We start from the raw sequence: 144,179 nt of genomic DNA, 5'->3' as shown, positions 1-144,179 counted from the left end.
CCACCAGCAGCACTTGTATTTACAAGCCCTGGGCACTCCTGGTGCACTTTACTGGGGTCTGACAGTAAATATACATTTTAAATAGGGAGCACTTGCACTGTGGCACTGGTTGGCAGTGGCACAGTGCTCTGAGCAGCTAACACCAGCAAAACACATGAGGCACAGCGACAAAAAGTGGAAGGGAGACTCACACCAAGGTGCCAGGTCTAACAATTGGGCATTGGTTGCACCCATTAGTACCACTTTAACACCCAAATTTAGCAGTGGGCACAGAAAGTTGACTATTCCAGCTTTTCAAAGGGCCTTCCCACATGCTGCAAGATGTGTCGCTGCATTTCTAATAACTTTTGAACAGTTTGAGAGGGAAAGCAATTTTGTTGTTAAAATCTGTAGATTTTGCAGCAGATGATGGATTATATTGTAGCAGATGATGGATTATGTGGTAAATGTGGCAAATGCATAATTATGCAGGAATCGCCGCCACCGCACAATCGGACAATTCCTGTGGCCCTGCCTAACATGCAGCATCAGACTGGGACAGAAATTAGGCCATGTACCAAAATAAAAGTGTCCCCCATTAGTGAGTTAGTTAGCTAGAAAAGTGTCCCATGTTTGCAAACTAGGGCAGTTTTCAACTTGTAAAGACATGCGGTATAAGTTTTTTGTAAGGTATGGAAGACTGCACTGATTTGAGTTTGCTGCCGGCAATGCTTTAATATCATAAAAATCAACAGTAAAACCAGCTCACCTGACAATAAAGCAGGTTAACAACTAGCCAATAAAATGGCCTACATACTGACCTGTCAGCAGGGCTTTAAGTGGGATGAAAAAACTGTGGGGGGGGGGTCTTTCAAAGGGGCATGGCTGATGTAATTAAGTGCATAGCAGACTGTGCCGCCTGACTGGTTTTTTGCTGCGTCATTCATTGCCTCCAGATAAATAATACAACAAGTATCATTACACCTACAAGAAGCCAGGACTATTGGCTTTGCCAGTGGTTATTAGTTGCATATGATGAATAAGCAACATCTACAGCTTCCTAGTATTTAATGTTGAAAATGCTTCCGTTCTGAATTGATGAGACTGAAAGAACTATAATGAGTCGCGTTGAAGTTACATTAAAGGGAGCAAAGGGTGGCACTGCTGCAGAGTTAAGATTTGTTTTTTTACTCTGAGGGTAAGGGCAAAAATGGAGAGCGGGCCCGTCTCATCACCTGCTTTTCAGAACTTTCATTCATTGTGCAGACACTGGATTAATGTTGTTACAGACAAAGTAAAGGACATGAATATAGGGCCCCTTTTCAATGTCCATTTTAATTTACTACCGGGTCTAAGACTCGAGTGAACCAGCACACTTTAAACCCTGCTCCATCCACTTTTACATGCTGATTCTGCTACTCTGCATGCACCTCTTGTCTGGCTGCCGTACTCACACCTATCTGCTCCCCCCCACATTATTCCGTTTGTCTTGCCCCTCTTATTCACCTTTCTGCTCCCTTTCCACTTGTCCTCTGTGAACAGTTTACATTGTGATGCGCCGCCATCACCACTCTGTCCTTTGCCGTGCCCCTGCAGGATATTCTGCTTTATTATTGATACATGGACAGGGCCACTTCACACGCAGGGGCACTTTAATTAACTGTCTAATTGCTGTCATCAACATGCAGATGCAGCCATTAGGCCCAGAGAGAGGGGCCAGCAGGGGAGATTGATTAAAAGAAAGAAACACTATAAACTCTCAGGGGGCCCCCTGGGCCTCGAAACTCTGGAGTCTTTAAAGGTGTGAGGCCCCATTGCTGTGAGCAGGTTCGGGGCCCTGGGCAGCTGCCCATGCTTCCCATGCTTAGCGCCATCCCCGCCCTTCCTGCACAAAAACAATCTGAAATGCCATTTTTCAACTTCTAGGTGTGCTGCATTAGCACACATAGAAGTTGAAAAACGTCAGTGTTTCAATGATTGTTTATGTGCAGGAAGTGAACCCTTCCTGTACATAAACAATCATTAGAGGTGATTTCTACTTGTGTGCTGCAGAATGCAGCACACATATAAAGAGGAAAACTTGTTGCGCCTCCCTACACCTCCCCTGGGGAGGCATAGCATTCGCATGCATTTCCAGATTTACGATTCCTCGTAAATCTGGAAATGTGTCTGGTTCCATGGGTGTTGCGTAGGAACACCCACAGCAACACCCACGGAACACCCCTTTCACGCAAAGTGCTGCATGTAAAGGGGCCATATTTCCAAGGACAGGAAAAGTCATGCAGGGTGGCTTTTCCTGTCCTTGTAAATATGGAGCAGTAACATGCGCCACCGGTACGGCACAAAAAGTGACGAACCGGTGGCACAAGGGGCTTGTAAAGCTGCCCCATAGTTTGTGAGTTTTTTGCATTCCCTCCAACTTCTCCCTTGCAAATATTTTCACTGCCAGGGAGGGACTGGCTGTAGCGGGCACCGCGCGTTTTCCCAGTGGGACGGTTTTGTCACTGGGGGCCAGTTTTGCAGCAATGCTGCAATATCGGCCCCCAGTAACAAAAGTGAGGGTGGTGCTTTTTACTGGCCCCCCTAAGACGCTCCCAGGGCCAGTCGTGCAGCAATCTGCGAGAGCTTGTTGCTGTTCCCAGTCCGGCCCTGCTCTAACTAATAGTAGCCAAAACTGCTTCTAATTGGCACGGCATGTGCATCCATTTTTGAAGTCCAGACTTGCAGAACATTTTTGTAAGAAATTGGGATATTAGTTGAGGAGGGTGAGAACCCACATCAAACAATAATTGCAGTCCTTGTCAAGGTGACACCATTTGATGCTGAACGCAAGAAAGCACAGGTCAGACACCAATCAGGTTTGTCCTGTCAAAGACTTTACCATCTTACTTTAATTCTTTAAGTCCCAGTCCATCAAATGAGTAGATTTCTAAAGGCCCCTCAGGACCTCAGGAGAGGCAGTTAGGGCCCAATTATGATCTGGCAGTCCGATGCCGTGCAGGAACTGTTTTTGGCGTTCCCATTGCGATGCCTGTTTTTAAAGCCACCGCCGTGGGAATATAAAAAAAAAGTCCGCCAGACACGAGAAACACTTGTAATCTGGTGGGCGGCCTCACCACGGGTATGGCAGGGCAGCAGTGTGGCAGACCCGGTGCTGCTCCGCCAAACTCTCGGGCCCTTAGAGACTCACAAGGAGGCAAGTAGAGGCCACAGCATGGTCCAGTCCTGATCAGCTGAGCAGTTGCAGGAAAAGGCCTCTGTCTCTGTAGCTTTAACTGGAGGTCAACCTTATGGCCCTTGGAATCCATTTCTTTGTACAGGGTATATTAAGGAGAACAGGTTCAGTCTTCAGGGCTCTTCTCAGGTCATAGATAACTGGACAGTCTCCTTCTGTTCTTCTCAGGTCCAGTTTAGTGTTCTGATAAGAGGTTCTGGTGTTTCCATTTTTATACGAAAATAGAAAAGACACCACATAAGATACATATGGAACAAAAAGCAAATAATCACAGTAGAAAACGACAACAAGTACTCTACAGATTGATGAAACATACAGGAAGAATCACTCCCAAAATGGGACAGAAACCCATAAAACAGACTATAAAAGGCACTGGAACCCAACACCGATTACATGAGTAAATGGGAAAAAAAACAACACTAAAACGTAGGTGGGACTATAACCCCCTAAACCCTGAGTATATGGGACTAACACCCATTAACAATGACCTAGGTGGGACTAACACCCCCTAAACGCTAAGTATATGGGACTAACACCCATTAACAATTTAATAGGTGGGACTATCACCCCCTAAACCCTGAGTATATGGGACTAACACCCATTGACAATAACACAGGTGGGACTAACACCCCCTAAACACTAAGTATATGGGACTAACACCCATTACCAATGTAATAGGTGGGACTAACACCCCCTATACACCAAGTGAGTCACAGCATGACCAACACACAAAATAATAAACAACGTGAAGTATAAAGTGACTGATACACGCTACACGACCAATACCAGAATGAAAGTGGTACTAAATCAGAACACCTACATAAGTATGCAAAAACATTCTCTCTAGTGGTGCAGTAATAAACTGTGACCAAAACCATTCTCACTAGTAGTGCGATAACAAACTGTGACCCGCCGGTGAGCGATATCTCACCCCAGTAGTGTGACACTGGGTACACTCACATATCTTTAAATAATTAAAACCATAACATGTTAAATAACGATAGTCATTGGTGTGCATCACCGTAGTAATGATGGACATGCACTAAAATGACACAACCAGTAACACTTAAAGATGAACCAGCTCCAGGAGACTTGCTAGAAGATAGCACCATGCAGCAGAGACAAGAAGACAATACTTTGCGGTGGATACATTGCCCAGTGAAAATATGAAGGCACCAAGTCTTGTTAAAATCCAATAACTCACCAATGGAATTGGAGGCAAAGACCAAAATTCAGTGTGTAGTAAGTTGACACTCGAACAAACAGCCCCAACAAAGAGACTGTCATAATGCTCTCTTGAAAAACGGTGCGGCGAACTTCTTACCACGACGCTGGTGAAGACTTTTACCATCCAAATGACTTTAATCATTGAAACTCGAATACAAGTTGGTTGGCACATAATAGAACTCCTCCAACTCAAAAATGACTGCACGTACAGGAGACGTACCCCGGGAGACTTCCGGCACGCTCCTGCATAAAGGCATTCAACATTAATCAGAACTTTATCGAATGAACAATGGTTGGCAGCGTACTGGCAGGCACTTTAAATAACCAGGGCTGCAGAAAACGTGGATCCGCCAACTCCAAGATTGCAGCACGCAGCGGCGACTCGCGCAGGGTGGCTCCCGGCGCGTACATGCTGCAAAGCGTCCATAAGCAGAGCTCCAGATTCCCTAGCAACGAAGACCTCGGAACAAAGACCTCGAGGTAATGGTTCTGCGAGACTGAAGAATGCAGGTAGGTGTGCGCGAGCTACCAGCGACTCGGGACTTGATTTTAATTAAAATGCAATGACTTAACTGACATATATGCCAGGGGGCCTCAAAAGACAATTAACAATGAAAGACGCTAAATGTCTCAGAAGAAAAAAAATGTCCGCTCCAAGTGCTCTTGTTTCGGAGCAGGTTTCTAAACAAGCCAAGGCCGATGACTTCAAATAGAGTGTAATTTATCAACTTAAAAAAAAATAACCGTACAAACCCCGTAACGCTGTCTCCACAACTCGAGCCATTCGCTCAAGCACACACCTCCTCGCTCTTTGTCCTCACTCGAGATTATTCAAAGCAGCAATGAGCCCGATTCTTGCCCCGATCTCCACATCCAAAGGTGTACAACATCCTTGAGAACACTAACAGTCAACACTAGGGCCCAATCTACAGCCCTGAAGAACGTGATGTGCTCTTTTCATGGTGTATAACGTCCCTGTAAAACACCAAAATTTAACACCGGGGCCCGATCTTTGCCCCCGAACATATTTTCCCAAAACAAAATCACCCATTTCTTGAGCCATTTCAGTTGTGGGTCCTCTGGGGAACTCCTCTCGATGGAGACACTCTCCCAAGACAGCAAAACAACACAGGCAGCCATCAATTACCTTGAATACAGAGGCGCATTGTCCTTTATAGCTGGAGCCTTGAAGTTGGTTGTTGTACTGGCCCTCCACAGACCAGCAGGTACATCTCCTACACGACTGTCACACAGAGGCCAGCAGCCGTCATAAGACACCCAACTTGGTCGCGAAGACATCCACAAGACGGCTCAGGGACACAACACCTCGAAGTAGACACTGGACTGAGGCAAACCTCTGTGCTGCACTAGGGAACAACTTGCAGCTCCAGTCCTCACTCCAACTGGCACACGGAGGTTTGGGCGACCGGTGTTGTGGTCACTGGTGGGGCTCACGGTGCCAGGTAGTTCCGTCAAATGAGGAGTTTCTTTTCTTTAAGTCCAGTTTCTTCAAGTCACGCCAGTTTAGTTACACACCAGTCTATTCAGGTTACACGCATAGTTTCTTTAGTCCAAATCGTCGCCAATTGAAGTGACCTGGTTCCATAGGTTGATGTGACACAGCAGACGTAGCCAGGATAGATCTTAAGCATATTTATTAAGTTAGTAAAGTCCATAGATTAGCCCCACCAGGAGCAGCCTGCTAGCTGCTCAGCCCATCCTCTCAACTGTCTCACACCACACCAACCTCCAACATTCCAGTCACGTCAACATTCCACATGGAACTCTCACACTGGCTGAGCAGCTAGTTACAAGATACAGAAGAACAGTAATAACCTTACATGAAGATACTACAATATGAAGTGACCTGGTTCCATAGGTTGATGTGACACAGCAGACGTAGCCAGGATAGATCTTAAGCGTATTATCTCTTTGAACTTTTGCTCTTTCCATCTGCATGAACTTCCTTGCACCATCTTCCCTTCACTGTACCCTCTCTCTCACACACAAACTCTCTCCCTCTCCTCACTTGTAAACACAACATTTTCTTTTTCTTTTGGAACTGACAATATTTCAACAGCTGTGTACCACTTTCACACACTTTCACATAAAATGGTAACTACACACATTCATGGTAAGTGGCAAATGTGACAATCATTCTCTGTGCTATGCAGAGAGGCCAAACAATTGGATGGGCAGGTTGTCTAAACATCTTATGACCCTGTGACACTGTGAGGAACGTGCACTGACTTCAGACTCAACTCCAGAGCTCTCAATCATGCCCTGTCATGCATACACACCTACAATATCAACTCACCCAGACACCTACTGGTGACTCAGTTTACATCGCACACAATAAAAAAAAAATCAATACAGAAACACAACATCTTTAAAAAGCAAATACTCTGAGGGACAACAGGATGAAGTAAAATGTGAACCACCAACAGGCACTGCATCACTGACATAGATTAACTTAAGGGTTTTTTATAGCCATTGTTGACAATATTTTTGCCTGTAAAGTACAAGAATATAGGGCCAGCAGGGACCTGCTTCAAAGTCAGATTTTACTTGGTGCTAGGACTAAGAGCTGGCAATTAAACCTTGGTTGTACATTAATTGCAGCGGTCATATGTCCTCCGAGTAGTCCAGCTATGAAGTGTTACCTTCATTCACCAGTATGACGTGATAAAGAATTGAACCCCAATTCAGAAACCTAAAGGTACCAGTGGGGGAGTCACCACCTGATCTGACCTGCTTAGTTTAGGAAAAGGTGAATTTGAGAGGATCTGGATGGCTTGCCCCAAGTCTTAAAAAACGTAATGACTAGTAACTGCAGAACACATACTTGCAAAAACAAATAAATCGGATCACATACAACTCCGGTGAAAAACATCCAGTTATAAACAGTACATAATAACATCTCTCTTTCTAATACAAATCATTCAATTACAGACTAGTAATAGTGATTTCATGACATTGTAATAAAACAGACTTCATCAGCCCTAGCCTGAGATAGACCAGAGGAGGAGAGAGGCACAGACTGTGAAGGTGTGATGGTGCTGGAAATTTCAATTCAGCATTTTAGTTTTAGGGCTTTTTCAGTTTGTTTGTGTAAGGCCTCAGTTTTCACGCATGAGGTGCCCACAGGACAAATCATCAGAGGTGGTCAGGGCCGGACAGGCCTTTTATTCCACCAGGCATTTCGCCAGTGGGCTGAAGCCCTTGGAGGCTGGTTTTGAAACACTGAGCTGCTCCTGGAGCCTCTGTAACTTTGCCCAACTCCATGATATTAATTGCAGTAGGCAGGAGAGACTGCAAAAGAGGAGAAAGAGAGAATGAGGTGGTGGTAAAGAGAAAGAGATTGGACACTAAGATGAGAGAGAGAAAATGGATGGACGGAAAGAGAGAGATCAAGGGAGCGGGCTGGTTTGAGCATTTTTGCCAGAGCAGCTTTTGGCTTCAAAGTTCTGCCCTGGAGGGGGTAAGACTATCGATAGAGTCTAAGGTAGATATGATTATTGCTGAATATCACTAGCATTGTGTATGACCCTAAGCAACACTACTTGATCATACATAACTAGGATGACCACCTCCCTCCAGGTTGTTACTGACATTTTACACTACTTAGTTGAATAGATGCAAAATTAGAGTACAACTCCTAGAATGCATTAGGAGGTAATATAATTGTTTAGGACTGGAAACAGTGTCCGTAATTACCTGGAAGGTGGTGGTCACCCTATATACAACATGAGTGTTGTAGAGCTTACATTTAGCCTCCATTTTTATCTCTCCTTTTTAACTTAGCATCTTTTTCTAATAGTGGTTGGCACGTTTTCTCCTAATACAAGATTGTGACACACACACATTTATTCCTGGTAGGCATTACAGCCTTGTAGTCTGCATAATTGGTTCAAGGGTCAGACAATTAGAACACTATGCCCTTGTTTTATTTTTGCTTGTAGGAGACAACTCTTTTTCACCCGACTAATTAAAGACATTGGGCTTGATTCACAAATGTAAACGTACACTTTTGTGTACATTTACGATCTTTTTCTATTCACAAAGTGATTTACGAGTAGTATCTTTACGAGTGCGGAGTCTCACAAAAAAAGAGAGAACAGTCCTATCTTTTTATATGCGAAGACTCCACATTCGTAAATATACCACTCATAAATCCCTCTGTGACTACCAAACAATCGCAAACTTGCACAAAAGTGTAAGTTTACTTTTGTGAATCGGGCCCAGAGTTCTGCTTCTTTAGCAGAGTATAATAAGATTCCTGCTTTATTATTTAAACAGCGTCCATGCTAAGGTCAGTGAGAGGTGCTTCACTTCACACTGGAGTTATTATGGAAGCTGCTGTGAGCTGTGACTGAGATGCGGCCGTGCTGACTCTGAGCATGATTATGAGAAGGAAGATCGCTGCGCAAGAGACGTGTGCAGGCCTTAAGGTATTTGTTAATACACTGAGGCCGGCTTCCTGACACACACTTCCAAGGTATGGGGTTAGATCAGTCCAACAGGTCTGGCAGATGGGTACTTCCAACATGCTCTCTTTAGCATAGAGAAAGTAGTCATAGATAGGAGTAACCTTAGTAACATTATGAACAATTAACATGGCTGAATGTTTTGTGTTATTCACCATTCTAATTATGCTTGCAACAATGATGTGTTTTCTCTGTCTAATAATCGCAGTTCACATTTTTAATAAGCATTAGAGCAGGGGTCTCCAACGAGTAGCTCGGGAGCTACTGGTAGCTCGCAAGTACCTTCAAAGTAGCTCTCAGAGGTGAAGTCAAGCCCAGTATAAAATTTAGAGAGCAGGTGCCTATTAAAGAAGGCAGCACTGCTCATCTCAAGACCCTTAGAGTGACAGTCACCAAAACCTATGGCAGTAACTCATACTTACACTCAAACACACACTGTATCGGCGTATAGGGCCTGCCACTTGACACTCTGTATCCAATCTCAATATATCTAAGCCACAAGGAGATTGACCATGTACTAGTCCCTGCTTTATCAATCACAACATGTGTGTGAAAAGTGGACCATGAAAGAAGTAGGCAGCAGTAGCATGTGCAGTAATCAGTGCTGGCCCACCAAAGTGTGGGACTGCAGGAGTCAGAGTGAAAATGTGACAGTTGGGTGCATGATCAGCTCAAGACCTGAGGAGAACAGGGCATGATCCAGACCAGAGAAAATTAAGAGACTCATCAGCATTTATGTGAGTTCATAATAAACACTATTGTTTCCTGAAAGCTACGCCTGGTGTCAAGCCCCAGCAAATGTGTACGCTAGCCCCCATTATAAGGGTGTTAGCTCTAATATAATTGTGTCAGTTTCTGGCATAATAGTGCCAATGGCATAATAATGGTCATCCTTTACTATTTCGGGTATTTTTGGTCAAGTTGTGGTATACTGGCAGCCATCATTACATACTAGGAGCATGACTGGCCTACATTTACCTATTCCTGGAATATTAATGGTCATGACTGATATATGGTTTCTGGCTTTCCTTCTGGAAAATTGAGTTTGTTTGCCCAAAGTGGAAAGTGGTATTTGATAGAAAAATGTACATTTTCAGAAACTAAACTGATGAATGATAATTCATGTTAAGCTGGGGAGACCTACTGTTGTACTTATGTCTTTAGTGCCGTAGGGCATGTCAAGATTTGAATGTTACTTCATAAGTCAGGTGGAGGCATTTTATGTTGATGGAACGTTTTCCTGGCATTTCTGATGGCAACCGCACCTGGAGTACTTGGGTGATAACTACTGATAATCCTGCTTAGGGTGGTCATAGTGCAGTCACTGTTTTACAGTTCTAAAATTGGGTAGTAGCTCAGGAAGACTTTCTTTGAGTAGAAGTAGCTCTCACTTCATAAAAGGTTGGAGACCCCTGCATTAGAGCTTTTCAATAAACATTTGAAAATGCAGTATCGTAGGTTTCCTTGTAACACCTTGGGCATGCAAAAGTGACAAATGAAAGGGTTATATCTGTTTCCACGAATTCCTTGGGAAGCAGAGTGTCATGTTTGAGTTACTAGTAACATCTACAACTCTGAAAGGTTAGGAGTTTTGATGTGGTACTGTCAGCTAACCAAACAAACCAACATTTACTGTGTATATAAGAAGACTCAGTCTTTCTATTATGAAATCTTGTTGACCTAATGCACAGTTCTACTAAATTAGTACGAATCGTATAATATTAGAAGCAATTTAGAACCCAGGAGGACTCAGCATTCCGATTCAGGGTGGCAGGCATTCACGACCACAGTTTGCTGTTGATATTTACGGAACAATGAGGTTCATGCCAGGCTGATATCTAGTGAGTCTCTCTTGTACACCAAGATGTCACATGATATGAAGGGGTTGACCAACCTGATGCCCCTTCTTGTTCCACTATACCATAGAAATTTTCCTGGAGGCACATCATAGTCACCTTGCTGCAGGGTAAACTTCCTATAAACCTCTTTGTAGTGCTCTGCTGCTGCAGTACCTCTTCTGAGTGCCCATACCATGATACCCTGTCCAATCGCATATCGTATAGGAAGGTACCAGTGGCATAGCAACGGCATCATCAACCCTAATGCATGCATGGAAATTGGGCCTCCCACTTCCTAGTTTAATAGTGAAAAATAGACACTAATTGGGGTGGAGTGGGCCTCCTGCATCCCTGTGCCCCATGTCACTGCACCTCGTGGGCAATTGATAGGTACTCCCCTGGACAGCACATATGCTTCTTCCAAAATGTATAAAGAGATACAATCTGGCCAATGAAATATGTGTTGTCATCATACAGCTTTTTCCGGGCCTTGTGTTTTCAGGGTGGTTTTTGGCCAGTCCTCTTTCACGCTAAGCATATTGGGAGTAGTAAGCTCATATTTCGTACAAAAGACCCTAAAAAAAGTTTAAGGGTTGAGGGAATGAGAGACCACATGTAGTTCATTGGCGGGTGGAAGGTGACACAGGAATAGGTACCTTCAGTAGGGCGAGACATTTACGAATGTTTGACTACAAGGCTCCCCTCGTCCCATTCCTCCATGAAGAATTCTTGTCCTAAAATTTGAGGCTATAGCATATACTTTGACCAACAATTAAGAACTGGTACAGTATGATTGCGTGTACACTGAGTGAGCGTTGACACTATCCTTAGGGAATTCAAAAGTGGAGATACAGGATCCTTGCCCTGAAGAAAGCCCTGGACCCTTGAGTGGGCCCTTGTTGGGCTGAAGGATGTCGACCTGAATTGGACACAGGCAAACTAATGATGCCTCAAGTGTCCCATTGTTGTTTTTAGCCACCCCTACACCACTTATTAATAAATAATGAAATTCAAAAAGGCAGGCGTACTGGTTTTTTAAAAAGTTATCCTGTTAATGAATGAAATGGTGGATGTTTGGTTTTCATAATTTGAGAGCCTTGCTTGGGGTACGTTTGCTTTTTGTGATTTTGAGTAGTAAGGTCATAATCATGATGAGAAAAGAGAAACTACAAATATTTGCATGCTTGGAAAAAAAACAGGACAAGCCATGTTCATCCACGGGAGATGGGGACCATCTGAAAGTTATGTCAGCTTCTTAGTTGGTGGTCAATGGCTTAGCAGGTGTGCAGCAAGCCTACCCTGGAGTCGTGTGCTAGAGATTGAAAAGTATTTTTTTTATAGATTGGTTAGTCGTCCATGCAACCCAGGTGTGCGTTTGCTCATAAAATGTTGATCTGCTATTCTATGCAAGGTTCCTATATCCCACCTTATATGGTTTTCAATAACAATATTTGGATGCTAAAATTAAGAACTTTTTGCTAATCTTTTTAATTAGCAAAAATAACAAAAAGTAATCTCTAGCAGGGGTATATTTTGTTGATAACCCCTTATCTTCTTCATTTTTAACCCTGTCCCAGGACACCGCACAATAAAGTTATAGGGTCCCCTGGAGACAGTTTTAACATCTTCACATAATAATTTCATTGCCTGCACTCTGCTCCTCACCCATCGAATCCTTCGGTCCCCTCTACACAAAACACCTCAGCGCCTCTTCCATTTTTGAAGAGTTGAAGACCACACTTAGGACCTTGCGGCCCCAGTGTGAGGAGGGAGCCCTATGATGAAACATGTCACCCTCAGGTGAGTGAGGGTTCTCGTCCTTAAAAACGTTTTTTCATTATCCTCAACAAGACACTTAACCTTCTGATCCATGAATTCTGACCGTAGTTTTAGGATCTTTCCTGATATATTGTTCCCTATGACACTAATTATGTCACATCTTTTTTGAGAACGTACTATTTGTGAGTTGCAACCCCTCTAACTATTCCAATGGCAATGTGAACATTGTGTTCAAATTCCCAGTGGCCTCAAAGTTACTGCTCAATGATGACATGCTTACTGTGCAGCCCGGATATCTTCAGGGGTCCCAGTGTTCTCATAGGGTCTAACGCTGCTTCGTGTCATCTTAAGGAGTTTGGGACCCCGGGTATGGCATATTGTGGGGTCCCCTGTTCAAAGAAACATGTAATTTTAATACCCATTTTCCCCTACTTCAAGCCTACATAATGCCAACTGATATTTAAAATTATACATTCAACTTTCAACTGTGTGTCATACAAAAATAGCTGCAATGTGCCTTGCTCAGGGCTGCAGAAATCCATAAGATGACACAGCGTAAAGAGAGACAGAGTGAGAGGTAGAGATGATCAGAGAGATGGATGAAGGCCAAGACAGAGAAATCGACAGAGGTGCGATTGAGAGCGAGGAAGATCACTTTCTCAGGGGCAGTGGGGTCCATGGATGGTAGAGGCCCTGGACAAAAGCCAACTCTGCCCATGTGTGACAGTGCGGGACAGGAGGAGGCCTATGACTGTAACGAGTGGTGGACTCCGATACCGGTCTCACCCCCTCTTGTAACCCCACAGCAGGAAGAATGGCTCCCCTTCGAGGAACAGAAGCACTGGTCAGGCCCAGGAGAAGCTGGGCCCTTTAAGTGGAGCGGCTACGAGACACTGAGCCCGCCCTCCCATGTCGTCACCAACTGGGAGCAGCCAAAACAGGAAGAACCTCGCAGAGCGTCGGACGGCGTTTCCCGGAGGAGTGTTGGTGCAGAGGGAGAAGGAGGACGAGGAGAGGAGCGGATCGAAGGAGGACGAGGAGAGGAGCGGATCGAAGGAGGACAAGGAGAGGGCCGGAGCAAGGGAGGAGGAGGCGAGACGGACTTCGGACGGCCAGGAGGCCCGGGATCCCGTGTATCGCCCAGCCACGTTCCCCGGGGAGGAGCGTGGCTCGGTCAGGTACGTGACCGAGTAGCGGGCTGGTTAGGCAGAGAAGGGAGACCACCTGTGTAGGAGAGATTTTCCCGTGTCCCCTTCCTTTAGTAGGCACACTGCAAGTCACGACGTGGGGAGCGCTAAGGGGTCAAAGCACTGGTGATATATTTAGGGGAGTTCCTCACACCCGGTCCTGGAGTTAGGGAGAGAATAAAGTAAACGGTCACCTGACATCGCCTTTCTCTTTGTTTCTTCCGGCTGGGGACCACCTTTTCCCGGGGAGAGCCTACCCACGAGACGCCTTGGGGAGATCAAGAGCCGGGACTGTCCAGAGAGGGAAAGGAGAAAAGAGAGCGCCAGCGAAGGAAGCCACACGAACCGTAACAGACCAAGAACTCTGGCTGAACATAGAACGAGAAAGCGATACTTATCAATAAAACCCAGTTTAAAACACCGTTGTGTCCCGCCTGTCCCTGACACCCCGTTACACTGGTGTCAGAAGTGGGATTCTCCATCATACTCTATCTGCCACAAGATGGAGGCCCTTATTCAGCACTTGGTGCAGGGACAAGAAAAGCTAGGTTGGGCCGTGGAACGCCAGATGACGTCGGCCCAGGCGGACAGGGAAATGTTCCAGAACACCATGGCTGCGCAGCTAGAAACGCTACAAAAACCCTCTCCCGATGTAGGGAGGTCAATGGCATCGGAACCCAGACCACACGTGCCCCATCCGCCCGGCATCTCACTACAAAAATATGTGCCAGGGGAAGACCCGGATGCCTTTCTGACTAATTTCGAAAGGGTAGCCCGAGCCTGTGGCTGGACCGAAGACAAGTGGCCTTTTTTTCTCGCTCCCCTATTGTCGGCGGAAGCCCAGTCGGCATATCAAGTGGCTAATCCCACAGGAGCCACTCCTTATGCGGTTATCAAGGATATCATTCTTGAGCATCTAGGGCTGGATGCCGAGGCCTATCGTCTGAGGTTCAGGAGGGAAAAAGGGCGGGTAGGAGAAAATCCCAAGACTCTATATTTTCGATTGAAGATGGCTGCGGACAAGTGGTTAAAACCAGAGTCCAGTTCCAAGGAAGAAATCATGACACGAATATACTTAGAGCAGTTCTTGGACACCTTGCCATACGGGACACAGAGATGGCTGAGACAACATTCTAACCTGTCCGTAGCCCAAACCATTGAGATGGCGACGCAATTCGGGCGAGCCCAACCCCGATACTTCACTGGGGACAAAGAAAAGCCCACCAAAGGCGGTCCTCGGCCTCGGGCGGAGCGAAAAGGCCAACGCGCGATTGAAGGGGGGCGTCCCAAACCCGGCCGCATGGACCCACCTGTGTTCCAAGGACCACAATGTTATGACTGTGGAGAGTGGGGCCACATTGCCCGTCTATGCCCCCGGAGACGCACAGAGGAGCCCATGGAGGTCGGGTACTTACCAAAGGCCGTGCTGTACTCGCCGGAGTTGGGGACCTCCTTTCATGTATGGGTAACAATAAACGGGGCCATGGTACAAGCCCTGTTAGATTCGGGCTGTAGACAGTCAGTAGTAAGGAAAACTCTAGTGCTTCCCCAACAATATCTCCCACATAAATCCGTCCACATTAGGTGTATCCATGGGGACGTGAAGCCCTACCCACTGGCTTTGGTCCCGATAACGCCCGTGCAACATCCAACACAAAAGGTAAAGGTAGGGGTGGTCGATACATTACCTGAGGAGGTTATACTGGGGGTAGACAATCCGGGATTCTTATCCCTCTTTAGGGATGAAATAAGGGGAAGAGACGAGGCTAACACCCCGGCTTCGGCTATGGTCAGTCCCGATCCCTGGATTACGGACCGGAGTTTCCGTTTTGCTCAGTCCAATGACCGTACCCTTTTTAATGCGTGGGAACAGGCACATCAGAACCAAACCCAGGAAGAAGACAGGTTTCCCCGGTTTACCATCCGCAATGACTTGTTATATAGGGAAGGAAAAGAAGGGGACCCACCCCAGCTATTGGTTCCCCAGCCCTTCAGGGACCAAGTTCTGTTCTTTTCGCACAGTCACCTGACCGCCGGCCATGTAGGAAAGGAAAAAGCCACCTCTAGTGTTTTAAGACACTTCTATTGGCCGGGTGTTTATAGAGACATAGAACAATATTGCAACACCTGCGAAACCTGTCAAAAGAAAAGCGACTACCGCCCGCCTCCGGCACCCCTGAAGCCGATGCCCATCATAGGGGTCCCGTTCGAAAGAGTGGGCATGGATCTAATAGGCCCCCTTCCTCGTACCCGTAAAGGACACGTCCACGCCCTAGTGATAGTGGACTATGCCACTAGGTTCGTTGAGGCCTTCCCGTTACAAACCCCGAATACGAAAACCATTGCTGACAAGCTAATGGAACTGTTCGCCAGAGTCGGATTCCCCAAAAGAAGTCATTACAGACCAAGGAACGCCATTTACTTCCAGATTGATGAAGGAGGTATGTCGCACCCTCGATATTGGCCAACTGCGCACCTCAGTCTATCACCCACAGACAGACGGACTCGTGGAGCGATATAACCGGACGTTGAAAAATACGTTGAAAAAAATGTTAACCGTTGAGGGAAGAGATTGGGACAAATTGCTTCCCCTAGCGCTGTATGTCATTCGGTCCCAAGTACAAAGCAGCCTCGGTTGCTCGGCCTTCGAACTCCTGTACGGCCGCCAACCAAGATCCCTAATGGAAATGACCAAAGATGCCTGGGAGACCGAAGAAAGACAAGACCATTGTACGTTATTGGAGTATACCAGTCAGTTGAAATCCAAAATTGGCAACCTACGGGATCTGGCTTTCCTAAATTTAGAAAGAAACCAGGAGAGACAGAGGAAGTATTACGACAAGGGAACAAAACTACGGAGACTACAGTCAGGAGACTGGGCGCTGATCCTACTACCCTCCTCTAGTAGCAAATTCAAAAAGGAGTGGCAGGGACCCTTTCCAGTGAGGTATAAAATCGGGGACACCACTTACGGCATACAAGTCTCTCCAAAGAAGATTCAAAGCTACCACATAAACATGCTAAAAAAATGGATCGGCCCACCACCCCGAGCAGCACACTTTTTAGTACCCACCAACAACACGCCGCAGACGACAATAGAAGGATTAGTGGTGAATCCGGAGCTCACCGAGGATCAGAAAAAGGACTTGACGGAGACCCTGACGCCTTTCTCTGCCGTGTTCTCCAATAACCCCGGAAGGACTAATGTGATAGAGCATGGGATTGAAACGTTACCAGGCCGAATCATCCGCCAGAAACCATATCGGATTCCTGCGGCTAGAAGACAGGCCATTCAAAAAGAAGTCACCGAGATGTTACAGTTAGGGGTGATAAGACCCTCCACCAGCGACTGGATGTCGCCAATCGTGATGATTCCCAAACCCGATGGATCCACACGCTTCTGTATGGATTTCCGAGCCTTAAACGAGATATCCACCTTCGACGCATACCCCATTCCGAGGGTGGATGAACTCATAGAGAAGATAGGAGATGCCAGATATATCACGACCTTTGACTTGACCAAAGGCTACTGGCAAGTACCTTTGAAAGAAGCCGACCGTAAAAAGACCGCCTTTTCCACGGAGATAGGGTTGTTCGAATTCACGGTCTTGCCCTTTGGCCTACATGGGGCTCCCGCGACTTTTCAGCGATTGATGAACACCATCCTTAACCCGTATCCCGCCTTTAGTTCAGCATATCTGGACGACATCGTGGTTTTCAGCTCAACATGGACAGAGCATTTACACCACGTGTCAATCATCCTAAACGTCTTACAACAGGCCGGCCTCCATGTGAACGCAAAAAAATCCAGGGTAGGGTTCCAACGGGTCCGGTATCTGGGGTATGTCCTAGGCGACGGCGCCATTGCCCCCCAGGTCAAAAAGATCAAGGCCATCACCGAGACCCCTTTTCCCTCTACAAAAAAACAACTGAGAGGCTTCTTAGGCCTAATCGGTTATTACCGAAGGTTCCTGCCCCGATTCGCAGAAATCGCCTCTCCCTTAACAGACCTACTCAGAAAAGAAAGTCCCAACAAATGGTTAACTCGCCCCAGCGAAGAGGCACTACAGGCATTTCAGCAGTTAAAAACAGCCATAACCACCTCTCCTGTGCTGGTCTCCCCTGATTTCACCAAACCCTTTATTGTAGCCACAGATGCCTCGGATACGGGGATTGGGGCGGTATTGTCACAACTAGGGGAGGATGGGTCTGAACATCCCTTATTGTATGTGAGCAGAAAGCTGTTCCCCCGAGAGGTCAAATACCCCACCATAGAGCGCGAGTGTTTGGCCATGAAGTGGGCGATTGAGAAGCTCCATTACTACCTTGAAGGTAAACCCTTCGTCCTGTACACGGACCATGCCCCCCTTAGGTGGATGTACAGGAACAAGAACCAGAATCCCAGGATTCTGCGATGGTTTTTGTCCCTACAACCCTTCTCCTTTACGGTGCAACACAGGAAAGGCAGGGAAAATGGAAATGCGGACTTTCTGTCGCGCTCCTTTTGTCTCCCCGAACGGGAGAAACCAGGGGGGGAGGTATGTGACAGTGCGGGACAGGAGGAGGCCTATGACTGTAACGAGTGGTGGACTCCGATACCGGTCTCACCCCCTCTTGTAACCCCACAGCAGGAAGAATGGCTCCCCTTCGAGGAACAGAAGCACTGGTCAGGCCCAGGAGGAGCTGGGCCCTTTAAGTGGAGCGGCTACGAGACACTGAGCCCGCCCTCCCATGTCGTCACCAACTGGGAGCAGCCAAAACAGGAAGAACCTCGCAGAGCGTCGGACGGCGTTTCCCGGAGGAGTGTTGGTGCAGAGGGAGAAGGAGGACGTGGAGAGGAGCGGATCGAAGGAGGACGAGGAGAGGAGCGGATCGAAGGAGGACAAGGAGAGGGCCGGAGCAAGGGAGGAGGAGGCGAGACGGACTTCGGACGGCCAGGAGGCCCGGGATCCCGTGTATCGCCCAGCCACGTTCCCCGGGGAGGAGCGTGGCTCGGTCAGGTACGTGACCGAGTAGCGGGCTGGTTAGGCAGAGAAGGGAGACCGCCTGTGTAGGAGAGGTTTTCCCGTGTCCCCTTCCTTTAGTAGGCACACTGCAAGTCACGACGTGGGGAGCGCTAAGGGGTCAAAGCACTGGTGATATATTTAGGGGAGTTCCTCACACCCGGTCCTGGAGTTAGGGAGAGAATAAAGTAAACGGTCACCTGACATCGCCTTTCTCTTTGTTTCTTCCGGCTGGGGACCACCTTTTCCCGAGGAGAGCCTACCCACGAGACGCCTTGGGGAGATCAAGAGCCGGGACTGTCCAGAGAGGGAAAGGAGAAAAGAGAGCGCCAGCGAAGGAAGCCACACGAACCGTAACAGACCAAGAACTCTGGCTGAACATAGAACGAGAAAGCGATACTTATCAATAAAACCCAGTTTAAAACACCGTTGTGTCCCGCCTGTCCCTGACACCCCGTTACGCCATGTTTCAAAAAATATATGAGGGTGCAGCTTTTTCTCACTGTATTGGTCATCATCCGTAACTCCTCAATTATTTTCTGCCTCAAGGGGAGCTCAACCTCGAAAAGCAAAGTAGAGAAATGAATAAGGGTTTCTTTAATGTTGAGGTACAAATCCTCAGCACAAGGAAGAAGTGAAAGGAGTGCTACATGTTTTGATCATATATCTCCCCCCATCAAGAGTCAATGACTTTCATCAGGACTATAAGATCCCTATTTCAACGTTGCTGTCAATGTCAGTCTGTCAGTCATGTCAGTAAAGAGCAAAGTGTGAAATATTCCACCATGCAAGTACCTTGCTTTTCATAGAAGTATTTTGATGAAAGGAGTTTTCGCCAGACATCTGGTTAGTAACTCCTAATCCAGGGTTGGAACGGGAGTGCCACCCTGTAATCACACATTCGTCAAGAGCCCAGCGGAGGGTCTGGAGCGGTAAATTAAGCAGCATCATTCTTTGGATAACATTGGGATGCGTTTAGTGAGATCTGTCAGGTTCGGTTACGGGCTGAAGTTGCTGTAAATGGTGGTGATTTTGTTGCTGAAGAATAGTGCTGTCAGGGACTATCCGGGACCATGTTGGTAAAACAGTTTGGGACTTGAGCAAGTCTGGGTAGAAAACGTACAGTGCACAGAAAGAGTAGTACAGAGCTGCCCAGGATCACACAAGGAGTTAGAGGAGAAAAAGGGATCCAAAGGGGAAGCCTGTACAAGAAGGCTAAGACTCAGAAAGGAAGGGCACTCACAAGGCAATTTAGCATTCAGACTAACTACACCCAGGACGGACGTGCAAGATATATATTATACTACATTAACAATAAAGGGGATGTGGGATAAAGCACTCAGGAGCTCCATACGTTAAGACTGAAGCTCAGTAAGTTTCTCACTCACACTTGCTGTTACAGATACTGACTGAAAATACCCACATATAGGATATGTATTGAAAGGCAGGGTCTGTGGAGCTTATACCTACGGAAATGTTATAACTGAAACTCAAAGACAATACTCACAGTGAACAAGAAACACCACCTAGGTAGTCAGCTGTGACCATGGATCCTAGTGATCAAACAGGAACACGCAAGGCAGTAACAGCAAAGGAGTAGAACTAAACACAAGCACAATAGACAAGGAGCTAGCAAGGAGGAGTGCTTAATGGGAAAGGAAGGAAATCACAGGGCACACTTGGCAGAAAACAGGCAACAAACATACAAGGCAACAGAAGCAAGATATCAGAATAGAAAGACAGCAAACTAGAACTGGAACCAAGGACATTGGAAGAAAGGCAGGGACTGGAAAAGGATATACAGAAGGGGAGGCTACAAAGGTATACTAGAATAGTGCACGTTCAGGAATCAAGAAAACAAAGTAGCATAGAAGGCAGTGCTGGGGCAGGAACAAGAATTGAGCTAAGGCTCAGGAGTCAAGGTAGCACTGCGGGCAGTGCTAGTTCAGGAACAGGGAAATTACTATAGCTCAGGAGCCAAGGTAGCACTGCAGGCATTGCTAGTTCAGGAACGGGGAAATTACTATAGCTCAGGAGTCAATGTAGCACTGCAGACAGTGCTAGTTTAAGGAAACAGGAAACAGCTACAGCTCAGGAAACAAGGACTCAAGAGAGCACTGCAAGCAGTGCAAATCAGGAACAAGAAATAGCTGAAGTTCAGGAACTGGAGCAAATAATAACTACAGCTTAAGAACTCAGGAAACAAGGTAGCACTGCAGGCAGTGCTAGTTCAGGAACAGGGAAATTACTACAGCTCATGAGTCAATGTAGCACTGCAGACAGTGCTAGTTTAAGGAAACAGGAAATAGCTACAGCTTAGGAAACAAGGACTCAAGAGAGCACTGCAAGCAGTGCAAATCAGGAACAAGAAATAGCTGAAGTTCAGGAACTGGAGCAAATAATAACTACAGCTTAAGAACTCAGGAGTCAAGGTAGCACTGCAGGCAGTACTAGTTCAGGAACAGGGAAATTACTACAGCTCATGAGTCAATGTAGCACTGCAGACAGTGCTAGTTTAAGGAAACAGGAAATAGCTACAGCTTAGGAAACAAGGACTCAAGAGAGCACTGCAAGCAGTGCAAATCAGGAACAAGAAATAGCTGAAGTTCAGGAACTGGAGCAAATAATAACTACAGCTTAAGAACTCAGGAGTCAAGGTAGCACTGCAGGCAGTGCTAGTTCAGGAACAGGGAAATTACTACAGCTCATGAGTCAATGTAGCACTGCAGACAGTGCTAGTTTAAGGAAACAGGAAATAGCTACAGCTTAGGAAACAAGGACTCAAGAGAGCACTGCAAGCAGTGCAAATCAGGAACAAGAAATAGCTGAAGTTCAGGAACTGGAGCAAATAATAACTACAGTTTAAGAACTCAGGAAACAAGGTAGCACTGCAGGCAGTGCTAGTTCAGGAACAGGGAAATTACTACAGCTCATGAGTCAATGTAGCACTGCAGACAGTGCTAGTTTAAGGAAACAGGAAATAGCTACAGCTTAGGAAACAAGGACTCAAGAGAGCACTGCAAGCAGTGCAAATCAGGAACAAGAAATAGCTGAAGTTCAGGAACTGGAGCAAATAATAACTACAGCTTAAGAACTCAGGAGTCAAGGTAGCACTGCAGGCAGTGCTAGTTCAGGAACAGGGAAATTACTACAGCTCATGAGTCAATGTAGCACTGCAGACAGTGCTAGTTTAAGGAAACAGGAAATAGCTACAGCTTAGGAAACAAGGACTCAAGAGAGCACTGCAAGCAGTGCAAATCAGGAACAAGAAATACCTGAAGTTCAGGAACTGGAGCAAATAATAACTACAGCTTAAGAACTCAGGAGTCAAGGTAGCACTGCAGGCAGTGCTAGTTCAGGAACAGGGAAATTACTACAGCTCATGAGTCAATGTAGCACTGCAGACAGTGCTAGTTTAAGGAAACAGGAAATAGCTACAGCTTAGGAAACAAGGACTCAAGAGAGCACTGCAAGCAGTGCAAATCAGGAACAAGAAATAGCTGAAGTTCAGGAACTGGAGCAAATAATAACTACAGCTTAAGAACTCAGGAGTCAAGGTAGCACTGCAGGCAGTGCTAGTTCAGGAACAGGGAAATTACTACAGCTCATGAGTCAATGTAGCACTGCAGACAGTGCTAGTTTAAGGAAACAGGAAATAGCTACAGCTTAGGAAACAAGGACTCAAGAGAGCACTGCAAGCAGTGCAAATCAGGAACAAGAAATAGCTGAAGTTCAGGAACTGGAGCAAATAATAACTACAGCTTAAGAACTCAGGAGTCAAGGTAGCACTGCAGGCAGTGCTAGTTCAGGAACAGGGAAATTACTACAGCTCATGAGTCAATGTAGCACTGCAGACAGTGCTAGTTTAAGGAAACAGGAAATAGCTACAGCTTAGGAAACAAGGACTCAAGAGAGCACTGCAAGCAGTGCAAATCAGGAACAAGAAATAGCTGAAGTTCAGGAACTGGAGCAAATAATAACTACAGTTTAAGAACTCAGGAAACAAGGTAGCACTGCAGGCAGTGCTAGTTCAGGAACAGGGAAATTACTACAGCTCATGAGTCAATGTAGCACTGCAGACAGTGCTAGTTTAAGGAAACAGGAAATAGCTACAGCTTAGGAAACAAGGACTCAAGAGAGCACTGCAAGCAGTGCAAATCAGGAACAAGAAATAGCTGAAGTTCAGGAACTGGAGCAAATAATAACTACAGCTTAAGAACTCAGGAGTCAAGGTAGCACTGCAGGCAGTGCTAGTTCAGGAACAGGGAAATTACTACAGCTCATGAGTCAATGTAGCACTGCAGACAGTGCTAGTTTAAGGAAACAGGAAATAGCTACAGCTTAGGAAACAAGGACTCAAGAGAGCACTGCAAGCAGTGCAAATCAGGAACAAGAAATAGCTGAAGTTCAGGAACTGGAGCAAATAATAACTACAGCTTAAGAACTCAGGAGTCAAGGTAGCACTGCAGGCAGTGCTAGTTCAGGAACAGGGAAATTACTACAGCTCATGAGTCAATGTAGCACTGCAGACAGTGCTAGTTTAAGGAAACAGGAAATAGCTACAGCTTAGGAAACAAGGACTCAAGAGAGCACTGCAAGCAGTGCAAATCAGGAACAAGAAATAGCTGAAGTTCAGGAACTGGAGCAAATAATAACTACAGTTTAAGAACTCAGGAAACAAGGTAGCACTGCAGGCAGTGCTAGTTCAGGAACAGGGAAATTACTACAGCTCATGAGTCAATGTAGCACTGCAGACAGTGCTAGTTTAAGGAAACAGGAAATAGCTACAGCTTAGGAAACAAGGACTCAAGAGAGCACTGCAAGCAGTGCAAATCAGGAACAAGAAATAGCTGAAGTTCAGGAACTGGAGCAAATAATAACTACAGTTTAAGAACTCAGGAAACAAGGTAGCACTGCAGGCAGTGCTAATTCAGGCACAAGGAATAGCTATAGCTCAGGAATCAAGGAACAAGGATTAACTAAATCTCAGGAATCACTGGAAACAAGGATATCAAAGGCTCATGAAATACTGGAAACAAGGATCAGTTTCACCGGTATACAGCTACAATGGCCAACTTTGGCTGGAAGGGAGCTGGGGCTTAAAAGAGTTCATATTAATGACATGCAGCAGGTGTGAGCAGGCTAGCAGCAGCCAGCCACAGGTGAGCTGAATTCCTCCACCCATCCTTGGCCTGCAGGGGTGGAGACGAAACAGTGAGCAGGGAATTCTAGGTAGTGGAGTTCCAAACATGAGCAGGCTGGCTTCAAGTATCAGCAGGCTGGCTTTCACAAAACCCGGCATGGATTGGGAATGGATGTCAATTCCTAAATGATGTCCAAATGCCTGGAAGTCAGGATATGCATACAGGGGAGTGTCTGGAGGCATATTAGAACACCGGAAAGCCCCACAATTCAGCCTCCTGGTGGTGGGCACGAGAGCACAGGGAGTGAATCATGACAATTGCAGAGGTTCAGCAAGAGGGTCATCAAATTGGAGGTGGCCGATAGTGAGGTGAAATCTTTCACAATGACAAAGATTGCTTTGAATCTGCTGGTGCTGGCATTAATGAGGTCCACCAGAGTGGTGTGTTTGGTGGTCCAAATCATTTGCTGGTAGCGTCTTTGGGTGGATTTGACTGTACTCCCATCTGCATTGTACTGGCTCATTCTCCTTCTGTGCTCCAGTTGTTTGTAGTGGCCTTTAATCGGGTGGATTGATTTGGGTTGGCAAGGCCGTACACAACACTTCCGCCATTACCAAAATGGGCATCAGGCATTAACCTCCTATTAAGTGTGTTGTCACAAGGCACACCACACCCTGAGAACGGAAACAGTAATCTGAGCAGAGCGTCTGAAAAAAATATCTGTGCCTGCTGGCAAATGAACACACATTTGTCTATTTCTGACTATAGCACTTCACAAAAGGTGGCCCATGGCGGTTTAATGAGCTTTTCCAAGGCCTATTCAACTCTATACCCCGGCAGGGAATTTGTATTCACCCGGATGACTGAAATGAAATACAGTTGTTCACCCCTTAATAAAATTATGCTCTCGAACAAGTATTCATCAAAAAAATTTGAAGAGTTTTATATCAAAGTCTATGCACCTTCCATAAATGGTTTATGTAGCTGCTACCAGCAGGCTTGCAGTGGCCTGTGGGCTCTCCGTGCACCATGTCCTGGAAAGCCCCCCCTGAAGACAGTTAAAGCGGATGAAAAGAAATACCCATTTCTTGCCGTGCCTACTTTAAAAGTAGAACGGTGTTCTTCAGGGGCTTCTGTCCAAATGCACCTGGACCTTTTATGTGCACTATTAATGCAGCTGGTATGCCCATGTACATACCAATTGGCCTGCCCCGTGCCATGCCACACTCATGTTACCAGTGGCCATGTGGTGTGAAGGTTAAGGTTGGCCAAAGTTTCACACATTGCCTGCACCGTTTGAAAACTGTAGATAACCACATGCTTGTCACAGGTTGGCGACGTTTCCCAACTTTGCCAGCTTTGCCCTATGTGAAGTTACCTCCAGCCAGCACGCCCGCAGGTGAGGGTTTCCCACTGTAAGATGTTACTTTAGTGTTTATCAAAAATAGTGTATTTATTTAGTTATTTACGATTTTTTTATATAGCTCAATTCTACCTGTGGGTGTCATGACCCTTTACACATAACAAGAACATGATATAGGGATCTCTTTTTTTTTGTTAAATAATAAGTCTAGGGGGAACTGTATGAGTAAAGTTAGTATTCTACTTGAATAGAGGATAAACTGAATTTGGGGATTGGAATTGGAAATTACTTTTAGAAGGGATCTGTACGAGTGCGTATGAAATATAACACATATGTAATCTTTTTTTATTTTTTACTGCTGCAACGAAAATAAAGGTTATAAAAAAACAAACAAAAAAACATGATCTAGAGTTCTCAGTAAATATACAGATTAAGAGAAAGGCAGCATCAATGCATGTATACTTAGCAAGTGCATGGACAGCCGTGAGAGTGAGGGGAGTGGGAAAAGGAGAGCAAGACAAAGGGAAGATGGAATCTCAGTCAGAAACAAAGGAGCATATTATCAAGACCGGCGATAAAATTATCACCGCTTTAGCGGCAGAAAACTGAATTGAAGCTCAGGTTAGAGGTCCTTCACATTTAACATGGGCTTCAATTGGAATTCCATAGAGCATATTATCAAGCCCATTATCGCCGTTTTAGCTGCCTTTGACACGGTCCATCATGGGGTATTGATGGATCGTTTATGGGGTTGCGGAGTGAGAGATAAAGCTTGGTCTCTCCTTAAATCCTTCCCCTCAGACAGATGCCAGACTGTCTCATTGGGTGAGTTTGTTTCCAAACCTTTCTCCCTTCCTTGTGGGGTGCCTCAGGGGTCCTCCCTGAGCCCTACGCTTTTTAATATATACGTCTCCTCTTTGGCCCCCTTGATTGAATCCTTCGGCTTTGGTTTAACATCTTATGCCGATGACACTTAAATTGTCATCTCCTTGCAACCAGGTCAGGAGGAGGCAACGGGTGAGAGGCTTCATGATTGTATGGGGGCAGTGGGAGACTGGATGTTGCAAAACTGTCTAAAATTGAATGCTGGCAAAACAGAGGTGATTCGGTTTGGGAACAATGTTAATCTCTGGACCCCTAGCTGGTGGCCTGAGGCCATGGGGACTCTTCCAGTACCCTCCAGAAAAGTTAAGAACCTGGGGGTGGTGCTGGATGAACACCTTGACATGCGTGATCAAGTAAATGCCGTGGTCTCTGCTACCTCTTACACCCTCAGGACCATGAGGAAAATTCTGCCCCTTCTGCCGGCTGACTGCAAGCGTACAGTGGTTACGGCCTTGATTATGTCAAGACTTGACTATTGTAACAGCCTTTACTTAAGTATTCATGAGCGCAGCTTACAAAAACTTCAGATGCTCCAGAATGCAGCTGCCAGGTTGCTTACGGGAACTCCGAAATTTGCTTCCATCTCGAGTTCAATAAAAAAACTTCACTGGCTGCCAGTAAAAAAAATGCGAATACTTTTTAAATCACTTTGTTTGGTTTTTTGAGCTCTTCACGATACAGGCCCATTCTATCTGAAGCAACAATTTCAGTGGTATGTGCCTGGAAGATCTTTACGTTCATCAGGAGCTAAACTTACTGTAGTGCCCACCTCTAAGAGAGTTAGATGGGGAGGCAGAAGCTTTTCTGTGGGGGCAGCCAAGGCCTGGAATAAACTTCCTGTTGGCTTAAGAAACTGCAACAATGTATTTGCTTTTAGGAAGGCGCTCAAAACATGGTTGTTTTAATTTCCCCTGGCCAAACCTTAGGAGGACTGTAGAAAGCGCCGGGACACCTTCGGGTAGCTGTGCGCTATATAAGTTTTTCTAACATAACATAACATTGGGGGATTGAAGGGGGCAGGTAATTGAGGCAGAATTGCAGAGTGTTGTCAAGAATTCCTGTCATGCGTGGGGAGGAAAACGGTAACCAGCGACAACGGACTACATCTCCCAGGATGCTTAGCGGTTGAGAGGTTATGAAAACAGGAGAGCTGTTACAGAACTCAAGGAAAACACGCCCTTATGTAAACAGGAGAGCTGTTACATAACTCAAGGAAAACACGCCCTTATGTAAACAGGAGAGCTGTTACATAACTCAAGGAAACACGCCCTTATGTAAACAGGAGAGCTGTTACATAACTCAAGGAAAACACGCCCTTATGTAAACAGGAGAGCTGTTACATAACTCAAGGAAACACGCCCTTATGTAAACAGGAGAGCTGTTACATAACTCAAGGAAAACACGCCCTATAAAGGGAGGAACCGGGAGGTACAACGCTGTCGGATATTGTGTTTACACCGACGTACCTGCTTCGTGAAGAGCAGTGTTCCGGAGTGGTGCTCCAGTAAGGCAAGAACGGAGGTAGGTCGAGTCGTTACTCCCTGGGCCGTGTCTTGCCCCATCGTCACCTGTGAAGGACCCGGAAGCTCTACCGGTCAACCATTGAGCTTCGCTTTTTAACTCGGCTGAGTCAAAGCGCAGTGGCGCTTTTGCTGGTTGGAGTCGTAACTCCCAGCCCGACCAGAGATACAGGGACTGCCAGCTGTCACGCACACCAGGAGGTGTTTGCCGCGTTACAGACTCGGAAGTCCACAGGATCGATCGAGCGGCTGCTCTCGGTTCAGTCTTCTTACTTTTGATTGGGGTATCGGTGACGCATCACCAGGAGGTGACTCCGCGTCCCGGTGCAGTCTGAGGAAGAGGTTGAGCGGCTGCTCCCTTCAGGTAGAGACCCCGGCTGGGTGTTTCCCTGACTCCTCGATTCTCCCCAACACTCTTCGTGCCCCTCACAGCCTACCGATTGGCATTGTCGGCCATTTCATTTCTGCCCTCTGTTGGCATACGCCGGGACCGGCGTATATGCAGAGGACGGTTAGGACCATCCGTGCGGTGGGCTGGTAACGTACATAGCCTGGAGGATTCCAGTGACTATAACTTTTGTTTATTCTTTGTGTTATTTGTGCCTTCATTAAAATAACTTACCCTTCACAAGTGGTTGCGTTCTCATTATCGTGTCTGTTAAACGATCCTGAGACGTCAGGGCGTTACAAGTGTAAAATTTCAGAGATTAGAGGGTCTGTCACAATGTAAAGATTTTCAAAATATATAACAGCACTACTATTTAATAAGGTTTCTATTGGTTTGATGGGAGGTTTGCATTAAAGAGCAAAAACACAGGCCCTGGAACACTTTGCATCACAAGCATTATGTACATAATTGCTGAAGCTCTTTCTCTGTCTGACCATCACCCAGGCACTCATCCTCTATGTTTTTTTAAAGCTCTCCTGTGGTCAGTCTTATTCTGACACGCACTATCTGCTCCCCCTGCCTGTTTCACTCATTCTCTCTCTCGCTTCCTCTATCTCTCTCTCAAGCACATACACAATTTCTTGCTCTTTCTCTCTCTCTCTCTCTCTCTCTCTCGCTCTCTCTCTCTGTTTCTCTTTCTCTATCACCCTTTGTCCTTCCTCTGGGTATCATTCTTTCTATTCTATTGCTGTCCTCTCATACTAACTAACTCAGTCTGTCTTTCTCACATGTTTATTTCTACCCCTACACACACCCTCTTACCTCCATGTTTCATTCTCTTTCTCTGACTTCAATGCTTCTATATATATATATCTTATACTGATTTCTGACGCCGTCCACACAGTTTCTAATGAGCTCCATTGCCATAAGTGCAGTCTGCCATCGGAATTTGGCGTCTGTGGATTCTTCACTAGTGTCCGTCCACTGCTCCTGTTGTAATTCAGGTACTATTTCCCAACCTACACCCTCCCATTGTTTATGTCCACGCCCCATACAAAAAAAGGCTATAACAGGCAAAAAGAAGTTGCCAGCATTGCAAGGACAAAAAAACTAGAAGAAACATGTTATGTTAATTCTTTTTTTGATAGGGTAGTTCAAGTTGTACATAATGTCTTAAGGACCCAAATGCGAGACCTATTGGCTATGCCAATGCTTGTTTGAGAGCCCCAAGCAGTATTTCCATTGTGTATCTCAGAGATCCCAGTGGCTTGAATAAATATGTGCAAGTCTGATTGTTTTAAAATAGGTTTGTACCTTTTAGGTGATACTCTAGCTGAGTTCACTGAGTTGTCAAAGTGTGTTCTAACGGTGAAGTTCCAGTCAATCCAAAATTAATGGGATTCGACTTATGTCAGTTGAAAAAAATTCTATTTTTAGCTTCTCAGTGCATTTAGTGTTTAATGTTTTCTGGGTGGTGGGAATACATTCTGTTTTTTTGTATTTAATTTGAGGAAGTTCAATGACAGTTATTTTTTAAGTGTGATAATTTCGTAGTTAATTTGTTTAAGTGTGATAATGTTGGCAATTGACGCAGTTTTCTTATAAAGTTGTGTGTCTTTCCATATTGGTAGATGAACACGTCTGTCTGTTTCATTTAGATTCCCCATGTAGCCCTGGGAATTCCTCAAGTGCCTGACCGGATCCAAGCAGGTATTTCCCATCTTCATCAGCTGTTTGCGATTAAGGTGTACCAAATTAGAATATGCAAGTATATCCTGTGCGAGTCTCCAGGATTTCTGGGAACCTCCGATGGTCAATTTTCTGAAAGCTGCTGAGAGGTCAAGAAGGACCAGAAGGTGGGCCTGCAACCCTCTCCATACGGTGAGGTCTGCGTCCCTCCGAGTATGGTGGCCTGCAACCCTCGCTGAGCCAGTGTGATATGTAGGGTGGATAGGGGAGGCGAGGGTGTGATGTCATGGCAGGGGTACAGATCAGGTGTTTGGTGGGGCTGTAAAGGACAAACACTGGACATTGATGGAAGCGGGACTCAGACTTTCCATGGGATGGAGGTTTGGAGCAGGGACACAGCACTGTTGCTCAGTGGAGGCAGACCCCCTGGAAGCAACAGTGCTCTCACGGATGGTCTACTTAATAAACAGTATGGTACTCTGTGCTCGGTGCATTTGATATTCCTTAAGGGAGCTTTAAAATCAGCCTTTTCTTAGTGTGTTTGGATATTTATGTGTGTTTATTGAGTCTATAAACCCACCAGTCTCCAAGCATCTTGTAGCAGGAAGTAAGTGGATTAAAAAAATGAACGAGGTCTGTTTTTTCCAATTCCACAATTTTTGAGCTTCTGATTCCTAAGATTCCCAGCTCAGGTTTTTAAACTTCTGACCACCCATGATCATCATTTAAGAGATATTGATCAGAGAGTGTTGAGAGGCAGATGCAGGTCGATTTGTTGTTTCCAAATTCAGAAAAATTATATAAAAGGAATGCTGTGCTCACCGCAATCCTAAGAGTAGAAATGAACAACCTGTGTTTGGGGTAAAACAATTATTGCATTTTTACTAACATTTCATGCAGCACAGGGCAGCAAGTGAAGTTGCTGTGTTGTGTGAAAGCGAGGGGGCAGAACTGTGCCATATTTTAAAACTTATGACACAATTCTGCTCCCTCCTAGCACTGGCACAATTGTGGCTGCCTAGGATCCATCCAGGCACCCTTGCGTCATATTGCAAGGTTGCCTGCGAAAGGGTTCCTTTCTTGCACAAAATCTATCCTTTTAGGCTGTTTGTTCCTTGCATGTGTGCTGCAGATAACTTCCTTCAAAAACACATGAATTATAAGAGTTTGCATAATATACATAACTATCTGCTCTCTTTATTAAATGATGAAGGTGTTGATTCAGAAGACCAAACCGAAACAGCCACACAAATCTTGTTACGGGAATGAACAAGCATTTCCACCACTGAACAAACTTGTTAAGAATACAGTGTTCCTACATAGGGTTGCATGTGGTAGGTTATTGTGAAACATTAAGTAATGTAAGCTGGGCCAGCCTTTGTGGGCATTCCCCCACAATATTGACTACCGATATATTGTGGGGCCAAAATATTGTGGGAAAAGTTTTGATAACCAAAATATTTTGCAGGTAAGATTATATAGGTAAGCATAGCTTTACTATACTTAACTCCACAGATATGTATGATGACGATTTGTATAACTTTATGGTACATAGCTAAGAAGTTAAGAATAGTAAATCTATATTTACCTTCTAGATGCATTTACTTTCTCAATTATTTGGTCCTTGATATTTAGGCCTCAATACTATCGCCCCCACAATATTTGTTTCCTCGATATTCTGTCATACAACCCATTTCTGACCACTCGGGAGCATGATAAGCTCCCATGTGTGTATTAGTATGCACTATTAACATAATACATACAGTATATTAAATAATAATGCTATCGAAAATGATAAAATAAGGACAAATTATATTTGGTTAAAGAAAGTCAGTTTATTAACATTCAGTGCTCGAATCATTTTTGGAAGAAAAGAAAAAAAATTCTCTAGAAGCCTTTCAAGCAGGAACTCTCCTGATATAGGTCTTCAGGGATGTCCACGTGTAAAACTCAACCCTCTGAAATTAGCTCTACTTGCCTTATGATCCAGGTAGTTCCAGCTGGGCACTCAACTATCTCTATTCTCCTCCCTCGATTAACTCGTAACTCTTGCCACTCTTACGGCATCACTGTACTGGTCAGACTGTATCTACACATGTGAACAGTCAATGTATCTTGATTGCGGTGTGCACTGTTCACGTCAATTCATAGTAAATATATTACACTTTAAACCATATTTTGCTTCTATTTGCTTTCTTCAGGCATTTATTTTTGATCATCATGTAATCAATTCATAATGCTTAGTACCATAATAATGTACATAATGCATATTGTTTCCAACAGAAATTATTCTTCATCAAAACTTTCCTCTAGTTGGCGGCTTGGCAAGCCAGCATGGTGGACGTGTGCTGAGCGAGCTCCGTCCAGCCCGCCATTAATCCTGTAATTATCCTGGTCCTCTGCTGCTAATCCGACCTTCACAGAGTACCTGCAGCCCCGCGATATTGGGTACGCCATCCTGAGCCGTCTTCTGGCATCTGTGGGGGCTTGTAGCAGTGCAGCGGAGCCTTCCGAGGGCGTGGCCTGGCTGCCCGAAGCGAGACCATGACATCGCGCTGGAGGCTGACCGGGCCCGCGGACCGAGAGAGCACGATCGCCTGGGTGTGATACGGCTGCCGGGGTGAAGAGGGGGGCGCCTTGAGGCTGGCCCGGTGGACAGGAGCAGCTGGAGTAGAGTCAGCTACCGCTCCGTGGTGCAGCTCGATGCGGAGGACGGTTGGGCGGCTCGGCGGCTGGATCGGGCCATGGAGGTGAGGAGCGGTGATTAGGGGCGGCGGGCCTCGAGCCGCGCTCTGTGCTGAGAGTGGGCCGGCGGTCCCCCAACCCCACGAGGTGAACGCGCCTATCTGCACATCTGACGCCCCCATGCCCAGCGATGGAGGCTTGGAGAGCGTGCTGCCCTCGGGCCCTGTGGAGCGCGGGGCCTAGACTGGTGTCCCTGAGTTTTCCTCAATTTTTCCACCGAACACACATAGCGGTGCCATCAGACCATGAGGAAAGTGGGTGGGGAGGCCGTGGGGGGCTGGCGTGATTACCGTCAAGTCGCTGGGCTGGCCTGAGCCCCTTTCTGCGCAGACTTCCCTTTTCCCCCCCTCCCGGCTGCAAGGGACACTCACACCCACCACGTACGACACTGTTGCTGGTTGGGACCTGTGCAGGCTGGTGAGGGGGTGAGGCCTGGGGGTGCATTGTCTGGGGCAGCTGCAGTGAAGCAGGAGGCCCGAGCGGAGGCGGCAGCTGAGGGCCCTCTGCCTTTGTTTCTGGGCGCCTTTGCATCAGCGGTCGGTCAGGCTGCGCGAACACCATTGGGGGCCCCTGGCCAGATCCGGGCCTGCGTGGGCCTTTGGTATTACTCGCCAGCCTCAGCCCTAGGGCAATTCTGTACGCGCCCCTGCTCGGCGGCCGATTAGGGCTGCGACAGGCCGCTGTTGAGGGTTCCTCTTTCTGGGTCCCCCCCCTGCGCTCTCTGGGCTTGTGTAGGGAGCCCCAAAGACGGCCATGACGCAAGACAAGGGTGGCGGGGTCACATCCAAGCAAGGCCCTATCGACAAGTTCACTGGCCCGGGTGCAGCAGCTGGGGTGTCTGGAGGACAGCAAGGGACTATGCCAGATAACGCAGCGATCATGGCCGTCATTACTTAGTCCAGGGATATGTTAGATGCAAAAATTGGGGCAGTTGGCTCTGATGTCGTGCTCCTGCAGCAGGACCTGAGCAATGCGGCATCATGTATTACTGAGGCTGAGGCCCGCATCTCCGGAGTGGAAGACGATGTAACCACACTCAAGAAAAAGATGGCCGCCATGGAGACTGCTCATAGGGGGCTTGCACTGCGAGTGGAGAATGCAGAGGGATGGGCCCTGCGCAATAATCTCCGCTTTGTTGGGTTCCCGGTGGAATGCCAAGGAGGCAACATGGAACGCTTCCTCACGCAGTGGCTCGAGAGTTGGCTTCCTCCGGAGGCCTGGTCCCGTTGTTTTGTAGTGGAGCGGGCTAACAGGACGCTCATGCAGAAGCCCCCGCCTGGGGCTCGCCCACGGCCAGTTATAGCGAAGCTATTGAACTACCTTGATCGAGATGTGATATTGATACAGGCCCGGATCAAGGAGCCCCTACTCTACGACAATGTACGCATCCTCATTTTCCCTGATTACACATGACTGGTGCAGCAACAGCGGCAATCGTTCCTGGCAGCGAAGGCCCGTCTAAGAGACCTCAAGCTCCCATACGCTCTCCTGTTTCCTGCCCGACTACGAGTTGTATATCGCTCCCACACCCACTTCTTTGACTTACCGGAAGAGGTCTTCAAATGGACCGATGAGACAGTACGGGTACGAGCACATACGCTGCCTGGGAGGGAATCCGACTCCTCATCGGGTGAAGCGGCCCGGAAGGGACCACGGTGGCAGCAGAAGGGTATCAGACGGTCGCGGTCCTGGCGCCTCCTCCCGGACGGGTTCAGTCTCTGAGCAGCAGAGATCGGTGGCCTGATTGATGGGTCAGCGAGGGACTGCAGGGTCCTAGTATACTTCCTTCTGATCGGAGAGACTCTAACATGGGCTGGGATCTCCGCTAGGCTCTTGCTAGTGGGAAACGTGCCCAGTAGACTAGGGCAGTAAGTTGGAGATCCATTGGTCGGGGTGGCCTGCACCCCCCTCCATTGGGGGTTCTGGGTCAGTCCCGCCGCGATAGATGCTTCAGTGTTATTGAGGTATAGGGTGGGGGTTTGTTGGGTGGGGTTTTTTCATGTTTACAGATCGCACTTTCATTCATTTTCCGTTGTTATTCACGCATGCACCGAAACGTCTTTCTCCTTGTTATGGTTGCTGATACAGTCCCAGATGGCCAGTATATCCACTAGAGGGCAGGCGACTCCAGGTACTCTCCACATCATTAGTTGGAACATTCACGGTGCCCTGGACAAGATTAAACATGGGGCCGAGCTCCAGCAGGCTAAACGGGCTGGGGTGGATATCCTTATGCTACAGGAAAAACACCTCATGGGAACGAAGGCCCTCTGCTTTCAGCGCTATGGGTTTCAGCAGGTTTTCCATGCTGGCTTTGTGAGGGGTTCACGGGGGTGGCAATTTTGATCCACCGCAGGGTCCCCTATACACATGTCAAACAGTGGACGGACACACAGGGGCGCTATTTATTTCTCCAGGGCAAAATTGGGGAGGATCCTCTGGTGCTGGATAGTGTCTATGCTCCCCCCGTTGCAATGGAATCTAGTGGAGCGGCTCATGACCCTTTTGACAGACATGCCAGATGCCCTATCTGTAGTTGGCGGGGACTGGAATGATGTTATGGACTGGCCAGGGATCGCTGGAGGGCTGGGGCGGTCCGGAGGGTGGTCGTCCCACGAGGCTATACTCCTTAGCGACAGGGCTAGACTGGATAGATGTGTGGCGGCACCTCCACAGAGTTGGCCGGGAATAAACTTATCTATCTGCGGTCCACGATTCATACTCCAGAATTGACTATCTCTTTGTTTCCCGGTTGGCGATTGGTAGGGTGGTGTCGGCAGAGATTTTTCCACGGGGCCTGTCGGATCACTCCCCAGTAGCCCTCACGCTCCAAATCGGGCAGATGAAACAACCGTTCAGATGGCGCCTTTCAGTTTGGCACCTACAAAACGATGACTATAGGGAACACATGAGTGACGCTATCGATCAATACCTGACTGTCAATGTGGGGTCGGTTCCTAGGTCCGAGATGGTATGTGAGGCACTGAAACCCACACTGAGGGGGGCAGACATTTCCTGGTGCACAGCAGCGCGTAGGGTGCGTAAAGTAGAGCTGCTGCAGGCGGAGGCAGGCATGGAGGCTCTCGAATGCTGGAGTCGGGAGGCAGGAGGCGGCCAGGCTAGGAGACAACTGCTGTTGGCTCAACAGAACGATGCTGCCCTCCTGATGGTTGAGGCCCGCCAGGCCTTGCTGGTGACGCGCAGCAGGGTATATCAGTGGGGGGACAAATCCAGCAAGATGCTGCATCGCCTATGTCAGGGGACGTTTCATTCTCAGGCCCTACCGGGAGTCTTGGGCCCGGCTGGTGAACCACTTACTGACCCTCTGGCCCGTGCAGAAAGTTTTGCCATATACTATGCAAATCTGTATGCCCATAGGGAATGCTTTCATGCTACCACCATAGATAAATTCATAGCCAATCTTCCGCCAAAGGCCCTATCAGATGAGGTACGTGATCTGCTGGAGTTGCCCCTGACGGATGAAGAGCTGGGCACAGCCTTGGGTGAACTTAATCCCGGGAAGGCGCCGGGGCCTAACGGGTTCCCTAGTGAATTTTTAAAAACGTTACTTGTTGCAGCTGGGCCCTCATTACCAACCTGTGGTGGAGGAGGCATGGGAGAGGGGCTCACTCCCTCCAGACTGGACACACGCGGAGGTGGTGGTGTTCCATAAGCCGGGCAGGCCCCTGGAGCAACATGCATTCTACCATTCCATTTCCCTCCTGAATGTGGAGGCAAACATTTTGGCTAAGGCCTTGGCCAATCCCCTTTTGCCACACATTGCCACCCTGCTCCATCCTGACCAGGCGGGCTTTATCCCCCAGTGGGCGACCAGACACAACATCAGGCGGGAACATGTGGTGGTGGCGGCTATTCGGCAGATGGGGAAACCGGCGGCGCTCTTATTGGCCGATATGGACAGGGCGTTTGATTCCCTGAGCTGGGTGTACTTATTCGCTTTGCTATGAAGACTCAACCTTGGACCGCGATTTCTTTCCTACCTAACACTCCTCTACACTGATCTGACAGCGTCGGTGCGGGTGGCCGGAGCAATCTCATCCACGTTCTCTATCAGGCGGGGTACGCAACAGGGGTGTCCCCTCATTTGTTTGCCCTGGCCATGGAGCCGATGGCTGCATGAGTGCAAATGGATGCACAGGTGCATGGATTTGAATGGGCTCCGGGACTGTCGGATAGGATTGCATTATATGCGGATGTCCTTTTCTTTCTCACGGACGTGGACAGGACGGGACCGCAGCTACTGCGTATTATGCAGATTTTTGGGGAGACATCTGGTCTCTATATGAATCCCCGTAAGTCCACGTTGTGGATTCTGTGGGATCGGACGGTCGTGGGCTCGTGGGTCTCCTCGGTTCAGCTGGCAGTGGGGGGGCTGAAATACCTAGGCGTGTTCCTGTCGGACGTGCCCGCGGTCTCCTGGGAACATAATCTGGTTCCGGTGTGGGAACAAGTACGTGCAGACCTCAAGTCCTGCTCCCGTATGCCTCTGTCAATATATGGCAGGTGGCTATTTTTAAGATGGTGGATGCAGCACTAGGGCAGTTCTTATGGGAGGGGGGAAGGGTGAGGGTAGGCCTGCAAACGTGTTTTTTATCCACTTATTGCGTGGGGCTAGCGTCCTCTGACATTCACTCGTACTATCAAGCCTCGCATCTGCTGGTACTCAATGAGTGGTGGTACGGTAATAGGGCAGACCCAGCATATGCAGTCGAGCGGCAACTTATGGGACATCACTCGCTACACACGATTCTCTATTCTGCACCGCTGCGGGGTTCACTGCCATAGGCTACAAGGGTCGTATTTCAGATTTGGCGGCAGGCGCTGCGTCGAACGGGGTGGTGGACCACATTGACTCGGGAGACTCCCCTTTGGAATAATGGGCACCTACCACAGCTGGCGGCCCTGCAGGGCTTCCGGGGGTGGGATAACATAGATATCTCGGTCCTGGGTGATGTTATGAGGGGGCTGACGCTCAAATCCTTCCAGGACCTCCAGAAAGAATTCCTCATGCGTCAGTCCCAGTTCTATCGATACCTTCAATTCAGACACGCCCTGTCCCCTAGCCTGGAGGGTTTGGAGTCCCTGCCGGAATTTAGCCCGCTGGAGGCGAAAGTTTTTATGGGGGTTCTTAAGGACCGCAAAATCTCCCATATTTATCAATCCCTAGTTACCCATTGCTCTCCCATGCTACTGAAACTCCGGGGGGATTGGGAGGGAGATGTAGGTCCATTGGAGGAGGAGGACTGGACCAACACCCTAGCTGCTCCGCGGGGGCGGCCATAGCGGTACAACTTCGCCTCATCCAGTTTAAGTACCTACACGGGGTTTACTTTACACGAGTGCGCCTGTGGAGGGCGGGGCTGATAGCTTCTCCTTTGTGTCTCTGGTGTGGCCGGGAGGAGGGTATCCTTATCCACACTTTTTGGCACTGTCTTTCCCTGGACCGGATTTGGAGAGGGGTATTTACCTGTCTCTCGGAGGTACTGAGGTGGGAGCTCCCCTGCACACCGCGGACGGCTCTGCTTCATATTATGGAGGGGATAGGGGGCAATAGCTGTAAGCGACACCTGATGCAATTGAGCTTTACTCTAGCAAAGAGGGACATCACCAGGGCATGGAAGGCGCCGAGGGTCCCCTCTGTGGCTGCAGGGAAGAATGGCCTAGACATTTGTATGGGTCTGGAGTAACCCATTTTTGTCGCTAGGGGGTGCCCACACAAATGCAACAAGATTTGGAAATGATGGGCGGATTATCGGGGTCTGCTGCTAGAGCCAGTGTCATCACCAGGTGCTCACCCTCTGGGATAACTTATATTTACATGTTCAAAGTGAGGAGGTGCTGTGTGGGGGTGTAACACGGGGCCCCGGACTGACCCTGAAACCGGGCTCCCTGATGACAATATGCGCTGTCCCTTTTCCCCTCTTTCCCCTCAGCAACCTGGACGGTCACTGCGGAGATCGGATGTCGGGACGGTGACAAGCGAGGAGGAGGCCTGTTACATTAAATTGGGATGAACTTGGCCTACGACACGCCCCCAGCGATGACGACGTGGAAGGAGGACCTTCAAAACACGGAAGCGGCTGGACGGAGGTGTGCGCGAACACCGTTGGAGAGGAGAGAGGGACGCGAGCACTTGGAGAGGAGAGAACAGAGGAATACCGACCGGACGAGAGCAGCCGCCAGGACGAGGACGGAGGCAGCTGAGCCAGGAGGCCAACGATTCGGTGACTCGCCCCGCCACGTTTCTGGAGAAGCGTGGCACCAGCAGGTACGGGCTCGTATCCTGGGCTGGGCGGCATAACATAGAGAAACCTTAGTGAGATTTCCTATCCCGGTACCCGTACCCTCACTTCCCTGACACATTTAGCAGGAAACAGGCACGGTGTATGTCCTCACTTCCCCTCCCATCACGATCGTATGACACGAGAACCACCTACTGACACCGTCTCCCTTCTTTTTCTTACACGCACCACGGGGACTGATTCCTACCACCCGCAGTCCTAACCCGACATCCTGGACCAGAGAAGCGGCAGAAGGAACCACCAGCACCCGCGAACAGCTCCGGAACCCACAGACGACGATCCCCTTCCCTTCTACCGACCTTATGTGCAAAAGAAAAGAGTGTACAAAACAATAAAATCACCGTCCTCCGATACCTTGGTCTCCGACCCTTCTTATATCCCGCTACAAGTGGTGGAGAATGCGGGCAGTCTGAACCCCATCTGTGAAACAAATATGGACGAGTTACTACAACACATCATAAAAGGACAGGAACAACTGGGATGGGTCGAGTCAACTCGTGTCAGCCCAAGCCGACCGGGATACCTTTAAGACTACCATCGCGGCCCAGTTGGATGGTTTACAGTCCGTTATAAAAGACCCCGTAGCCGGCCCTCCCCAAAGCAGCAGACCCCTCCATATGGGTCCTTCGGGGGTGTCCTTACAGAAATATGTGGCGGGGGAGGACCCCGACGCGTTCCTCCTAAACTTCGAAAGAGCAGCCTTGGCATGCGGCTGGCCGGTAGAGAAGTGGCCTTACTTTTTGGCCCCTTTACTCACCAGTGAGGCCCAGGCAGCTTATCAGGTGGCGAATGCCACCGGAACTGTGCCTTATACGACCATTAAGGCCATCATATTGGATTACCTAGGGCTGGATGCCGAAGCATATAGGGCGAGATTTAGAAAGGAGAGGGGGTTACCAGGAGAGAACCCGAAGACTTTGTTTTTCCGCCTCAAAACCGCTGCGGACAAGTGGCTAACTCCTATCTCCAGCACCAAAGAAGAAATAATGGACAAGATTTACTTGAAGCAATATCTGGAGGCTCTACCGCTTGCTACGCAACGATGGTTGCGACAACACCCCAAATTAACCACCCCCCAAGCCATAGAGATGGCCTCCTCCTATGCACGGGCTCAACCCCGGTATACCCCTGGGGAACTAGAGAAGCAGGGCAGACCGTTCCCTGGGAAAGTAGACAGGAAACCTTGCCCACAGGGGGAAAGCCAGCCTCCCCGACCCTTGAGACCAGAAGCCATCTCCTTCAAAGGGCCTCAATGTTTTGAGTGCGGGAACTGGGGACACATTGCCCGACTCTGTCCCCAACGGAGAAGCCAAGAGGAACCCATGGAGGTGGGCTACGTTCCCAGAGCCGGCATGTATACGGCGGAACTAGGAAGCTCCTTTTACGTAAGTGTGAGGGTGAATGGGAGCGCAATACGGGCCCTCCTAGATTCCGGATGTCGACAGTCCGTGATACGGGGGAAGTATGTGGAAAAATCCCAGGTGGCGCCCCACTCCTTAGTCAACATCAAATGTGTGCATGGGGATGTGAAGCCGTACCCAGTCGCCCATCTACCACTGGAAGTCCCTGGGGGAAGGCAACACATAGTAAAGCTAGGAGTCCTAGACACTCTGCCAGAGGACCCAATAATAGGGACCGACAATCCCCATTTCCTAGAGCTATTCACTTCCTCAACCCTTATTCAGCCCCGCTCCCTCCCCAGTCCACAACAGGGTAGAGGCCACCCGGCATACATCACTCCCGAACCCTGGGTAGGGGACAGAAGTTTTAGGTTTGCCCAGACCAGCGATCCCACCCTCTCTAACGCTTGGGAACAGGCTCACGCAGAGCAAGGGGAACCCAGTGTCAGGTTCCCTCGGTTCCATATGCAGAACGGATTACTATATAGATAAGGGAACCCCGAAGAACCCCTACAGTTGCTGGTGCCTCTCTCCTTCAGAGAACAGATTATGTTTTATGCCCATACTCATCTCCTAGCGGGGCACATCGGTAGCGAAAAGACGACTCAGAATGTCTTACGACAATTTTTCTGGCCAGGGATCTATAAGGATATTAAACAACACTGTACTGCCTGTGAAGTGTGTCAGAAAAGAAACATACACCGCCCACCCAGAGTACCGTTACAACCACTACCCATTATAGGAAGCCCCTTTGAGAGGGTAGGCCTAGATTTAATAGGTCCTTTGCCTAAAACGCCGCGAGGGAACCAACACGTGTTAGTGATAGTCGATTACGCCACTAGATTCCCGGAAGCGTTTCCCTTAAGAGTCCCCACTTCTAGAGTGATAGCAGAAAAGATGATCGAACTCTTCTCCAGAGTGGGGTTTCCAAAAGAGATTTTAACAGATCAGGGGTCTCCGTTCGTTTCCCGTCTCATGAAAGAAGTGTGTCAGATGGTGGATTTGCGACAGATACGGACGTCTGTATATCACCCGCAAACCGATGGTCTCGTCGAACGCTACAATGGGACCCTCAAGACCACGTTGAAGAAGATGTTGGCTGTCAGCGGTAAGGAGTGGGATACCCTCTTACCCCTGGCCCTATACGTCATCCGAGGACAGACACAGAGCAGCTTAGGGTGTTCGGCGTTTGAAATGCTGTATGGTCGTCAGCCCCGGACACTACTCGAGATGACCAAGGAAGCGTGGGAGAAAGAGGAAGGAGAAAGCAAGGGGCTGTTGGAATACACACAAGACCTGAAATCCAAACTAGGGAAATTGAGAGATCTGGCGTACGTAAATCTGGAACGCAGCCAAAACCGACAAAAACATTTCTATGACAAAGGAAAGAAATGGAGAAAGTTGGAGGAAGGGGACTGGGCCCTAGTGCTACTCCCTTCACCGACCCGACGGTTCCAAACAGAGTGGATGGGACCGTATAAAGTGGTCGCCTCTATTGGTAACACCAGCTACAAGTTACAGGTCTCGCCTCGGAAGACACAGGTGTACCACATCAACCTATTAAAGAAGTGGATAGGGCCCCCCCCCCAAAGCAGTACAGATCGCACTATCACCGACTGATCGCACCCTCTCCACGCTGGACCAATTGGTTATCAATGAAGACCTTAGACAACAAGAAAGAGAGAGTCTATGCGAGACCCTAGGCCCGTTCTCTTCGATATTCTCGAATATACCCGGGAAAACTACCTTGATTGAACACCGGATCGAGACAGCACCAGGCACCGTCGTAAAAAAACGGCCCTACAGGATACCGGCAGCCAAAAGACCCGCCATACAAAAGGAAGTCAGAGAGATGTTACGTCTTGGTATAATCAGACCATCGAGGAGCGAGTGGTCATCCCCCATAGTGACGGTCCCGAAGCCCGACGGCAGCACAAGATTTTGCATGGACTTCCGAGCACTGAACCAAGTGTCCTCCTTTGACGCATACCCGATCCCCCGGATAGATGAGTTGATCGAACGGCTCGGGGAAGCAAAATATATCAGCACACTCGACTTGACAAAGGGCTATTGGCAAGTGCCATTACGAGAAGCAGACCGTAAGAAGACGGCATTTGTCACCCCCGATGGTCTGTTCGAGTTCAACGTACTACCGTTCGGCCTACATGGAGCCCCCGCAACTTTTCAAAGACTCATGACCGAAATCCTACGAAACTACACCTCCTTTACCTCAGCGTACCTGGATGATATCATCATCTTCAGCCCCAGCTGGGAACAACATATGGAACACCTCGAGCAGGTCCTGACGGCGTTACAGAAAGCGGGCTTGCATATCAACGCCGCTAAATCCAGGGTAGGCTATCAGAAAGTCAAGTACCTAGGTTATGTCCTGGGTCATGGGATCATTGAACCACAAATAAAAAAAGTGAGGGCTATTTCCGATACCCCTTTCCCCGCTTCAAAAAAAGAAATGAGAGCGTTCTTAGGGCTCATTGGCTATTATAGGAGGTTCATCCCCGCCTTTTCGGAGATAGCGGCCCCATTGACCGACACCTTAAAGAAAGAATACCGTGCCCAGGGTTTGCTTTCCCCAACCCCCTCCATGTGGAAAGCCTTCACCTCCCTGAAAGGGATCATCACCACGAACCCCGTGTTAGCCTCCCCCGATTTTAACAGGCCTTTCATCTTGCACACAGACGCCTCCGACTATGGGGTGGGGGCGGTGTTGTCACAAACGTCTGAAAATGGGGTCGAGCACCCGATTCTGTATATCAGCCGAAAGCTGTTCCCCAGAGAGGTAAAATATGCCACCATAGAGAAGGAGTGCTTGGCAATTAAGTGGGCTGTCGAAAAACTACGTTACTATCTGGAGGGCCACCCATTCACCCTATACACCGACCATGCCCCACTTCAGTGGATGAGCCAGAACATATCTCACAATCCCAGGGTTTTACGATGGTTCTTGGCTCTCCAACCCTTCTCCTTTGCTGTGCACCATCGGAAGGGGACGGAGAACGGTAGCGCTGACTTCCTCTCCCGGTTTCCTCTCCCCGATCGGGAGATTCCAGGGGGGGTGGTGTGTAACACGGGGCCCCGGACTGACCCTGAAACCGGGCTCCCTTATGACGATATGCGCTGTCCCTTTTCCCCTCTTTCCCCTCAGCAACCTGAACGGTCACTGCGGAGATCTGATGTCGGGACGGTGACAAGCGAGGAGGAGGCCTGTTACTTTAACTGGGATGAACTTGGCCTACGACACGCTCCCAGCGATGACGACGTGGAAGGAGGACCTTCAAAACACGGAAGCGGCAGGACGGAGGTGTGCGCGAACACCATTGGAGAGGAGAGAGGGACGCGAGCACTTGGAGAGGAGAGAACAGAGGAATACCGACCGGACGAGAGAGCAGCCGCCAGGACGAGGACGGAGGCAGCAGAGCCAGGAGGCCAATGATTCGGTGACTCGCCCCGCCACGTTTCTGGAGAAGCGTGCACCAGCAGGTACGGGCTCGTATCCTGGGCTGGGCTGGGCGGCATAACGTAGAGAAACCTTAGGGAGATTTCCTATCCCGGTACCCGTACCCTCACTTCCCTGACACATTTAGCAGGAAACAGGCACGGTGTATGTCCTCACTTCCCCCCCCTCACGATCGTATGACACGAGAACCACCTACTGACACCGTCTCCCTTCTTTTTCTTACACGCACCACGGGGACGGATTCCTACCACCCGCAGTCCTAACCCGACATCCTGGACCGGAGAAGCGGCAGAAGGAACCACCAGCACCCGCGAACAGCTCCGGAACCCACAGACGACGATCCCCTTCCCTTCTACCGACCTTATGTGCAAAAGAAAAGAGTGTACAAAACAATAAAATCACCGTCCTCCGATACCTTGGTCTCTGACCCTTCTTATATCCCGCTACAAGTGGTGGAGAATGCGGGCAGTCTGAACCCCATCTGTGAAACAAAGATGGACGAGTTACTACAACACATCATAAAAGGACAGGAACAACTGGGATGGGTCGAGTCAACTCGTGTCAGCCCAAGCCGACCGGGATACCTTTAAGACTACCATCGCGGCCCAGTTGGATGGTTTACAGTCCGTTATAAAAGACCCCATAGCCGGCCCTCCCCAAAGCAGCAGACCCCTCCATATGGGTCCTTCGGGGGTGTCCTTACAGAAATATGTGGCGGGGGAGGACCCCGACGCGTTCCTCCTAAACTTCGAAAGAGCAGCCTTGGCATGCGGCTGGCCGGTAGAGAAGTGGCCTTACTTTTTGGCCCCTTTACTCACCAGTGAGGCCCAGGCAGCTTATCAGGTGGCGAATGCCACCGGAACTGTGCCTTATACGACCATTAAGGCCATCATATTGGATCACCTAGGGCTGGATGCCGAAGCATATAGGGCGAGATTTAGAAAGGAGAGGGGGTTACCAGGAGAGAACCCGAAGACTTTGTTTTTGCGCCTCAAAACCGCTGCAGACAAGTGGCTAACTCCTACCTCCAGCACCAAAGAAGAAATAATGGACAAGATTTACTTGGAGCAATATCTGGAGGCTCTACCGCTTGCTACGCAACGATGGTTGCGACAACACCCCAAATTAACCACCCCCCAAGCCATAGAGATGGCCTCCTCCTATGCACGGGCTCAACCCCGGTATACCCCTGGGGAACTAGAGAAGCAGGGCAGACCGTTCCCTGGGAAAGTAGAAAGGAAACCTCGCCCACAGGGGGAAAGCCAGCCTCCCCGACCCTTGAGACCAGAAGCCATCTCCTTCAAAGGGCCTCAATGTTTTGAGTGCGGGAACTGGGGACACATTGCCCGACTTTGTCCCCAACGGAGAAGCCAAGAGGAACCCATGGAGGTGGGCTACGTTCCCAGAGCCGGCATGTATACGGCGGAACTAGGAAGCTCCTTTTACGTAAGTGTGAGGGTGAATGGGAGCGCAATACGGGCCCTCCTAGATTCCGGATGTCGACAGTCCGTGATACGGGGGAAGTATGTGGAAAAATCCCAGGTGGCGCCCCACTCCTTAGTCAACATCAAATGTGTGCATGGGGACGTGAAGCCGTACCCAGTCGCCCATCTACCACTGGAAGTCCCTGGGGGAAGGCAACACATAGTAAAGCTAGGAGTACTAGACACTCTGCCAGAGGACCTAATAATAGGGACCGACAATCCCCATTTCCTAGAGCTATTCACTTCCTCAACCCTTATTCAGCCCTGCTCCCTCCCCAGTCCACAACGGGGTAGAGGCCACCCGGCATACATCACTCCCGAACCCTGGGTAGGGGACAGAAGTTTTAGGTTCGCCCAGACCAGCAATCCCACCCTCTCTAACGCTTGGGAACAGGCTCACGCAGAGCAAGGGGAACCCAGTGTCAGGTTCCCTCGGTTCCATATGCAGAACGGATTACTATATAGACAAGGGAACCCCGAAGAACCCCTACAGTTGCTGGTGCCTCTCTCCTTCAGAGAACAGATTATGTTTTATGCCCATACTCATCTCCTAGCGGGGCACATCGGTAGCGAAAAGACGACTCAGAATGTCTTACGACACTTTTTCTGGCCAAGGATCTATAAGGATATTAAACAACACTGTACTGCCTGTGAAGTGTGTCAGAAAAGAAACATACACCGCCCACCCAGAGTACCGTTACAACCACTACCCATTATAGGAAGCCCCTTTGAGAGGGTAGGCCTACTTTTAATAGGTCCTTTGCCTAAAACTCCGCGAGGGAACCAACACGTGTTAGTGATAGTCGATTACGCCACTAGATTCCCGGAAGCGTTTCCCTTAAGAGTCCCCACTTCTAGAGTGATAGCAGAAAAGATGATCGAACTCTTCTCCAGAGTGGGGTTTCCAAAAGAGATTTTAACAGATCAGGGGTCTCCGTTCGTTTCCCGTCTCATGAAAGAAGTTTGTCAGATGGTGGATTTGCGACAGATACGGACGTCTGTATATCACCCGCAAACCGATGGTCTCGTCGAACGCTACAATGGGACCCTCAAGACCACATTGAAGAAGATGTTGGCTGTCAGCAGCAAGGAGTGGGATACCCTCTTACCCCTGGCCCTATACGTCATCCGAGGACAGACACAGAGCAGCTTAGGGTGTTCGGCGTTTGAAATGCTGTATGGTCGTCAGCCCCGGACACTACTCGAGATGACCAAGGAAGCGTGGGAGAAAGAGGAAGGAGAAAGCAAGGGGCTGTTGGAATACACACAAGACCTGAAATCCAAACTAGGGAAATTGAGAGATCTGGCGTACGTAAATCTGGAACGCAGCCAAAACCGACAAAAACATTTCTATGACAAAGGAAAGAAATGGAGAAAGTTGGAGGAATGGGACTGGGCCCTAGTGCTACTCCCTTCACCGACCCGACGGTTCCAAACAGAGTGGATGGGACCGTATAAAGTGGTCGCCTCTATTGGTAACACCAGCTACAAGTTACAGGTCTCGCCTCGGAAGACACAGGTGTACCACATCAACCTATTAAAGAAGTGGATAGGGCCCCCCCCCCAAATCAGTACAGATCGCACTATCACCGACTGATCGCACCCTCTCCACGCTGGACCAATTGGTTATCAACGAAGACCTTAGACAACAAGAAAGAGAGAGTCTATGCGAGACCCTAGGCCGGTTCTCTTCGATATTCTCGAATATACCCGGGAAAACTACCTTGATTGAACACCGGATCGAGACAGCACCAGGCACCGTCGTAACAAAACGGCCCTACAGGATACCGGCAGCCAATAGACCCGCCATACAAAAGGAAGTCAGAGAGATGTTACGTCTTGGTATAATCAGACCATCGAGGAGCGAGTGGTCATCCCCCATAGTGACGGTCCCGAAGCCCGACGGCAGCACAAGATTTTGCATGGACTTCCGAGCACTGAACCAAGTGTCCTCCTTTGACGCATACCCGATCCCCCGGATAGATGAGTTGATCGAACGGCTCGGGGAAGCAAAATATATCAGCACACTCGACTTGACAAAGGGCTATTGGCAAGTGCCGTTACGAGAAGCAGACCGTAAGAAGACGGCATTTGTCACCCCCGATGGTCTGTTCGAGTTCAACGTACTACCGTTCGGCCTACATGGAGCCCCCGCAACTTTTCAAAGACTCATGACCGAAATCCTACGAAACTACACCAAACTCAGCGTACCTGGATGATATCATCATCTTCAGCCCCAGCTGGGAACAACATATGGAACACCTCGAGCAGGTCCTGACGGCGTTACAGAAAGCGGGCTTGCATATCAACGCCGCTAAATCCAGGGTAGGCTATCAGAAAGTCAAGTACCTAGGTTATGTCCTGGGTCATGGGATCATTGAACCACAAATAGAAAAAGTGAGGGCTATTTCCGAGACCCCTTTCCCCGCTTCAAAAAAAGAAATGAGAGCGTTCTTAGGGCTCATTGGCTATTATAGGAGGTTCATCCCCGCCTTTTCGGAGATAGCGGCCCCGTTGACCGACACCTTAAAGAAAGAATACCGTGCCCAGGGTTTGCTTTCCCCAACCCCCTCCATGTGGAAAGCCTTCACCTCCCTGAAAGAGATCATCACCACGAACCCCGTGTTAGCCTCCCCCGATTTTAACAGGCCTTTCATCTTGCACACAGACGCCTCCGACTATGGGGTGGGGGCGGTGTTGTCACAAACGTCTGAAAATGGGGTCGAGCACCCGATTCTGTATATCAGCCGAAAGCTGATCCCCAGAGAGGTAAAATAAGCCACCATAGAGAAGGAGTGCTTGGCAATTAAGTGGGCTGTCGAAAAACTACGTTACTATCTGGAGGGCCACCCATTCACCCTATACACCGACCATGCCCCACTTCAGTGGATGAGCCAGAACATATCTCACAATCCCAGGGTTTTACGATGGTTCTTGGCTCTCCAACCCTTCTCCTTTGCTGTGCACCATCGGAAGGGGACGGAGAACGGTAGCGCTGACTTCCTCTCCCGGTTTCCTCTCCCCGATCGGGAGATTCCAGGGGGGGTGGTGTGTAACACGGGGCCCCGGACTGACCCTGAAACCGGGCTCCCTGATGATGATATGCGCTGTCCCTTTTCCCCTCTTTCCCCTCAGCAACCTGAACGGTCACTGCGGAGATCGGATGTCGGGACGGTGACAAGCGAGGAGGAGGCCTGTTACTTTAACTGGGATGAACTTGGCCTACGACACGCCCCCAGCGATGACGACGTGGAAGGAGGACCTTCAAAACACGGAAGCGGCAGGACGGAGGTGTGCGCGAACACCGTTGGAGAGGAGAGAGGGACGCGAGCACTTGGAGAGGAGAGAACAGAGGAATACCGACCGGACGAGAGAGCAGCCGCCAGGACGAGGACGGAGGCAGCAGAGCCAGGAGGCCAACGATTCGGTGACTCGCCCCGCCACGTTTCTGGAGAAGCGTGGCACCAGCAGGTACGGGCTCGTATCCTGGGCTGGGCTGGGCGGCATAACGTAGAGAAACCTTAGGGAGATTTCCTATCCCGGTACCCGTACCCTCACTTCCCTGACACATTTAGCAGGAAACAGGCATGGTGTATGTCCTCACTTCCCCTCCCCTCACGATCGTATGACACGAGAACCACCTACTGACACCGTCTCCCTTCTTTTTCTTACACGCACCACGGGGACGGATTCCTACCACCCGCAGTCCTAACCCGACATCCTGGACCAGAGAAGCGGCAGAAGGAACCACCAGCACCCGCGAACAGCTCCGGAACCCACGGACGACGACCCCCTTCCCTTCTACCGACCTTATGTGCAAAAGAAAAGAGTGTACAAAACAATAAAATCACCGTCCTCCGATACCTTGGTCTCCGACCCTTCTTATATCCCGCTACAGGGGGGTGCCCGGAGGGGTGGAGCCTTTGCTTTACTCATAGGCATTGGCAAGGTTATGAAGACTTAGTGTGCTCTGGGGGGGGGGGGGGTTGGGGGCGGGAGGGAGCTGGGGCAACCTTTATATTGTTATTTATGTTTTTGTTATTTCCAATTGAAAATGTCAGTCTTTTTTGTGATTTGATTGTGCAGATGCCTCTGGAGTGCAGAGCCCTGCAATATTTGTGCATTTTGACAAATAAAAATAGTTTAAAAAATAAAACTTTCCTCTAGTACAAAACACAACATATAATGAACATATGAAAATATCTCATTTTGTACAAAAACAAATTTTTTCAGTTCATTTGTTATGCCCGATACATTTCGGGACTAAAAGGCCCCTTCTTCAGGGGAATATATGAAATCCAAACAAAATATACAAATATTAGACACTTATAATCAACTTGAAGTTTTATATACAACCAACATCCCTTCGTGCACTGTGGGTTCTAAGCATACAATTACTGGTAATATGCCACTTCATCGTGCAATCTATATTCAATAAATTCCAAGAGGTTTTTGTGAAGTCATTTGTGAATTGTACATGCCATATGCCATAGTGACTGCATTTGTAATTATCCCGCCAAGTGTATACCACCCTAAAGGCTGAAGTGAAGTGGTTTCCTAATGAATATAGGCTTTGAGACATATTCTGAAATACAATACAGTAAAAACGCAGAGTCAGAGTTGGGGATCTTTAAATACTGGTCAGTGCAGTGTACTACTCAAGCCCATAGATAAATCGTGACATCGCTCACCTCTGATTCATCAGAATTCCTCAAACGAGTATGCCGTGTGCCCTGTGCTAGATTCCTGCAAGGGACCAGCAAGTACAAAATTTCAAGCTGTCCAATCATAAATACAACTCAACTCGTGAAAGCTTCATGATAAACCTGCTGTGACGCTAAAAGTCCGCTTACTGGTGTCGATGTTATTGGTGCTATCCGATCCTACTCCTGGAGTCTTCTGTGAAAAGTGCACAGAGTGCCGCTATATATTTAGAAAGAACCGCGGGAGTACCTACAGAGTAAACACTGAAGACAGACCACTGTGAAGAAAGCATTTGAAATCCATGAAAAATGACCAGTTTTCAGGAGTAGAAAAAAATATTTTAATTGTGGGACCGAAAAAACCGACATTTGGAAATATTTTTCTGACTTATGGAAATGTGGCCAGAGTGGGGTTTGTGTTAGTATAAAGTTATCAGGTATTGGGAATGAGGCCATAAAGGATGTCAACTGTGATCGTGATCTCCAAAAGAGGCTGTGAGGTCCAGGGAAGTGTATGATGAGCGCGAGATCTCGGCGAGCGCGATCTTAGGGCCCGGCCCCCCGGACCCGCACCACATCCCCATAGTCTGGTCCATTAGCCCGATTGGCTACTGGGGGGAGGAAGTACTTCTGGGTCACCCGTGACGTGTGTCCGGCCAGAGCAGGGAGCATTAGGGGTGGAACCAGGGGGGGGGGCTATTTAGGCCCTGGGTCCACTTCCACACTTCCACTTTTTCCCGCTCTTGACCCCTGGATCAGTGGAGCAAATTGATCTTTGACCTTTGAATCGCGGTTGGCGGCGGTGTCTTGTGTGTCGAACTGATCCCCTTGGAACTCAGGATTGCGGTTGGCTGTGGAGTCTTGCGGCATGGTTGCGGTGTGGGAGCGGGCTATGTTAGAAGCGTCTCGGGCATCGCGGATTTCTGAGGTGAGGTGTCGGGGCTGTGGGGAGCGCTGAGCAGCCGTTGGGGCACTGTGGGTGGCCATAGATGAGTGTACGAAGGGCCCTTGGCCCCCTGGACTCCGGTTGCTGCACGGTGTCTCCCCTTTGTTAGTAAGCGCGCTTGTTTTGTAATCTTTTGATTAGACGTCCCCCCCTTGGTCCCGGGGCCCGTGTGCGGTGTACAGGCTAGGGCGCCATAAGTGTAGGGGCGAGAGTTGTTTAGGCAGGAACACGGTGGTATCCGTCGCGCGCTGTTGTATATCTTGGAATCGAATAGCGAGTATGCATTTGCAGGATTAAAAGTTCAGTCTGGGTAATACACTGTATCCGTTGGAGGTGCGTGTGTTAGCGTGCGTCAGCACTGTGTTTTCTGTCTCGCGACGGTAAATCCGGTTTTTAGTTCTATTGTGGCGGGGCATTGCACTAGGTATTAGAATAGCGTGTCATTGAGCGCTCATTGCCCGGTTTTGCAAGGTAGCTGTGCCGGTATTTACGGGTCACGGCAGTAGCGCTGTTAGAATTTGCGCGTCCTCTGTTGTAGCGCGTTGGGAGGTTCTGGGGTAGCGCGTCTTATGCACATGGCAACGGTCAATGCCCGGTATTGAAGAGTAGATGTGCCAGTATTTACAGGTCTTGGCAGCAGCGCTTTTATAATTCACACGTTTTCAGTTCAGGTAGCAGCGCATTGTGAGGAGCTGGGGCAGCGCGTCTTACGCACGCGGTGGCTGGCGATTTAATTTCTGAGTTCTTGCTGTGGTGTATAGAGGCAGATTTACTTTGTCCATTGTTGTCCCGTGCAGTTATTAACGCGGGGAGATCTCAGTTTAACGCGCGTGCTGCATCGGTGTGTAGAGGCAGCATTTCTTTTGCCATTGGTTGTCCCGTGCGGTTGTTAACGCCAAGAGTGGGGGGTTCTGGCATCACAAATTGTTGCACGAGCTGGTCAGAAAGCTCAGAATGCCCCCTAAGCGCAACCAGAAGAGGAAAGAAGGCGAGTCAGAAATAGCACAGCTATTGAAGCTAGTGCTAGCAAAATTGGGCCGAGATGAGGATAGCGAAGAGGAACACGGGGGGGAGGATCCGGTGTCAGATAGTGAGGAGGTCTCTGAGCCAGTAGCTGGGTTCGCCCTCGTAGAACCATAGTCCCGCCAAAGGCGGCATTTCCTCCGCTAGTAAAGAAGCCCAGGGTGAGTAAGAAGGGAAGGGGGAGCAGGGAACCAGATGACCAACCTCCTGCACCTGCTCCCCCCCGTAACGCCCCTGCAGCCGGTACTTCCGCTGCCTAGTGGCCCCCCAGTGCCAATCCCCTTCTTGCCAGAACCAGTGCTTCCAGTGCCTCCAGGGCCCCCAGCGCCATTACCTATTGTTCCCATACCCAATGTACCTTCAGTACCAGTGCCATCCCTTGCCCCGCAACCTCCTCCCAATGTCCCCCACAGTCAGTCAGTGTGCAACCTGTAGAGGGACGGGATGATGTGGGCACAATATTGGCCAAGATTAGAGGGGTTTTGAAGGCCTTGACACCGGCCCCCAATCCCGCTATCCCCATAGTGCCGGAGGTGGTGCCAGTGGAACACCAATCCCGCAGGGGGGACACTGAGTGGGGTGGTTCCCACCACTCCAGGACAACCGGGAGCAGCGTCAGAGGGAGGGCAAGCTGCTACTGCTACTATATTGGCTACAGTGGCAACTCTTTTGGCACAATAGGGTGCACCCGCAGTAGGGAACCCGATTGGCGGCGCGACGGTAGCGCCATGGGCTTCACAAGCGGGCACAGGTGCTGTGCTCGGCAAGTTAAGTAAACATGTGGCCCTCTTGGGCAAAGTGCAGGAAAAGGATGTGAACACGCCCCTCCAGGTGGCGGGTCAAGCGGCCCCCGCTCCACCTGTGACGACAGGGTCCGCTGCAGGTAAGGCAGTGCTCAGGCAAAGAGGTAGATAGCGGGGCTAAAGCAGTTGGTAGTCATGATTCTGTGTTATCCAAGTGGGGTAAGTTGGCAGCGCATGTTACGCTGGACACAAGAGAGAAGATTTGGAAGGGGGAATTTTTGATATTTTCTCCTTAATTAGGCCAAAGAAGAGGGAGGTGGAGTCTAGAGAGAAGGACAGGAAAGAAGGTTCCTTCAGAGATAGGAAACCAAGGGTGGAAGAATCAATCACTAACTGGTTGTTTGGTTTCAATGTTTTCTCCATTGTAATGTTGGAAAAAAAGCCAGATTTGGCAATACCCCTGATATGCTATGCAAATAAGATTTTAAAGGCACAGACAATGTATGGGGGGGGGGCAGCTTGGCTGGATTATGATAGGGACTTTAGATGGGCCAAGGTAGATGACCCTGACATGGGCTGGGATCAAACAGAGGTAAATGTATGGTTAGAGAGCGTCAATAACAAAGCTCCCATGAAACAGCCCTTTCGGACTTCCCAAGGGGGTGCAGGGGAGAAAAAAGGAACGTGTTGGGCTTTTAACTCAAAAACGTGTACCTGGCCCACCGGGGCATGTAAGTTCAAACACGCATGTGCATACTGCGGTCACCCTTCCCATCCTGAGTTTAAGTGTATTAAGAAGTCCAAAGAAAAAGGGAGGGAGTCTAAGCCACCACCTCAACAGTAAGCTACCCACGCCAGTGGATATAGGGAGGCTGATTTTCTGGCTGAATCAGTACCCTGACAGGAAGGCAGCCAAGACATTGTATCAAGGGTTCTCCACAGGCTTCCGCATTCCAGCACAAGGGGTGCCCCAAGTGGGATATTGCAAAAATCTATTGTCAGCGCGCATGCACCCTACGGTGGTGTCACAGAAGGTCAATAAGGAAAGGGTGCTGGGGCGGGTGGCTGGCCCATTCACTGCTCCTCCATTGCCAGGATTTATGTGTTCATCTCTGGGTGTGGTTCCTAAAAAGGAACCAGGCCAGTTCAGGATGATTCATAACTTATCAGCGCCAAGGGGGCATCGGTGAACGATGCCATAGATCCGTCCCTGTGCTCAGTGACGTATTCTTCCATTGACACGGCCCTTCAGAGGCTGTGCGACTTAGGGCCCAACGCCTTCATGGCAAAGACTGACATTGACAGCTTTCCGGCTCTTGCCGGTGCACCCTGAGGATTATCATTTGCTAGGTTTTCAGCTGAATTACCACTTTTTTTATTATGACAAGTGTATGCCAATGGGTTGTGCAGTGTCATGCAAATACTTTGAGATGTTCAGCTCTATGCTTCAGTGGTTGTTTGTCTCCAGAACAGGGCACATGGACATAGTACACTACTTAGATGACTTTATGATCATGGGCCCTCCAGCATCAGGAAAGTGTGGCCAGGCCTTGAGCGAGCTAGTAGCTATGTTTGAAGAGCTGGGGGTGCCATTGGCCCCCGGTAAGACGGTGGGTCCAGTCACTAGTATGTCTTTCTCGGGCATTGAGATAGACACAGCAGTGGGGGAATGCAGGTTGCCAATGGACTAGGTACAGGCTTTCTCACAAGTAATAGATTCTGCTCTGGCGTGTTCCAAAGTCACGCTACATCAGCTTCAGGTTTTAGTGGGCCAGTTGAATTTTGCCTTAAGGATCATCCCGATGGGACGCCCCTTCTCAAGGTCAATCGCATGGGCAATGGCAGGGTTGATGCAAAAGCATCATCATGTGCGACTGCAGGCTGATGTGAGGGAGGAACTGAGGGTATGGCGTAGTTTCCTGAGTGACTTCAATGGTAAGGTAATCTGGCCAGAGCCGGCAGTATCCAGCACGGACTTGGGCTTGCTCACAGACTCAGCAGGTAGCATTGGTTTTGGTGCAGTGTTGGGGTCCCACTGGTGCAGGGGCGATTGGCCGGCATCCTGGCATGAAAGCGACTTGACTTAGAACATAGCCTTTTTGGAACTGTTTCCAATTATAGAGGCAGTTGACATTTGGGCTGGATTCTTTAAGAACAAATCAGTAATTTTTTGGTCAGAAAACATGGCGGTGGTAGAAGCTATCAATAGGCATGGAGCTACTTGTAAACATGTTTTGAGGCTCTTAAAACATTTAGTTTTGGCTTGCTTAAAGCTCAATCTGCTTTTCAAAGTGGCACATATTCCAGGTGTGGAGAATCAGGCTGCTGATGGTTTGTCTCACTCCAAGTTGCAGGATTTCCGAAGGTATCACCCTCAGGCAGAGGAGCAGATGACTGTGTTCCCGACATCTCTGTGGAGGATTGGAGCCCCGGCCTAGCAGGGCTGGTGGGAGCTTCATTGAGCGAACGCACTAGAAGGACTTAATAACAACAGTTCAAAGCATACAGGATATTTGATAAACGCACAGGCCGGGTGGCCCTTTTTTCCACAGGGCGCTCTGCGAATTTTTACTAGCTCTAAAAGATCAGGGAAGGCCAGCGTCTTACGCTAGGGCGCACGTGACGGCGATAGGATTCTTTGCTAAATTAGCAGGGGCAACGTGACCCCGGCACAGCTTTTGTAGTGAGGAAAGCACTGTCAGGCTGGGCTAGGCTAGAAGGGGCCAAAAAAGATAGCAGAAGGCCATTGGGTGACATTCTGGGGGTACTAGAGGCGGTATGCTCCTCTTATTACGAGAGCATCATATTTGGGGCTGCCTTTACCTTAGCCTTTTATGGTGCTTTTCGACTGAGTGAATTGGTGGGGACCTCCAAATTAGATCACGCGGGGAGGCTCCAGTGGCAGGACACAAATTTAGTCCAAGGGGGCCTTGTGGTGGCCCTGAGGAAATCCAAGACAGATCTGTTGGGGAAGGGGGCCACGATTCGCTTGTCCCCCGCGCCTGGGGAGGAGATTTGCCCGGTAGCCAGGATGGAAACTTGGCGATTCATCCATCAAGGGTTGGACAGGCCCTGTTCATACATGAACAGGGCGAATGCCTGTCGCAGTACCAATTCAGGGGGATGTATGACGTTACAACGCACACTTTTACAACGCATGCACTTACAACGTATTTTTTACAACGCAAAATCCATTACAACGCACTACACTTACAACGCATGACACTACAACGCATTTTTAAAAACAACCTTTACAACGCATACCATTACAACGCATAATATAAAATTGCATTTAAGGTAAGTATTAGATAGTATAGGGGTAAAAATTACTATTCTAACTCCAGGGGGTGCAACAGTAGGGTAAGTGTTGGATAGTATAGGGGTAAAAATTACTATTCTAACTCCAGGGGGTGCAACAGTAGGGTAAGTGTTGGATAGTATAGGGGTAAAAATTAGTATTCTAACTCCAGGGGGTGCAACAGTAGGGTAAGTGTTGGATAGTATAGGGGTAAAAATTGCTATTCTAACTCCAGGGGGTGCAACAGTAGGGTAAGTGTTGGATAGTATAGGGGTAAAAATTGCTGTTCTAACTCCAGGGGGTGCAACAGTAGGGTAAGTGTTGGATAGTATAGGGGTAACAATTACTATTCTAACTCCAGGGGGTGCAACAGTAGGGTAAGTGTTGGATAGTATAGGGGTAAAAATTACTATTCTAACTCCAGGGGGTGCAACAGTAGGGTAAGTGTTGGATAGTATAGGGGTAAAAATTACTATTCTAACTCCAGGGGGTGCAACAGTAGGGTAAGTGTTGGATAGTATAGGGGTAAAAATTACTATTCTAACTCCAGGGGGTGCAACAGTAGGGTAAGTGTTGGATAGTATAGGGGTAAAAATTACTATTCTAACTCCAGGGGGTGCAACAGTAGGGTAAGTGTTGGATAGTATAGGGGTAAAAATTACTATTCTAACTCCAGGGGGTGCAACAGTAGGGTAAGTGTTGGATAGTATAGGGGTAAAAATTACTATTCTAACTCCAGGGGGTGCAACAGTAGGGTAAGTGTTGGATAGTGTAGTGTAATATTATGCGTTGTAATGGTAGGCGTTGTAATGGAATGCGTTGTAAAGGTAGTTTTTAAAAATGCGTTGTAGTGTCATGCGTTGTAAGTGTAGTGCGTTGTAATGGATTTTGTGTTGTAAAAAATGTGTTGTAAGTGTAGTGCGTTGTAAAAGTTGCGTTGTAAAGGTTGTTCCCCATTCAGGGCCATGTTAGGTGGGCGCTGGTGTGTCTGGGTCTGTATTGTAGAGGGTATTTGTCACACTCGTTCAGAATTGGGGCAGCAACGCTTACCAGCTGAGGCGGTCAAAAAAGTGGGGAGCTGGTCATCGGCCTGTTTTAAGCGCTATGTGCGGCCCGAATTACTGTAGGACAATGGACCGATATATTGGTATGACCATGCTGACTTTTCCATTTCTCTTCCTGCTACTAGTATGTCCTCAAAGGTGATATGGGTGTTGGGACACTCGTTCGAGCGGCGTGACACAGTTCGGCTACGGCAGAAGCGAGTGTCGAAACCACCTGGTTTGAAGAGAACGTCATTCCTATGGCGAGGCGTCGGCGGCCTGCGAATTCGGCAGTTGCGCAGCTGATTGAGGAGATGAGGGAACACGAGGGACATCAGTCCCCGGATTTAGTTATCCTGCATTTGGGCAGAAACGACATGGTGGAGTTGGGGCACATGGCAGTCAGGGAAGCCTTATTGACCGAATTCGCCTGGCTAGGGAGAGCATTTTCTCGTGCTCGGATTGCATGGCCTTGCATGATACCTCGCGGGACAAGGGCCACTGAAGTCAGATCTTGAGCTTTGAACGTGTCAGTGAGGCGCCTCAACTGTGAATTGGCCAAGTTGTGCTCAGGTCCGTGCCGCTTGTGTCATATTCCACATAGACTAATCACAGGGGAACTGATGTTTCATCAAGACGGCATGCATTTGTCGGACATTGGCACAGACGTGTGGATCAACAGGATCGGGTCTTTTGTTCAGAACTTGTTTGCAGGTGGGGAGGGTGAAGGACCTGTGGGCCCTGGTCACCCTAGTGGCAGAAAAGAGGCCACAGAACATTGATTTTCAGGGGAGGCCTGCTTACATACTCCTGAGGCCAGCACTGAGGGGAGGGACGGTAAGCTCTCCGCAGGGAGAATGGGGACACCAGCTGGGGAGGCAAGGGCGCCAGGTCACACAGGCCTCCTATGATCAGTGATAATACTTGTAAATATTAAAAGTGTGAATTTTGAATTTTAAATGTGAATTTTATAAATGCTTTTGTCATGTTTATGAATGTTTTTGATGGTTATTAAACATGGCCGTTTTACCCACACTCTTGGACTGGCCAGTTTTGATTGTGAGATAGCATGAGGTTGGGGCGGGGGACATCCTGGGGGGCCCGGGCTCTATGATGAGCATGAGATCTCGGCGAACGCGCCCTTAGGGCCTTCCCCCCCGGACCCGCGCCTCACCCCCATAGTCTGGTCCAGTAGCCCGATTGGCTACTGGCCGGAGGAAGTACTTCCGGGTCACCCATGGCGTGTGTCCGGCCAGAGCAGGGAGCATTAGGGCTGGAGCCAGGGGGGAGCTATTTAGGCCCTGGGTCCACTTCCACACTTCCTCTTTTTCCCGCTTTTGACCCCTGGATCAGTGGAGCAAATCGATCTCCCACCCACCCGTCCCTGAGATTAGTGGTTTGGGGGTTAGGTTAAGGAGGGGTCTGGCGGAAAAGAGGCCACAGAACATTGATTTTCAGGGTTATTGGGAGGCCTGCTTACATACTACCGAGGCCAGCACTGAGGGGAGAGACGGTAAGCTCTACGCAGGGAGAATGGGGACACCGGCTGGGGAGGCAAGGCCGCCAGGTCACACGAGCCTCCTTGGCAGCCGGGTGGTAGAGGGGTGGGCCCCCGGAAATGACAGACAAGGACCGAGGGCTGGTGGCTCACCGCTCAAGGATGCAGGTGGGTTGCGCCTTGCGTGGTTCTCAGATAGGGGATGAGAGCCAGAGGGCCCCTTGGTTTTGGAGTAAGTAGATATTGCATAACCGGTGGTTATGATCAGTGATAATACTTGTAAATATTAAAAGTGTAAATATTGAATTTTAAATGTGAATTTTATAAATGCTTTTGTCATGTTTATGAATGTTTTTGATGGTTATTAAACATGGCCGTTTTACCCACACTCATGGACTGGCTAGTTTTGATTGTGGGATAGCATGAGGTTGGGGCGGGGGACATCCTGGGGGGTCCGGGCTCTATGGTGTCATTGAGGCCCAACTGCAAAAACAATCAGGGGATGAGGGCAGTGCAGCCAAAAGATCTTGTTAATGTATTCATATTGGGCAGAGCAGCATACAAATTAAGAGTTAATAGCTTGCTGTTTAGAGCTCATTTGAAAGGCGACAGGGATGAGGATCAAGAAATTATGAGATCTGTCCATTTATGAAGAGCCCATCCATTCCAGGTCTTTCGATGCATTGTGGTTCTTGTAGTCGTGAACTACTAATAGCGAATACTAGGTCTGGGAGAACATTTTACTATATTCGAGAAAATCATGAAATTCACAAACTTATGTTAATTTTGCAGATGTAAATTTTTGCACAACTTGGTTCTAGCAGTAAATGTTGGGAAGGAGCAAACCCCGTCTTTTCGGGAGCGCTTTTTTTCCTGGACTAGTCCCTAGGGTGACCAACCGTCTGTAAATTTCAAGGACAGTCCGTAATTTCGGCCGTCTGTCCGTTGTCCGTGAAGGATTCTTTAACGGACGCCGTTTGTCTGTAATTTTAACCGGGCACCGGTCGCACCACCCTAAGCCGGCACAGCTTCCACCCACCTCCCTTCTTGACTCGGATGCTGTTGAGGTCGGGTGTAACAGGCTCCGATGCAGTACCAAAGCTCAGATACCCAGCAGCATTGGAGAGGCACAGCGTGATGGCAACCCTCACACCTTCAGCCGTTGATGAGCTGTTAAGAGGTGTTTGAAGGTGACTGAGAGGGAGGGGCTGCAGCTTCAGGAACAGGGGAATCTATTCAGATGCAAACAGCCCTGAAGGCGTCATGTCTCTGCAATTTAGAGGAGCCTCACACATTCCCTTTTTCCCTGATTACACCGAGGCAGCACGTGGTTCTCTTCACAGAGCTTACTTACGGTTACTAAATTGTAAGCAAACCTCGGTTCTTCAAACATGCAGTCTATAATGTAATAAAATAAAGAAATGGCACAATCGCACCAACACTGATTAACAAAGTATGGAGGACAATCAGTTAAATCAGTTCTCTTGGAGTATCTCCTTTAAGTACTGTACATCACAGTGGGGGATGCCAAAACTAACATTTTAGAAAGAGAGCCTGTTGTCTCGTTGTCTTGTCCAGGAGGGGGCGAGGAGCCCTACCCCACCCTGGAAGAGACCAAGATGATACTAGAATACTGCATGCCCACCCCAGTGCCCACCCTGGTGGATCCTGTTCGCCCTCCTGTGATGGCTCCTGCCCCCCCCCCCCAGTGATGGCTTCTGTCCCCCCATGTGGTGGCTCCTGTACCCCCCCGCCTGTTATGACTCCTGTTCTGACCCCCCCCCCCCCGTGGTGGATCCTGTCTCCGCCCTGGGTGGCTTCTGTCCCAGTCCTGGAATGGCTCCTGCAGTGAGGGTGAAGTTCTTGATGGGCCTCTTCTCAAAAAGGCTCAGCTCAAAATTAATATGAAAAGGTGAGCGAGTGAGTAAGTGAAGGGATGGGTGGATGGCTGGGTGAATTAGTGAAAGGGTGAATGGATGAATGAGAGATTGAATACATGGATAATGAGAGAGGATGGATGGATTGATGAGTGAGTGGAAGGATGGAGGAGAGAAAAGGTAAATAGCTGAATGCATGGGTGGAAGGGTAGCTGTATGGGTAAAACTGTGGATGGATGAGTGAAAGGATGGATGAGTGAAAAGGTGGATGATGAGTGAGTGGGTGGATGGATGAGTGAAATGATGGATGGATTGATGAATTGATAAGTGCAAGGGTGAATGGATGGACAGATGAGTGAAAGGGTGGTTGTAAGGATGGATGAGTGAGTGAAAGGGAGGGTAGGTGGACAAAAGGATGAATGGATGAGTGAAGGAGTGAAAGAATAAATGGATGAGAGAAAGGATGGATGAGTGATAGAGTCAATGGATGGATTCATGAGTGGATGAGTAGATGGATGGGTGGGTGGATGGATGGAAGGAAGGATGGCTAAGTGAAAGGGTCAATGGAGAGAGAAAGGGAGGATGGATGGATGACTGAAAGGGTGGATGGGTGGAATGATGAGTGACTGGGTGGATGGATGAGTAAGTGAAAGGATGGCTGGATGGGTGAAAGGGTAAATGGCTGGATGGATGAGGGAATGGATGGATGGGTAGAAGAGTGGATGGATGAGTGTACAGATGGATAGGGTGAAAGGGTGGATGGATGGATAATGGATGGATGAGTGAAAGGATGGATGAAGGGATGGATGAGCGAAATGATAGATGGAAGGATACATGATGGATAGGTTTGCAAATGGTTGAATATGTTTGGATATGGCTGGGCTTACTTATATACTATTGTGCGACCTCCTCTGATGTGTCTGTAAAACTTACCTATTGCCCTGAAGTTTTGTCCAGAATTTTGACCTCCTGTCCTGAATTTGTGTCCTGAATTTTGACCCTTTGTCCTGAATTTTTACACTCACCGTCCTGAATTTGCACCAATGCCAGTTGGTCACCCTACTTGTCCCCTTCATGGGTCCTTGTATGACCTTTGAACACGAGGCTTGCCCTTGGGTTAAATTTTCAGATATTATACATCAAATTTTGGTTTCAGGAAATTCCACATAATTTCCACACTCTTTCACATGCCTGGTGTAAATAGGAATGCACGTGCCACATCGCAAAGATAAAACGTGGACTGGATGAACCACTCGCACATGGAGCTGGGAAACTTAAGAGTTCTGGCTTCCCACTTCTCCAAGTCAATATCTATCGCATGTCCTTCCTGATCTGCAATCTCACACCGCCGAGCCTTTGGAAGCTGAGATCTCTTCACCTCGTCAGCTTCCATCTCCCTCCCACCATCAGACAGGCTGCCAGCTCTTTCCTCAGGGCCTTAATAATTTATCAGGGAACTTGTAAAAATGAGTGTGAAATATTAATAAAGGCCTGCTCCTGCGCGTTAATGCGGAGCTTTACACCGTAGAGAGCGGGTGACATCCAGCCCCCCGCCCCGCTCTGTGTCAGACCCTCTCTGGAGGTGGGGGGTGAGGGGAGGGAAGTCAAAGATTTAAATACTCCGTCCGCAGAGACTGCAGCTCAAGTCAAGCGTGGTGTGACTCAGAGCCTGGCAGGCCTGTAGGGACATGGATTCCACACAGGCTGTTCCCTCTGGAAGGTCGTATGTCACTGTATCGAGGACAAAAGCATCAACCTACACATATAGTGCATATACTCCATGTCCCACCACTACATTTCAAGGTAGAAGTAATAAAGAGTTACTAGTCTAAGCTTCCCTTATACTTAGCTGCGATGAAGTCGATGTATAGGATGAGACACTATTGTCATTCGACAAAAGGCTTACCTTATAGGTCTTCATTATGAGTTGCTATCTTAAATTGCGACACCCCTACAAACCTGTCTGCATTTTTTTGTTGTTGATAGTTTAATATATAGCGCGAACTCGACCCACAGGTATCCGAGCGCTTTACATGAGCACCAGTTGCGTTACTGACGGACACATTCATTTTGTCAGGCAGAAAAAGATTAAGGGCCAAATTACAAGCCTTTGGCAGAGCGGCAGTGCAAACCGTTGTGCCACCGCTCCGCCACAGCTCGGGCTGCCCACCCGCCAGATTATGATTTATTCCTAGTCTGGTGGGTGGGCGGCGTGGCGGTTCCCCCTGCGGTGCCCTTTAAAAGGCGGCACCACAAAGTGAACACCTCACAAGATTCCTGCACGGCATGGACTCATAAATCTATGCAGTGCAGTAACCTATGTGCATGTACACAGGGGGGGCACATGACCGCGGTTCCCTGGCAGAGCCAGCAGTCCTACTGCGATCTGACAGCCCGAGTGGTGGGTGCGGCGATGGCTGGTTCCACCACCACTGCGCCACCACGAGTCTGGCAGTCCGAGGACCGGTAGACCCGTAATCTGTCCCTAAGTGATTTGCCCAGAACCACAGTATGTTGAGCGTCCCTGCCGAGACTCGAACCCGGTGTAGTGTCCATGCATGGACACGTTCTAGTGTTCTAACCTGCTGTACTACACTGTACACCCACCCACCACAGACGTCACTGTGTCAGGTGACGCTGTCAATAAAAGGGCCGAGCGCACGTGCTCGTGGCCATTCCCACTATCCCCAACTATGTGTGCAGTGTCCTTCTTTACCTAGCATGTGGGCCTAGGGCCCATCATTACACTGGCGACGAGGCGGGTACGTTACCCCGCGAGTGAAGCCCCCGATCGGCGCACCATCGATAACAATGAGGGAGAGGACTGCCCGGTGAGCACACCCCCCCCCGTGTGGCGACGCGAGAAGCCGGCAGGGCGAATCATAGCCCGCAGCGTGACTGGTGGCGACCGGGAGCCCACCCCGCGCCTCAGGCACCGGCCGCCGTGACCCTGGTGGAGGGGAAGCGCCCCGAAGACACGCGGACTGATCGGAGCCCACCCGCATCGGCCGCGACGCCGGAAGTCTGCAGGCGGGGCCGGGTGCCCACCCCGACCCTGCCGCTGTGCCTGGAGGTGCCCGGAAGTACTGGCAAGCCGAGCGGTGCCCACCCGCATCGGCGGCGACCCCCGCACGAGGTGTGGCCCACGTGGTGCCCACCCGCGTCACAAGGGAGCCCAGCCGGGCAGAAGGTGAGCCCGAGAAGTGAGGAGGTCGCAGCGGGTGCCCACCCCGCGCTGAAGAACCAAGGAAGCTCCCGGCCCGCAGGGCAAGAAGATAGCGGCGACAGCACATTACACCCGGTTCGCCATTTTCGTGGTCGACCGCTCGAGCTGTTAGGCCAAACACTGCATTGGTGCTGCAATTACGAGCACTTCATAGTTTTCCAACCCGCTGGGATTTTCCTCTGGTAGATGTCAGCATGTCAAGTCTGCCGATATTTAATATGGGAAATTTCTTGGAAATTACCAGGGTATGTGGACAGCACCAAAATCTGCATGTTGTGTTCCACTATCATGGGAAAACTCGTAAATGTCGCTGTTCATCGCAGTCGATTAACAACGGCGCCAGAGTAATGCTATTTATCGTGTGCAATAAATATCATACCAATCCAGAGTGTGGTATATCTAATTCAAGTCTCTTAACCCAGGAGCAGAGTCAAGCTATAGCCAATTTATTGCAGTGCTGTGAGCTTGGCATGGTGGTTTGGATTTGACATGCTGGAGTGGTGGATTTCCATGTTCCGTTTGGCACAGTGCTGTGCAGTTTCCCCCATGTAATGCAGGGGATTTGCACACCTGTAATGCATGTCTTAAAGTAGCTACAAAATAGTGCACTACGGCTTTGTTATTGTTGTTGATTTGTGAATTTGCTACAGTATTATTCTTCATAAAGTTATGAAATGGAAAAACCGTTGTGCTGTAAAAAAAAAATCATATTTCCCAAAACGCATCAAGAGCTGGAGCATAGTAGAACTATTAACACCTTCTGGGAAGATCTCTTAAGTTTTTATTGTTTCAGTAGAAATTATTCATCATTTCATTATTCTTCAGTCCTGGTTTGGTCAAACTATAGTCTTCCAGTATTGTTTTATTAATAATAAAATGACACACTGAAGTGCACTGTTTGTGCTGTAATGTTCTTAATTTGGCTCACTGTAACCGTGCCACTGAAATAATGCAGCAGTGCAGGAAAAAATAATGTGAAAAGTTGGACGCCACAAGGGAAAATGCAAATTAAGAAACCTGTCATGAAGTTAAAGGCATGTATGTATTTTGTTGTTTTGTATAGTGCTGGCATAGCCAAATGTTGCCTTAAAGCGCTTTTCGGGGAGACGAAAAATTGGGGACACAAACTTCAGAATGGATGAATAGGAAACACAAAGGGGCAGATTTATGTTGGACTTGCGCCACTTTTACGTCGCCGTTGCGTCACTTTTGTGACGCAGCGGCGGCGTAAACCCTGCGCCACATTGCGCCCTATTAACATCGTGACGCATCTATGGAGATGCGTCACGGTGTAAAGCCCTGCGCCACATGAAACCTGCGTCAGGTTTCATGTGGGCGTGTCTACGCAGGGGGGGGGGGGCGTTCTGTCGCAGGAACGCCCCTGAAAAGTGACTCAGTGAAATCTACAAGATTTCACTGAGTCACTTTTCCAACGCTGATGCGTCAAAACCCTGCGCCTGCTTGAAGCAGGCGTAAGGCTTGACGCACCATGTTACAGATAGAGCAAGTTGGAAGAGTGCTTGAGTTGTGTGTCGCACGCAACACTACTCCAGCACTGCGCCAACTTTACGCCCCAGATGCGACACGCATCTGTTTATTCCTGCGCCATGATGCGCCGCATTGTAAATGCGGCGCATCATGGGTGGCGCAAGGGTAAACTTGTGTGTCGCATCTTTCCTGGCGCATCCCTGCTGATTTGCAGAGATGCGCCAGGCAACATAAATCTGCCCCAAAGATGTGGTGGAATTCCAACACGGTTTTCAGTGGTTAGCAAGGGTTAAGTTCACTCGGTTGCATCCACCAGTTTAGTCCTCAGGTCTTTCAAAATTTAAGAAAATGGACTTTCCTGGGAAGAGCAAGTGAGTTGCAAAATATGCAGCCCATTCTGAGCATTAAGACATATTAAAACAGCTATCTGCTTCAACAAAAGGGGTCCCAATACTTAAAAAAATTGAGAGCTTCAGCAAGAAAAAAATATTAATCACATTAAGAATATATTATTCTTAATGTAATTTGACAACAAATAGTGGTTTTATCCTTCATTAAGGCATATCAACACCGTTTTATTTCTGCTATGAGCTATATATTCCCAGGATGAAATAGTTTCTAAAAAATCTGCAATGTTACACTCGGGAGGTTAGAGTAGTTCAACTATCTCCTTCTTGTAATAAAAGCTGTGTCTCTTTTATTCTGTGCATGCCAAGTTTCGTTTAAAGCCTCCTTCCTGGAGCTGAGAGTCTGAATAATTATGGCCCTCATTTTGATGTTGGGTGGACCGCTACTGACAGGCCGTCGGTGGCTCTCCGCCCGACATCCAGGGTATCGGTCCGACTGCCGCATTACAAAACAGGCGGTCGGAGTGATTCTGTCAGGGAGGAAGACCGACGCCACCGACAGACAAAAGGAGCCCGTCAGGGTGGCTGTCAGACCCTAATCCCTACAATGGCGGCGGTGCCTGCGAAGGCACCACCGCAGGGATTAGGATGTTCATTTCCCACAGCCGTCCGCCATGAAAAGGCTGTCGGAAAGTGACATTGGAGGCCCCAAGCAGAGCCCCCATACCGTGTTGGCCACTGCTACTTGGCCAGGGAGGCATATGTGGTGCTCCCCCAAACATCCATGCACCATGTGTGCCTGGCACACGGTGCATGGATGTTTGAAAAGTGCCTTTTTCTACTGTGGCTTGTGCTGCAAGCCTTTTTGGGGCTGCAGCAGAAGCCATAGTGGAAAAAGGCATTTTACTACCGTCTGCACGACTGTCGTATCTTAATAGGGTGGGCAGAACTGCGGCATCATGTCGTATTGTCCCCTGCTCGTTACGATGGTGGTCTGATGCTTGTCCGACCCCCATTGGAATCAGGCCCTATTTTCTCTTGTCCTAGGGGGGGAGTCTTTAAGTTTCTATTTTAAGAAGAAATATTCATGCAGAACAATTTGTACAAGCATATTTGATATGTATGCATTTTATTGGTAAAAAGAAACTTTGAAAAAAGGGGGTGCGAAATTTGTGTAATTACTCAAAATTTGGGGACATTTTAATGAAATGAATTGTAATTCCACCAAATGAAAATAAGGCATTTAGGGCCAGATGTACCACCCACCAATTTGCGACTCACAAATTAGAATGTCTCAGACACTGTTTGCGGTTCCAAATGAGGTTGCAATTTGAATGCCTCATTAATATTAATGATACAGGCGCAATTTGCGACCCCATTAGGCTAACACTCACAGGGATGGTGCCTGCTGGGGTCATCAGACCACCATGTCTGTGACTGCTTTTTAAATAAAGCAGTTTTCTTTTTAGAATGCAGACCGTTTCTCTAAAGGAAAACGGGATGCATTTAAAAAAAAGAAAAATGAAACTTTTCAGTTTCATTTTTTGAGTGCAGGCAGTGGTCCCTGTACACAATCCCGCAAGCAACAGCTGCCCGGGTTCAGGTCATTCACATTGTTTCTGTGCTCCCATGCTCTCATTTGCAAGTGAAGGCTCAGTAATTGTGCAATTAGGCATAAATCTTGGAATTTCGCGTAACACGCATACGTAAAAAAAAAATCCTGAAATTACGCAATCACAAGCAAAATTGAAATTCCGCTTGAGCCTACTTCCAAAGAGATGCAAAGAAAAAACGCTCCTCTCAGAACATCTCTGTTGGTTTGAACAGTAAAAAAAAACATTTTCATGCAAACGAATCCTTCATTCCTCACGCCCTGTTTGAAATACATATAAATATGTTGAGTGTTAATTTCTTGACATAGACAACACAAACAATATATTTAAAAATGCATTGAGAGTTAGGGTATTATGGAACTATTAACACCTTCTGGGAGGAATTCTCAAGTTTTCATCGTTTCAGTAGATAAATCATGCGGTGAACGGGAACTGATTACTTTTGCAAAGTTTCAGGAATTCAACTGCACTGCATATTCAGTGTTTAGCAACTCTGTCCATTTGATATAGAAATAAAATGTTGTAATTAAAATCGGCTGATTATGCAGCAAATGATGGATTACGTGGCAATGGCTGTAAATCTATAATTATTTTACTGCTGCGGCGTAATTGAAAAATTCTAGTGCCCCTCAATATAGTCTAGTATCCCAAATTCCGTCTGTCTGCCACATTTTAGTGCACTTCCAATTGTAATAGTCTGGGTTTAGCTTACTGTGCTGCAGGATTCCAATAATAATGATTTGTATTTGGCTCACTTTCATGAAGTATCCCAAGAATGTAGAGCAAGGCTGTGGCCCTCTCTAAACTACAAGATGGAGGAGGACCTAGTCCTCTTGCTTAAATCACAAAAATAAATACATTCATATAGGTTTAACAATAATGTAAGCACTAAAGTCCAGGGTGGCAAAAAAACGGTAAGGAAAGTAGTATTGAATGATTGAGATCCCTGCTTTAGGGGTGTGTGCCAGCAGTGTAGGTCCTCACAGCTGGACTGTCCCCTTCCTGGATGTGCCATTTCTACTCTGGTCCACTGTAGGCATATAAATGCCCTAATGCAGAGTTGTTTCATTTTGTCTAGGAACTGGCTGAAACACACACATCTTACTTACTGCAAAACATGGTTCATCCAGAGCCTGGGAAAATGGTTTCTTGTATGACCGACTAGAGACCACAAAATTAAAAGAAAAAAACATTTCTTTTGGCATTGTCCAGCTCCCCAAAACAGTGCTAGGACTGGACCACTCCAGCCAATTCTGTGGCTCAGCCTGAAGTCCTCTGTAGTCAAGCTGAGGGATTTCCAGTACAAGGTCCAGTGTGGCATATGTTCCCTTCCGTAAGGGAGCAAAGGAAGAAAATTGTTTTTTGGTCCCTCTCAGCCTGACCAAAGTGATAGCAATCATGTACCCCATAAACGTAGACCAAAAGTTCAATGCCGCAGCCAGTCTGCTATCAATCTCTCCTTCAAGGCATGGTTGAGCCACAGGCAGGACTCCACCAGGATCAAAATCATCAATGAATAGCTCCAGTGAAAAATAGCAATGAATAGCTTCAGTGGAAAAAAACGAGTGGCACCCCACTTTGGCGGGAAAACTACTCATCAATGCACCCTGCAAACCTCCTTTGGGGCTTCCATGAGAGTTCATGATCTCAATCTGCTATAGATGGTGCCTTCCCATCCTCCATGCACCACACATCATCTGTCTTGGTGGCAATGTTCATGGCTGAGGATCACTCATCCGAGTCCTACGGTATGCAGCCCTCCACACAGTGGTGTTGAGGATCATGGCAGGTTGTGCTTTTTAATGATCCACAAATGCGTGAACAGTTACATGCTCCGCACAGGTGACATACAACCATGGTTCATGAATACACACTTGTGAGCTGCATTAAATGCCGAGATGCACAATTTTTCCTCCTTTGGCTTCCACCCAGTGGTACTGAGGTTTATTGCAGGTGGCCATTTGCAATGAGACAAGTATTTGTGAACACCTGAATGCAGTTGAGAAATTCTCTGAGGTCCTTAGCCCCGGAGGAAGAGAGAAGTGCCACTGAGGCATGCAGGTGTTTGGGGCAGCAGGTTCTGCAGAGTATGCTGCCCTACCCTATATTGTTTTCCTTCTTGGGCAATCACTGGCCTTCGGTGAGGCTACCCAGGTCTTTGTTAGTTTGGGAACCTGCATTGAAACATTCTCTTCTCCCAGAGTTTCCTCTTTTGTTGTTTGTCATCTGTTTCCCCTGCAAGAGTACTCAAAGGTCTGGCCCTGATTTACAGTTTGACGGGTGGGATGCTCCATCATAAAACCTGATGGCTATCCCGTCCGCCATATTACAAGTGCATTATATCCTATGGCACTTGTAAATCAGGCCCTCTGTCTTTTCTTCCTGCCTCATCTGTGTCACAATGGATTTATCCTGGTAGTCTCAGTCCAGTTCACATCTGTATCTGCACTGGTTGGAGCAAACTCAGGAACGGTTCTTATTGACCACCTCACTGACATGCCCTGATAATGCAGTATTGGCTTAGGGTGCGTGCAGGATCTGATTGGGGATAGTTTAAACTATACACAAGAACTGATTGGTCAGCTTTGAGAAAGCATACTGACAGTTTGCGCAATTCAGTGTTTAAGAATGCCCTCACTGACCAAGGAGATACAACACTCCATTGCATTTGAGTTCATTGTCCAGGACCTGCTGATTGTTGTCCTCCCATCAGAATGGGAACTGAGCCATGGTCCAGATTCCTGGTAGTTATGCTACTAGACAGCCTTGAAAAAGAAGAGACCCAGTTTGCTGTTGAGAGGGTGCTGAAGCAGTGCTTAAGTTGAGTCTGTGGTTTCCGGTGCTCGGCACCAGCACTTAATTGTCAACACCCGCGCTTGTGACAGTCTGCCACATGGTGGCACTGTCTGAGATGACAACAACAACAGTTAATATTTAATTCAGTATTCATTAAAAATGACTATTACCTTCTGCCTAAGCCATTCTTATAGCATTGGGGGCCTGAAATAGTCTGAAGTGTCACACTTGTAGGGGTATGATGGGTAATAGCTGTGTTGCTACTATCACTGGCAGCATAGCAGAGGCAGTGTGTGGTGCAAGCTGCAGTGGCCTCCTGACGAGAGCCCTGGCAGTTATGTTTTTACAAATTAAGCACTGTGCTGAAGTTTGTCTGGCGGGGCATCGCCTACCGAGAAGTGAAGCTGATGAGCCCAGATGCCTAGGACCCAGGTATCATCAACTACAGAGACTGTGTTGAGCCCACTTTTTTGCTGACCCTCGAGTGTGCTCTTTGTTGCCCCCACAGGGCCCTTATGATTATACTGCAAACCTTCTCCTGGCCTGGAAATGATCTTAGAAGTAGCTAGGAAGCTGTTCTGACCTTCATGACACAAACCTCATTGCAATGCATGGCGTGGTTACCGAGTTAGCCTCTGAATCACTAACTTGTGACTGCTTCATTTCACTCTGCCCATGACCCCAGAATTGTGGGCCCCCATCAGTGCAAGAAAGTCAACTGCAATCCGTGGTGTTTTAGATAAAGCCATTGGGGCATATTTATAAGTACCTTGCACCGCCAGTTCTTCTTTTTTTAACCACCTGCGGCACTGTGTGGTGCTCCATATTCAGGCCACGTAAATCCACCCTGCGTGGCTTTTCGTGTCCTTGTAAATATGGCCCCTTTTCATGCAGCACTTTGTGTCAAAGGGGTGTGCCATGCGGATTGCTGTGGGTGTTCCCAGGCAGCACCCATGGACTCTGAAGTTTTTCCAGATTTCCAACATTTTGTTAACCTGGGAATGCGTCAGAATCCTACATCTCCCCAGGGGAGGCGTAAGGAGGTGCAATGAGGAGAAATACTTATATTTCTCCTCATTTTCTCCTTAACATCCGCATGAGATGGCAGTAGCGGCTGGTATCACGGCAGAGTGGTGAGCGGGGTGGCAAATAATTATGAAAATACATTTAAAAAAGGGAAAAAATAACTTACCTGCCGCATAGCCGCTCTTCTGCTCCTCTCTGGCTCAACATAGGCGTTCAGACTCCTCAAAGGCCAATCCTGATTAGCCTGAGCGCTTGGATGTATGCTCCCACAGAGACTTTTATTATCTGGTGACTCTTACCTGGAGCTAGCAGAAGCCCTAGGTAACCAAGGCCACAATAATTTTTTACAGGGATGCCTGGTGGCCAGAATACAAGACTGTGACAGCTGTCCACACCCTCTAATCATAACCATAAAAATGCTAGGTTTCTGGGTCAGCCTCAGTCGCAATCACAGCAAATCACTGAAACCTTCAAATAAAGTTTTTTTCTTCTAGTTTTACATGTAAAGAACTTTTGTTGCACCTTAAGCTACATTTAACCAATCCCTGTTTTACTTCAGGACACATAAAAAAAACTTTGTAGCAACTTGTTGCAATATTGAAAAGAAGACTGCTGTCCTACACCAGTGCTTTGCAAAGACTTTAGGTTTTGCACAGCCACCAGTAGGCTAGCATTGCCACACTCATTTAAAAAAAAAAAAAAAAGATAGCTCTCTGACTTTTTTGTACTCCAAGTGCTTTTTATCGCATCAGATAATAATGATACACTGAAGTACGTTATTTATTGGGTGCTGTAAATAGCACTTGTGAGCTTTTTGGGAATAACATGAGAATTTTGGTGCTTACCATACCAGAGTTTACATGGTACAGTAAATGCCATACACTTTTCCCCTGTTAAATTTTGGCAGGATTTACCTGCTGACATTTAATGATGAGATATTTAGCGCACCCAGTAATTACCGGATGCAGTATATACTACACAACTCATAATTCTGATCTCTGAGCAAATACGGGTTTACACAGGGGTCTGAAAATGAGTGATCAGGGCCTTTGTGTTAAACTTGTGTGTGGCCGCCATGTTTGAACACATCAGCTAGCGACTTCTGCTTTTCTCTGAGCTCATCGTTTTAACTGTTACACCTGTCTAAGAGTGTATTAAATACAAGGCACATATTTAAAAAAGCAGTACATCTAAATAAATATTGACCTTTATTGATTGTGATAAGCTTTGTGTTTAGTTTTATCTGATTCCAACGTGCACACCCCCTTCCATGAGTCAGGTTTGACTGCAAGATGAACTGGAGAGTCAATGGGCTCTGTCCAGTCACACGTTCAGGAAACAATGCTTAAGAGCTAATCAATAACAAAGTCTGAAGCCCTTCAAAAGTGACAGTGTAGATTTATTGGCACATACATCAACGTGAAACACGTGGAAGAAAATAGCTGGTATATGATCACAGGTTTAGAAAAGTAATTATGTGCAAATAAGGTAGAATGCTTAATAACTTTAGTTATGTGGTTTATAGCTGGAAATGATCAGTTGCCTTTGGTTCCCCTGAGAAAGGTCATATTTCTAATGAAATCTTTTATTAGGAAAAGGCATCTGCAGGGATTTTCTTGGGTGAAGCAATAAGAACATTGAGAAAGGTTGGGAGAGTGGACCCCTCAAGTAGTCTACCCCCTCCGTATTCATATAAAGTATTGTTGCGCATGGGCACACCGACTCTAGCAGGATGCGGTGAAATCCTGTTCTTGATTCCGTACACACCGACAGGGTAGTCAGTCATATTTCCTCATATCAGAAACAAATGAGAGGGCTCTAAAGCCTTGAGCTCCCACTAATTAGCCACACTGGTTAAGCAAGCAGGTTTGTCTGCTTGGTTTGTGTATGCCCCCTGCCAATACATGGGTAGGGTCCGCATATCACCTGGTTTTCCCCCATTGAAGAACCAGTCTTTCCATCATACAGTGTTGTAATGAATCTAGAATTAGGTCCATTGCTTATCTCCAGAGTGGGTAACTTGTAATTCATGTTCTTGATATTGCTGTAAACCCTAGGAAAGTGGCAAATAAACTGTCACAATCACCCTTGTCTCTAAGCTCTTCCCTCTAACCTGCCCTTGAAGTTTCTACCATTTCCTTTCACTTCCACCTGGTATAAACATCAGCCGGGCAAAGAGCGAAAGCAGCTGTACAACACACCCCTTGTCTCATTGTTCTCCCGGTATGCCTCCTTTTCACTGCCAGTTATGTAAGGCTCTTTGTAGGTGACTTCCTGTCAGTGCTTAATTTGAGCTGGTGGTTTCCAGTGCTCAGCACCGCCAAATAATCATCAACACAGGTGCTTTTCATGAGCACCAATTAAGGACGCAATCATATACGGGAGATAAAGAGTTTTGCCCAGAATCACAGGATGTTGAGCTGACGCCAAGACTCCAACCTGGTTCCCCAGCTCCGAAGTCAGCAGCTCTGGCTATTACGCCACATCCTCTCCCTACTTTCATGGCTAGAGATTGGCTCTGTTTTAGGCGGCGCTAACAGAAGAAATGGGCTGGTGCAAGCTGCCTCCTGACGAGAGCTTGGCACTTATTTTTTAACAAATTAGCCACTGCTTCCTGTCTTAATTCATACCTGTTGTTCCTTATAGGCAGTAGGTAGGTTGAATCATGTCCATCCGCTTCATATGGCTTCTCATTAGCTAAGAGTAGTGGAAGTAACTCCCTGCCACGTTCCCATCATCTGGTGACTCTTCCACGTTGCACCGAGTTTGTCTTATCATGACAGCTCATTTGGGCCTCTTATACCTGGTATCTCTAAGTGTTTGTGGAAACACTCTGTCCACTACGACCCAGCCCTCAGTGCCTGCCCCTTGTGTACGGCGTGACTAAAAACGATTTGTTCAACACTGCCACTTATGCACCATCACCACAACCATGGGATATGATAGGGATTGCAGCATCTTCTCTGTCAGCAGTTCATGCCATAATCTAGGCACTCCTACAGCTGAGCAAGTCTATGGTCCCACATTGAGGTCTAGTTGACTTGTGGAGGAAAGCCCTGCCCTTCTTTTCTGGGACTAGATGCTAATCAGAATCAATGATGGGTTGGGATGGGAAGAGGAAGGCACGGCTGATTTGCTAAAGGACTCCTTACACACCAACCTCCTTTCACCTGCCTCACACCTGGTTGGCACGTTTAGAGTGTGGAAAACACCTCAAAAGTTGATAGGATAATTAAAACAGTGTGATAAAAGGTTAGACATCTTCTCAGTAGCAAAAACAATGCAAGCACAATTATAACGTTAATTACATAGACATACTGCACACAGAGTGGGTATTTTTGTTCAGTCCTATGTTCAGGAATTCCTTTAGCATTGGGGTGTTACCTGCTCTAGAGTTGTTTTATGCCTTGTGCCAACTTTCTTGGAGAGGTGGACAACACAAAGGGGAAGCTTTTCTAATATTTCACGCAACGCAGCACAAGCTAAGTTGTTGCGCTGCGCTGTATGAGAGGGAGAGGTTAGCCATGGGCCATATCTACTAAGATGTAATGCTGCTGCTCTCTTCCCAAGGCCTGGTGCACAATATACTTTAAATGTTTTCCCGCGTTGTTTGTGTGTGTACAGTGCAGCACATATCCAAAATTTGATAGGTCAAGAGAAAAAAAATCCTCTACTTTGCATTTGCCTCAAGGAGCTCAAAGCCCTACATATGAATGTTAGTAGATGCAGCTTTGCATCAAATGCATCAAAAACCATGGGCGGTAGCTTTGGAACAACCATGAACCACCCATGGAACACCTCCTGATATCTTTTTGACAAATTTCTAGAGCAAACAAAAGTTATCGATGGAACGTAAATGGTTTATTAAGACTTCGTTGGTTTGTGTCCCTTTTGTGCTTTTGCCCCATAGAATTTACTTCTAGTGCTTGAATGTGGTCTCAGTGGTTAACAGATTTCTCCTGTAATTCAGCCTCCCCTAATGTCACAAGCCACTGCCATGGGTTGACAGTCTCGCCAGAATCCCTCATTCCCTTCTGTTCTTCAACCTGGCTCATAGCATTCTTTCCTGGTTAGCACGTTCAGCAGACCTTCTGCCATATCATACTGAGCACTGGCACTAACCAGAGCTTCACCAGTTAAGCTTCAAAATAGTTATTAATAGTTAATCCATCTGTTTGCAGCATTCACCCGAGTTCTTTACACTAGATGTAAGGTTACTTCACATCTTCAGTGGCCGAAGCCTCCTATTTCGCCCCAGCAATATGTGCTCTGTAGAAACATATTCATCGTTCCTTGCAAGTTACAATAAAGGGGACTCTGTGTACACCTCCCACCTCCCCCCCCCCCCACTGCCATTACATAGTGATCATATATGGGAATCATGAGCAGTGGCGGCTGGTATGTCCCGGGGTGGTGAGGTGAGACATTAAAAAATATATATATTTGAAAGCACTTACCTGCGAGCTCGATGTCCTCCCCTTTGGTCTTCTCTCCTCGAGGTAGGCAGGCAGGCTCCAAACTCCCGAGCCAATCCTGGCGCTGCTCTCACCCGCTTGAGAGCAGCGCCGGGATTCGTGGGAGCATCCTCTATCAGCGCTCAGAAGAGCACTGGAGGTTTTTGCTTTCCTTAACCCATCCGTTTTAAGGCAGCTGGGTTAGAGAGGTTTAAAGTGCACATGTGTGGCTGCCCGGCGCAAGACGGCCGGCAAAATGTAAATGTAAATGTAGTTGAGCTTATATAGCGCACAGCTACCCGCTGTGGGTTTCCCGGCGCTTGCTTAGGGAACCCGTCCTGGTATTCCCCTGTGAGAAAGCAGGGTATCCACAAGGTGAAAGTCAGGCATCCCGCCGCGAGGGGCCGTTGTGGAGATTAAGCAAGCTATTGCCCAGAGTCGCAGAGTGTGAACCCGTGAGTCGAGGAGGCACCGGGGTGAGAATTATCGAGTCCGTGGAATTTTTAGCCCAAGACCCGCCGAGGCGGGGAATTGAACCCTGGTCCAGGACCAATCTCAGCTTCCGGGTCTGCCGCCTCTAACCCCTGAGAAAAGACACACACACTTTAAACTGAAAGTGCCCTGCTCTCTAGTCAGCAGCAGCCCTACCCTCGTCCTGATGCACCGTTTGGGACGGGGTGACGCAAAAAAAAAAAAATGGTAATGAATTAACTTCATTACCATTTTATTTTTCGTCTCTGAGGGCATTTCAGTGGGGCGACACTCTGCTCAAATGGAGGAGCCGCCCCTGTAGCAGCTTACTTATTTGTTTTCAGACCCACAGAGTGAATCAGACCCATGAAAGCAGAAGAAAATGTGAACATTTTTCCCACATGCTTGAACTTCATAAAGTGATTCTAGATGGCATGTTTTCCTAGCAGCTTCTGCTGCAGGGTATATCATATTCTACACAAAAGATAATAGCACATTCAATGTAAAAGATTTCATTGAAAGATTCTACTAAAACCAATGTTCAGCATGTAAGTAGAAAGATTTTCAATAATGTCGAATTCCAGTAACCAACTGCAGTTTTTTTTAGCAGTCATGAATCATTGAGTATATTCTGCCCAAAGTCACTAAATGTGTATTCCAATGATATACATGTTTTTGTCAGAAATCTCACTCCCTCTACAGCTTGGGGTGGCCCAGCTCTCCAGCTGCCTCAACAAAGAACTGACCGTTGAATAGGAGGGAATATTTCCCGGGAGCCTTTCATAGAACATCATTTGACACCTTTCTCCATTCAAGAGAGGCCAGGGACATTCAGTGAAGCCATGTCTAGCTTGGGGCCTAGGCCATAAATTGGATGAGGGGAGATTCCCTTTGATGCTCAGGGGCTGAACTGGGGAATGGGGGAGGTAGAGGGAAGCTGGAAGGAAAGGGAGAGCTATGCACGTCCAGGCCAAGGATGGACCACCTTCGATATTTGAAGCATAAAACTCTGTGATGGTTTTGAAGCCCCAAAACATGTAACCAGGATAGAATGTGCAGCTGTTTGCTGAAAAACTGAGCCTGGGAAGCATGAGGATTTTATTGGAATTAGGTAGATCCCACCACCAATGGCTGACCGGTTATCCCTTTAGAGGATCATGCTAGGTAAGTTCCAAGGGGATAGTATGACTGGATCTTAACAGGAGGGAGGACTTCTCTGCCTGCTGCCCTGAAGAATTCATGCATGACCCCGAGAGTATGTTGATGATTGCTGATTCCTATACTCTGCATTAGGATGGCTGGCATCAGTCTCCTGCCCATAAAGTGCTAATAGAAGTGAAGGTCCTGCCAGAGAAGCCGCCCTTCCCTCTTAAACTTCCCTCCTGAGATTGGAGAGTGCTTGTCTGGGTGATATCCATTGGACTTGTTAGTACTGGGAACTTCTTTTGTGCCAGTAAGCTGAGTTGCAGGGATCCCCCTGTGCAAATGAAGTAAGCAGACTGGAGGCTAATATGTACAAATATTTTTTCACATAGACACAGACTTCTTAAAACCCTTTAATTTATCTGGCTCCCTGTCCTAAAGATTTAAGGACTTTTTAGCAAGGTAGTACTGCTAACAAAACTTGGGGGGAAAGTGGACTTTGTGAAAAACTTGAAGACTTAGGGAAACCACCAAACTTTCCCAGAAAGAGACACAAATGGAGAGGCTAACGCAGACCTTGTGCAGCTTCGTTTCAGACATAATTCAGAATTGTTTGTGAAAAGTTTTGAAGTCCCAATGTAAAATCGTTTAGAGGAATCAACTACCAACTTGTATATTGCCACATTCTTTTATGGGTTGGCCATAAAATTAGCCTTATTCCTTAACAACTGCATAAAGGATGTTTTGCGATGTTTCATCGTTGTTTTGCATTTTCCAAATTATAACTTTAAATACCTTTCCCCAATGTACTCTTAGGAGGAAGTATTAATTTAACTTTGGATCACATCCTTTTTCATTTTTGGAAACATTTTTCATATGCTGGATTTTTTTTAATCAAACTTGTGACAGGCCTTTTAAGTTCTTCATGTCTTACCTCTAATGGTACTTGGCTAGTTGGTACACATAGAACAAATGCATTTTGACGAGGAAAGTACTCGCAGCTTCAACAGTGCTTAATTTGAGCCGGTGGTTTCCGGTGCTGACACCGGCACTTAATTGGGTTCAGGTGCTCATCACTCGCACTTAATTGCCATCACCACACTTATGGCACTCAGTCACATGGTGACGCTACTCATTTAATTTAGAGATGAGCAGAACAACGGTTGTTTATGAGTACAATAGACATTAAAAAAAATACTAATACCTGCCTCCCAAGCTATTCCTTTAGCTTTGGAGACCTGGAAGAATCTGAAGTGTTGCACTTGCAGGCGCGAGAGATGGTTAATAGTTGTTTTGGCACGTTAGTTGGCATCGATGACGGGGCAATGGGTGGTGCAAGCTGCAGTGGCCTCTTGGTCAGGGCCCAGGCACCTATTATTTTACAGATTAAGCACTGCTATTAACTATGACCCTACATTTATTTTTGTGGGGCAGGTTGTTTGGGTCTTGTGGGACCTCGGCCACAGCTCACATTAAGACTGTAGACTCTCCTTCTTCTCGCACTGAAGTCCAACCCACTGATTCTCCACAAGTGTTTCTGGCATTTTAGTACCAGGGGTGATGACAGTGGCAGATAGCGAACTAAAACAGTGATGGGCATAATCCCATATCCCTAAAGTGTATCATTTGAGGAAGCGTAGCGAGTGAGCGTAAATCACATTAGTGGAGTAGTCTCCCAAGAATGTTTTTTTTTAGAACTGGTGTAAATTTGAGCAATTTCCAGCATAATTTATCTGATATTGACCAGAAATCAATAGTTATAATGGATATTTCTAAAAGAACAATCAGACAGGTAAAATTTAACCTCAATGGCTAATCTCAAAGTGAGGCTCAGAGTTACAAGTTATTGTGTGCCGGACATCTGCAAATAACTCACTTCTGGTCAGAGTAGAGCAATTTAAGATTAAGCATGCAGAGTCCTGCACATACCGTCTGCCAGACATAATGATCATACTGAGTTTTAATTTTCACTTTCCATTCTGGGATTCATAGTTTTCTTTCAGACTAATTGAATGGAAAAAGTCGGCAAGATACCTACAAACTAAGTTTCTCTCTAAAAGCATAATTTCACTGTTTTTATGCAATTTATAATAATTCATGAAAATATTCAAGCAATTTCGCATACACTTAAGTCCAACCTACAAAACTCAGAACTTGAAGGTAAAACCACACAGGGGAGAACCTCAAGTTGCGGCAATCGTATTACCCCCTCGGTGGTTTTACCTCCTGATGATTCCATCCAAGTCAGATTGACCCACTGAGTGCCTCTTCTATTCTGCAAAACTTTAACAAAGAACATGAAGACATGTGAGGCATTTTGGGCATCAGTGGACATCAGTAGAGAGCACTGGACATCAAAATGCAATAATTGTTTTCATTGGGAATTTGCACACTTTTGCTAACATAACAACTTTCAGGGGCTCGTGTTGGTGATTTGAAACTTTATAACTAGTGATGTAGGGCAGGAAGTTCCATCTAAAGGATCTCTATTTCTATAGGAACAGATAGAGTTTATCAGTTGTGACCAGGGTCGAACGGAGAGCAGGACCGGGACCAAAATGAAAGTGCCCCCCTCCTCCATTAGTGAATGAAATACCTAAAAAATGGTCCACATTTGCAATTTAGGGAGGTTTTGAACTTGTCAAGACATCGCCTGAAAGTGTTTTGCAAAGTATAGTTGACCGCATGGATTTGTGCTTGCTGAGGACAATGTGTGTGGTAATATCATGGAAGGCAACAGTAATAACTGTCCCACCAGACCATAAAACAGGCCCACACACAGTGTCAATCCAGCCCTTCTGGCTTTGACAGATTGGCCAGTAATCCAGTTGGCCTTCACATTTAGAGGATGATAAAGGTGATGGGAAGGGTAGCGGAGACATGATATGGTCATTGACAACTGAAAAGTAGATCAGGGAGAATGTTGATGCTAATGAATAGTGAGGGAGGCTGGGCCTAAAACTCAGGTGCCCTGCACTAATAATCCCAATCCAACCACAATGAACTCCAACCCCAGTAAAAACTCCCTTCACTGGTCTCGGAATGGACAAATATTTCCTTTGATACATTTCATGGTGGCGAGCAGGGAAGCATGTTTTACTAATCTCATCTTATCTAAATTTATTTTCAAGTCACCTGCGGGAATCCCAACAACGCAGACTCAGCCTTTCATTCTTCTAAAGTCCATACATTGAGTCGTATAAATTAGGCTACTGTAACATCTAATATTTACAGTGCTTAGAAGTGTCAGGTGTGCGCTATGAAGCACTCTACTGAAGACAAGATATAATTTTTTTTTATTGAATGTATTTACCAGTTTTCGATAGAGCTGCAGCAGTAAGTTATTGGTGTTCTTTACAGAGATTTTGAAGCAGGTACATTTCATAATAGACATGTGGATTCAGTTGACAAGGTGAACCTCGAATGACAGCAAGGTCCGAGGTCCTTCAGGTGGTTGAGGGAAATATATGTCTTGACCACCTCCCTGGAAGAGAGGAGACTGATATGGCAACGCAGCTTGTCCTAGGCATGAGTTCCGCAAGTTGGTGGCATCTCGTGTGCATGACTGATTACGAGGTTTCCAGGTTTTGAATCTTGTTTCCAAGTGGAGAGGTTCTTTCTCCTGCTGGGACCAGAAGTAATGTGCTGCTGCTGGTGGTTTTCTTCTCATTTGTTGTATGTCAAAATCTCATGGGCAGAAATATTGACCTGTACATATCTGTTGAATCCACCATGTTACTAGTACTATATTGTCACGGTAAGCATCCACAGGGAAATGTAGATTTATTGTTCTATCTCCACAGCTTTGTGCCTTTAAGATTTTGTGCAGGTAGATATATCACTGAGATCCTATCAATGTAGGTCAATACTAAAAACACAATATTTTGACACCACACCTTCCAATTAAGTGTGAATGATGCCCAGTTGGCATTCTATCCTCAGGACCTGATCGGCCATTTATTCCATTGAGGAAAACAGAAAAGTGATCAGAGCATTGCATGAATTAATCTCGGAGGCTGGCAATTATTCTGGGCATAATTCGGTCCATTTTTTGCTTACCAAGCCACCTCAGACAGGAACTAACCAAATGTAACTCAACCTCGGCTCTGCTCCAATCAGAGCAATCCAGCACGAACTGCAAGGAGAGGTCACATCGGAAGAGGAACACAAGCAACCCTAGACTGGTTTATTTTGGCCTCTTCAGTGGGGTGCAGCTTGACTCCAATGGCAGAGTGAGTCGGGAACCCACATCAGGGCATACCTGTTGCACTTAGGGCATTGCACAGAGACAAACAAAAGAGTGATAGGTGGATTTCTTGAATTAAATGCAGCCACCGGTAGCTATTCTGAACCGCAGTCCAGTCAATCGTTTTCTTGGGCATATCCCCTGAGCGGAGGGAGGGGGTAGGTTTGGTTGGGGGGAGCTGCAGCCAGTGGAGGCCGGTTTTGAAGGCCTGCCTCTCTAGCTACCAATGGTTAATTGCAGCAGGCAAAGTAGGGAAGAGAGAGAAGGAGGTGTTTGTGTGAGAGGGAGGGTGAAAGAGAAGGAGAGCGATAGAAAGAGAGAGAGAAATGTGGAGAGAGAGGGGAGGAAGTGAGTGGGGATATTTCAACATTTCTACCGGGGTTTCTCTTGGTTCCTATTCAGCCTTATCCTCTGTCACAGTATGTAAATAGCACAGATCTTAGGGGTCTATTATGATAACGAGTGGCTTGTCACCGCCTGTCTGGCAGTGGCGATCCGCCCGCCATTTTCCACCGCCCGCCTACCATTACCCCGGCGGACAGAAAGACCGTCTGCCGGTTTTCCGCCGGTCAGACAGGCGACCAGGCAGAAAAGGGCTTCAATATGGTGGCGGTGCTTGCTTTTGGGGGCCCATTGCGGGACCCCAGGGGTTGGGGGTGCCCATGGTACCACCCTCCATTTGCATGCACAATGTGGCAGGCACCGCGTGACATGCATATATTGCATTGTGGCGGGTGCTGCTAACTGCACCGCCCGCCCAAATGCAATATATGCAGGATGCCACCGCCACCGTGGCGGTGGCATCCTAATTTCCATGGCAGGACCGCCGCACCTATGGCGGTCAGTCCCGTTTCCCAGTACGATATTATTGTAATAGGCCCCTTTGTTTGGCCTGCCACACGCAGCATTTCTTTCATAATGATGTGGATTTGACACATGGGAGTGACTGCTTTTATATCCCTGTGTGTTTGGCTCTGTACAGTGCAGTGTACCCCCACCCTTACAGAATGAATTTTGTTGTAGCCTTTAGATGACTACATCCACCCGCCTCTTTGCAAGCAGTGAGCGGAGCCACGTCTCCTTCCGCTCTCTGAAGAGCGTTTTACGGCAACAATAGATAAAGAAAGTGTCTGTCTTTCCAACCTGTCAGATCTGACAGCTCCTCTAAACATCCCAAGAAACGTTTCATCAGCCCCAGATCTGCCGCTTCTCCAGTTCCTGCGACCTTGAAGGCTTGTCATCTTCGGCTCCACAGCTTGTATTTTGATCTTCCCAGGAAGGCGATAACACTAAGCGCGTGGCTGGGGGTTTCAGGGTGTGTACGTGCCTGTGCGTGCGTGTGTGGAGGTAGAAGGGACCTGGAAGAGGGGCAATTACGGACTGTGCATTATTGATTTCGGAGCTCAAGCCTCTCCGTGGCAACAGGTCCAAAATATGAAGATGCGGTGCAAGCCTCGCTCTCATTAAAATCCAGTACAGGTAGCACCGCGCGAGACTTGTTCGCATTAAAAATAATACAGATAGCAGAAGTGAGAGCTTACTGCCGCTAATAACAGGTGGTAACGGGACAATGTTGCTAAGGGCTTGAGAGAGTGTGTGTGTCTGCGTGCCTGCGTGCCTGCGTATGTGGTAAGGGGACTTGAAAGTGGGGACAAAGGAGAGGGCATTGAATTCACAAATGAAAAGAGAGGGCAGTACAGGACACAGCATTGATTCCAGAGCATAACAAGCATTGGGGAAGGCAATAGGTCTCGCCTATAAAAGAGCTATTGATTTTGGCAATGTGGGTTTTGCCATGTTGTTCTCCAGTGCGGCTGCTATTCAGCATGGCTAAAAGTGGTGTGGTGTGGCGTGCCTTAGTGTGGAGTAGGGGAAGTAGAGTGTCGTAGATTGGATTTGTTGGAGTATAGTGCCATAGAGTGGAGTAGGGGGAGTAGAGCATCATAGAGTTGAGTAGAGGGGAGTAGAACGCATTGGTTCAGTGACAGAGAGTGTCGTAGAGTGCAGTGTCATAAAGTGAAGTGGCGTAGAGTGGAAAGGGTGGAATTGCATGGAGTGGTTTGGAGTGGATTGAGGTAGTGGGGTGGATTGGACTAGCGTAGATTCAGGTGAATTGGTTTGGGGTATGATGGATTAGATTGAGTGGAGTGGGGTGGACTGGATGATGTGGTTGGATTGGCGTAGGGTGGATTGAAATGGGGTGAGGTGGATTGGAGTGGGATGAATTAGATTGGGTGGGGTGGATTTGATTAAAGTAGGGTGGTTTGGAGTGAGGTGGGGCGTGGTGGATTAGAGTGGAGGAGGTGGATTGGGGCAGATTGAAGTATGGCAGATTTTTTGGAGTGGGGCAGACTGTTTTGGATTGGAGTAGGGCAGATTGTTTTGGTTTGGAGTGGGGCAAATTGGAGTGGGGTGGGTTGGGAGGACTAGAGTGTAGTGGATTAGATTGGATTGGATTGGATTGAGTGGTTTAAATTTGAGAGTGGTGTGGATTGGATTGTTCTGAGATGGATTGGATTGAGTGGGGTGAGGTGGGGTGCATTGGCATGAATTGGAGTTGGGCGGATTGGGATGTACTGCACGGTTATGTGTTAAAGCATCATTTAAGAAATTGCACATAAGAAAGAAACAATGTTGCTTTGCAATACCATAATTCTCATCTTTTGAGAACAGTGCCCACAATAAAAAACAAAAGAAATCATGAGTGCAAAGTAAGAAAAGAAGACTTGGCAAAATAAAAGAAAGTTAACTATAGAAAATAAATCTTTGCAATTTTGTTTGTCCTGCTAGGCACGTTTTTGCCAGTCACCCGCCTTCTGTTTGCAAGGCACTAAACATTAAAAAGAACAAAATGGATTGGAGTGTAGTGGATTAGATTGGATTTGATTCATTGGATTGGATTGAGTGGTTTGAAATGGAGTGGGCTGGATTGGATTGCAATTGAGTGGGGTGGATTGGTGTGGGGTGAGGTGAGGTGGGTGGATTGCCATGGATTGGAGTGCAGTGGATTGGAGTGAGGTGGATTGGGGTGTACAGCACGATTAGTGTTAAATCATCATTTCAGAAATTACACCTAAGGTAGAAACAATGACGCTTTTTGAATTGGAGTGGGGCAGATTGTTTTCAATTGGAGTGAGGCTGATTGGAGTGGGGCACATTGTTTTGGATCAGAGTGTTGGCAGATTGTTTTGGACTGGAGCGGGGCAGATTGGATTGGGACTGATTGTTTTGGATTAGAGTTGGGCAGATTGGTTTGTATTGTAGTGGGGCATATTGATTTGTATTGGAGTGAGGCAGATTGTTTTGGATTGGAGTGGGGTGAGTTGTAGTGGAATGGATTGGAGTGGGGTGGATTAGGGAGGGAGTGGGGTGGATTGGACTGGGGTGAGTTGGAAAGGATTGGAGTGGGGTAGATTGGATTGGGCTGGATTGGATTGGTGTGGGCTGGATTGGATTGGAATGGGGTGAATTGGGATGGAGTGGTGGATTGGGGCGAGGGAGAGTAGATTGGAGTGGGGCAAACTGTTTTGGATTAGAGCGGGGAGAATTGGAGTGGGGCAGACTGGAGTGGGGCAGATTGGAGTGGGGTGAATTGGAGTGGGCAGATTGGTTTGGATTGGAGTGGGGCAGATTGGAGTGGGGATGAGTGGAGTGGGGCAGATATTTTTGAATTGAGTGGGGCAGATTGTTTTAGATTGAGTAAGGCAGATTGTTTTGGATTGTAATGTGGCAGATTAGAGTGGGGCAGATTTGAGTGGGCAGATTGTTTTGGATTGGAGTGGGGAAGATTGTTTTGGATTGGAGTGGGACAGATTGTTTTGGATTGAGTGGGGCAGATTGCTATTGATTGGAGTGAGGCAGATTGTTTTTGAATGGAGTGGGGCATATTGGAGTGGGGTAGATTGTTTTGGATTGGAGTGGGCAGATTGGAGTGGGGCAACCTTTTGGATTGGAGTGGGGCAGATGGTTTTAGATTGGAGTGGGGCATTACATTTTTGCAATTTTGTTTGTCCTGCTAGGCACATTTTTGCCAGTAATACACCTTTTTTTGCAATTTTGTTTGTCCTGCTAGGCACATTTTTACCAGTAATACACCTTTTGTTTGCAGGGCACTACAAGTTAAAAAGAACAAAATAGTACCTCAATCACGTAGGGCACTTATTAAGTTGAATCAAATCAAATCAAATCAAAAACAACTTTATTCGGCTTTACAATAAAACCATAAAAGTTACACATTGCCATGTTACAAATAAAACATACAGTACACGGGAAATAACCCCTTAAAAGGATATATACACACAATACAGAGTTAATAAAAAAGAAAAAAGGACAAAAGTGCCTAATGGCTAAAAATCATCTACATAGGGTGGTGACGGAGGATGCCTACCATCGTCAAGGGCGGACTAACTATCCATACAAGTCCTAAGTCTCAATGTGGATTTCAAGAAACCTACTATAAAAGGTATACATTTTGGTTTCAGCAGCTGTAAATAAAAAAGAGCTGGGCGGACCTGAATAAAATGCAACTTTTTTAAAAGGGGTATTAAAAAATGTCTGCGAGGTACTTCATAAAGCTTACAAAAAAACATAAAGTGTAGCAAATCCTGTGGAGACATACCGTCGCAGCCACAGGATGCTAACACCTGACCTCTACAGCTCCCTTTTGCTACAGCAAGTAGTAAATGGAAAAAGTCCAGTCGAAACCTGGACAATAAAAAACGCTCATAGGTCGAAAGTGGCCCCAGAAGATATGACTCTATAGAAGGGGTTGTTTTAAGCATCACAAATTTAAGGACACTCGATTTTCCAATTTCTAACTCATCTCTTTCCAAAAATGTTAAGCTAATAAAAGTTTTCTTTACAAACTCCATGTCTTTCAGAGTGATAGAATCAGGCTTTAAAAAGAGATCCGGGATCCCCAGCTCTTCAAAACACCCCTTGATGTATTTCAGTCATGGTATACATAGCATGTGATCGAGACTTATACTCTCCCTTAAAATCTGATGGGTAAGAGCTAGGTCTTTATTTAACTAACATTTGAGCCAAAACACCAGTGGGCGCAGAGCCAGTATATCGCGTAAATACGGCATCCCCATTTCTTCATGAACCACCAAGTTTGGTATACCACTAGGCACCCCTAAGAGACGTTTAAAAAAAGTGTTCTCCACCACCTGCAGGGCATCTGTAGCTTTGTACCCATAGCTGGCGGTAGCGACGCTTTTAGCCTGATATATTTTCAACATCGCCGCTATTGGGCGCTTACCCTTCTTGGCAGCAAAGTTAAAAATAGCAGCATTCACCCTTGTAACCTCCCCCTTTTTTTCTGCATGAGGGGCCCCCATTTCAAGCGGTCATCTACTAAAACCCTCAGATAAGAGAAAATCGATGTCATTGGCACTTTCTCCTTGCCCACTTTAAAGGGGTACTGTATCTTTAACCGAGTCCCGACCTGCGAAATATAGGATTTGGAGTTGTTAATTGCCAAATCTCGTGCATCCATAAAACTCAGAAAGGTGTCAAGCAGAGACTGGAGTCCCCTTGCAGTTCTGGCAATGAGGACGGCATCGTCCGCATAAAGCAGGACGGGTAGACCTCGTCGCCCCACATATGGGAAATCGACCCCTGTATTTACCAAAGTTTTATCCAGATCATTAATATATCGATTGAATAAAAAAGGGGCCAAAATACATCCCTGCCGAACCGCACTCTCAATTCTAAAATCCCTTGATACACGAAGATCCTGGGCATATCTGATGTTACCCTTGGTGGCTCTGTGCAAATCCTCCAGGAAATTAACCAAGTTGTCCTCCACCACCATGGCCCTCATGGATAGTCATAGCTTCTCCCGGTTAACGCAGTCAAAAGCGGAGGAAAGATCCATGAAGGCCATGTAGATCGTAGCTGGGCGGGCAATTGTGTACTTCCCTAAGATCATATATAAATTAAGGCATTGGGCCAGAGTTGAACTTCCTGGACGAAAACCATATTGTGTGTTGGAAATGATCTTAAACTCCACTGCCCAGGAAGATAATCTTTCCAATAACACCCCCCCACAACCTTTACCACGGAGTCAAGAAGGGAGATTGGTCTATAGCACAAAGTGCTATTGCGATCGCCCTTCTTGAAGACCGGCACAATGGTTGAGGTGGCCCACGAAGCCGAACAGCCGTCCCTGGCTGCCGCATTGAGCACAGCCACCAGTACCGGAGCCCAAAAAAGTGGGTTTGATTTAAAAAGGTCTGGTGGGATGCCGTCCGGGCCGGGAGCTTTGTTACATGTCAACCCTAAAATCCCTGCCTCAACCTCCTTCTGCTCAAAAGTCACAGGGGTGGTAATATTAGCCCTACCATGATGTTGTGATTGGTCTGTAGGGCACCTAAAGATAGATTTAAAATGGGCCACCCATTCGTCCTCGGTTATATGGGCACCTAATTCTCCATCCCTATCCTTTTCGAACAATGGGCGATTAACAATGCCCCAGAATCTCGAGCTGTTCCCTAAGATACTTGACTCCAATAAGTCTCTCCAAGTCTCCTCCTTCAGTTTCCCCTTGCGGGTGGCCAAAGCCCGTTTATACTCAGTTCGACGGGCACAAATTAAGTGTTGGTTTCTTGGGATAGCTTTTAAGGCTTCCTTCAGTTTTCTCGCAGCCTTAGAGCAGGAGGGATCAAACCATCTAGGGACAGTTGCCACTGTCCTATGTGAGGGAGCACTTAAAAGTTCCCCACCTTTATGATAATATTATCAAAAGCACTAAGAACGCCCCCCTGAAGAGGAGTCAGGTGAAACACAAAGTGCCAATTCAGTTGCACAGGAGACTTTTACCTCACCATTAAAAGTATGCGGAGATATCTGCGACCATTTTAGACGACGCTTTCCATCCGTAAGTCTTAACAAGCCCGATACAACCACCCTATCTTGTGTTAGCAACAACCTACCTCCCATGTACACACAAAGGGGGTTGTGGTTGCTAAAAACGCTATCCACAATTAATTAAGTTGAATCCGTTAGTGCTTGGTCCCTGCTCCAAAGAGAGGAATGGAAATTATGTTAGGCCTGCCTTGACAAATTACGATGCTGTAAAGAAGAGTGCCACTCAAGCCAACAAATGGTAAGCATGAGTATATAAAAATGCTGCAATGTAAGCCTCAATCGCATAAAAATTAGTGAAGGCAGCAGCAGTGTATGTTCACTCACAGTAAAAAACTGGTGTGGTGCAGACAGCAGCCATGCATGCTCACTCAAATAAAATAAAAAATGGTAAAATATATGCAGCAGTATTGAAGTCTCACTTTTACCAACAGTAGGTACAGTACATGCAGCAGTAGTGCAAGTTTATTCCCAATAAAAACAGGTACAGTACAGACAGGTGCAATACAAGCCTTGTTCGCAGAAAAACAGTACTAGCAACAGTAGATCAAGCTCATTTCCCTTGAAAAAAAGTACATTGTAGGCATGAGCAGTGCATATTGACGCACGGTAACTGATACAGTAGAGACAGCAATAGTGCAAGCCTTGTTTGCACTATAAAACTGTACAATGCAGACAACAGACGTGCAAGCTTACACTCACTAAAAGAAGGTGAAAAACACAAAGAGAGTTGCTGAGGCTTTGATGGTGTGTGTGTGTAAAGTGAGAAGGGGCTGCAGAAAGAAGCAAACAAGCATTGACAATGCCAATTGGTCTGGCTGTAAAGGACTGTTGTATGGCAATATGAAGTATTACAAGAAGACAGCATGGGAATGGGTATGTATTTGCATGGAAACAAAGAACTGCAGAATAATATTGGTGCAGGTTAAAAGGTGAGGCGACAGTTGCACTTTCAAGCCAGACCTAAAAAATTAATGTAGGTCAATGACTGCCCTCCTTCCGTCTGGGCTGCTGATCGAGAAAGAATTACACTATAAAATATCTAGTTATTTTAAGACTCTTTAATAGCATTACAGTGTCATGTGTGTGTTCCTGAAAGTTCAACCTGAGGCTGCTGGAAAAGTAAATTAAACAATCACAGCTAACAGGAGGGCAAGCACTTTTTTTGTGGAAGCACGCAGCTTCTGCCCAATCACAGCATGTACACTTGGCTCACAACATAAGGGGCTGAGCAAGAGCCCCTCTGTAGTGATGCACAAATAATTGTCTGGCGACAGTTGTGCTGCCAAGTCAGACCATAACAAGGTTAGGGCATTGATGTAAGAGCTCAAGCTTCACTCTGGCATTAGTTGCAAGATGAGAAGCTGCGGTTCAGTGCAAGGCTCACTCGCATTAAAAGTGAGTCCCATCAGTAGCAGTGAAAGTTCATGGTCACTAAAAACCCGTGCAGTACAGACAGGAGCTTTGTTTGCGCACTCACACTAAAAACAGATTCCATACATGCAGCAGTGGTGCAAGCTCACTTCCGCTAAAAACATGAACACTATAGCGCACTAAAGTGCAATTAACAAGAGTGCACTTTATGAGAGCTTGCAGGGCTGACAGCAGCAGAGTACAGGGCATATTATCGATAGACAGCGATAAATGGCTTAGCGCTTTTTTATTTATCGCCATCTATCGCTAGAATTTATCGCCCAGTTAGCGCGTTATTAACAACGTGTATCACCGAGGCTATGAAAATTCCAGCGATAGCGGGGATATCGCCGTTTTCCATGGAACAACGCTGGTTTTCCAGCGATGTTCCATGGACAACGGCGATATGGTTGATGATAGGACCCTGTGGTCTAAGCCCCACAATCCACCTCCCATGTAAGGTATGCCTTAGTCAGGAATTTAACAGACGTTAATTCCTGCGTTAAGGCTGTGTTAGCGTGAAAAAGATCAGCGCTACACCAGACGGGGGCTCGTAAATATCGCAAAGCTTTACGAGGCATGCCTACCTTGCATCTCATTAGCGATGCGAGGGGAGGCGAGAAGAAACCGGGCGCTAAGGCAAGGAAACGCGCTCTATCGTGTCCTTGTTAATAAAGCGATAACATTATCGCCGCTTTTCACCCGAAAACGGACGCTAAAGCAGCGATAATATTATTGCCAGCCCTTGATAATATGCCCGTACGTTCCCTCACCCTAAAACAGTTTCAGTAGAATCAGCATCAGTACATATTCGCTATCATTAAGGCAAATACAGAACAGGCCACAGGACTGCGAGTTCACTATCACTAAAAACAAGCACAGTGCAGAAAGGCAAAGGCAGCAGTGCAAGCTCACTCACACTAAAATAGGTGAAATCAAATGCAGGAATGAGCAATAGAACCTTAACTCCACATAGAGAAAGAAATATTTTACTACATCAGTATTATGGTTATGTGTTAAGCGAGGACATATCGAATCAGATAACCGTTCCATTGTGAAGGATATTTAACCCAAGAACAGTCGTGTTCAAGAGAACAGGTTGATACTCAGGAGGCATCCTCTGTGAAAGAAACCAGGAAGCCACAAAACCTACTTATGACAGAACAGTATCTTCACAAGTCATCCATTACTTCACTGGGACGTGTGCTCTAATTAAAGAACAGGTTTTTAACGTGATTGCTTGCTGGTGCCAACATTCCTTATTTTTAGGGCTGGCTTAACAGTGCAACTGTCGCTAGACCTCATGTGATCACCAGATAAAAGCTTTACTTAATTGTTATCGTGTGATCACCCGACCCTTGACGTCTGCCACCAATTCAGGGTTAAGTTGGCGGACAGAGGAAACTTGGGACCTCTGCAATTTCTATGGTGAAATTGGTTGTGTCATTCCACTAACTATCCAACATGGTTTTACCAAATCTAAATTTGAAGGTCAGCATTGTCAAGAGCTAATCTCCATAAGAGAACATTTCCATCAGATCAGTGTCACACATAGGTAAGAGGTGCTGGTGGTTGGAGATGGTGGGTAATCAAATTCATTTTTGGCGACCAGGGCTTATTTTTCATCTTCAGACATTGATCCAAAGAAAGAGAGAGAAAGGCAAAAAAGAGAAAAGGAACGAAAAGAGAAAGATAGTACAACAGTGGCAGAAGGAGGGGATTAAGCAGGGATTAAAAACAAGAACAGGCAAGAGTGAGACAAAAAGACAAGAAGCGTAGGGTGGTGGAAGAAAGAAGCATGTGGGGAAAGCAAAACCGGCAGCTTTGGTATTTTGTAACCCCGACATTCTCCAGTGACAGGCTCCTAAGACAATGTTTGTGGCCCTTACTTTATACAAGTTAAGCACCAGAAATGGTGCAATGCTCATAATTCGGAATATCAGATGATAGAATCAAACATAATTGACACCTTTTTAATCTGACCCCATGAATCAAACTCTGTCAGTTTTAAATCCCAGTGTTTTGGGAAAAAGAAAGCTTGTGGATTTTTCATCTAAAGAAACCTACATGCTCTATTTCGTCTTTTCCATGCCCTATTATTATTTGCACAATAGCATGTCATCCATTGTGTTTTTGTTCTGAAACTGGCATGGAAGGTAACTCCTAATCTATCATGTCTTTATCTTCCCAGGTGCTCTTAGTAGCATCTGTTCTGAGAAATGTATTGTAATTGTGCTCCGAAGGAGGTTCATAGTACTGATCTATTACTAGTATCATGAAAGGGATATACATTTGTAGTAGCACGCTGTGGACCGAGCAGTAGGAAAGTCATTTGTAGTAGCAGGCTGCGTGCAGAGCTACTGGAAGCATCATCCTGGAGAAAGACATAATAACCTGCTGGAGACAGATCTATGGATAGCGGCATGCAAACGCAGATCTATTGGTCATAGCATGCTGGAGACAGATCGATTGTTGGCAGCATGCTGGCAAGAGGGAGAGCTGTTAGCAGTAGCCTGCTACGTTCTGAGTTTATGAAGTAGAATGCTGTAGTTTGATCTATTACAAGTAGACGGCTAAAAATCCACCTCTTGATAATAGCATGCTGCGGATCAATAGTAGTATACTGAAAAAAGTTCTTTTATTTGTAAGATGTGCCCCCGGAATGGTTAGTAACATCACTGATGACATCACTGATGACATCACTATGACATCTCAAATAACATCACTGATGCCATCCAGTGACTGTGAGTTTTTAGAAAAGTTTGTGAGTATTTAATATATATACCAAGGTGTATTGATGAATCAGTGGGTGTATGAGTGCCTGTATGAATGCTTCAGTGGGTATTTGACTGACTGTATAAGTGAGTGATTAGGTGTCTCAGTGAATGCGTGGGTTAGTGACTAGGTTGTGTGAATGTCTGTATCAGTCTGCCAGTTGGTGACCAAGTGGCTATATGGGTTGGTGAGTGGGTATGTGAGTGACTGTATGGGTGATTGACTGGTGTTCTGAGTACCTATATGGGAGTATTAATGTCTGTGTGGGTGGGTGAGGGAGTGTGACTGGATGAGCAAGTGGGTGAGTCAGGGGCTGTATGGGTTAGTGAGTACATCTGTGATGGGCTGTATGGGCTACTGAGTGTGTGTATGGCTGTGTCAGTGAGTGAATGGATGTGTCAGTGGTATATGGGTGAGTAACTGCATATGTGAAAGGCAGTATAGGTGAGTGTTGGAGTATATAAGTGACTGTATGTGTGAGTAAGTGATTGTTAGAGTGGTTGTGTGGAGGAGTGTGTTTGTGTCAGTGACTGTATAGGTGAGTGAGTATGTGTTAGTATCTGTATGAATACTTGAGTTGGTGTGTGTATAACTGTATAGGTGAGTAAGTGGCTGTGTGATTGACTCTATGGGTAAGTGAGTAGGTGTGTGAGTAGTTCTATGGGTGACTTTAAAGCTCGTCCTACAACCCCCATCAAACTGGACTCACTTTCTATTTTTGTAAGGTCAGACCTTTGGTAATCTTCAATGGATAGACGGCGGAGGTTTCGTCAGCTAATCGATTAGTTCAAATCCGTCTGTTCGCAAGTCTTCCTGCAGGAGCCCGCCTGGCTGAAGATACTTAAGGACGGACGGTCCTACTTTTTCAATACTGAAAGTGAAACTAAACAAGCGCTATCTAGATGGCAGACTGACTCTATTTAGAGATTGCTAGAATGATGCCTAATAGTTTATGAGTCAGGGTCTAGACTTGGCCTTGGGTAACTTGTTATTTGCTTCTTTTTTCTAAGTATCCAGACCTCTTCTAAAAAATGAAGAAAACAAATGAAAGGAACTTACAAAAAACAAGAAGGGAAAAAGAAAAGCTAATGCCTTAAAAAAAAAATTATACATTTTTCCGGGGTGGGGAAGGTGTCGGGGGGGAGGCGAGGGGGTTGGGGTTCAGGTCTTGGGGGTGTCGGGGATGATGTCTTTGGTAAGCTGCCAGTTAGCGGCAGCAGGGAAAGGGGGTGATTCCTTTCTGTAGGTATGGCGGAGTGGGCCAAGGAAGGTCACGGTGGGGGTGGATCTTAAGGGAGAATAGTTCTCCATTAACTAACTGTTATGTTTGGGTGGAGGGAGGGTAGGGCGGGGAGGGGATAAATAGCCAGATGACAGTCAGGAACCTTCATGTAGAAGGAATCAGGAGAAACAACAGAATGAAGGGGAAGATAGCGGGATGTAGCTGGTGCTATGACTGATAGGAAATACATGTGCTGGAATGTCGCAGGGTTAAATCAAGCCAGAAAGTGGCAATTAATCCACGAGGAACTTTGGGCATTTAAGCCACAGATTCTGGGGCTAATGGAGACCCATCTTGCCTATAAGAACAGATCTGTTTTGAACCAGCTGAGGTGTGGTGTGTTAATTTGCACCTCTCAGACAGTCTTTATTCAGGGAGTCGATATATTAAAATCTAGAGACTTAAAGGCCACTGTCCTTCGTAAGCTAGCAGACGCTAAAGGGAGGTGAGCTATAGTTCAGCTGACGATCTCGGGTCACATAAGAACGATTTGTGTAGTGTATGGCCCTAACTCTGATGACCCGCACATTTTTCACTATTTAAGATCTGAATTATTGGATTGGGGCCGAGATCTCGTAATCATGGGGGACTTCCACTGTATCATGGATAGAACAATTGATAGTACTAATAGAAACAAGCAGGTTAGGATGGTCAGGGCCAGAGCAGTTATACTTGAACTCTTACATATACATCAGCTAGATGATTCCTGTCAGGGTTCACATTCTACTGATCCCCGCATAGACAATATTCACGTATTGACATGATTTTCATTAAAACATCACTTTCAGTAAATACTCACATAGAGGTCTGTCCCAAAATCACCTCTGATGATAATCCGGTGATGCTAACATTCCAGATGCAGACAACAGTTAGGAATGCCCGTCGTGATTTTTCTTTTCCACGACACCTACTCAACAATTTAGAGTATTGTGCTCATCTCAGATTAGCAATCCGGGAGTATTTAGATAATAACAAGGGCACCGCATCTACCTCACTGGTCTGGGACTGTATGAAAGCTTATATCAGGGGAACCACTCTTCAGTTTATCCTAGCACATAACAGGGAGACAGCTCAAAAAGTAGAACAATGTTGTACGGAACATTTAAACTTAGAACATCAAGAAGCTCAGGCAATCATCACGAGGGATAAAGCGGAAAAGTTGATATTCTTGAAACTCTTAGAAACTTGAGCTATCTTAAGTAGAAGGCTTAAGGAGAAAGTGGCTTCTAAATATCAGAGATATAAAATGCTTCAATACGAATACGGGGAGAGGGCGGGTGGCTTTTGCCTACTCAGATTGCAGACAAGAAGGCTAAATCTAATATCAAATAGATCAAAGGGGAGGGTGGCATGTCTTATTCTTGGCCTCAATATGTAGCTGAGCAATTCAGTTTATTTTATTCTAAAGTATATGGGGAATCAACTCCTCATAACACCCACTTGCTCGCGGAATATTTACGAGAGAGCCATCTACCTCGGCTTCATACAATCGAGTCGGCAACACTACAAATAGATATAGAGATAATGGAGTTAAAAGAAGCAATTAAATCCCTGTCCTCAGGTAAGGCGGCGGGTGAGGATACTATTCCTCTTGAATTCTATAACATTTTTCAGGCTATCTTAGCGCCAGAGTTTATATAACTAACAACTTATATTATTAACGGGGGAGAAGCTCCGTCATCCTGGAGTGTGACTAATATAGTGGTATTCCCCAAGAAGGGGAAACCACCCGAGGACAGAAGCTCTTACCGTTCAATATCTTTGATTAATGCTGATGCTAAAATATTTTTTTAAATCCTGGATGCACATCTGGCTCCCCTTATTCATCAGTTAATCTCCAATCAACAACATGGGTTTGTTCCTGGGAGAGACAAGTCAGCTCATATCAACACTGCTATAGCTGCTTTCGATGTAGCCGGCAAACTGAATAAACACATGGGGATGATTATGTTATATGCTGAGAAGGCTTCCGAGTAAACTGGGAGACACTCTGGTCAACTATGGAAGCTTTTGGATTTGGCACCCGGTTCATCTATTTGATGCAAAAGCTTTATAACAACCCGGTTGCCATGAATAAACTTAATGGCATGCCATCAACATCTTTCTCTGTCCAAAGGGGCACACGGCAGGGCTGCCCACTTTCTCCCTTTATTTTTGCCCTTTACATCGAGCCTTTTATCTCTCCGGTAAATCTTAATGATATAGAATTAAAGCTTACTGCATATGCAGATGATATTGCAGCGTTTTCAGTGGACCCGGTGGTAGCTATAACTTGTAAAACGGAAGCGGCAGAGCTTTTCAGCTTATTTTCAGGATACAAGCTAAATTTGTCTAAGACCCAGACAATTCTGAATTGCCAACCAGACTCGGTACCAATGTCTCTTGGGGCTACATGCTCAGCCACTTATTTAAGTATTTGACTCGGTAGCCAAGTAGAGAAGGTCTTTACTTTGAATTATGAGCCACTCCTTAAACAAGTCGTAGCCAAGCTGCGTAGCTGGCACCTGCTCTCTCCCTGTATTCTCGGCGGGTGCAATGTATTTAAGGTGTGCATCTTGCCTAAGTTCTTATATCTGTATCAGTCAATCCATCTACGAGTCCCCAGATCTTTTTTTAAGTGCCTAGAGAGTGCAATAGGTAGTTTTATCTGGGACTCTAGATGTGCTAGAAGGGCTCTAAGCTACATTAAACTTTCTTATAAGCAAGGGGGCTTCAAGCTCCCAGATTTTAAGCTGTACTTTTGGGCCATATTTATCGGGTGGATTCAAAATCTGTTAAACGGGTACTAAGCAGGCCTTTCTTCAGTCGCGTATCAATTAGCTTGCGGACCTTAGATCAGATTTACTCTGTATAAAACAGCTGACCCCATCTATTTAAAATAAGTCAGATTTAAGGTTATTAAGGATATCACTAATATCTGGCTAGAACAGTGGTGTAGCTAGGGGAGGGCGGTCCGCCGCAGGCGGCACTATTTTGGGGGCGGATAAAGGCTTTCAGATAAAGCTCGGCTTGGTTTGGTGGACGTTCTCTTCCTGTCTTGCTCCTCACTTACTGAAAACCGTGACTTGAAGAAACTGTTCACCTCTCTTTCCTTCTTTCATTTAGTTGCTTCCCTGTGAAATGGATCCAAAAAAGAAAAACACTCTTGCGGGAAATGCCCTTTTTCTGATATTTTTCTATTCCAAAGTGCAGCGGGATGGAGAGAAATAGAAGGTTTTAAATATGAAAAATAAATACATAACTAAATAAAGCAAGACAGAGTGGTTGCTAAGTGGCCAGATTGGTTTTATTCACATCCAAACACATCAGCCTCACTTCACAGACTTTGCAGTGAAGCCTACTTTTGGTTTCTTGTATTTCTTTGAACAGCATTGTTGTCCCCAGGTGGGGAAGTGCACCATTCCTGGAGGTACTGCAATACCTGGTTGATGGATGGATTGGAAAACAAAATGTGTACCATGGCTCTGTTTATGGATGTGGTCTTTTTAAACCATACTGCTTACGTTTATTAAGGATATAAGCAATGGACATTGAAACGGTTCCCTTCAGGGCCCTGTAATCATGTCCGTAACTTTTCAGGTAAAACCACTCGCTGATTTCTGAATAGTGAGTGAGAGATCGTTAAGGTAACCATGTTGTTTCTGCTTACATTGCACATGCTTTACTTAATCTTGCATTCCTTATGAGTGTTTGCTTTTACTTTTTTTTTTTAGGCAGCATATTACTCTTATCAAGTGCATAATTTGAATTGAGCCACATCCAAGTGCTTATAGCGGGCACAATTAGGTTGTAGCTGAAGGCAGTGAGAGTTTCTTTCAGTGGGGCAGTATAGTGTTCAGTGGGGGAGAGGATGTAGCACTATGGTCAGAGCTGTCGAATTTGGAACTGGGGAACTGGGTTCAGCCTTCATGACCAGTCCACCAGACCACTCTACTGCGGGAGTATATTCCCATGCTAAACCTTACAAGGCCCCACTAGACCTTAGCAGGCTTGATGTCTTAGCACAAGCAGGTGTACCCTAGTGGTGTCCATTGTGAGTTAACCTTGAAGGCCTGTCCACCATAATCCATACTGAAGTTCATCTCCAGTCTTGTAGGCAGGCCTACGAAGCAGCACACCCTAGAGCAACAGTGATCCAGTCACTGTGACTCTGTCACTGATGTCACATGAACCTTGAGCAGGTTAGGGCGGTGCAAACGGTGTGACAGCACTGGGTACCTATTTCGGGTGGGTGCGTAGTGTTTGCAAGTATCTTATGGTTTAAAAAAACTTGCTGCCACCTTCCTGGCCTCCAGCAATTTTCAGAAACAATAAAAAATGTCATGATAACTTCGGTGATTAATGTTCTTCCTAGAGAGAGATCCGAGTTTTGTCTAGTGGAAGGGTTGACTCCTGGAAAGGTAGCACAGAGTGTTAATATGCCTGCTGCAAAGAACATGTACCATGCAGATCACAAAGTGCACTGCTTTAAATGGGGGGACCATGATGAATGATCATGTAATGTCAGCTGTAGATGGTGGATCCCTGAACAGTGTCATGTATGTGCATGTTTGCATTGTGCTGAGGGGATTACCAGGTAATTGTTCACGCAGCTCTCTGATGGATGTCACATGCGTTTTTTCTGAGTCCCCAGATAGATCACGCAGACTGTGTGTTCTCTTTTGTACTGTCAGTCACTGGTGTATTCAACTGTGTAGCCTTGGACCGTGTCATGTATGTGCATGCAACTTGCATGATCGAGGTAACTATTAGCGGCGATACTACGTGTCTCTCGGTCCTCTTTCAATTGCTTGCCGTCCTTTTTCCCCAGCAACCCCCCCCCCCGGGGCGGCAATCTGAGGAATAGCCCCGGGCGCCACAAGCTCTAGCTACGCCTCTGGGCTAGAAATCTGTAAGGAATACTCTTTGCCGACATTACATCAATATACTCCTTTATGGGGTAATCCAACATTTCCCGAAATCTTCAGGGATGCTGTTGGAGAAGTATGGCGGCGGAAGGGTATCAATAACCTAGGATACCTGTATGATGGCCAGGGTTTTCACTTGTTTGCTGCATTAAAAGAGGAGTTTGGGCTTTCTCGCAGCTCCTTTTTTTAAATACCTACAAATAAGGGATTATCTACTACATGGACAGAAAATTTTAGTATAACCCTACACGTTGTAAATATTGACAGGGATATATTTGGCTATCAGGAAAGGTGTCATTAGTGCAATGTATCAGAAGTGCATTGCAGCAGCCAGTGATGACAGTCGACAGATCTCCACTAAATTAAGCTGTCTTCCTCAAAACTTATATATCTGCAGAAGAAATACAAGAGGCACTGGATACCCTAGATCAATCAGTAAACTCAGTTAACTTGAAATTACAGCAACACAGGACAATATTCATGTTATATTATACACCTAAGCTCATCTCAAGATGGGAAACTTCAGGATCTTCCACAAAAATGTGCTGTCCAAAATGTAAGTTGTTTGCGGCAGATTTAAAGCATATGATTGCTGACTGTCCGTGGTTGAATCTATTTTGGAATAAAGTCTCCACAATATTTACAGGGCATCTTGGCCGCGAGTTTCAGCTTACGGATAAGGAAATTCTCCTGGGGTGCAAACATGGAGCTAATAGGCTAGAGAGGTCATTAAACACCATCATTATTGTATGTGCTCATCTGTGTACCGCAAGAGATTGGATCAGAACAAATGCAAACGAAGTCTGGTCACTGCTTAGACACATGTTCGGGTCTGAACTAGCGTTAGCTAAGGCCAGAAGCCCACGTTCCTGGCTTATATTTAAAGGGATTTTGGATAGTTTCCAATGGATGTAAACTCACACCTATTAGCCAATTCTACGTATCAGCAGCATGGTCTTCTTTTCTTTATGTCTGTTTTCTTTTTATTAAGGGTTGCATTGAACTTGAGCATTAAATAAATAGCATAAGTCTAATGTGTAGTGTAAATGCTTCTCTTATTGCTCTCTTCCCCTCCCGATATTTGTATTTGTGTTGCTCTTCTGTACTGGTTCGTTATTATCTACTTATATTTTTCTCTTTGTATTTTGTCATACAAATGGCTAATAAAATAAAATAAAAAATAATTAAACACATACCCTCTAATAGATACAGTCATCTGATATATTTTTTCATATTACTGTGATACTCTTTTTTTTTATCAAACTCCCATACGCATCTTTGTTTCTAATGTAATTTTTATAAAGGATTAAAAAGTTATGTACATACCAGTGAATTCCGTTTGTAGATTATATTGTTGTTTTAGCTCTTCTGGATAGTTTTGGCACTGTTAGGGTTTGTAAAAACTAAACACAAGAATGGTACACCACTCTTGTACAAAGCAATCATGAAATGGCAACCTCTTCAACTTTGCACTCAGTGAACATGAGAAAGACACCAAATGAAATGATGTCTTTTATTTTAGACTGCACTATCTTCCCTTGTGAATGGTTAGTATCTGTAAACCCTTTCCCTCCCTTTCAAAAAGAGATTTCTATCTATGTGTGTTTGCGATGATTGTGGAGAAATTAGGAAAAAACAGGAGTCCAAACCTATCTCTACCTTCATGTTTGCAAAATTTAAATACCACACAACAGTTTTTTACATAGTCCTGAGTTGGAAATTAAAGCTTGCCATTCTTAAATTGTGTCACCACTCTTCAACTTTAAAAACAAAATCTGTCTCTGTAACACCCCTGCCCCCAATAAACTCTTAGCTCAGTGAACCTAACAACCAAGTGGAACCAGTAGGTCACAAGTTCACATCACATTCTAAAAGAAACATGCTACTTCTAAATGAGATACAGCAGGTGTGGTTTACTCCACAGACTCAAAAGCATATCCATGGCTGTATTACATTTCTTTTTTTAAACAACAGCCAATAATAAGACTTCTTCCTAAGGCATCCAGCACACTACCTAATTTTATTCACTTTCATGCTGACAGCATCCAATGAAATATATCTTTTGTAAATACAACTAAATTGTATCTGCTTTTGGAGTATGCATTGTGGGCCACAGCTCTATCCATTGGGCTAAAGAGGCTGCAAAAAAGAGAGGTATTGTCAAGGACTTCGGTTAACCAAATGTGCAGATTACTTGGTTTGGCCAGAGAGGGTTAAAGTTTCATCAGTTGCTGGCTTTGGTTAATTCCCAAGCTCCTCACCTCATGATTGTGTACTGTGGTGGCAATGACCTAGGCACATTGACTGGGGTAGGGCTGGAAATCCTAATGAAAGAAACCTTTGCAGAACTGATGTCGCTTTTCCCTCACACTGTCTTGGTGTACTTTAATATATGCCAAAGACAAAATGGAAGTGGTCAAATCAATTCTGTCCACAGATTGACAAACCAGGAAACATGTTAATTAAACTGTTTCTGCATTCCTCAGAGACCATCTATAATAACAATATGCATTTTGATATGCATGGAATTTATAGAAATAATGGAGTGCACTTTACAGATGAAGGCAACAGGGTGTTTCTTAGTACCCTGAAACTCTACATCCAGTCTTATAAATAGCACCCATATACACACAACCAACACAACAACTCTTGTTAGAGCCACCCTAGTACCTGAAATATTGTGAAGTCTAAAAAAAAACAAATTTGGGGGGGGATCTTCGTACGACTTCACGATCACCGCAATCACGTCGCAAAAATGGAAAACAAAAGCAGACATTCAATGACCATCAACACATCCAAAAATATTATGTAAAAAAATCCATTCTGAACATTGCCCTACACATATTATGATATACACACTTCTTTTAAAGCCCTCTTAAACTCATATTCTTCTAATAAGTTTTTAAAAAAATCATTTTTCAGACCTATTTCCCATCTTCGTGGTCATTCTGACATCGTGATGATGTCGTTAACTGCCACAATCACGCCTTTCCATTAAGTGTAAAATACATATCTCCACACATATTACATTATTTTACAGACTAGCGGGTCCATTAGGATGTCAGACGGTGGCACCACCACGGTGCTGGCGGTGCGGAAAAATTCATTTTTCCGCCCGCGAGCAGCGGACCTCACGCCCGCCATATTAGCATGGCCAAACATAGCCCATTTCCTGATTGCCGCAGAGCAACGCGCACTGCCATCAAAGTGCGCCCGCCACCGCGGCAGTGGGAGCCAATGGAGACTCTCCCCCATGTGGAATGACGTCCGTCCTGCTCCACAAATTAGGATGCCCCAAGCAAGCAGACGCACCGCAGCGGAGAAACCGCCAAACCAGAGATGCCGGAAGCTCGACAGCAGAGTGCGAAACCAGAGTCCCAGTCCACACCACCCGGTCATGACCGGCATGGAGCCAGCTCTACACGTCTTTCCAGTGCTGTACCTGCTACATCACCAGCAACTCATGGACCGCCGCGGACACCGCCGCAGGTACGCAATAACACAACACACAATACATGGGCTGACACAGGGTGAAAATCCACATCAGACACCCCGGAGGGGACAGGAACTCATCCACAAGGGCACCCACACATCACCCACCTGCCACCAAGTCACCCCTCTGCATCCTGGACACACAGCTACCGCCACCATGCAGCAATGTCCCGGTTACGTCACAGCTGCGGTGAACACAAGGAAATACATGCGCACAATGCAGAAGGCAGGGTCAGTGCCAGGCATGGGTAGGGCACAAAGACCACAGGGCCACACCCCCTCCCACCACACACTAGCACACCCTGTGAAGGCACATGCCATGTGCCCCTCCTGTGCACCCCTATGCACAACAACAAGCCAGGTCAATACACACCCTGCACCACACAACAAACAACCAGGGAGACAGACACTGCAGGAGTGGCTGCACAGGAACACACAGCACAGTAGCACAGGGCCACGGAAACACACACACCACCACAACACCACACTCAGGGAAACAAAAATAAGGACAAGCACCAAATGAACGCATACAAGGAACAAACATCCAAATGGACACACAGCCTGCATAGTCACACACCTATACCACAGACTGACACACAGACACATACACACCCCACATGCCAACAGCAATGGAGCACAACAAATAGGAAAACCAAAGTGATCTGCACACAAATGGAAGGCCATGGAGACACACAACAAGCATGTGTACATCACATGCAAGACAAGGACCAGAGAACAACACCCTCAGACTATCAAAGAACACATGGCTGGTACAGTCAGTGAGGTCAAACCACAGACATCACAGTGCAACCACACAGGGAGACAGCAAGGCAAACCATGTAGAGGCACAAGGATGAAAGGAAGGCCCTGAAGTCAAACTGTGAACAGCCACACATCTATACAACTACTCCACATGAGTACACCAGCAGCACTACACACAGTGCCCATTGACACACCCCATGACTGACAAACACCAGTAGGAATCTTCACCCATACCCCCCTCACACCAGCAGCACACAACACCAGTGTCAAACACAATGAAGGCTGGCAATACTTGCCAGGCAATACACACACAAACAATCACACGCCCTGGGGGTAGCCACAAACAGCATACACACACAGGGATGCCACAACAAATGTCTGCACAAAAACAACACACAAACACATAACCCAACCGAAACACACCCAGAACCACAAAGAGACCACACATGCCCTGTGCAGCTAAACTGTGGAAAGGCAATGGGAGCACAGACACAACAGGAGGGCACAACATTATCCCTCAGGAACAATGCACAGACAACATACCACAACACACACAAGAAGTGCACCATCACAGAACAACACAGCCACATCAAACAAACAACAGATGCACAGGCAAAAACAGCAGGACATCAGGGGATGCACACCAGACAATGACAAGGCAACAGACACACGCAGCATTGCATGCACACCAAGCAGTGTGTGCACACCAAGCATACTAACCACATACAGACATCAGTGACAGAACAGCAACCCACACAACACCATACAGCACAGCACAAAGACAACAGCACACTCAGGAAGTGAAACAATAACACAGCCAACACACATACATCCAACACAACACCAACAGATGCACAAGTCTGGGACACAAAGGTGGAAACAACTTGACCAGAGGACTGGGCAGCACACACAGGTGAACTGCATAGGAGCAACCATGACTGACAAACAGCACCAGAACATCACAAACAACCCATTGGGGAAATGCCCTGAGTGACACATTGACCCTGGCCAAAGAACTGCACCACAAAGCACAGTGTCAGAAATGAAGTGACGGGGAGGCACACACACATGTAAACCAAGGGGACAGCTGACACCGAAGTGAAGTGTACTGCATGTCAGTAGGGGACATGGCAGGAGTGTACCATACACAAAGAGAGGGAGTGCAGACTCACAATGGGTAGGCATCTGAAGCACAGATAGGGGATGGTATGACAACACACACAACATGCCACACTGGAGGCATCTCCTACGCCGACGACACCCAGCTGATCCTCTCCCTCACCAACGACCCCGCCAACGCCAGAACCAACCTACACGAAGGGATGAAAGACGTAGCCGAGTGGATGACGAACAGCCGCCTGAAACTGAACTCAGATAAGACGGAAGTCCTCATCCTGGGATCATCACCCTCCGCCTGGGACGACTCCTGGTGGCCCTCTGCCCTTGGCAGCGCACCCAAACCAACAGACCACGCACGCAACCTGGGCTTCGTCCTGGACTCCTCCCTCTCCGTGACCAGACAAGTCAACGCCGTCTCCGCATCATGCTTCAACATCCTACACATGCTACGTAAGATTTTCCGGTGGATCCCCACCGAAACCAGGAAGACTGTCACCCAGGCCCTCGTCACCAGCCGACTGGACTACGGCAACTCCCTCTACGCCGGAACCACAGCCAAACTCCAGAAACGACTCCAGCGCATCCAGAACGCCTCAGCACGCCTCATCCTGGACATTCCCCCGACACAGCCACATCTCCGTACACCTGAGAAACCTGCACTGGCTCCCCGTCAGCAAGAGAATCACGTTCCAACTCCTCACCCACGCACACAAAGCTCTCCACAACCAAGGCCCAAGATACCTCAATGACCGCTTGACCTTCTACACTCCCACCCGCCAGCTTCGATCAACCAGCCACGCCCTCGCCACCGTCCCCCGCATCCGAAGAGCCACAACAGGAGGAAGATCCTTCTCCTACCTGGCTGCCAAGACGTGGAACTCCCTCCACATCCACCTCCGCCTGACCCAAGACCACCTCTCCTTCAGGAAGCAACTCAAGACCTGGCTGTTCGAGCAGTAGCGGACCCCCCTCCCCCAAGCGCCTTGAGACCCTCCGGGTGAGTAGCGCGCTATACAAATGCTTGATTGATTGATTGATTGATTGATTGATTGATTGATTGATTGGAGGCAAGAAGGCACCATGTGACAGCAATGCATGAGAAAACACAACCACAATGGCAGTGTGGAACAGCAGATCTGCACAGTCCCCTCAAACAGCACCAAGACACATGGATGTGCAACAAAACACAACACTGACTTGCCAGTCACACACTATGCATACTCACAAGTGACAAAAACAACAAGTAGGAGTCAGACCGAACTGCAAGGACACACCAACACACTCACAGTGCACAACATACAACTCACACATGGGCATACAACCACATCCACAGGGCTGAACAATCAAAACAACAGGCATACAACTCCTGGGTGACAAGTGTGTAGTTGACAATGCAGGGGCATGCACACATCAACACTCCCGACAAACTCACCCCTCCACGCTGCACACTACCTGACCATCCAAGAGCACACATGGAAAGTAAGCCATGGGACTAGGATGACTGGCCATCACAAGATGACCACACACATACACCACTGGGCACACATAAAGGAAGAATATACATACATGATGACCCTGGACAGCCTGCCTGCAATACTGTGTGCAGAAACCACTCTGTGCCGGCAGTGCCCCACAACCTGACATGTGTACAATATAGCCAACATGCACTAATTAAGTAAATGACAACTGCTTCCCATTGTAAAATTACACCATTGCCCCCATAAGTATCTGGGTCAGGAAGAACTGAAGACCCTGTCACCCCAGAAAACAGATTCGTAAGTGAGCCCAAACATTGACCATGTTGAAGTGGCACACAGAGCACGTGGCACAGTAAACCATATATACACAGCAAAATAACTTTATTCAGAAAGGACACTGACAAAATAGACAACAGGAGCAACTGTCTTTATTCACATATTGCACAGATAGGCACAATGAGAAGAGAAGAGCAAGGCACAATATGCAGAGCATGTCCATGAGAAGCTGCACAGGCAAGAGCAAAACAGCAGTGAACAACAAGGCCAGGGGCCAGGGCAGAGTGCAGAGTATGTCCATGAGAAGCTGCACAGGCAACAGCAAAACAGCAGTGACCAACAAGGCCAGTGGCCAAGGCAGAGTGCAGAGTAGGTCCATGAGAAGCTGCACAGGCAAGGGCAAAACAGCAGTGAACAACAAGGCCAGTGGCCAGGGCAGAGTACAGAATATGTCCATGAGAAGCTGCACAGGAAAGGGCAAAACAGCAGTGAACAACAAGGCCAGTGGCCAGGGCAGAGTGCAGAGTAGGTCCATGAGAAGCTGCACAGGCAAGGGCAAAACAGCAAGTCCAGTGGGCAGGGCAAAGTGCAGAGTACGTCCATGAGAAGCTGCACAGGCAAGGGCAAAACAGCAGTGAACAACAAGGCCAGTGGCCAGGGCAGAGTGCAGAGTAGGTACATGAGAAGCTGCACAGGCAAGGGCAAAACAGCAGTGAACAACAAGGCCAGTGGCCAGGGCAGAGTGCAGAGTAGGTCCAGGAGAAGCTGCACAGGCAAGGGCAAAACAGTAGTGAACAACAAGGCCAGTTGCCAGGGGACAGTGCAGAGTAGGTCCCTGAGAAGTTGCACAGGGAATGTGTGTGAGTGTACCTTTCCGTGGTCAGCAACACAGTCAGGGGGTAACAATGTGCAGTACAGGCCCACCTGTGTGAGAGACAGGTGTGTGAGGGTGACTACCACTCAGACTTGGCTGTCAGACGGACAGGGAGCTGGCTGTGTCTCGGGGACTGTCAGGGCACTTGAACAGGGAGAGAGCGGAACAGCTGAGGTAGAGCTATCAGTGGTTTGGCAAGCTGGAGGGCTCCTTGGACCAGGTGGTGTAGTGGCACGTGGAGGTGGAGTCATGCAGATGGAAGACACGGTGTGGCTGGGAGATTGTGGAGGGGTGCCCTTCCACTTCTTGCGGATCCTAAATGGCCTGCCTGAATTTGGATCCATGGGAAGTGGTGTGGGCACATCAGGAACACTCACCACCAATGCTGCATCAGGTGCAGACGCTGGCACCTCCTCTGGTGATGTGCTGGATCCAGCTGAATGCTTTGCCTGGCTTCGCCTCTGCCACCCTTCCCCAGTTTACCAGGTGTCACCCCTACAGTGCCCTCCTTCCCCTGCTTCACTGGGCTTGGAATGGGAGTCGAGGTGGTGGGTGAATCTGCCTTGGAGCCCTTCCAAGGTGTACCCTTGACATGCACCACTTCCTTGGTGGGCACAGAAACTCTATGCTTCTCTCTGTGAGATGCTTTAGGGACAGGAGAGTCCTTGGATGGGGATGCCTCTGAGGCATATGTGCCTGAGGTCTGCTGCTTTGCTTTTTGTCCCCTGGTGTCGCCTGACGGGCTTTTCTCTCTGTGCTCTGGGGTGGCTTTGGTCTTCTGTGGGGATGGTGTCTGTGTCTGGAGCCGCTTGGGTTGCTGCTGCTGTGTGCTTCGTGAGCCATATCGTGACTTTGATATTTGTGGACCGTGGTCACTATCGTCAGACGTGGCCACTGCCAGGGGGGTGTACAAAGGGACCGGAGCTGGACTGTGAGTATGTGCCAGTTGAAGGGCAGACGCCACTGTTGAGGACAAAGCCTGGACAGTCCGGTGCAGCCCACCCACGTCTGAATGTATACCCTCCATGAAAGCAACCACCTGGGCCAATTTTTTGTCATGGTCAATGAAGGCATTGAGGAGAGCTTTCTGGCCTACACACAGCTGGTGCAAAAGGTCAACAGACTCAGCACTAATGGCAGCAGTGGGGACAGGGGCAGGGGCAGCGGTGCCAGGGGTGAAGGACACTCTTCCCCTCTTACTGAGTCAGACACGGGCAGCACCAGAGGAAGTGGCTGGGAGGGTGGGCACTGGCCGCAGTGTGGTGGAAGACGATGCAGAGTACCCGTTCCCTGTGCCCGCCAAAATGGATGCATCCCCGATGGCATCAGATGATGGGGTGCTTTGCGTCTCAGCCTGGGATTCCTCCAGCAGACTCCTGTCCCTCTCTGAGGCGCTGGTGACGTCCGTGTCACTGAGCTCCTGTGCAGCTGTTGTGCTAGTTTCACCCCCACTAGTGTCCGTCTCCTGTCCCTCCATGACCACAGGAGATGGTGCATGAAAGAGAGAGAGATGTAGGGTCAGGTCAGTGGCAGCAACAGAACAAACCTATGCAAGCAATGCATAACAAAAGATGACCAAATCTACATGTTGCACACCACCCTGTGCAATCACATCATGCCAACTCACTATATAGACTCAAACAGTGCGTGGAAACTGGAAATTCAGGCATGAATGAGCCATGTGATGACCACACAGCACAACACCCTGCTTGTGGCTCTCTTCAACCAGACCCACAACTAGCTCTGAGCACACCTAGGGACATGATGGGAGCACACTACTTGTTGCCACTGACAGATCTGGATGGAACAGGAGGGGTGACACAGACTACAACATGACAGTCCACAATGGCCATTAGCCCATGCCACCCACCATGTCGTGCTTTGGGGCCGAAAGACTGGTGCATATTGTTGTCAGATGTCTAGGCCTCCCCAATCTGGGTGCATGCAATGGATGCATTGATGAAGGCACAGTCAGAACGGGCACACTGCTGTTCCCTCCCATGGGATTCCCAAGACTACCCCAATGCAGAAGAAACCTGAAGAGAACAACTCAGAATGCAATGGGAATGCACAGCATTCAAATCACCTTTGTAGGTACAGGTAGGGCAAATGCATGACACCGGCACCCAGCCCAGCAGCCACTTACATGCCACTGCATCACACTACCAACATCACATAGGTCAGCACTGGCACAGGCTCTGTACAAATGCAGACACTCCCAGCCAAAGACACCCTCCCCAAATGTTCACCACTGGCTTGCTGCTGATGCTCCTTCAAACGTGCATCCAGCTCAGGTTGTGTCACCACCAAGATGCGCCCCATTAGTGGTGTCATGCTGCACCGTGCCAAACGCCCAGTGTGAGTAAGCAGCCCCAAGGTCATCTCCGCCACGTTCTTTGCCAGCCGGCTGATGTCGTCCCACCTTTTGTGGCAGTGGGTGCGCCATCGGTTCGAGACCCCCAGAGCTCGAACCTTCGCTGCAATGGCCCTCCACATGGCCTTATGCTGGTGTACCTTGAGCTGCAGGCATGGGAGACAAGAGGGGTAAATGATCAGTGACACAGTGTTATGTACCGTCATCTCTCAGTATAGCAGCAAGATACAAACTCATCACATATCCAACAATATGTCTATCAGAGACTAGAGTACATCTCACATGGTACATCTGTATGGGAAAAGCTGATGTAAATGCATACAGGTGTGAGGGGGAACACAGTCCCTGCACATTTCACACACATGCAGGATGCCAGCACTGAAACACCTATGTAGCCTGCCCACATCTGCAGTCCATTGTTGGGTTGAGCAACACATACATCACATATCAACCTGTGTTTGGGGGTAGATTCACTGTGTCCAAGACTGCACAGCCCTCAATGTCCCTGCCCTGTGAATAGATAACTGTGTCATGAATGTCACATTGAGGGACATGATCTCACAAATCCAAAATCCTCTTCACAAGGCCGGTCGTGTGCAATCAACAGTGCTGAGATGCCCTACAGCTGGAGTTCACTGTGAAAAGACTGATGTCATACTCCGTAAGTGAAGTGATGTGTCCTTGTCTTTGTAGGCGGGGACTGAGCTGGCCAGCTGGTCTCACACTGAGATGGACTACAGGGGCACACACAGCCATTCAGCCAAACAATCACTGTCCTGACTACAGCATGAACAACCTTCTGTGTCACTGTATGGCTGACAACACAGGTCACTCATACATACATGTGCAGGGAGACAAACCTGTGGCATTGGGTACACACACCCTCCCCCTGGAGACAGCATCTCAGGCAGTGCATGACACTACCCCACACTCCCTGGCACATACTGCATCAGTCCAACTACATGTGTGCCCCCCCTGCCCTACCCCCCCACTGTTGAAGACTTACCATGACATTTGGGGCATCATATAGCCTTGGGTACAGTGTGAGCACTTCGTCCACTAGGACCTCAAGCTCCTTGCTCGTGAAGGGACTGGCACGGATCTTCTCTGTCCTTGCCATCACTGTGGACATGAGACAACAGCGGCGGAACTGGGTGGTGAGGGGTCTCTGGCAGCAGTCCCTGGAAGCAGCAGCAGGTGAGGGGTCTCAGGCAGCAGTCCCTGGAGACAGCAACAGGTGAGGGGTCTCAGGCATCAGTCCCTGGAGGCAGCAGCAGGTGAGTGGTCTCAGGCAGCAGTCCCTGGAGGCAGAAGCAGGTAAGGGGTGTCTGGCAGCAGGCTCTGGGAGCAGAGGAAATGTGAGGCTCACTCCCACACATATATAGCCCCCTGGGCTTGTTTCAAAGATGCCAAGCTGCAGCAATTGGTGGTCCACATCTGCCTCTTTCAAATACATCCAATTAGCGCCTCCGCTGTGGCGGAGCACGCCTACCGCGATCATCAAAATTGCATCATGCCATGGCAATGAAGGTTCCCATTGGCTCCAGGGCAAGCTCCATGGCGGTGACACACCGCAGGGGCCCAGTGTGCGCTAGCGCGATCGTGCATCTTTCAAATGCATCCAATGACCGCCTCTGCGGTGGCGGAGCATGCCTACTGTGATCTTCAAAATTGCATCGTGCCACGGCTATCAAGGTTCCCATTGGCTCCAGGGCAAGCTCCATGGCGGTGACACACCGCAGGGGCCCGGTGTGCGCTACCGCAATTTTGGCAGCAGAGCATGCCAACCGCCATTTCCCCATGTCTCCATGCCTATCACTACCGCACATGTGTGAATGGGGGTGCTGGTGACACACCGCCGAGGCCAGGCGGTAGCTACCGCGATATGGGTGCCATACATTGACATGAGGCACCGCCATTCAGGCGGAAGAGCATGCCAACTGAAATTTTCCCATGTCTCCGTGCCTATCACTATCGCACATGTGTGAATGGGGGTGCTGGTGACAGACCGCTGGGGCCAGGCAGTAGCTACCACGATATGGGTGCCACACATTGACACGAGGCACCACCATTCAGGCGGCGGAGCATGCCAACCACCATTTCCACATGTCTCCATGCTTATCCCTACCGCACGTGTGTGAATGGGGGTGCTGGTGATACACTGCCGGGGCCAGGCGGTAGCTACCGCAATATGGGTGCCATACATTGACACGAGGCACCGCCATTCATGCAGCAGAGCATGCCCACCGCCATTTCCCCATGTCTCCATGCCTATCACTACCGCACATGTGTGAATGGGGGTGCTGGTGACACACCGCCGGGGCCGGGGGCAGGCGGTAGCTACCGCGTTATGGGTGCCATACATTAACACAAGGCACCGCCATTCAAGTGGCGGAGCATGCCAACCGCCATTTCCACATGTCTCCATGCCTATCACTACCGCATATATGTGAATAGGGGTGCTGGTGACACCGCCAGGGCCAGGCGGTAGCTACCGCGGTATAGGTGCCATACAATAGCAATGGCCATCTGGCAAACATCAACAGTGCACAGAACCCACATGGTCAAAGGCACATCATTGTGCACACGATGCCAATGCTCAATTCAGTCCACTGATGGCTACACATGCCAAATGGTCCTTGTTGCACTTGCCCCATGGCGATGAAAATCTAACTAGGTGCTGTGCATGATTGTGCCCTGACTTTCTTCTAGTTGTGCATTGGTGTGTCACACTGTGGTGGCTGTGACAGTTTCCTTAGCTTACCTGTGTGCACACTGTGCTTGGCAATGGGGTAGGTATGCCTCTTTGTGCAGTGAGAGGGCTGGTGTTGTCATATGGCACCATTTAATTTTTGAAAAATGGGTGGGTGCACGTACTGGCTACTTACCTGTAAGTTTGTTTGGTGTACTGCAATGGCTTCCAACTGCTCCTGGGTGGGGGAGGGCTCCATCCTGCTCAGGTGTGGGACAGGGGGCATGGTGGGAGTAGTGGTGCAGGCCCCCCCACAAACAGCCACATTGTGAAGATGGCTACCTACCTGTAAGTTTGATGTGGGTTGTGTAATGGCTGACACATGCTTCTGGGTGGGGTGGGGTGGGGGGAGGGATCCATCTTGTTAGGCTGTGGGACAGGTGGCATGGTGGGAGTAGTGGTGAAGGCCCCCCACTCCCAGACACCCTCCCAGGGGAGATGGCTACCTACCTGTGAGTTTGATGTGGGTTGTGTAATGGCTGACACATGCTTCTGGGTGTGGTGGGGGGAGGGATCCATCTTGCTGATGCTGTGGGCCAGGGGGCCTGGTGGGGTTGTAGTGCTGTCTGCCTGTGCACATGCCCCCATGGTAATGTTGGTAGCTATGTTTGGGGTGAATGGGAGTGGGTGAATGTTGGATCTGTGAGACATGTTTTTGTGAGTGTGTGGTACAGATGGATGGAATTTGTCCTAGGTGGTGTAGCTTTGTAGTTGTGCGAGACAGTAAATAGCAGTGTGGTGGTAGTCATTTGTTTGTACTTACCAGCCTCCACTCCCCCGGCTACTCCTGTGAGACTCTCTGGATGCAGTATGGCAAGCACCTTCTCCTCCCATGGTGTGATTGGTTTTGGTGGAATGGGAGGGCCAACGCCATTCCTCTGAGCCAGCTCACGGTTCTTGCTTCTCCTCTCCTTGACAACCCTCTTCAGATCATGCCACTGCTTCATGATCTCCTTTTTGGATCTTGGGGTGGTCCTACTGCATTGACCCTTTGGACTATCCTTGCCCACATTTGTGTCTTTGTGGCTAATGGTGTCTGTTGGACCAGGCTACCAAACAGTTGTGGTTCCACTCTGACTATCTAATTTACCATGACTGTCAACTCACTCTCTGTGAATTTGGGCATTTTCTGTGTTGCCATGGTGTGTGGTGTGCAAAGTGGTTGTGGGTGCAGGGGTGTGAGTGGTGGGTGTGGTTGTAATGTGTATGATGTGTGATGTGCAGGGGTGTTAGTGGTGCAGGTGTGGAAGTGTTGGTGGTGCTGTGTGTGGTGTGGCTAGTGATGTTGTGTTCTTTGCCTCTCCTTTAAGCTAGGGTGTGTGTCCCTTCTCTCCTGGAGTATTACAAAGGGTTGTGGTCAGGGAAGGGGCTGGTTTTATACTCAGCTATGTGGGTGTGTCCAAATGGGGTATTGCTGTCAGGTGTGGTGTGTGTTGTCCTGGGAAATGTATTTTTCTTTTTGCCATGTGGTTGTGTCATTGGGGTGTGTTTTGTGTATTTGGGGGGGCATGGCTAGTTTGCTGTGTGCACTTTTTGGCCGTATTGTGGGTTTTTTGCTTCGTCCGCCATATTTTTCACAAATCGTCTGCAGCGGTGGCTGTGCTGCCTCTCTTCCACTGGCTCTCCCATTCATCCCAGTGTGCAACCGCGGTGGTGGGAAACAGCGGTACGTACCGCGGGACCGTCGGTGATATCCGAATTTCCCGTGTTGTATCTCCGCCATACTTGCGGTGGGTTGGTGTTTTTCCGCTGCGTATCCGACCTCTGCGGACGGATTTTGTCAATCACCGCCCGCTACGGGCGGTTTTTCTTGGCCCCGTTCCGCCGCGGTCAGTGGTTTTTGGCGGATGATCCTAATATGGCCGCCAGTTTTTCCACGGTGCCGGCGGGCGGTTCTTTTCCGCTTCCATGGCAGTCGGGGTGGATTTCCGACTGCCATCCTAATAGGCCCCTAGGTGTGTCTTACACTATTCTCTATAGTCATGTTTTTCTAGTGAGCATCTATAAAAACCATCTCTAAAACCTATTTTATATTTTTGCGGTCATGCCAGGGATCGCAATGCCATCGGTAATCGCGATGCCCGCGGACACGTCGCGGTAGCGGAAAACAAAAACAGACATTCAATGGCCACCAAACATATCCAAAAATAATAAGTAAAAAAATCCATTCTGACAGTGCACTACACGTAAGGCTATATACATACTTCTTTCAAAGCATATTTAAAAACTCATATTTTTCTACTAAGTTTAAAAAAAAAAAACATCTTTCAGACCTATTTTCCATTTTCGCGGTTATTCAGGACAGTGGGATGATGTTGTTAACCGCGACAATAATGCCTTTTTCATAAAGTGAAAACACATATATGCACACATATTACAGTATTTTACACACTAGGGATTTATTACTGTACACTTCGAATTCATGTTTTTCCAGTGTATTTCTAGAACAACCATCTCTAAAACCTATTTTCCATTTTTCACGGCGAGGCCGGAGATCGTGATGACGAGGAAAGCAAAAGCATGAATTCAATAGCCATAATCACATTAAAAAATGATAACTATATCATTAATTATAACCATCACAGTAGATAACTCTCTACATGAATAACTCTATAAAAACATTTATCAAAATCTCAATATCTCTATAACAATGCGTATTAATGATTCACTAATATATTTTTTTATATTTCCACCAATATTTGCGATGACGTTGATAGTCGCGATGTCCCCACGATGAAACACGGGGAGCCGCTCTGGCGTTCGCAGTGTTGTCGCGAATATCTCGAGCGATTAAAAAAATCAATTTTTGGCACATAACTTGTGCCACTAACACCTCCATTTCTCAAATATGGTGTCAGAGTACCTCTACTCTGGCCCTTTATGTGGGCTTTCACAAAAATCATCAGCTCCGACAGAAGTAACAGGTCCAGGGGTCCTAGGTCTAGATCATAATTCCTAAGGATTTTAAACGTCGAAGGAACTGGGCTCGAAGCTCTGGATCATGATAGCTTCGTAAAAACAGGTGAGGTTATGTGAGAGCATATGTTCCTTCCTTTTAGATAAATAATTATTCAGCACGGATAAATCCTTATTGTCTTAGTGTTTAGCTGACAGAATCTGTTACTGCATATTTTATCCATTCACCACTTAGTTAGTCCATTTTACTCTTGTTGCTGATTGTAAGTTTTTATTGAGCAGAACAAGGACAGCCGACACGTGTTTCACCCTGTATTGCGAATAGTGCCAGGGCTTTCTCAAGGCTGTAACAGAGTAAAAATACAATATAAAGGACAATCAGTACTGAAAAAACAGTAAAGGATGACCCCAAAGAGTGAAAAAGAGTGCAGAAAAGTCACGTGAATTGAGGCAAAGAAATGGTTAAAAAATGAAAACTAATTTTTATTTGAGGCTTTAAAAACTTCGAGAAAATTCGAAAAGAGTGTACAAGGAAAGCAGGGAAAGAATCCTGCTTGAAAAGTAATCACAGTAATTGTGAAACAAGTGTAGGAGACCCTTTACCCAAAGACGCGGTTGATAGTTCATTAACTACAAAGTTCCACATATTTAGTTCTATACATTTATAAAGATTTTAAGTTATGTTTTTAAATTATGATAGAGTTATTTTAGGTTATTTAGAAGAGATACATTAATCCATGCACAATAGGTACTGCTAATGGTTAGACAGAATCAACCAGGAGTATAGCATGCCAAAGAAGGACAGATTTTAGAACCAAGGTAATTATTTATAATACCTAAATGAATTTTTCACATCATTATTTTGCTTGTATTACTACGATAAACATTACAGTACAAAGGATGAACATCCAATTCTGTGGAAGATAAATGTTGGTTGTGGTCAGATCAAGACAAACTCATTCACCTGGACATCATAGTAAATTTTTTACGTGTGCATTCAAGAAATATTTTACGATGAGTGAGCAGTAATTTCTCGAATTGCAGGCTTATATAAGTGACTAGAAAAAATAGAAAAGATACAACTAGTGAGCAACATGTCCACAGGTAACATGATTGTGTACAGAAAGAGTAGCAAGTCAAATAATGGACTGACTTATTTTCAATTGACTAATTTAATATGATTTATGACATGAATTACAATTGTGTGTGTCGTTTTTCGGCATTGACTCACAACAGAAGCTACTGCAGGGAATACAACATATATAGTCTTGCGTGTTGTTGGAAAGGAGTGGCTCGTGCATAGTATCAAAGTTGTGATTCTAGGTAATGGAACCGCCATCAGAAATTCAGGCAGATTATGAACACTGGCGTACTTCAGCAACGGATTTACGGAAGTACTCAGTCCAGGAAAACTTAAACCCACCATTATTACTATACACCACATATCATGGAGTCTTCTTGGAACCCGCCATCCGGCAGCAATTCAAACTCCATTCCCCTCCTGGAGCCCTCGATGGCCCTGGGGACCGCCACCCCCCCAGGGCCGGCTCCTGCAGTGTCCCGGGGTGCCCACCCCCGGGACACTGCTGTTTGCAATGACAGGGCGGAAGCCTTGCGGCTCCCACCCTGTCATTGCAAACTGCTTTGCTATTTGGAAGAGAGAGCAAAGCTGATTGCTTTTCCACATGGGGAGCAGCATGTTAGCTGCTCCCCATGTGGAAAAGCAATGCCGGCTCCCGCAGGACCGTGGGGGGATTGGGACCCCCCCACGGTCCTCAAAGAGATGGCCAGGCCCGGGGGGATGGGGTCCAAAGAACAAGGGGCACCCCCAAACAGCACAATATGGGTAGAGATATGGGGGAATAAACAGCCAAGCAAAACAACACAAATAACTCTACCCCTATGATTGAAAAGTACTACGTATCATATTTTTTACCCACAAAGGGTATGGCACTCAAGAAAAAGGAAAAAGGGTATTGTGACGGAATGACAAAAGAAAAATGAAAAGACAAAACAAGTGCACCACAATATGAAGATGATCACAATGAGTAGAAAAAAGTTTTCTTTTTATTTAGAAACATATTATCATGAGCATTGGATTGCTTACTTATGTATTTTTTATATCAAAATCAATAGTACATAAGACATACTAAAAATTATTCACAACACAAAGATATAATACAAAAATAAGCCACAAAAGACAGGTTCCCAGGCAGGGGGAAAAAACAAAAGATGTTAAAGAGGGGGAACGATTTTCAATCAAAAGACAAACACTCAAATTCAAACAGCTCACATTCAAACACCATTCCAAAAAATCTTTCAACATAGGCCAAACAGCCTTTTAAGGGCCAATTCCCAGAGAGGTGATCACAAGGAGATCTAGCAATGGAACCAAATGGTAACAATGAGCTAGAAATCAAGCTGTATGGAGAGTCTAGGGGCGGGAATTGTAGGCCCAAAGAAAAACGCCGACGCGCGTTTCGGTGAAACACACTCCAAACCAGGAGTACCACCTTCCTCAGGGCGTAGCAGACAAACCCCCACACGCAGGCTGGGACCTATAAGTATAAGAGAAAGAGAAAGAAAAATAATAACACATAGAAGGGTTTTATAAAAACAGAGTGGTATATATATATTCTTTTTTTTAAAATAAACAGACAAATCCACAGATTGAGTGCCATAATCCCTAAGGAGGAAACACGTTGCTAATCGATTTTAAATTCTCAATGAAATTTAAGAAATTAGGGTTCTGATGATAACAGAAACATCGGAAATATTAGGATGTAAAATAATTCACACCTAGGAAATTACAAAAGGCAAGAGAAAACAGATTCACTAAAAAAAAAAAAAATTTATTTTTGCAAACAGACCAAAAAATTATAAGCCAAAAAAAAGGATTTTTTCTATATAGAAAAACCCATTTGGGGGATGGGGTCCCCAGGGCCATAAGTGGCCCGGGAGGGGGGTCACACGGCCCCCCTCCTAAAAATTTTAAAAATAAATAAATAAATAAATAAACTTCCCCGGGGGATGGGGTCTTAAGTGGACACAGGAGGGGGGCTACGCAGCCCCCCTCCCTAAAAATATATATATTTTTTTTTAAAAAGGCCCATGCCCCGGGGGTTGGGATCCCCAGGGCAGATTAAGGCCTCGGGAGGGGGGCCACGTGGCCCCCCTCCACAGTATAAAAAAAAATTCGGGGCAGGCCCTGGGGATGGGGTCCCCAGGGCCAAAAAATAAGAAAAAGAAGGGGGGCTACACAGTCCCCCTTCTTATAAAGAATTTTATTGTAAAAAAACGGGATGGGAAGGAGGCCACGCCCCCTCCTTACATCACTCTGCAAACACGCCCCCTGGCGCGTTTGCAGAGGGGGAACAAATTCCCCTTCAATACTGGGGGTCCCTGGGGGCCAACTAGCCCACCAGGAACCTCCAGTATGCACCAGGGGGCTGCGTTGCAGAGAGGTGTTCTGAGGCCACGCCCCTTTTTACACCTCTTTGCAACACAGCTCTGTGGCGCTTAATGGAGGTACCTGGTGGGCTAGTTGAACCCCAGGGGACCTCAGGATTCAAGGGGAGTTAATCTCCCAACTTAAAACGCGCCACAGGGTGTGTTTGCACAGTGGTGAAGGTAGGGGGCGGGGCCTGAGGTGATACTGTGCAAACATGCCCTGTGGCGCTTCTTTAGTTGGGGAATTCCTTCCTCTGCAATCAACTAGCCCACCAGGTACCTCCACTAAGCGCCACAGAGCTGCGTTGCAGAGTGTTGTAAAAAGGGGTGTGGCCTCTTAACACCTCTCTGCAACGCAGCTTCCTGGTGCATACTGGAGGTACCTGGTGGGCTAGTTGGCCACCAGGGAAGCTCAGGATTCAAGGAGACTTAATCCCCCAACTTAAAACACCCCACGGGGCGCGTTTGCACAGTGGTGAAGTGAAAGTAGGGGGCGGGGCCTGAGGTGATGTTTGTGCAAACACGCCCTGTGGCACGTTTTAAGTTGGGGAATTAATTCCTCTTCAATCCCGAGGGTCCCTGGGGACCAACTAGCCCACCAGGTACCTCCAGTAAGCGCCACGGAGCTGCGTTGCAGAGTGTTGTAAAAAGGGGCATGGCCTCTGAACACCTCTCTGCAATGCAGCTCCCTGGCGCATATTGGAGGTACCTGGTGGGCTAGTTGGCCCCCAGGGGACCTCAGGATTGAAGAGGAATTAATTCCCCAACTTAAAATGCGCCACAGGGCGTGTTTGCACACGTCACCTCAGGCCCCGCCCCCTTCCTTCACCATTGTACAAATATTCCTGTAAAATCAGCCGAACTACGAATTCAGATTTACTCACCTGTAATCAGGAGAGGACCCAGTGCTGCATCTTTTAGCCCAGCATTGACCCTGAAAAGGAATTCTAAGCGTACTTACCAGTAACTTGTATTTCCTTCCATAGGAATCCAATGTGTGGTTTTCAGCAGAAGAGTTTCTAAGTGTCTATTTTCACAAACTAAAAATATTCCTCTAAAACCAGCCGAACTACGAATTCCGATTTACTCACCTGTTATCAGGAGAGAACCCAGGGCTGCATCTTTTAGTCCAGCACTGACCCAGAAAAGTAATTCTAAGCATACTTACCAGTAACTTGTATTTCCTTCCATAGGAATCCATTGTGTGGTTTTCACCAGAACATTTTCTAAGTGTCTATTTTCACAAACTAAAAATATTACTAAAAAATCGTCTGTATGACTTAAACACATTCTTTCAACTGTTTACAGGAGGTTGGCCAGTGCTGGATCCAGGATCCACCACTGAGTAAGAAAAAGTAATGATAACACTACTTACCTGCTAAGTGAATTTTCTGCCATAGGATAACATTGGTGATTCTATGGGAAAAAGTTTCTGTCAACTTTTAAAATACAATAATATTCCTTAAAAATTACTACTGTAACCAAAGTGCTTTTACTCAACTGTTTACACGAGATGTCCAAGGACTGAATCTAGGATCCAGTCCTGTGGTTAAAAAAGTAATCCATAAAGTAACTAATTGCATTTAATTAGAAATTCACATTGAGCTCAATGTTGCTTTGTGTTTGAAATTGTGTTGCCCATTGCAACAACTGTAACTACTGTACTTAAAAGTCTGTTGCCTATTTGCCAAGTATTTAAACTAAAGTAATTCATTCTGAGAAAGTATATTTTGTATTGTAATATATAATGTAATTATAATGTAATTAAAAAAAATATATCTAAAATTAAATAGTTTTAAAAATGTAGTAAATCAGTATCAAAAAAATCAGTATAACAATTAATACATTAAAAATTGTCATTTACAAAACCTTTGAAATTCACTGAAAAAACCATAGGTTTCAGGCCTGATATAGTTAGGAATTAGCATTTAAAAAACCTTTGAAAATCACTGAAAAAAACATAGGTTTCAGGGGCGTTATAGTTAGGAATTGGCATTTAAAAACCTTAGAAATTCACTGAAAAAACCATAGGTTTCAGGGGCGTTATAGTTAGCTGGACATTTCCCTCGTACAAAACCCTAGAAATTCCCCCGTTATAGTTAGTTCAGCTAACTATAACTCGAGCCCCCGCAATGCACTGCTGATGACGTCACATATTACATCACTCATGACATGGCCAGTGACATCACTGATGACATCACTGATGACATCTCAAATGACATCACTGATGACATCACTGATGACATCATCCAGTGAGTCTGTGTTTCTGTAAAGTTTTAATATGTTTAATATATATAGGGAAAGGCCTGTTGAAGAATGAGTGGGTGTACAAGTGTGTGAATGGATGATTTTCTACGTGCGTAACTGACTCTATAAGTGAGTCATTAAATGTATCTTACTGCAGACTAGTAACTAAACTGTGTGAATGTCTGTATGTGTCTGTGTGTTGGTGTATAAGTGGCTGCATGGTTTTGTGAATAGCTATATGAGTGTCTATATGGGTTATTGATTGGTTGTCTGAGTATCTGTATGGGTGCCTGCATATTTGTGTGGGTAGGGTGTGTGTGACTCTGTGCATAGATGTGTGAGTGGGTGTTTCTATGGGTGCATGGTTTTAAGAGTGCAACTGTGATGGACTGTATGGTTGGGTGAGTGTATGTATGGGTGTGTTAGTGAGTGATTGAATGTATATCTCAGTTGTACATGTGTCAGTAACTACATAGGGGAAACGCAGTGTATATGTGTGTAAGAGTATATAACTATCTATATGTGAGAGTGTGTGATTGCGGTAGTGGCTGTATGGATGAGTGTGTGCTTGTATCAGTAATTGTATAAGAGCGTCGGAATTTGTTAGTATTTTTATGAGTAAGTGAACTAGAGTGTGTTTAACTGTATAGGTGAGTAAATTCGACTGTGTTTAATTATTTGCATGACTGACTAGGTGTGTCAGTACCTCAATGGATGATTGGCGGTGTGTGAGTGTCTATATAGGTGTATAAATGCATATGATAGTCCTGTATGGAGTGACTGTAAGTATAAGTGACTGTACAGATGAGTGAGTGGAGATGTATGTAGACCTAAGAGTCAATGAGTGGGTATGTAGTTATTGGTATTGGAGCATCTATGGTTTTCAAAATGGCCGTCTGAAATTTTGAGTCGGTGTATCAAAGGTTATATTAGGGTGTGAGAAGATGCACTAATTTATCACATGGATGACGTCATCAGTGATGTCATCAGTGATGTCATTTGAGATGTCATCAGTGATGTCATCAGTGATGTCACTGACCATGTCATGAGTGATGTAATATGTGACGTCATCAGCAGTGCATTGCGGGGCCGCGAGTTATAGTTAGCTGAACTAACTATAACGGGGGAATTTCCAGGGTTTTGTACGAGGGAAATGTCCAGCTAACTATAATGCCCCTGAAACCTATGGTTTTTTCAGTGAATATATATATATATATATATACACACATACATGCATACCTATATATCTATTTATACATACATACATACGTACATACATATATATCTCTACATACATACATATAAATATATATGGATAGATAGATAGATAGATAGATAGATAGATAGATAGATAGATAGATAGATAGATAGATAGATAGATAGATAGATAGATAGATAGATAGATAGATAGATAGATAGATAGATAGATAGATAGATAGATAGATAGATAGATAGATAGATAGATAGATAGATAGATAGATAATATGTATATGTGTGTGTGCGTATAAATTCATTGTAAAAAATATAGTAAAGTGGCACTACATGTGCCCAGGGCCTGTAAATTAAATGCTATAATAGTGGGCCTGCTAAGTATACAAAACAGTGCTTAATGGAATGCTTGAATTAATCTCAGCCACTGGTAATCACCTAGGCCGCATCCCAATTCATCATTATTTTGTGCACCATGCCACCTCAGTTATATTCAAATCAGTCTTGACCCTTCTCCAATAGGAACAGTCCTGCCAAACTGCCAAGCCAGGTCCTCCCTGAACTGGAGACATAGGCCCCATGCACGCTGTGCCACTGGAACCAAGCTGTACCCAGCTGATGAACCCATAACAAGGGCAAAGCCAGTCCTGGATTGCTTGTGTTTCGGTTCAGGGAGGACCTGGCTTGGCAATTCAGCCTGGACTGTTCCTATCGAAGCAGGGTTAAGCTTAATTTACATGTAGCTGGGATCAAACTGAGGTGCATTGTATGCTGTATGCAAAATAACAATTGAGTGGAATGGGGTCCTGAGTGATTACCAGTGATTGAGATTAGTTCAAGCATTCCATCCATCACTGTTTTGTATACTTATAGTGGGCCTGAACCACTAATTGTGCCACCCACTTAAGTAGCACTTTAAACATGTCTAAGGCCTGCTATTGCATCCTGTGTGTGCACAGTTTTAAACTGCCATTAAGTCCTAGAAAAATACCTGTTTTAGAAAGTTATCATTTTCTTGACTTAGCAATCTGGTGCCTATCTCTGGGTCACATAGCTGGGTGTGAGTGACATTTGGGCTTTGTGTATTCCTCCTAGACAGCCACACACAACAGGGAGTTTAGGTGTGACTAGATGGGCCCTTACTGATCAGGATGGGAGGCAGGAGCTGAACCCAGCCCCAGATACACATGAATAGGCTGAGTCCTGTCTCCACACATAGTGATGCATACCCCCTGTAGTTAGTCCAGAGCTAGGGCCAGGAAGGCAGTGCATCTTGGCACTTCAAATCCATGCCTCTAGAAGCTACTGTCCAATTCAATGGCACAACTGTGCATAAAAACTGGAGCTCCTACACTAACTCTTCAGTACACTTCTGGACCTGTGGATCCTCTGCCAGGAAGAATGACTGCTGTGCTGCTACAAGGACTTCCACTCTGCTGGACTGCTGCTCTAAAGGAACTGCTACCCCGTTTGCAGACCTGCTGCCCTCTTGCCTTATGGAAGAAAAACTGGACCTGCAACTTCATCTTGATCCCAGGCCCTTAGAGTGACTCCAAGGGCTAGTCTGCTGGCTCCTGATCTCAGTCTCAGGGACATAATAGGCTCCCCAAACAGCTCCTGGACTCAGCTGTAGCGAGTTCCTGACACCTAAGTGATGCCTCTCCTGGACCGTTGGTGTGGCTCATGGGCTCTTAAATCTATTGTTTGGGTTCTTCACGACTGCAAACAGGCCAGTTCACACCAAGACCATGCCGCTCGCACTGAAAATCTAAGCAAGCCTCCACCAGCTATTTTTTTTCCCAGCAGCATCAACTGCTTTCGAGGGAACACCAATGTTAAGCACTGGCCCACCCACCTGCAACGGCCGGCCTGCTCTTCGTGCCACGTCGACTGCCTCCCGCAACTCCCTACCTTGCTGCTCGTGACCCTCTCCAACACGAACTCTTGGCACAAAACTTGAGAAGGTAAAACTTCAGCTGGACTAATCAGGAACTGTATCTGACCCGTGCTCCATAACAATGGGCCTGAACATTTGATCGGGTCCAGCATGACCAGATAGCCGTGCATTAATGCTTTTAGGCACAATTTTTCACTTTATTCTTTTACAATTCATAACTCCAGTTCTACAGATTAGATTTTTGTCATTGTGGTCTTGTTTTATTTGTTAAATTCAGTTTTATGTTTCTAACTTGGTATGGGAAACTTTGTGTGTGGTGTTTGCACTGTTTTACTGTTTGAAGTGATGCACAAATACTTTACACATTGCCTCTAAGTTAAGCCTGACTGCTCTCTGCCAAACTACCAAGGCGCTGGGCACAGGTTAAATAGGGATTTGCTTGTGCCTTACCCTGAGAAGTATCATGGTTGTTGCTTGACCTTGCTCACTTCTCAGTCAACCAGTAACCCCATTTCTTACAGAAAGTAATTAGCAGTGCATAATGAGGGCGTGAGCTATATTACTTTAGGGCATGAGTTATAGTTACTGGAGATAACTATAACTGGTGAATTTCAGTGCTTTTGTTAGCCCAATCCCAACTGGCACCAAACCTGTGCTGCACATGGTCTTTGGCTTCAGCCATGTCCTGTGCGCAACCTCTCGCTGGCATCCAATAACCAGCTGCGCATGGCCTTCGGACATGCATGGTGTCAGGTTGTGTGCAGGGGCCTAAACCCCACAAGCACTGTACCCCCCACAGCGTACAGCCTTCGGCCATGGACAGCATGTAGTTAGGTGTGGGCCTTGCTTGTGGCCAGACTCTGTACCCAAACCCTCGCTGGCACCCACCCCTGCTGCAGATGGCCTTTGGCTGTGCACAGCAAGGGCATAGGCATAAGGCAATGCCTGTAGCCAGGCCCTGCACCCAACCTCCACAGACTGACTTTTTGATATTACAATATACATTGTGTTATTTTAAATCAGGCAGACGTACTTACTTTGACAAAGGGTTAGTACACTAAAATATAAAAAGTGGGCCTATTGGCTTTATCAAGAGGTCAGCATGTCAACATATATAAATCAGGCCTATTGGCTTTGTCAAAAAATCACCAATAATTATAAACAAATGTACATTTTAATAATTCACATATTGGAATGTTTATTAAAAGTGATTGTCATAATTGTTTTCTAATAAAGTGTTATTAAAAAATATCAGCATGTATTTGAGTCTTTGTTTAACATTTTTCAAGTCACAAAATGTAGGCATAGAAACAACCCCATGTGGGCCCTGTGCTACAGCAAAAGAGCATAGTTCTCCAGTTCAGGATGCTTTAAAGTAATATCTCCTGGGGTCAAGAATTTAATGACCATAAGACTTATTGTTTTTTTTTTTTATGTTGATCCATGGCTGCTAACCTCCCTGCAGCTCCCAACAGTGTTTTTACAAAAATGCTTGGTGGTGCCCTTGCCACTTCTAGGGGCACCAACGGAATCCAAACAATCTGAATAACAAGTCCTCGCAGGGCATTATGTGCCACTCCATGCCAGAGCAGTAAATAATGAATAAGTAGCTCCCATCACCTATTTTTTTTTGTTGGGTGCCATGATGACCCCACCCGACCCACCATCTCCATGAAAGTGGCCTTGTGGGCTTTGCAGCAGCCAGCAGCATGTTTTGGCTTTTAAAAAACAAACATTACCAGTGGTGCTATGTTGCATCCCTCAATAATATTTTAAGTTGGGGGCCAGGGGGGCAGAGCCCCTGTGGCATCTCAGGCTCTCTGCAAGCGACCCCCTTCTATGGAGGCCCATGGCCCCACAACCACATGGGATCCCCTGTCAACACGCGTGTCTGATGGCCAGGAGCCAGCATTGCTCCCACCCAGCCTGTAACTTCACATATTATATCACTCAGGACATATCCAATGACTACATTGATAACATCTCTAATGGCCTCTGAAATTACATCATTGATGACAACACTGTGCATGTCGAGAGCATGAGTTATAGTTACTTTAGGGCACCCGTTATAGTTACTTGAGATAACTATAACTGGCAAATTTAAGTGGTTTTGTTAGTTTAAAACGTTATATTTTAACTGACATTTTCACCTGTCTACAACACCCCTTTAACCTCTGTTGTTTTCAGTAAATAAATATATATACATATATATATATACATATGTATATATATACATATGTATATATATATATATATATATATATATATATATATATATTATCTACTGGCGGTCGCCAGTAGATAGTTATAGTTAGGACCGTGTTTCCATAGGAAATCCGCAACATTCTATTTGGAATAACTTTGGCGCCGGTTGACGAATCCTCGCGAAATTTTCAAAATAGGTGGGGCGCTCCGCTCCGCTCCTACCCTGAAAGTCTCGGGGGGATTCGTCAAGCGGGGGCTGAGAAAAAAGGGGGGTCCCAAAACGCGTTTTTCCCATGCATTTTTCCATAGGACCTTTAGACAGAGCTACAGCCCGAACGGCTGAACAGAGTTACTTGAAATTTGGCAGAGAGGTAGTCTACAGGTCAAGGAAGTGCCTTTTGTAGGTTTGGTGTAAATCTGTTCAGTAGATCCTGAGAAAATAGCATTTAAATCAATATATATATCTGTGGCAGCTTACGGTGCGCTTACCGTGCGCTTACCGTAAGCTTACCGTACGCGTACGGTGCCGTGCGCGAGCGCGATTCTGATTGGCTGTTAGATCTTAGTAAACATTCGAATCGGTCGAAACCAGGAAGCGGCGGCCGCCATTTTCTCTCTCGCACTCTGAGGGGGGGAGGAAAAACAAAGGCAAAAAACATGTAAAGGGGCTGTTTAGACAGCTCCTAACCACCTATCCTTGATGAAGGTGTCCCCAAAGAACTCCCAAGGGCAAAAATCCATTTTTCTTTTTTTGAAAAATCGCCGATTACGCTTACCGTACGCGTACGGTAAAAATTATTCCCCAAAAAAAAATTATCCACACTCTCCCCACCCCGTGTGCAAACGGAGCCCGAAGGGCACCATCTGTGCACGGCATATCTTACCAATGAAAAATTAAAAGAATCCCTTTCACAACGAAGCGCATAATATGTCCTCCATGTGCGCACGGTGCGCGAAGCGCATCGTCCGTACATGGCCCATCCAGCCAAACGTGGGCACGCGGTGGGCGTAGCGCACCGCGTGCCCACCGAGCGTGCACGGCACTAACTGCGTAAAGTGGGCGCGCGGTGCGCGATCCACACTCTCCCCACCCAGTGTGCAAATGGTGCGCGAAGGGCACCATTTATGCACGGCATATCTTTCCATTGAAAAATTAAAAGAATCCCTTTCACAACGAAGCGCATAATATGTCCTCCATGTGCGCACGGTGCGCGAAGCGCATCGTGCGTACATGGCCCATCCAGCGTAACGTGGGCACCGTGTGCCCACCGAGCGTGCACGGCACTAACTGCGTAAAGTGGGCGCGCCGTGCGCAAAGCGCACCGCGTGCTCACTGTGCGCGCACGGAACGAACTGCGTTAAGTGGGCGCGCACGCCACGAATGGCGTAAAGTAACTTAGCATTTAAAAAAAACGTACAAATTCACTGAAAAAACCATAGGTTTCACACACGTTATAGTTAGGAATTAGCATTTAAAAAACCTTGCAAATTCAGTGAAAAAACCATAGGTTTCACACATGTTATAGTTAGCTGGACATTTTACTGATAAAAAACCAATGAAATTCCCCCGTTATAGTTAGTGCAGGCAACTATAACTCACGCGACCGCAATCCTCTGCTGATGACATATGTGTCTTTATGAAAAAAAAATATTTGTAATATATGTATAGCTAAAATTTAATGGAAGAAGACATGGGCAAATAAGTGTCTAAATACAGTATTAGCATCAGCAGAGGATTGCGGTCGCGTGAGTTATAGTTGCCTGAACTAACTATAACGGGGGAATTTCATTGGTTTTTTATCAGTAAAATGTCCAGCTAACTATAACATGTGTGCAACCTATGGTTTTTTCACTGAATATATATATATATATATATATATATATATATATATATATCCATCCAAAGTGCCACGCAAAGAAACCATGACCTTAGCGGGGCAGCCAGTGCAACTGGTGCGAGGCTTCCAGGAAAACAAACCATCCAATCCTCCTTTCCTTTCAAAGAGGCACACCGGCACTGGCTGGGTTCCAATAAATCATTTATTGATAGAACAACACGAAGGAAAGAGGCTTCCTTGTCCCAACGTTTCTGCTCGTGAGAGCCTTGATCACGGGAGGCAGTCTCTGAATTTTGAATTCACACACGTGGTTTGCTTTTAAACAGCGCGGGCCGTATTCTCACCCAGAGTGCTCAAAGGAAAACTTTTGAGCCTTTAAATGAAAAGAGCACCTTGATCCAATTGCTGTGAATACCTATTTTGCGCTCCAAACTTTCTTATTAATTTCTTATTTTCATGCCTTTTCCAACACGCAAAAATAAAGTCCGCTTCATTGCACAGTTTGTTATATTAATATTCCACTCACTTGATTTAAAAGCAGCATCAGCCCGCAATTTCGGATTTACATCCTTCTGCTCCCAAACTCGCCACGCACCGTGAACACTGTCACAGGGGGCAAGCAGCTCAGGTTCAAATTCAAATAAATCCATCCAAAGTGCCACGCAAAGAAACCATGACCTTAGCGGGGCGGCCAGTGCAACTGGTGCGAGGCTTCCAGGAAAACATACCATCCAATCCTCTTTTCCTTTCAAAGAGGCACACCCGCACTGGCTGGGTTCCAATAACCCAGTTCCAGTAAATCCGAAATTTCGGGCTGGTGCTGCTTTTAAATCAAGTGAGTGGAATATTAATATAACGAACTGTGCAATGAAGCGGACTTTATTTTTGCGTGTTGGAAAAGGCATGAAAGTAAGAAATTAATAAGAAAGTTTGGAGCGCAAAATAGGTATTCAAAGCAATTGGATCACGGTGCTCTTTTCATTAAAAGCCTCAAAAGTTTTCCTTTGCGCTCTCTGGGAGAGAATACGGCCCGCGCTGTTTAAAAGCAAACCACGTGGGTGAATTCAAAATTCAGAGACTGCCTCCCGTGATCAAGGCTCTCACGAGCAGAAACGTTGGGACAAGGAAGCCTCTTGCCTTCGTGTTGTTCTATCAGTAAATGATTTATTGGAACCCAGCCAGTGCCGGCGTGCCTCTTTGAAAGGAAAGGAGGATTGGATGGTGTATATATATATATATATATATATATATATATATATATATATATATATATATATATATATATATATATATATATATTCACTGAAAAAACCAAAGGTTTCAGGGGCGTTATAGTTAGGAATTGGCATTTAAAAAACCTTGGAAATTCACTGAAAAAACCATAGGTTTCAGGGGTGTTATAGTTAGCTGGACATTTCCCTCGTACAAAACCCTAGAAATTCCCCTGTTATAGTTAGTTCAGCTAACTATAACTCGCGCCCCCGCAATGCACTGCTGATGACATCACATATTACATCACTCATGACATGGTCAGTGACATCACTGATGACATCACTGATGACATCTCAAATGACATCACTGATGACATCACTGATAACGTCATGCAGTGAGTATGTGTTTCTGTAAAGTTTTAATATGTTTACTATATATAGGGAAAGGCCTGTTGAAGAATGAGTGGGTGTACAAGTGTGTGAATGGATGATTTTGTAGGTGTGTAACTGACTCTATAAGTGAGTCATTAAATGTATCTTACTACAGACTAGTGACTAAAATGTGTGAATGTCTGTATGTGTCTGTGTGTTGGTGTATAAGTGGCTGCATGGTTTTGTGAATAAGTATATGAGTGTCTATATGGGTTATTGATTGGTTGTCTGAGTATCTGTATGGGTGCCTGAGTGTTTGTGTGCGTAGGCTGTGTGTGACTCTGTCCATAGATGTGTGAGTGGGTGATTCTATGGGTGCATGGTTTTAAGAGTGCATCTGTGATGAACTGTATGGTTGAGTGAGTGTATGTATGGGTGTGTTAGGGATTGAATGTATATCTCAGTGGTACATTTGTGACTAACTACATATGTGAAAGGCAGTATATATGCGTGTAAGAGTATATAAGTAGGTATATGTGAGAGTGTGTGATTGTGAGAGTGGCTGTATGGATGAGTGTGTGCTTGTATCAATGATTGTATAAGAGAGTAAGAATGTGGTACTATTTTTATGAGGAAGTGAACTTGAGTGTGTATAACTGCATAGGTGAGTAAATGGGAGTGTAATTAATTATTTGCATGACTGACTAGGTGTGAGAGTACCTCTATGGATGATTGGTGGTGTGTGAGTGTCTATGTAGGTGTATAAATGCATCTGATAGTCTTGTACGGAGTGACTGTAAGTATGAGCGACTGTACAGGTGGATGAGTGGGGGTGTATGTAGACCTAAGAGTTAATAAGTGGGTATGTAGTTATTGGTATTGGAGTATCTATGGTTTTGAGAATGGACGTCTGAAATTTTGAGTTGGTGTATCAACAGTTAAATTAGGGTGTCAGAAGATGCAGTAATTTATCACATGGATGACATCATCAGTGATGTCATCAGTGATTTCATTTGAGATGTCATCAGTGATGTCAACTGTGATGTCACTGACAATGTCATGAGTGAAGTAATATGTGACGTCATCAGCAGTGCATTGCGGGGGCGAGAGTTATAGTTAGCTGAACTAACTATAACAGGGGAATTTCTAGGGTTTTGTACGAGGGAAATGTCCAGCTAACTATAGCACCCCTGAAACATATGGTTTTTTCAGTGAATTTCTAAGGTTTTTTAAATGCCAATTCCTAACTATAACGCCCCTGAAACCTTTGGTTTTTTCAGTGAATTTCAAAGGTTTTTTAAATGCCAATTCCTAACTATAACGTGCATGAAACCTATGGTTTTTTTAGTGAATTTCAAAGGTTTTTTAAATGCTAATTCCTATCTATAACTTATCTCTGAAGATATCATGTTTAATGATTTTGATTGGATTTATATATTTTTCAAATTCAGTGTGTCAATTTCATTAATGACATTTTTTTAAAATACTTTTTAATCACCATTTTTTAAACTTATTTTTTCAATTAATTCTTTTAAAAATTAAAAAATATTATTTGAACTTAATGGGTTTTTCAAAATATTTTTTTAACTATATGTGCAAAACTTTATTTTATATATTTTTTTCGATGTTTTTGGATCCGCACACCCTATGCGCACCGTTCCCGATCCCTACGTGATAGCATCCGTGCATGGTATGCGTTGGGTACGTTTTTAGTGCGCGATCGCAATGCGACCGGTACGCGACTCCCAGCGTATACGTGACACGTTCGATGTACGTAACGTGACGTTTACGCGCTTCCGCGATGCGTCATCTGCGTCTATGACGCGGTAGGTGCGTGGATCCCGCGAAATATTTAACATTTAAAAAAACATATATATATTTATTTCATGTGAATATTAATTGAAGACAAACTCTAAACTAGTCTTAAAACTAATATATTTTTACATCTAATCCTATAATTTTTTTTAATTCAATTTCGCGGATGCGCGCTGGGTGCGTGCTGCGTAAGCGCAGGGTGCACGGATCCCATGTGACCTGCAAAAAAAGAGATTTGATTGGTTCATTACACTTCCTCTTCTAACTATTGAAAGACCCCACCCATTTCAATCATTCTTCTTTGACCTTCTTTAGAGCACCATCTCTTTGGAGAGAAGAAGATTTTGATTTTTTAGACTAAGTTTACACTTACCTCTAACTTTTTTCAACCAAAAATGGCTTCAGGGCAGCAGGCATCACCTGCATCACCTCATACTTCTGAGGATGAATTTTTGGCGGAGGCACCACCCAAAGAACGTTTTTTTTCAGTGGTGTGGATATTTTTTACTTTTCCCGAGGGGCAGAATAAGACCAATGCCACCTTGGTCACGTGCAAGATTTGCAAAAGAGTGCTGTCACGAGGGGATCCTAACAAGAAATACTCGTGCGGCACGGCAAGTATGACGAAGCACCTGAGGAGCCTTCATCCAAACAATCTTGCATGACAAGAGTGCAAACGGATGAGAAACACTCCGGCTCCTGCACCATCCACCTCACTGCAGCCGAGCACATCAAGAGTGCATCCATCAGCCCAAACATTGGACATCCGTCCTCAATTTCAATATTTAAAAGTGCTCTGCACTAAGTGCAATAAGACTTTGTGCTATGGTGAGTAGTCGATCGATCTGATCTGCCGCCGGCAAGAAAGTCACATTTGCTAGTTTTTTAAATTTTTTTTTTTTTTGTTCCCTGAAGTTCATTGTTTGGTTTCTCCTGTTTTGTTTTTTGGTTTTTTTTTGCAGAAAAACCCCAAAAAATTAAAAATTGTTCAGAAAGCCCCAAAAAAATTATAAAAGAAGAAAGAAGAAAAAATAAAGTTCTTGTAAGAACTAACTTTCCTGGTTTAAAAAAAGAGATACATTTCTTTGTTAGTGTTAGTTTAGATGAATGTATGTGTAGTACGTAATTGACTGAATGAATGCATTAGTAGCGTATGGTGAATGTATAAGTGCAGAAGTATGAGGAAGTGCTGCAGCATCACACAGTAACCTCTTTAACTGCAGTGTGCTGTAGTACTTCCGAAGCACAGGGATGCAACATATGTACATAAATATGTTGCAAATCTATGCTTCTGTCTGCATGGCTGCTTAAACTGCAGCCATGGGGTGACACAGGCACCCTTGCACCATAGTGCAAGGATATCTGTGTCATGTGCTGTTTGCTTTTCTGCAGGAAGACACACCTTTCTGCACAAAAACAATGAGAAAATACATTTTTCTCCTTCAATGTATGCTGAACATTTCAGCATGCATTGAAGATATAAAAATGTGGAGAAATGAAAACAATTCTCCTTGTTGTGCTTTCCTACACCAATTTTAGAATGGTGCACCATTCACACACATATCGAGATTTTTGATTTCTGATAAATCTAGACATGTGTCTTGTTCTATGAGTATTCAGTGCAATCACTTATAGAACACCCTTTCAAAACAAAGTGGTCTGCATGATGAGGTTGTATTTACATGGAGTATAAAAAGTGCACAGTGTGCCTTTTCCTCTCTTTGTAAATATGAAAGAGTATCTTGCACAATAACTATGTTACAAAAAGTGACATATTTCCGTTTTTAAAATTCCTTGCGAATGATAAAAGGTAAGCACAGAGTTTTGTCTGCAAAGATGTTCTAAGAAGAATGATTGAAATAATTGCGGTCCTTCAATAGTTAAAATAGGAAATATTATGAACACCTCAAATCTCTTTTTTTGCAGATCACATGATATCTGATTATGGTCAGATTTCAAAACGACATAGGTATAAACAGAGTGTTTTTAGAAACATGTTTCCACTTTGTAGCTTCTTGCAGACCTCCTCATTCAGCATATTGAGACTTAGTTAAACTTACCTTCACAGTAATAGGAATAAAAAATGGTACACATTTTTTTCACATTTTCATTCCAATCTAAATTCTTAAAAATTGCTTATTTTAAAATTTGGATCTGTGAAAGAAAAGGAAAAAAAATTATAACATGTAATAATACATTTTTTACAACACAGCATAATTTCCACAAAGTATTTTTTTTTGCCTTTTTTGCTGTTCTCAGAATATATTAAATTTCACTAAAAATAGTGATTTCAATCGTATTCATCACTTAACAGCGGGCAAAAAAAACACAATCTCAAAGATTGTTAAAAAAAAACAACATGCTATTCTCAAAAAAAAAAACAAGATACAAATCACAGATATATAAAATGCACACAGCTAACAATTTTTTTTAACTTTAACTTACAAAAACTGTAAATGATGTCTCTTTAAAATATTCACAGAATCTAAAGATTAATTTTTGGAGGATGCACCACGCCCACAATGTTTTCCTTCAGTGATGTGGAAATTTTCTACTTTTCTCGAGGGGCAAACAAAGACCAATGCCACCTTTGTCATGCGCAAGATTTTCAAAAGAGTTCTGTTACGAGGGGATCCTAACAAAAAATACTCGTGCGGCACAGCAAGTATGATGAAACACCTAAGGACCCTTCATCCAAACAATCTTGCACGAGAAGAGTGCAAACAGATGAGAAACACTCCTGTTCTGTATCTGTAAAAAAGAATCACAAATAAATGCATATTAATAACTTTCAAATTTATACTATTCCATTACTGTACAAACACATTTTATATAAGTACTGACTAAGAAACTATAGCCCTGAACCACAAGTGTGACGATGGTTAAAACACTACATGCATAGTGCATACTACTTTGAAGCAGTTCATGCCCTAAAGCCTACCTCACTAAAACACTACATGCTAACTGACTAAATGATTACAGTACTATAAGGAGACACACTGGGTGAGTGACAGGGTGTTTGCTAGAAGTGTATGAATACTAACTAGGGAATTGAAGGTGTGAACCACAACTGTGTAGGTGATTAGAGGACTGCATCCATACTGCATAGGCATTTAAAGTAGTCCATGTGCTAAGGCCTGGCTCACTGCATGACTACTTGGGTACTGACTGAATGATTAGAGTACAGCAAGGAGAGTGCCTAGGTGAATTTATAAGTGGTAGGCTTTTCGCACAGGGAATGGATTAGTACTTGGTACTGAATGGGTCACTAGAGGAGTGCAGCGGCAGTGACAGGATGTTTGATGGACTGTATGAATACTGACTAGGAAATTGAAAGTGTGAAAGACAAGTGTCTAAGTGGTTAGAAGACTGCATACATAGTGGATAGGGGTTTGAAGCAGTCCATGTGCTAAGGCCTGGCTCAGTGCATGAATACTTAGGCACTGACTGAATGATTAGAGTACTGCAAAGATAGTATCTTGGTGAATTTATAAGTGTTTGAGTTTTCGCACAGTGAATGGATTAGTACATGATGCTGAGTGGGTCACTAGAGGACTGCAAAGGGAGTGACAGGGTGTTTCCTGGAAGTGTATGGATACTGACTAGGGAATTGAAGGTGTGAAAGACAATTGTGTAGGTGGTTAGAGGACTGCATGCATAGTGGATAGGGGTTTGAAGCAGTCCATATGCTAAGGCCTGTGTCACTGGATGAGTACTTGGGTACTGACTGAATGATTAGAGTACTGCAAGGAGAGTGCCTGGGTGAATTTATTAGGGTTTGGGTTTTGGAGCAGTGAATGGATTAGTACATGATGCTTAATAGGTCACTAGAGGAGTGCAAGGGGAGTGACAGGGTGTTTGCTGGAAGTGTATGGATACTGACTGGGGAATTGAAGGTGTGAAAGACAAGTGTGTAGGTGGTTAGAGGACTGCATGCATAGTGGATAGGGGTTTGAAGAAGTCCATGTGCTAAGGCCTGGCTCAGTGCGTGAATACTTAGGCAGTGACTGAATCATTAGAGTACTGGAAAGAGAGTGTCTTGGTGAATTTATAAGTGTTTGGGTTTTGGCAGAGTGAATGGGTTAGTACATGGTGTTGAATGGGTCACTAGAGGACTGCAAAGGGAGTGACAGGGTGTTTCCTGGAAGTGTATGGATACTGACTAGGGGATTGACAGTACTTGGGTAAAACGTTTACATTTTCAGTTCTGCCACAGTGAAGAGAATAGTACATGGTACTGCACCTTAGTGTCAAACCCTGACTCATTTTATCAATGCATAAGTAAAGACTAGCTTCTAATGCTACTAAAACTTGACAACATGGCAGGTTTTAAAAGAGTTATCTGCTAAAAAATACACGATGTTACCAAATGCTTCTCTCACAGTGGTTCCCAAATGCACACAGACTCACAGTGTGATTCTAGACAACAACCACTAAAACCTAGGAGTTTACCAAAAATCATTCACTTCTGTGGAAGTGGTTAGGGAACTGCACACAATCTACATATTTCAGGACTGCACTTTTGTGTCAAAGCCTGGCTCATTTAATCAAAGCATAAGCAAACAATGGCTTCTAATGCTACTAAAACTTAACAACATGACAGGTTTTAAAACAGTTATCTGTCAGCAAATACATGATGTTAACAAATGATTCTCTCACAGTGATCCCAAATACACAATACAGTGTGATTCTAGACAAGCACCACTATCCCTAGGAGTTTACCAAAACTCATTCAATACAGTGCAAGTGGTAAGGGAACTGCACACAATCTACATATTTCAGGACTGCACTTTTCTGTCAAAGCCTGGCTCATTTAATCAAAGCATAAGCCATAACTGTCTTCTAATGCTACTAAAACTTCACAACTTGACAGGTTAAAACAGTTATCTGTCAGCAAATACACGATGTTACCAAATACTTCTCTCACAGTGCTTCCCAAATACACACTAACTCACAGTGAGATTCTAGACAAGCACCACTATCCGTAGGAGTTTACCAAAACTCATTCACTACAGTGCAAGTGGTAAGGGAACTGCACACAATCTACATATTTCAGGACTGCACTTTTGTGTCAAAGCCTGACTCATTTAATCACAGCATAAGCAAAAACTGCCTTCCAATGCTACTAAAACTTGACAACAAGACAGGTTTTAAAACATTTATCTGTCAGCAAATACACAATGTCACCAAATGCTTCTCTCACAGTGGTTCCCAAATGCACACATACTCACTGTGTGATTCTAGACAAACAACACTATCCCTTGCACTATACCAAAACACATTTCTTCATCTAGAAGAAGTACTACATTTTAGTATAGAAACATAACATAACTCATTTCACAAATTCATAAACAATGACTGGTTTCTAATTCTACCAAAATATAAAAACAGCACAGTTATCTGTCTGCAAACACATGAAAAACACAAATGCTTATCACAGAATGGTTTCTACATGCACACACACTGTCAATAAGATTGTAGAGAAAATAAAGGACTCCCTACACTTTAGCAGGAGAAATACATTAGTCTGATTAAAATCAAAATAGTCTACATACATCCCCTCACAATTAAATAACTCATCTTTCAAGTTCTTTTGTAGATTAAGAAGTATATCAGTCACTCGCCATATTTTCTTTTACAGAATCTCTGCACTGTGCACCTCTCAGCAGAAACAAAGAATGGAAAAGTTTCCCTTTCATTTTCCACACATATACATGTAAACATCAAATCACAATCCTTCACACATAAACTCAAAAGCAAACACACATATCTATTGGTTAAACATTTTAACCCTTTCCAACTGAAATACATTTCAACCCTTCCCCCAATCTGCCTTCTGCCTGTTACCATAGAAACAGGTCATGGAACACTGCACTGAGCACACAGGTCAGAAGTTCAGCACACAATGTTGCTAAACAAGAGAAGAAGTGTGCTTCACTTTTCAACATATCAGCTAATCATATATAATGTTCCTTACAATCTGTTTTTGTTAACCAATAAGAATCATACCTTTAAAAAACAGAAATATACACCCTACCTTTCAGTGTACAAAGTAGTCATACAACCAATGATTTCTTCTCTTTTTTTTAAAATAAATTCCGTGGATCCGCGCAACCAACGCGGTAGGATGCGCGCACCGTGCGCGCATTTCGCCGTTTTTGTTTTTTTAAAAAGGGGGCCCCAGGGGGTCCTTCTGGGACCCCCTAAGCACCTCTAGAGTGTCAGAGTATTTTCACTCTGCCCCCTTTATATGTTTTACACACTTATTCCCCTTGCTTCTTCAGCCTTGCTTCTACCGAGGCAGAAAATGGCCGCCAACAGTTCCTAGTTTCGAATGTAGAGAGACACTCGACAGCCAATTAGCATTCAGCGTGCGATCGGGAGGGTGTGCGCTCGGTTCGGGGAGGGTGCGCATACGGTGCGGGTAGGTTCTGCGGATCCTCCCCTGCCATAGATATTTATTTACTTTTAACTCTAATTTTCTCAGGAACTACTGAACGGATTCACACCATTTATGCAAAAGGCACAAGTCTGAACTGAGGACTACCTCTTTGCCAAATTTGGTGTCATTCCGTTCAGCGGTTCGGGCTGTAGCTGCGACAACAGATCCTATGGGAAATTGCATGGATAAAATGCGTTTTGGGACCCCCCTTTTTTCTCGGCCCCCGCTTGACGAATCACCACAAAACTTTCAGGGTAGGAGCGGAGCGGAGCTGGCCAAAAGTTTGGAAGATTTCGCGAAGATTCGTCAATCGGCACCAAAGATATTCCCAAAAGAATGTTGCGGATTTCCTATGGAAAATAGGTCCTAACTATAACTATCTACTGGCGACCGCCGGTAGATAATATATACATATATACATATATATATATATATATATATTCTTTTCCTCCAAACGGGTTATTTGGAAACCGAGCCCGTTGTCAGTTGGTGCACGATGCCGGTAAACCAGAAAACCGGCAAATTTTTTATAAATCCAATATTGCACGTCAAAAGCACACTCAGAGTCACGGGTATTCCAAAACGGCAGTAGTTTATTCTTCGCTACGCGTTTCGACACGAAAAGTGTCTTGTTCACACGAATCTACGAACGTTTTGCATTGATTTAAATAAAGTTCATTGAAGTGATTTCACCCAAATACAGTGATAACAGAAATAGGACTATACCTTCAGATAGTCACATCAGATGTTATAGTGCGGCAGACATATTGGAAAGTGCAATTCAACGTTTTCACAATATATGTAATCTCTCTTCCATTTGTATTACTGCTGTTTTACACATTGTAAAATAGACACCACAATGGCAGAGTGGCAGGAACTTGGTATTATCTCGTGGCATGAATACTGTTTCCTAAAACGCGATTTCCCTAAATTACCCATTCTGTATCTTCTCCCGACCATTATTTGATGCATTTCTCCTGGTCTATAGAGAAATTCTTACCCCATTCTCTTCTGGCTTATAATTTACAGACTCGCAGGATTGATATTTCTGCGCTTTTGGAGGCCCTCTTGTTGACCGGGCAGCCAGCCACCAATGATCTAAAAGATGCAATTGCCGGTTTTTCTTCATTGATTAGCCGTGGCGTCAGGGTGGTGTCAAAAGCCCCCTCTGCTAGCCGGCCGAGGACAACTCTATCTAAACCATGGTATTCATCCTCTCTTAGAGATCTTAAACTGGCATGCAAGGCATTGGAGCGGCACTGGCGTCGGGACTACTGCCCTTTGGCCAAAACCACCCTGCGTAAAGCCCAGAGGAACTATTATGCACCCATCAGAGCAGCTAAAAGCAGCTTCTATGCCGCGCGAATTGCTAAAGCTGGTAACAATAGCAAAGAGATCTTTTCTATTGTTAGAAGTTTTTTATCTCCCGTCTCTGAACTAACTACTCTCCCAGCTACATCTGAATGGCGTGAGGATCTGTCCTCCTTTTTTATTGAAAAAATTCAGACGATCCAATATAGTCTAGGACCAGACCCTCTTTCATTGATTAACTCTTCTTACTTGCTACCCTCAGCTCCCATAGCTTCCTCCCTTCTTTTCACTAAGTTCACGCCCGTAGCTGAGTCAGACACCCTGGCCATTTTAAAATCTCTTAAATCGGGGACTCCATCTGACCCCGCTCCTGCCAGGGTGTTGGCCGGTGTTGCCGAGGTGGTCTCTTTTGAGGCAAATAGAATTATAAATGTATCTCTCCAGACTACTGTTGTTCCCAGGAGCTGGAAACAGGCCAAACTCCTACCACTTCTGAAAAAACCCTCACTAGATCCGACTAAGCTAGCTAGCTGCCGTCCCATTTCTCTTCTCCCAGCTATGGCAAAAGTGTGTGAGAAGGTGGTTTTTCGGCAGCTGGAGGCTTATGTGGAATCAGCTGGTCTTCTCCACCCAGCGCAGTCTGGGTTTAGGGCCTCCTACAGCACCGAGACCGCTTTGGTGGAAATGGCCGAAGCAATTCAGGAGTTCCTCGACGCGGGCAGCAGAGCAGCCTTGGTTCTACTCGATCTCTCTGCCGCCTTCGATACGGTTCCCCACCAACGGCTTCTTACTCGCCTATCTAATATCGGTATTGTTGGTCCTGCTTGGGATTGGATGAAATCTTTCCTCGACGATCGGTCCCAGCAGGTATGGATGCCTCCCTTCTCCTCCACTGCCAGGAAGATGTTTACTGGTGTTCCGCAGGGCTCTACTTTGAGCCCTCTGATTTTTAATATCTACCTAATCCCCTTAATCTTTCTGGCAGAGGAGCTAGGTGCAAAAATAATTGCATATGCGGATGACACTCAGCTTCTTTTCACATGGAAGGACTCTGATTTGTCAACTGGGACTGCTCAGAACTGCCTATCTGCGGTCTTTCGCCGGTTGGCGTCCGCCCAATTGAAATGTAACGAGGACAAGTCCGAGGTCCTCCTGTATGGTCAATTTCCATCTACCATCAGAGAATCTCTGTGGCCTCCTGACATTCCTTGCCCGAATTCTGAGGGTGTTCCAGCAAAAAATTTGGGGGTTTTGTTTGAAGAGGACCTACAGTTTACCCACCAAATTAAGAAACTGACTGGAATGTGCTTCGGCATTCTCAAGTCCCTGAGAAGGTTCCTACCGTTGCTGCCTCAGTCAGCTAAGGAAACTGTTGTTCGCGCACTTATCCTTTCCCGTCTCGACTATGCAAATGCTTTGTATGTGGGGATTCCGGGATACTTACTTAAAAAATTGCAGACTATACAGAATGCCACCGCCAGACTCCTGTTTAACATTTCAGGCAGACTAAGTGTAAAAAAATATCTGTGTGATCTGCATTGGCTGCCTGTCTCCGAAAGGGTGCAATTTAAAGCTCTTACTCTGGCGCATAGAGCATTGCATGACGCCGGCCCTATGTATATTCGGAAGCGGTTTGCCTTTTATGTCCCGAATAGAGCGTTACGGTCAGCCTCCCTGCGTCGGTTGTCGATCCCACGCTTTCGTAGGGTTCGGCTAGGAGGCCAGTCTCTATCAGTCAAAACAGCCGTCGCCTGGAACGCTCTGCCGCAGAAGCTACGGAATATCCAAGATCTTAGACTTTTCAAAAAACAATTGAAAACGTTTCTATTCTCAGAGTCGTGTTAATGGTCTTTCCACATCGGACTTTCTTTAGCTCTCGCGCCAGGACACTCTTGAGTACCAGTGCGCGGTATAAGTTTATTATAACATATAACATAAGTGAAGTGAAGAGGACGCAATAGGATTATGTAGTATTGTGTTTCACTGGTAAGTCATGTAAGGGTTAATGTTAGAATATCTCTATGCTCTAGAACCTTAGAATGTTAGAATTGTACCATGGATTTTAGATTCTCTATGTGGGCAGTTTTGTTGGGGACTTTTCGTGCTGATTGTACCTGCAACGCAGGGGTTGGAATAAAAGGAACCTATCTACATTTATTCAAAGTGTCTTGTATGCTTTGGAAGATACTACATTATTTTGGCGATGACTGATAGTCCAACCCCTGCCAACTTTCTACGTGAAAATTTGTGAAGTTCTGTTTCATTGTATCATGATGTACCGATAATTCTACAAATGAGGCATATTTCAACCGCTACATTAGGCATTTGAAGAGAAGTTCCTTCGAGAGACCTCTGCTAGTTATTGTGAGTCCATTTCTCCAATTTTTACTTTCCTATCTACAAAGCTGCGTCTTGATTACCTTTGAATCTTTCCAACTGTTGCCTCAAGCGCAGCCATCATTGAACGAACAAGAAGACTCATACTCTGCATTCTCTTTTTGCGTTCCACCATTTGCATTCCAAGCCTCCAGCTCATACGTCCATTCGTCCAAGAGTAAAAGGTCACGCTGCGTGACCCCTTGGCAGTCAGCTTTGATTTTTTTTTTTCATTTTTTTTTAGCGCGTCTTCACAAACACGGCTCACATTTTCTTAGATTCATTAAATCGGTTCCATTTTCTTCAACTGCTTCCTGAGAAAGATTGTGCCTGGATGGTATGTGGCAGTAAGATTATTATATTTTGTTTTTTTGTGCAACTGTTCATCTGCCATTATTTACTGTGTACTGTATACAATTGTTCAGCTTGAATATGGAAGGAAATGCAAGCACAACGTTTGTGACACCGAACTCTGCACAAACAGTTAGTGTCAGTATTACCCTCAATAACCCCATAGAATTTTTAACTGATCCAGGAGAGCCTAAAGTGAAATGGTTGGAGTGGAAAGAATATTTTATCAATTATATTGCTACCGTAGAAGATAATGGCAGTGTTATATCACCTGAAAGGAAGAAAAGACTATTAATGCAATGTTTAGGACCTGAAGGTCTTAGAGTTTACAATCAGATGCAGAAAATGGATAGAAGTGTAGACTTAGATGTTTTCAAATGTACAATTACTGATCTCGGTGAACATTATTCTCTAACCGTGTGCGTTGCTGTTTCCAGACGCACATTCTACAAACGCAAACAAGACTCTAACAAATCTATTGAACACTATGTCTCTGCATTAAAAATTTAGCGTTTAAATGTAAATTTGGCAGATTACACGATGATATGATCAGAGATCAGGTTGTCATGTGTACCAAAAATAAAAATATTCAGGACAGACTGTGGATTGAAGGTGAGGCTTCCCTCAAGGACATCATCACTTTAGTCACAAAAGCGGAACTTTCTGAAAGATGTGCCAAAGCGGATACTCCTTCTTTTGATGGGTTGTCTGTGAATAAGATTAGTGACAACAAAAGTGAAAAAAATCCTGCATATAAACAACAAAAATCTTATCAAGATACCAACTTCAGGAAAAAAGAGAACATTAGTCAATCAGGCTTTGTCTGCTATAGATGTGGAAGCCCATCACATACAGCAAGATTTTTTAAGTGTCCTGCTCAGTCTGCTAAATGTCTAGAATGTGGGATTGTAGGACATTTTTCTAAAGTTTGTAATAAGAAACCTGATGAGTCTCCTGACAACCCTGATGTTTTTTCTGAGTCTGAGGGTGCAAAGAAATATATTGTTGTAAACATAAGTGGTGGCGATAGTAACCAACCTTTATGCATGATTTCCTTTGGTGGTATAAGTTTACAGGTTGCAACAGATTCCGGATCACCGTTTACTATTATTGCTCGATCCATCTGGGAAGACAAATTTGCTAAGACAATTGGTTCTCAGTTACAACATACTTATGTAAATCCAGAGAGTTTCACTAGAGATAAAATAGAGATGCTAGGGTATAGAACTCTTATGTTTGAGTTTAAGGGTAGAAAAGCATTGTGCAAGCTGTACGTAGCTACTGATGGGCCTTCTATTTTAGGTTGGAAAGATCGACGTTCTCTGAATATTATTTTGGATCCTAACAGTCCTGAACAAGTGTAGTAATGTACGATGCCAAAGATACAAATAAATGGGTTTTAGGTGAGTTTCCTAAAGTTTTTAGTGATGCCATTGGTAAACTAGATGATTTCAAACAAAAAATCCATTCAAACCTAATGCTGTTCCCAAAATACATAAGGTAGGTCAAATTCCGCTGATTGTACGAGATGAGGTGAAGAATGAGCTTAAAAAATTGCAAGATGCTGGTATAATTGAGCCAGTGGAGGCATCTGATTGGATTTCTCCCATTGTAATTGCTAGATGTGCCAATGGGAAAATTTGCATGTGTATTGATTTAAGATATTTGAATGACAACATCATAGTTGACCAATTTCCACTTCCTAGGATCGATGAGATGTTGTCGTTAACCAAAGGTGCTAAATGTTTTTCAACCATTGACCTCTCTTGTGCATACCATCAAATCTCTATGCATCCCATGAGTAGAAGTCTTACCGCTTTCTGTACTCCTTTCGGCAGTTTTCAATTTCGCTGCATGCCATTTGGGCTGGCATCCGCCGCTGAGGTTTTCCAGAGACTCATGTATGAGTTGTTTGGTGATATGCAAGGAGTAGTGTTCTTTCAGGACGACATTCTAATTATGGGTGCCAACAAGAAAATACATGATGAATGTTTAAGGAATGTGATGAAAATCTTACAAGATAAGGGAATTACAGCAGAGATTCCTAAATGCAGGTTTGCTGAAAAGAAGGTTATTTACCTGGGCCATGAAGTCAGCTCCCTAGGCATTAGACCTAAAACCAGTCTAGTGAATGCTATCATTGATGCACCTGCACCCAAGACCAAGGAAGATCTCAGATCTTTCTTAGGGCTTGCAGAATTTTACGCTAAATTTGTCGATAAGTTTTCTGAAAAAACTCATGCCATGAGGTCCTTACTTAAGAACAAAGTGCAGTTCACTTGGTGCGCTGTTTGCAAATGGTCTTTTGATGAGATAAAAAAGGCTATTGCTCAAGCTCCAAATCTTCAAGGTTTTGAACCCCCTGCTAATACTATCGTCACCACCGATGCTAATAGCAAAGGTTTGGTTGGTGTTCTAACCCAATTAAATGAAAATAAAAAAGAATCTGTTATCGCTTTTGCTTTTCGTTCTCTTACTCCTGCTGAGGAGCATTATTCTGCTATAGAACGTGAAACTCTAGTGTGTGTTTGGGCTCTGGAACATTTCAGAAAAATCCTATGGGGCAGGAAATGTGTCTTGCATTCCGATCACAAACCCCTTACTAAATTATTAACTACTGAGGGTTTGACCAATGCTACAGCTAGAATTGCTAGACTCTCTATGAGATTGCAAGATTTCATATACGATATAAAATATGTACCTGGTGTCAAAAACTGTACTGCTGATTTCTTAAGTCGCATGTCTCTACCATTGACTGAAGTGGACAAGAACTCCTGGAATGATTTTTTGGTTGCTTCAGTGTCCTTGGACAAAACTCAAAACAGTTTTAGTAAAGACGAATGGGTTGAAGCTTTTAATTCTGATCAAATCTTACTTGAACTGAAACAATTAATTGTGAGTGGGTGGAATGGTATGGACAAGAAGTTGGTCAATGATGAACTTAGAGGTTTCTGGGAAGTTCGCAGTGAACTCAGTTTGTGTGATTCATTACGTTTACGAGGTGACAAAATTGTGCCTCCTAAGAGTTTAAGAAGCAAAATACTGGATCTGTGTCATGAAGGACATTCAGGCA

The sequence above is a fragment of the Triturus cristatus genome, chromosome 11 (assembly GCF_964204655.1).
Source record: "Triturus cristatus chromosome 11, aTriCri1.1, whole genome shotgun sequence".
NCBI classification, from domain to species: domain Eukaryota; kingdom Metazoa; phylum Chordata; class Amphibia; order Caudata; family Salamandridae; genus Triturus; species Triturus cristatus.
Note: the sequence above shows the minus strand (reverse complement) of the source record.